The sequence below is a fragment of the Macaca mulatta genome, chromosome 14, assembly GCF_049350105.2.
Source record: "Macaca mulatta isolate MMU2019108-1 chromosome 14, T2T-MMU8v2.0, whole genome shotgun sequence".
NCBI lineage: Eukaryota > Metazoa > Chordata > Mammalia > Primates > Cercopithecidae > Macaca > Macaca mulatta.
This window is the reverse complement of record NC_133419.1, coordinates 33,903,592-34,047,770: the sequence shown is the minus strand read 5'-3', so window position 1 is coordinate 34,047,770 and position 144,179 is coordinate 33,903,592. Positions and strand designations below refer to the sequence as shown.

The window sequence follows — 144,179 nt, the reverse complement described above, 5'->3', positions numbered from 1 at the left end:
CAGAGGAAAGAAGAGGAAAAATAACCAAAATTTTCACTTCGATGAGCGTGCAAACCAAAATGCCAAAGCAGATAAAAAAATAAAATGTCACGAAAGACAGCCAAAAAATTTTGAACAATGAAAGATGAATCGATCTGATGAAATAAGCATTCTAGTATGCTATAAGAGATAAAAGAACAAATCAATTATTCATAAAGAACAAAAACAATAAAAAGGCAAAAATGAACCTGGAGCAAGTGGATACTAAAAATAATCAATTACAAATAGTGAGAAAAGAAAAATATAGTATCCCACTCACCCCCAGAACTGAGCACTTGCATGTTGACCAGAGTAGCTGGAGCAGAGGCTTGCCGTGTTTCTGAGGTCATAGGGATAGTTTGCAGCCACTGGTTACAGACTGAGACAGCTATACAATGGCTGCTCTAGATTCCTTATGTCATCCATTGTCATGACCTGATATGGTATAATCTTGGGGCCTAGCCTAGGCTTCTCACTCCTACCCAGGGGCTCCCCTGTTGATGCTGAGGTGTAGGATGCTGTGGGAACATGTTTGGTGTTCTCACATGTATAATTCAGAAGTGTGGGAGAGTTGATGTCTCCTTCCACAAAAGATACCTGTCCCAATCATTTTATAGGATAGTTTTTATAAACCTATAAGGAATAGATCATTTATATACATATTTTTCAATGGTAAGAAAAATATGATTTTGAATATAAAATTTTAGAAGCACTTATTCTATTAAAGACAAGATATCACTATCACTGCTTCTATTCAACATTACACTGGAATATTGGCCCAATGCAGCAAAACAAAAAGTAAAAAATAAAATGTAAGTCAGAAAGCTTGTGAAACTCTCCTTGTGTACAAATAATATTCTGCAAACAAGAGCATCTACAAGGACCAATAGTAATATTCCAAAAGTGCGGCCTTCTCATATAACATTAATAAGCAACTGGAAATGTACTCATAATTTTTTAATTCAATTTTTAGTGTTTGCCAATTTCTGTGGTGCAATTGCTCCTACCATGTCCAATTTCAAGTTATATGACTTGAATGCGGTGTTGGGAAGAGATGCACATAATTGGCTCTATAAGTACAGTGAACCAACCACAGCATACCGTTGGCAGTACATGCCAAATTTGGTTGATGAATAAAGTTTTACTCAGAAGGAAGTATATAGCTTTAGATATGCTTATTAACATTAAGAATGAGCTAAAATAATTAATTTAAGTATTCAATTCAAGAGAGTAGAAAAAGTACAAGACCCCAAATATAAGGTGCCAAGGATAACAATAACATAAGATATGCAAGCCCTTTGTATATAAAGTGACAAAATACTATTTAAGGATAAAAAAAGATAGCCTGAAAAAAAATAAAGGGATATACATTTCATATTCTTACTTAGGGAGTTCCAGTATCACAATATCCCATGTTAAATGGGATTGGAATAGATTGAAAACTTTCATCAAAACAAAACAAATGGTGGCTGGGCACAGTGTCTCATGCCTGTAATCCCAGCACTTTGGGAGGCTGAGGCCCATGGATTACTTGAGGTCAGGAGTTTGAGACCAGCATGGCCAACATGGTGAAACCCTGTCTCTACAAAAACACAAAAATTAGCTGGGCATGGTGGCAGGTGCCTGTAATCCTAGCTACTTGGGAAACTGAGGCAGGAGAATCACTTGAACTCGGGAGGCGGAGGTTGCAGTGAGCCAAGATTCTGCCACTGCACTCTAGCCTGGGCAACACAGCAAGACTCCATCTGAAAAACAAAACAAAACAAACGAACAAAAAACTCAAATGGCAAATGACTTAATAAAAAGGCAGGAGAACCTAACATTTCGCTACTTTGTTGCAGACCTTCAAATTCAGTCATGCCATTTCCACTCTATATAAAGTAGAGTTGGCATTGACAACACTCTCAGCAGGCTTTGGATTCTGAGCCAATGGAATATCACTATAGGCACCTTCTTATCTATAAGAGTTTTCTCTTAATTCAGCAGACCTCTTAGTCACACTGTGAAACCTTCGTGCTGGAGGAATTCTGGGTCACAATATATGAGAGAATCATATATAGTTTGCTTTTCTAGAAGAGGCCTGAACAAATTACAACCTACAGGCTAAATCTAGCCTGTTGCCTGTTTGTATAAATAAAGTTTCATTTACATATTGTCTATAGGTCCTTGTATGGTACAACAGCAGAGATTGAAACAGAGACTGTATGGTACACAAAGCCTAAAATATTACTCTCCAAGCCTTTCCAGAAAAGAATTACAGACCCTTGACCTAAAATATGACAAAATGTTGCCTATTAAATAAGCCTACTGTAAACATATTTAAGAAGTTAGGTTTGGCTATCTAGGGTAATAATTAATAGTACTGCTGGGGTGATATTTCCACAGTTAATGTTATTGGATCACAATAAAGGAAAGGTACTTTGCTTCTTTTAACTACAATTCTTATTCTTTTGACCAATAAAAGTAGAAATAGATCTTGCAGGTTACTTGTGTAAGTGCCAATATTAATTCCATCACATGAGCTCCAATGGTATTTTAAAATCTATTAATAGTTTATCCTGGTAAAGTTATATATACATATTTCCAATCACTACCATTCACCTTAGCCCTCCTAGCCTTAGCAACCTAGAGTTGTCAGATTTGCAAATAAAAAGTTAAGATGCCCATTTTATTTGAATTTTAAATAAACAATGAATAATTTTCAATATAAGTATGTCCCATGAAATACTGGAGGCATACTTATGCTAAAAATTATTTGCTGTTTATCTGAATTTCAAATTACATGGCTGCCCTATAATTTATCTGGCAACCCTACTTCTCTCTCAAAAGCTGACCTTTACCTCATAAATATCTATACCTACTATGTACACATAAAAATTAAAAATTAAAAAAGAAAAGCTGAACCTTACCCACCTATCACTGTCTCCAATGACCATGAACATTTCTGGGATAGATGAATTTTAGATGACTTTAACAGAATTTAAAAATAAATACTTACCTCTATCTTCAAGGCAAATGGATAAAGAATCATCGATAGATATCAAAATCAGTAGGTGAAAAGTGTTGGGGTCCGCATGTTTCCTAAACAAAGGAATGAACACACAAGACAACACAGGAGGAGACAAACATGGCGGCCACCCTGAACGACATGTTCTGCTTTATTTTATACAGTCGTTTGTGGAATGTTGCCAAGTCACAAGACACATTGTTGTTTTTCTGACCATTCCCTGACTTTCTGGATTTTCAAGATGTTTACACATAAATCAGCCCCCAGGGTCTGCCGTTTGCAGCTGGTTCCTTTGTCCTCCCTATTTGCAGGGAAGGAACACCCTGCTTCATTTGCAAGAGCAGGACTTATCGGGAACGTCTTGTTTGCGAGCACGTAGTCCTCTACAGAAAACTTGATATGAAAATGAATATTTGCATGGTGCTCATAGATTACTTGTGGTTAAAAAGGGAAAAGTATAACTTTACACCCTTACCTCAAAGCCCATTGCTGGGATGAGGAGACAGTAAGTCCCTGGTGATGTCAGGCAAAGCAAAATACAAAGCATCAGCTGGGAATTATTCTTGCCAAAAATGTTTACCCTGAATCTATCCAAGTCTTAAGATACTGAGATCTGAATCTAAGGTCCATGGATTTCTGTTTTTTTGTTTGTTTGTTTTTTGAGATGGAGTCTCGCACTGTTGCCCAGGCTGGAGTGCAGTAGTGCAAACTCCGCTCATTGCAACCTCAGCCTCTCAGGTTCAAGCAATTCTCCTGCCTCAGTCTCCAGAGTAGCTGGGATTACAGGCATGCACCACCATGCCCTGCTAATTTTTTGTATTTTTAGTAGAGATGGGGTTTCACTATGTTGACCAGGCTGCTCTTGAACTCCTGACCTTGTGATCCACCCCCCCCCTCAGCCCCTCCCAAAGTGCTGGGATTACAAGTGTGAGCCACTGCACCTTGCCCAGGTCCATGGATTTCTAAGGCGTCTGTGAAAAGAATTTCACAGACGCATGACCTTCAATGGAGAAAAGATGAATTCTCTGTTTATTCTAACTTCTTATTAAAATTTAACATTCCCTTCCATTATAAATATAGACATAACATTACAATCAGTTTTGAAATAATTGGGACTTTCAATATGAGAAATCACAGATATTTTCATAAAACATTATAGTTGCATATATTTTTAATATTGTTGACACTCAACTTTGAAATAGAAACAGAGATGGGAGGCAGAGTTTTGTCTACTATTACTAAAACATTGCAAATAACAAAATCCTACATTACAAAGATTTAGTACTATATATTTTTATATCTACTTTGATGAAAGCCAGTATAGCATGACATACCTTCGGAAATTACTTAATCCTTATGTACCTATTTCCTCATTTGCACAATGAGATAATAATTGAACCTGTAAATTGGGTTGTTTTAAAGATTAAATGAGACAACATATGTAAAAGTGCTTAGGCCTGTGGCTAGTATACAATAAGCAACATTAAATGTTTGTTATTACTAAAACTAAATATTATTAAGGTGATATTATAAATATTATACTAAATATTATAAAGGTAAATTCTGATTATAAAATATAGGAGACATAAAACCAAGTTAAGCAGAAGTGTGTCCATGTGTGTCTTCTTTGATGAATTCTTTCTTCCCAACTGGTATTTGTGCCACAACTAAGTGTTGATTGAGTTATACTGTTCCTAGCTAAAACAGGTAACCAAATGAGAACTATATAATCTTCACTCCACCCATTTTACTAGCACACCTGCATGTGTGCTCACAAACTCCATCCTTTTCCCTGTTACATCGGATGAACTGTCTATTCTCCTGAAATTATATGACGGATCTTTTGCAACATCAGTTTGTCCTCCTTTATCTGATTATTTCTATTTAGCATGCAAACATGTAAAACTCACTTTAAGAAACCCTCCCCTGACCACTTAGCCCCTTCTATTTCTCTACTCTGCTTACCTCAACACTGAAAAAGTTATCTATACCTAGTTTCTACTTTTTCCCACTTCCCTCAACTTACTCAAATCAGACTTTCATCCTCACTACAGCACCCAAAGGGTTCTTGGTAAGGTCACTAAAAACCAATGTCTAGTCAAGGCCAATGGTAATTTTCCATTGTCTTCCCACTTTAATCATCAGCAGTATCTGACATGCTTCATCACTCCCTCCTTAAATATTTTCTTCTCTGAGTTTTATGTCTTAACAACCACCTATTCCTTCTCAGCTTCCTTAGTTGATCCTTCCTTTACTCATCCACTCGACATTGCAGAGTCCCAAGTTCTGTTATCTTTATTTTCTTTATCTATCCTCTCACCCTTGGTGATCTCAGTCATTTCCATGGTTTTACTTACTATCTATATATTAATGGTTATTTATTAAACTCTTGTCTCTTACACAGATCACTTTTCTGTCTGTTCAATTACCTACTCAGCATCGTGGTTTGACTACCTAATGGCAAACAACCTCCCCATCACCCCAGTCTTCTTCATTCAGTAAATGGAGCCAATGTTTCGGGCTCAGGCTAAAGAAGTAGGACACATCTTGCATTCTTGCCTTTCCCTCACACACAATATCCAATCCAATGGTAGATTCTTTCAGGACTATTTCCAAAATATATCCTGAGTCATATAACTCCCCATAATTTTCACTATAGAGTTCATGCAAATCAACTTCTACTGAATAAAATTCAATGGCCTCCACCCTTTGGAGGTTTGTCTGCCTCCACTCTTACCCTACAATGCCTCCTCCACATAGGAGTCAGCATTATCTTTCTGAAGCACATATTAGATCATGTCACCTCCATGCTTAAAACTTCCCAGTACTTTCCAAGAGTTTTAAGAAGAAACTCCTTACCATACTCCACAAAGCTCTCAATGATCTGCATGATCCCCACCTCACCCACCCCCAGTCATCATACTCCAGCCCAAGAGCCTTATCCCTCTGCTCCTCAAATGCACCACTCTCTCCCACACCAGGGCCTTTGCAATTGCTTTTGCTTCTTAGAAAGCTCTTCCCTCAATAAGTTCACATGTCTGGATCTTTCTTATCATTCAGCTATCACCTCCTCAGAGACTGCCTTATCAATAAAAACCAAACCACTAGCCATTCTCCAAAAAAAAATGTCCTATTTCATGTCTTGATAGCATCCAACAGCACCTAAAATTATCTTTTGTGTGTTTTATTTTCTGCCCTACCCCTCGGCAAGCTCTTTAAGGCAAGACCTCAGCCTTGTATGCGTGTACATTTCTCAATTCCTAGAGTGCTTGGCGGATAGTAGATACTCAAATATATGCCATTGAATGTGGAATTTGAGGGGTCAGGAGAACATGATGTTTAATGGATACTTGGAAATTCAGTCTGACCGTAAACAGGCACTAATTGTAGAAATACAAACTTTGCAGTCACTGACACAGACCCTACTGAAGCTACCCAGAAAGAAACAGTAGGAAAAGAAGTTAGAATGTCCTGAACTTAAATAAGTTAAGTATGTTCCCTCTAAGGAAACATACCTGGCAAAGGCAGGCAGTGGTAGTGACTTTAAAAAAGGAGAACACAATGAATAGTCTGAGAGGGGAAGTAAAACCAGAAGAGTTCACAAAAGCCAGGGAGAAGATGGCTTCCCAAATCAATTACATAGTGTCAAATATTACAGAGTGTTTGAAGATGATAGAAAGTCAGTGATCTGAGTAACTAGGGATCATTATTACCCTTTTCCACCTTTAGTTAATTAACTGTATTTTTTAAATTAAAGAATAAATTCAAATGAAATAAAAAGTCCTGAAACATCTAAAATGTATGGTTGACATATCTCAGAGGGGCAGTTACTGCATTGCAGATTTCAGCCAGAGCTCACTGAGACAGGAGTCTGCAGAGTCTGATTGAGGTAGAAGTCATTTAAGGGGTTGGGCCATGAGTGAGTAGCAAGAAATTTAAGGCAGAGAATAAAAACTCCTCTTCTGAGTAGTTTAGCAATAGAGAGGAATGCTGGAAAGGTATGTCAAGAGAGTAGAAGAATTGTGGAAAGACCTCTTCAAGCAAGGATAAAGGAATAAGCATGAACGGGAGAGAGGCCAATGCATAGAGAGAGATAAAAGAAAGTAAAGGCTGGGCGTGGTGGCTCACGCCTGTAATCCCAGCACTTTGGGAGGCCGAGGTGGGTGGATCACAAGGTCAGGAGATCGAGACCATCCTGGCTAACATGGTGAAACCCTGTCTCTACTAAAAATACAAAAAATTAGCTGGGCGTGGTGGCGGGCGCCTGTAATCCCAGCTACTGGGGAGGCTGAGGCAGGGGAATGGCGTGAACCTGGGAGGCGAAGCTTGCAGTGAGCCGAGATCGCGCCACTGCACTCCAGTCTGGGAGACACAGCGACACTCTGTCTCAAAAAAACAAACAAAAAAAAACAAACAAAAAAGGAAAGTAAAAGAAAGAGGGACGGTCAGTCCACCAGACACAATGAGATGATGTGGGATCAGAGAAAACAAATGAATGGGGTTGGCCTTGCAACAAGTAGAGTCATTTCTTCCTCCTTTCACTTTCATTATTAATTGAATGAGCAAACATAAATGTCTACCAGTGTCTGCTACATGGGAGGTATCGGATAAATCTTGGTTTTTCCCCACATCCATGCCCATATATTTCTTACCAGAAGTCAATCACCCTTCAAGTATATGAAAGAATTTGGTGTGCTGGTTTCTCAGGCTGCCAGAGCTTTCTGGTTTTCTCTGCTTTTCTTGAATGAAGAAAGCCAGTGCCCTCCCAAGCAAAGAGAGGGTAGTTCTTCCATAGCAAAACCTTTTGCATGGCTGAATTTTGTGTCACTGACTATCAATTGTTCCCAGTTCCAGTGAGGTACTACACTCCTGTGTGAGTCCCAAAGTAGGTACTAAAGGAATGTTTGTTGATTGAATGACTAATAGCATTTATGGCTAGCATTTACTGAGCTCTTACTATGGAGGTAAGAATGGACGGGTCAGGCGTGGTGGCTCATGCCTGTAATCCCAGAACTTTGGGAGGCTGAGGTAGGTGGATCATGAGGTCAGGAGTTCAAGACCAGCCTGGCCAATGTAGTGAAACCCCATCTGTACTAAAAATTCAAAAATTAGTCGGGCATGGTGGCATGCACCTGTAATTCCAGCTACTCAGGAGGCCGAGGCAGGAGAATAGCTTGAACCCGGAAGGCAAAGGTTGCAATGAGCCAAGATTGTGCCACTGCACTCCATCCTGGGCAACAGAGTGAGACTCCATCTCAAAAAAAAAAGAAAAAGGAAACAAAAGAGAATGAGCCAAATACTGTTTCCAGACCTTTTCATATATTAATTCATTAATACTAACCCTAAGATATCTTCATTCAATAAATAAAACCTTGAAGCACAAAGAGGATATCTTACTCACGTTCACATGGTAATAAGAGGCACCTCTGGATTCTATTGCCTCCTTGAATCCATGAATGGGTAAGTATCTCTATTACCCCGGTATCTATTCTTTTTCTATCTAGGCAAGCAAGTTTCATAAATTCTGAAGAAGCCTATTTTGTAAGAGGCCAAACTTACCTGGTTGATCTGTGGACTACTTCAGAAAACATTTATGACTTTTATACTTGAGACAAAGGGACTGCTCTCATCTATAGATGATCATCCACCATGACTCCATGAGCATATTCAAGACTCCATCTTTAGCAATCAGACAGAGCTTGGGGATCAGAGCTAGACTGCATTTCTCACACTATATTATTCAAACTACACTAACCATAAAATCTACCAATATGTAAAAATTATTATGATGATAAAGCATATATGATGTCTCAACTGGCTACACTAGGATACATTCAATTTTCTATTTATTTAAGACCATATGTATTTACCAGAAACAAGTATTTACATATACAATTGCACAATTGCATCCTCAAAATGAGTGACTACTGTCCACATGCCTACTACCTGCATTGGTTTTTAATTATTTGCCTTATCGCCCCATCCCACCTGCACTGTTTTAAGTTGTGAGGCCTAGGGATTTGAGAGTTAATTTCAACATGAGATGAATTAAACATGCTTCCTGAATCGAGATTACATGAGTTAATTACTTACAGACATGCCTAGATACTTTGTTCTGTAATCAGAAAAAATCTAAATGGAATAATCGTTTTCAGTATTTTTAAGGCCTCCTGTATACAAGCTGTCAATGGTGCAGTTTTCCTTTTGGTATTTTCTGCTACAGGAATACATAATGTAGAGTTTATAAGCAGTTATAGTTTACGTTCCATATAAGGTGTCACAGAATATCTAAACCTCCAGGTTAAGTTATTGAGCATTAAAAAAAAGCTAAGCGGCCGGGCGCGGTGGCTCAAGCCTGTAATCTCAGTACTTTGGGAGGCCGAGACGGGCGGATCACGAGGTCAGGAGATCGAGACCATCCTGGCTAACACGGTGAAACCCCGTCTCTACTAAAAAATACAAAAAACTAGCCGGGCGAGGTGGCGGGCGCCTGTAGTCCCAGCTACTCGGGAGGCTGAGGCAGGAGAATGGTCTAAACCCGGGAGGCGGAGCTTGCAGTGAGCTGAGATCCGGCCACTGCACCCCAGCCTGGGCCACAGAGCAAGACTCTGTCTCAAAAAAAAAAAAAAAAAAGCTAAGCATCTGGGTGCAGTGGCTCACACCTGTAATCCCAGCACTTTGGGAGGCCAAGGCGGGCAGATCACGAGGTCAGGACATCGAGACCATTCTGGCTAACACGGTGAAACCGCAACTAAAAATACAAAAAAATTAGCCTAGCATGGTGGCACACTCCTGTGGTCCCAGCTACTTGGGAGGCTGAGGCAGGAGAATGGTGTGAACCTGGGAGGCAGACCTTGCAGTGAGCTGAGATAGCACAACTGCTCTCCAGCCTGGGTGACAGAGCGAGACTCCGTCTCAAAAAAAAAAAAAAAAAAAAAAAAAAAAAAAAGCCAAGCATAGTTAAGCAATACCTTTTAAAGTTTTACAATGTAAATAAATGAATTAAATTTTATAGTAGTAATATAAACTTTTAAACTCCCAACACAATTAGAAACATAAATTCTATATGAATGAAAAATTTTACTGTAAAAAATAAATATACTAGAGGAAAAAATATACTCTTACAATGTGAAAATTTTGTTTTTCCTGATTAAAAAAAATCAAGAAACTATTTTTTTTAAGTGACAGAGGTAATTAAATAGAAATTTAACTGCTATATACCAAAACACACTAAAAGCTGTAAAAGACAAAGGACAAATTTAAGGAGAAATGTATTACATTTTTATATAACAGGTAATTTAAACACACCCCATAAGGAATGCTTACAATTCAATAAAGATGAACATAGCTAACTAGGCAAAGATATGAATGGGTGAATTATTTAAAAAGTACAAGTGAACAATAAACCTATAGCAATATATTTAACTTCACTAATAATGAATTAACAGATTTTTCAAATGAGATTTTTAAAAATCTACCAGGCTGACATGGGCTAATAAAAGTGAAGATGCAAGAAAATGGTATATTAATTTATCTTTGGATACAATGTAAATAGGCTCAAACTTCCTTTTAGCTATTAGGAAATATCTGGGGGAAAATTAAATCTGTATTTTTTCAGTAATTATAGTTTTAGGAGTTCATATTCAGTATTACTAGCAAAATTATGCAAAACTCTGTGTACAAGGACGTTAACTGCAATGCAGCAATGCTCGTTGTAATAGAAATTGGAAGAAACCTAAATGTCCATCAGTAGCCATGTATAACTGTTAGGTAAGATGTGGTAAACCTGTGTACTGTGTAAAGAAGAAATTCTTCTGGATGCCTCCGCCCTCCCAGGAAGAAGCTTTCCTCCTTCTCTCTGCCCCTCACTTGCTCTTCCATATTAGATGATCCAGACATGGACATGTGCATTGGTGCAACTGTGTAAGGTCATCCTCTATATAAAGCCCAGTCTCTCTCTCTCTCTCTCTGTCTCTCTCTCTCTCTTTCTTGCTTTCTCTCTTTCTCTCTTTCTTTCTCTCTGGTTGGCTTGCTACTCCTTCTCTACCAGGGCAGTGGTTTGCTGTCCTCCAAGAAAGGCATGTGGCTCTTCAGTCACTTTACCCCAGACTGGTTGGATATTTTCTATTCAGGGGCTATTTCAGCCGCATGTCAAAATGATCTTTTCAAATTTAGCCTTATCATTAGTAAAGTAGAGACTGGATTTTAATTCCTGCCTGGCTCCTGAGTCTATTTATCGATTTGTTTAACATCTAAAGTAGGAGTATTAAATCCCCAAAGCCTAACACAGGCATTAAAAGTGGTCACCTTCAGCAGGGTGCGGTGGCTCATGTCTGTAATCCCAGCACTTTGGGAGGCCAAGGTGGGTGGATCACAAGGTCAGGGTCACAAGGTCAGGAGTTTGAGACCAGCCTGACCAACATGGTGAAACTCCATCTTTACTAAAAATACAAAAATTAACTGGGTGTGGTGGTGGGCACCTGTAATCCCAGCTATTCAGGAGACTGAGGCAGGAGAATCACTTGAACCTGGGAGGTGGAGGTTGCAGTGAGCCAAGATCAAGCCACTGCACTCCAGCTTGGGTGACAGAGCGAGACTCTTGTCTCAAAAAAAAAAAAAAAAAAAGCAGTCACCTTCTACATACTGACATGTAAAGAGGTCCATGACATAGTAGATAATAAAACAAGAATATTACTAATATTACAGACTATTACTTGTTTTTAAAAGGGAATATGTATCAGTCATATTAGAGAAAAAGAAGTATTTATTTATATTGTTGAGTATGTACATATGCACATGCATCTACACACATATATATATGAATATGCCTAGAAAATGTTATTAACAGCAATTATCTCTGGGGAATAGTTTTGGTGGGGGAGACTTTCATTTTATAATTTATAAATTTCTGTAATTTTACAAAAGATCATTAATTCACTTATAGAACAATTTTAAAAAGATAGATAAAAATATTAATTCATTGTAAAAAAGTTTTTTCTTTAAAATAAGGTGACCAGGTAACCACATGGGGCCTTGATTCTTTCTGTTGTACTGTTGCAAACAATATGTCACCATAATTAGGAATGTGTACATATATAATCCCTCAGACTATTACAAAATACAGTCTTTCTTTACCGAGGTGAAAATCTTGGAACAAGGGTTAATACTTAACCTATATGAAACTATAGTTGATAAGGTATAAAATTATGAACAACTTTTTAAAAACTACATTTCAAAATGTATAATGTAAAAGTAGATTTAAACATTTAAAATAATAGTAGAATTTGATTTTAATTTTTTTTTTAAGAGTCAAATTCACTCTGCTGCACAGCAGCAGGATCTGGAAGAATTATCAGTGGGCCTGAGATAGGTAAAATCTTCAGTGTGGTGGGGAGGGGAGGCGCCTCCTGACCACGCCCTCACTGAGCATTATGCAGATTAGAAAGAGCCAAACAGGCTCTATTTCCCCCAAGGATTGACGAACAAGTACAAAATAATAGGAAGTGACAGGAAACAGACTACTGAGGTCTAATTTAATGTCATTTGTAGAGACAATATACCTTAAATTGGTCTTTAGAAATTACAGGTTACAAATAAGATAACAGAAATGTGTTTTTATCATTTTAATTCACTAATACAAATTTCTTTGTGAAGGGAAAGAGATTATTTGTTCTATAATACAGATAAATTTCAAATATATGCTAATTTAGGGTAATTTATGCTTCTTACCTTCAATAATTTAACTAACGTAAGAAATAAATTACTATAAACATTTCCATAATTAAATATAAAGGTGAAACTTAATATTTTTATATATTTAATATTTTTAAATATCCATGTCATAAATCTAAGCAGGACATTTTTATAGTTACATGTTAAACTGATGTATATATATAAATACAAGTGAGTTATTTCATCAAACCTATGTCTAAACTGGGTTAGAAGTCCCACATTTTAAAAATTAAACTTATCTAAAGCAAATTCAAACATGTGTGAACAACTAAAACAGAAATTTCTTAGAAGTGCAGTGGCTCACACCTGTAGTCTCAGCAACTTGGAAGGCTGAGGCAGGAGGATCCCTTGAGCACAGGAGTTTGAGGCTTGCCTGGGCAACATACCCAGTTCTCTAAAAATAAAATAAAATAAATAATTCATAAATAAATACATTTTAAAAATAAGAAATTTCTGTTGAAAACTAGTATTATAATAAGAGGTTATGACATGTGTATGTGTAGATAAGAGACACATGCACAATATACATGTGTATGTCATATGTATATCTATTTACAAAATCTCCAGTTAACCAAAATTTTAAATATTTTGTTAGCCACCACTTAAAACTTGTCAGCTACTTCTCCGCCTAAAAATGGAGGCAGCAGGCCTGGTGCGGTGGCTCATGCCTGTAATCCTAGCACCTTGGGAGGCCAAGGTGGGTGGATCATAAGGGTAGGAGATTGAGACCATCCTGGCCAACATGGTGAAAACCCATCTCTACTAAAATACAAAAAATTATCCAGGTGTGGTGGTGTGTGCCTGTAGTCCTAGCTATTCAGGAGCCTGAGGCAGGAAAATCGTTTGAACCCGGGCGGCAGAGGTTGCAGTGAGCCAAGATTGTGCCACTGCACTCCAGCCTGGTGACAGAGCAAGACCCCACCTCAAAAAAAAAAAAAAAAAAGGAGGCAGCAGCAGCAGCAGGAATCCTTTTAAATAGGGCCTTTTTTCTTCTAAAAAGAAGCTCTTGAGTGGCCCCTGTTAATTTCATAAACATAAAAGAAAAAGGCAGTTAATGCTCTGGGGAAAGAGTGTCACAGATTCTTATTTATGGCTGCCCATCTCATACCTCTGCCATGCAGAGCCAAGGAGCATTTAGGGCAGAATGTGATGGAGTACCTGCCCTCTTCCCTTTAGAGCAATTAGAGCTGTTAGTACAGTTTCACTAATGCAATGAGATGGTCCCCACTGAGGTGTGTTAATAGGAAAGGACACCAAGAAACTTCAAAAGGGAGAATCTCAGAGAAACACTGGAATTCCTGCTAATCTGGGCAGAAAGGGGTTGCAACTATTAATATGAATATTAACATTACTTTCCCCTAGTGGCAAGAGATCATAGAAAATGGTATGATAGACATGGGTAGACAGATAGAGGATTAGATATTCACAGAAATTTCCTAATGCTTATGAATTGGAATTTATAATACATACATACAAAAACTTTGAGGTAAATTTATGCTATAAAAGCCTATAGCATTTGAATTCACCTTTCAGAATCCATGAAGGTGCTGAAATACTACTCTGCACTCTTGAGGAGAACTTTGACTTGTTCAGCTGAAGTGGCAAACATTTGCAAAAGGGGAAGATCTACACTGTAGAGTCCAAACTACTTAAGAAGCCTTACCCGGCCATTTAGCCCACTGCAGGCCTCAATTCTACTGAAATGGCAAGCAGATGTCGTAAAATCAAACTAGAGATTTTCGTCCCAGATCAGCTAAGGCATCTGGATGTCATAATCTCAAGGCAGGTGCTTCATAGTTCACGCACAGAAACACCTCCAGCCATCCCAATGCTTACCTCATAGATAAGCCCAGACAGTACTAGCTACTCAGGGACTTAACTTTCCCAGTGCAAGACAGAGATTGGTCTGTGGCTTTTAATTTTAAAAGATCTCCCTCATTTTCCCATCTCAGAATCTGATGCTGAAGCCTAGATTCTGTGCTGATTGGGTTTCCTGCTTTTACTCTCAAAACAGCCAGAGTAGTCTAGAAAGCATAAATCAGTTCCGCTCATCCCTCAATGTTTGGCTTCTAAATCTTTATTTTAAAAATTAACGCTACATGTGAATTTTACTTCAATAAATATGTTTCTTAATTAACATAGATTGCATTTCTCTTAGAAACAACGTTACAAATGGGGTGAAAAGGACAATAAAGAAGGATCCTCCCTGCTGGGGTGAATCACTCCCCCTCCTCTACATTGAGCCTACAACAGGCAGAGGCAGATGATAGAAAAGGGAAGTGAGAGGCACACTCAACTTTTAACATTTCACAGAAGTGTCAAATGCAAGCTGTCATTTCACAAAGATAAATTACGGGGAGAAGCAGTGCAATGTCTTTACTTTTGGTCTTTGCTGATTTGCATATTTGAAAACAGGTAGGTCTATTTATAAGTATATACAAATTTTTATGTATAATCTGAACTATATGGACTTCAAAATGATTTTAAGTCAATTTTTTAAGAAACTAAGTTTTTAGATTCTCTGATCTGGAGGGCTATAAACAACTCAGGTCGATTTTGAAAACCTGTCCTAGTAAGTTAAATCACAAATGGGTCAAGTATATATGGATACAAAGGAAGAGCACAAACCAGTCCATATGATTCATCTATAAATTAGACATAAAATAGAAAACTAGAAGCACCTCTGTAAGAAAAGATCCAAATGTTATCACTGGAAACTATATCTTCTATAGAAAAACAATGTACTTCTATAGGTGCCATCCCATTGTTTATACACTGAAACTATTCTGTTTCAGGCAAGGATATACTCAACTCAAAGGGGAATTAATTACTGAAAGACAGGATATTTTTAAAATAAGAAGTAATAAAACACATATTGTTATAAATGATACAACATTTAATCCCATATGCATGCTAATAAGATTTTCTTTCTAACTGTAACAAAAGTGACTAAAGTAATACCTCTTCATTTTTATAGAATTGTCAGAGAAGTAATATGCAAGTGGAATTCAACTGAAAAAATAGATTTTTTCATAATGTGTACTCTATATCTCTGCCCATGTCTCCCAACAAAGATAGTGTGTCCAATCTATTTTGGCTATTGGCTATTGTTTGAAAATCTATGCTATATATTTCAAAGAAATATCAGCATTACAAAATGCAGAAATATCTCCTCTCTAAAATATGTACCCCCACTAAGTGGAGAAAACCTTTCTTCCTGAATTTTTATCTTTTACTTTTTATCTTTTGTCATTTGTTTTATTTAAGAAAAAATAGTCATAATATAAAGATTCCCAAAGCAGAAAATATAATTACAGATTTTTTAAATTAATGAGAATATTGAAAAAGAAAGAAGAGAAAAGATTTCTAATGCGTACTGAAGTTCTCACAAAAGCCAAAACACTAGAAGACTAATGCAATTGATAATACACATTGGTATAAAATATAAGATATTATCATCACTATTCTTCTTAAAAGCTTTTCTCTTGATACAGCAAGAATAAATGTTTACAGGGAAAAACTAAAGCAATCACTTCATTTTGAAATCTTACTTTATATGTTTCCAATTTCAAGTCACTACTTAAATGTAATAAAAGGTTCTGTTTTCTTTAAACAGACATCACCTTTTTAAAGCTATTATCATTAGAATGCTGCCTTGCTTTTTATTTTCCCTGACATCAGGTTATTTGTGTTACATTTATTGCTCAGTGTCCAATGACATTTGCAGAGAGCTTCCAGAACTAAATTTTATCTTTTATGACATCAGCATAAATATACTTTTATAAAAGAAAAAAAGGGTCATAATAAAATGTAACAGCTAAATGTCAAACAGATGATAAGTTGGAGAGGATTAAAAACTCAGTGTCTAACTCTAAGTAACATTAATATTTCAAACCTATATTCTAACTTTTAACTTTGAAGCTTTCTACCTTCATTCTCCCTCCCTGACTCCCATTAACTAGTATATTAGTTGTGTACCAAAACTGGAAAACATCCCAATATTATGGCAAGGTCCTACTTTTTAGTAAAATTTGGTGGGTAGATATAGAATTTTGTTGAAATTGGATGGCAGAACATTCTGAGCATATAAGGTGCTGCTTTAAAGTAATGAGGCTGATTCTCATGCATGGCTTGAAGAAGCAGTGAAGGACTGATCATAGCAAGGACAAGTTTAAACAAGCTTTGACCTGGAAGAACGGAGCTCTAAAGGCTGGCCAGCCCATGCCTGAGCTGGTGCTAAAGAAACACACACACTCTCACATACATACACACACATACACAGACCACATTACAAAGCAAACAATTTAAAGCACAAAACAATTTACAGTTAAAAAAAAAAAAAAAAAAAAAAAAAAAAAAAAAGGTTTAGGGTAAAAATTTTAGAATAAATTTAGATTTTTAACAAATGTATCTGCAAAACAGTACATGACCTGTAAAAAGAAGCTGGAGGGGATAACGTTATGTCAAAAAGAAGATTTTTTAAAATTGATCTCAAAAATTTCATCAAGAAAATAAGACACATTCTCATAATACTTCAACCTAGCTTGAGTATCAGAATCAACTCAGCGCATTTTCAATAAGCTAGCCACCTGGTCCTGCCCCAGGTCTGCTGAATGTAAACATGAGCAGAGGCGGGACCTATGTGATTCTGATGCTGTCAGGCTTAGAAACCCCTTACTGCAAGACAGAAAATGTTGAAGGTATGATACTTAGTGCATTCAAATAAATAATTGAAAGAAAGGTGACCAAAGAGTTAAATTTAGTCAAAGAATTAGACTTATTCTAAAACAAATGTTGACAAAGGTTTTCATTCTTTCACTGGTTTATCAACAAGTATAAGAACAAGGCACTGTGCTCGACAAAGGTGGCAAGTGATTGGATATGAGCAGAGAGTGATGGTAGATGGTAATAATAACTAATATATATTGCTTTCTATAAGTCAGGCACCATATAAACACATATAAATTTTACCATTTTTAGGTATTATCTCATTTTTAAGTGTTTACAGGTATAATCTCACAACAATCCTATTATTAACCCCATTTTACAGATAAGAAACCTGAAAACAGGTTAACTTGCCTAAGACCTCAAAGCTGGTTAAACAGGAAAGCCTGGACTTGAACCGAGGCAATCTGACTCCAGTTCCCACACTCTGAAACAGTATAGGATACTTGACTGGCCAGAAAATTTTTTAAAATTACTCTGAAGATATGCCATGAATTTCATGTGAACAGAAAAAGAGAAGATTTAATACCAATAACCCTATAGTCTAGGAAGTCCATGTCAAACTCACCAGTGAAGACAATTTTATTTCTTTGACATAAATGACATTCTTATAAAATTCATACCACAAAACAAAACAGTCAGTAAGGATTCTTATGTATAATTCCTGAAGCATTTAGAAGAATCTTTGAAACATGTAATGGGCAATATTTATCTAGGAATTAGGTCCTAGTGAAAATACGTAGCTTCATAATATATTCTTGATGAAACTATTTTTGATACTTAATACTAAACTTTTCACCAAATTTAACAAAAATTACTTTTTGAATTTCCAAAAATTTAAATTCACACTGCAAAGATGTAAACATCATCATTGACGATACTAAAAAGAATGCAATTAAGGTTAATACAAAATGGTTTTGAGCAAGGCAGTATTGCTAAAATAACCTCTCAAGCTTGAAGTCTGCTTACTGTACTCAGGCTGTGTAATTTCTGATGTATGTTTGTTTTTAAAAATCAGATGCATTATGTTATAATTACACTTTATATTTTGTGTTAAAATTTTATGTAAGATAAATCAACTTTTTAAAAATTCAACACATCTGATTTTACAATTGATGTTAAAAAACAGTTTTGAATGTGCAAAGTACCATTTGAACAAGAAGACTCTATTAGTCAGCTTGAGCTACCATAAGAAAATTCCATCGACTGGATAGCTTAAACAACAGCAATTTATTTTCTCATAGTTCTAGAGGATGAAAGTCCAAGAGAGAGTGCAAGTATGGTCAAGTTCTTTCAAGGGCTCTCTTCCTGGGTTGCAAACAACTGCCTTCCTGCTGTGTCTTCACATGGTATAGAGAGAGAAAGTACCTCTTCTGATAAGGACACTATTCCTACTGGAGCAAGGGCCTACTCGTATGACTTCATTTAACCTTAATTACTTCCATGAAGGCCCTGTTTCCAAATATAGTGGCATTTGGTGTAAGGGCTTCAATCAGAGAATCTAGGGGGAACACAAACACTAAGTCCATAATATTCCATACCTGGCCCCCTAAAATTCATGTCCTTCTTGCATGCAAAACACACTCATTTCACTCTAATCGTCCCAAAGGTCTTCACTCATTCTACCATCAATTATAAAGCCTAGAGGCTCAAGTAAATAGCATCTAAATCAGATATGGGTCATACCCAAGGTACAATTCATCTTGAGGCAAAATTCCTCTCCAGCTATAAACTTGTGAAACTAGACAAGTTATATGCTTCCAAAATACAATAGTGGACAAGCATAGGATAAAGTTTCTATTCCAAAGGAAGAAATCAGAAGGAAGTGGTGACATGTCCCAAACAAGTCCAAAACCTAGCAATGCAAATTCTATTAGATCTTAATAATCTTCTTTGATTCGATACTCTACCTTCCAGGCCCACTAGGGTGGTAGTGACCCTCCTCTTTTGTCTCTCCACCCCATCCACATGGTTCTGGTGGGTCCTGGTCCTGCCCTTTCAAACATAAAAGGCAGGATATTTAACAGCCTTCCTTCCTTTTGTCCCACTTTCTCTGTCCCCTTTAGTTCAAACTGGTAGTATCTCTGCTGGCATAATTCCATCTCTATGCCTGGTCTCTGCTGAGATAGCTAATTAAGTTTATGAATCACACCCGTGATCTCTTTATCAAAGGGCTGCTCAGCCACACCTTTAGTGTTCTCTTCAGAACAAGCCTCCTCATTTTTTGCAATATGGATGGGTTAAGAATTTTGTAAATCTTTAAGCTCTGGTTCCTTTTTGCTTAACAATTCTTTCAATTCAACTGTCTCCTTTCACATTTTACTATAAGTAGTCAGGAGCAATCAAGAGGCTCTCCCAACAGTTTGCTAAGAAATCTTCTCAGCTGAAAATCCAATTTAATCACTTGCAAATTCTACCTTCTGCAAAACACTAGAACACAATTCCAGCAAGTTCTTTGCCACTTTATAAGGATCACCTTTCCTCTAGTATTTTGTTTTGTTTTTCATTTCTTGTTATTTTTGAAACAGAGTCTCACTCTGTCACCCAGGCTTGGGTGCAGTGGTACAATGTTGCCTCACTGCAACCTCCACCTCCCAGGTTCAAGCGATTCTCTTGCCTCGGCCTCCCAAGTAGCTGGGATTACAGGAATGCACCACCACATCCAGCTAATTTTTTGTATTTTTAGTAAAGAAAGGGTTTCACCATGTTGCCCAGGCTGATCTAGAACTCCTGAGTTCAGGTGACCCACCCATTTGGGCCTCCCAAAGTGCTAGGATTACAGAGTGAGCCACCATGCCTGGCCTCCTCTAGTTTCTAATAACATCTTACTTATTTCCACTGAAACCTCACCAGAATTATTCTTAACATACATAATTCCAGCATCACCTCAAAACTCTTCCAGTCTGTACCTATTACTCAGTTCCAAAGTCACTTCCACATGTCGAGGTATTCGTTACAGCAATATTCCACATCCTGGTAACAAAATTTGTCTTAGTCAGCTCAGGCTGCTATAACAAGCTATCATAGGCTGGGTGGTTTAAGCAGGGAAATTTATTTTCTCAGAGTTCTGGAGGTTGGAAGTTTAAGATCAGGGTTTCAGTATGGTCAGGTTCTGGTGAGAAGTCTCTTAGGGCTTTGAAGATGGCTGTCTTCTGGCAGTGTTCTCATATGGCAGAGAGAGAGTGTATGCTCTCTGGTGTCTTGCCTAATAATCCTATTGGATCAGGGCCCTACCCTTATGACCTCATTTAATATTAACTACTCTATAAAGGCCCTATCCCCAAATATAGTCACATCAGGGGGATAGGACTTCAACATATAAATTTTGGGAAGACATAAACATTTGGTCTACTGCAAAGAGATTTTTGTTAATTCACAGATATATTTATAATGTTTAACCTTGAAAGTAATATAATTAGTGCTAATAAAAACAATAAACTATGTATATATTGAAGTATCAAACATTAAAATATTATACCTGATTCTGAAATAGTTACATCAGTACAACCATTTTGAAGGACTTATCAAGAGTTTAATATAGTCACAAACTTAGACTCAATAATTTTCAATTTGAACATTATCCTGAATAAATAATTGTAAAGAAGTTGATTTTAGGAAAATAAAACAATGATATAATTGTATTACAATAGGAGAATGATTATTAAGTACAATAGCACATAACCGTAGTTGACCTCTTTAGCATGGCTCAGACATATCATTAACTACTATTAGATAAATAAGTCACAAAGGGTATGTATGTATGTATGTATGTATGCATGCATACATGGGAAAATGAGGAGAAATGAGAACCTTATAAATTGCTGGTGAAAGTGTTAACTAATACAATAGCCATATAATGTAAATAAACAATAGCCCACAATGATAGGCATACTGCATACTTTTTCCATACTAATTTTACTTCTAGATATATACCCTGGAGAAATTTTAATACATGCACATGAGGTTTACATAAAGTACACAAATATTTGTAGGAGCAGTGTTCGTTACAGCAAAATCTGGAAAGACACCAAATGTGTCAACAAGTAATAAGCAGACTGTAGTATATTCATACAATAAAATGAATAAATTACTGTGTGGAAGTTAAAAGTCAATGCATAACATCTTTATATTTCAGCATAAATATGTCTCATAATGTTGCAAGTGCAGAGTGACATGTATAGTATATCATTTATATAAAGTATAAAAAAAGGCAAAACACAGATATATGTGTAATATATACATGTGAATATGAATGCATATGCTTTAATACACACATATGCATATATATATATGATTGGTTTGGCTGTGTCCCCACCAAATCTCAACTTGAATTGTATCTCCAAGAATTCCCACATGTTGTGGGAAGGACCTAGGCTAGGGGGAGGTAATTAAATCATGGGGGCCGGTCTTTCCCATATCAGTCTTGTGATAGTGAATAAGTCTCATAAGATCTGATGGGTTTATCAGGGGTTTCTGCTTTTGCTTCTTCCTCATTCTCTCTTGCCGCCACCATGTAAGAAGTGCCTTTAGCCTTCCTTCATGTTTCTGAGGCCTCCCCAAACATGTGGAACTGTAAATCCAATTAAAACTCTTTTTCTTCCCAGTCTCGGGTATGTCTTTCTCAGCAGTATGAAAACAGACTAATACAACATATATGTAAATATATACATATACATATATATAAGGACACCCTGGTCAATAAATGGTGCTGGGATAACTAGCAAGCCACATGTAGAAGAGTAAAACTGGATCCTCATCTCCCACCTTATACAAAACTCAACTTGAGATAGATCAAAGATTAAAATCTAAGACCTGAAACCATAAAAATTCTAGAAGATAAAATCAGAAAAACTCTTCTAGACATTGATATAGGCAAATAATTCATGACTAAGAACCCAAAAGCAAATGCAAAAATAAATAAATAAATGGGATCTAATTAAACTAAAAAGCTTCTGCACAGCAAAAGAAACTATCAGCAGAGTAAACAGACAACCCACAGAGTAGGATAAAATATTTGCATACTATGCATCAGACAAAAAACTAATATCCAGAATCTACAAGGAACTCAAACGATTCAGCAAGTAAAAAACAAATAATCCCATCAAAGAGTGGGCAAAGGACATAAATAGACAACTCTCAAAGGAAGATATACAAACAGCCAGCAAACACATGAAGGAAATGCTCAACATCAGTAATTATCAGGGAAATGCAAATTAAAACCACAATGAGATACCACCTTACTCCTGCAAGAATGGCCATAATTTAAAAATCAAAAAATAATAGATGTTAGCGTGGATGTGACAAAAAGAGAGCTCTTTTACTCTGCTGGTGGTAATGTAAACTAGTACAATGACTATGGAAAACAGTATGGAGATTTCTTAAAGAACTGAAAGTAAAACTACCATTTGATCCAGCAATCCCACTACTAGGAATCTACCAAAAGGAAAAGAAGTCATTATGTGAAAAAGACACACGCACATGCATGTTTATAGCAGCACAAGTCACAACTGCAAAAATATGAACAAGACTAAATGCCCATCAATCAACAAGAGGCTAAAGAAAATGTGGCATATATACATCATGGAATACTACTTAGCCATAAAATGGAATGAAATAATGGCCTTTGCAGCAACTTGGATGGAGTTGGAGGTCATTATTCCAAGTGAAGTAATTCAGGAATGGAAAACTAAAGGCGTAAGAATAATATAATGGACTCTGGGGACATGGAGGAAAGTTGGGAGGGAGTGAAGGATAAAAGACTACATATTGGGTACAGCATAAACTGCTCAGGTGATGGGTTCATCAAAATCTCAGACATCACCACTCAAGAATGTATCCATGTAATCAAAAACTACCTTTCCCCAAAAAACTATTAAAATAAAATAAAATAATAACAATATATACATATAAATATGTAAATTTGTGTTATATATACATATGCATGTATGCTAATATATACATGTACATATATGTAATATATAATATAAAAATATATTATATATAATATAATATACATATATTATATATACTATAAAATATGACTGGAGATTCAGATAATGGTTACCTCTAGAGAGGAAGCACAGGGAAGAAAAATTATACATAAATCTATCCAGAAAGATAGATATAGACATGCTTTATTTCCTGAAAAAAATATCTGAAGAAAGGATTTGATCAAGTTGCATTTGGCTTACAGAAATGTTTATTCCAATCTTTCATGTCTGGAATATTTTCATTATTTCGACATAAGGAAAATGAAGAAGCACATTCCTATTCCATATAGGAGAACAGGAAACACAAAGCTAGGAAGGAGAATAGTATGGTTATTGAACAGTGATAATATTAGCTTGACTTAAGAAGAGATTCTAGTATTAAGGAATGAGGAGAAATAAATATGAACCGATAGGAGAATCTTGATGATGTAATACTTAAGGAACCAGGCTGAGGAATATAAGAGGAAAGATAGTATTTGTATTTGGAATATAATTTTCTCTTATATTTAAAATTTTGTAACTAAATGCCTTAATTCCAGGCAAGATGCTGTATCTGCAGCTTTCTTCTCTAATGGCTTCTTGCAGAACTGAAGGTGACTCATGTCCTAGCTCAGCCTGGTGGCTACCACAGAAACAAATCAAATAAAGTGCCCAGAAAAAAGTACTGGGAAAAAAACAAAATAAATGGCAAACTAATATTGTGGAACTACAGTCCAGAAAAATAGGAAAGAGGGTTAGGAACAGAAAAAGTATTTTAAGACATAAAGGCCAAAAAAAAAAATAACAAAAACTAGAGCCACATATATCCAAGAAATTCAACAAATTGCAAAAGGTAAACTCCCCAATAAAAACCCAAAAGGCACATCATGATCAAACTGCCAAAAAAAGTGATCAATATAAATTCTTAAAAGCAATAAAAGAAAAAGTCATTACATAAAGAAGTACTAAGGTAAGAATACTCTCCAATGTTACATCAGAAACTTGTGATGAATAGAACAACATCTTTAAAGTCTGGGGAAGAAAACCTATTGACTTTGTCCATACTCAGTGGGAAGGAAGGAAGGTCTCAAAAAAGCAAGAGCTCATCTCTTTAAAAAAAAAAAAAAAAAAAAAAAAAAAGTTTTAACAAAGTTCTTCAGGCAAAAGGAAGACAACCTAAGTGGACACTTGGATTTATTAAGGAATAAAGAACATCAAAAATCATAAGTATGTGGGTAAAGAAAAAGACATTTTTCTCATTTTTAAATATCTTTTAAAATTTTCTGTTTAAGTAAGAATATAACAATATTTTCTGGGGAAAATAACAGATAAAAATAAAATACATGACAACAGTGGCACAAAGAATAGGAAGGATAAATAAAAACATATGCTTCTTACATTATAATGAAGTAATAAGTATTATTCAAAGATAAGAGTATAAAAAGCTAAATATATAAACAAAACATCCTAGAGCAACTACACATACACTCATGCATACAAAGCAAGCCAAAAAGATATAGCTAATAAGCTTATGGTAGCTGTGTTAGGCCATTTTTGTATTGCTATAAAAGAATGACAGAGGTTGGATAGTTTATAAAGAAAAGAGGTTTTATTGGCTCACAGTTCTGTAGGCTGTACAAGCATGGCTCCAGCATCTGCCTCTGGTGAGGGCCTTAGGAAGCTCATAATCACGGTAGAAAGTGAAGGAAGAGTCAACACATCAAATGGTAAGAGGAGGAGCAAGAGAGAAGGGGGAAGTCTCAGGCTTTTTTAAACAACCAGATCTCATGTAAACCAATGGAGCAAGGTGCTAAAGCATTCAGGAGGGATTTACCCCCATGATCTAATCACCTTCCAGCAGGCCCCACTTTCAACAGTGGGAATCACATTTCAACATGACACTTGGAGGGGACAAACATACTAACTATTTCAGTAGCAATGAAGTGACCAAAAAGAAATGTATTTTATCCAAAATAAAGCAGTTTAAAAAGATAAAATAATAAACAAATGAGACAAATAAAACACAAATGACAAGGTAAAATAATTAAACCCAATCATATTACTAATTATATTAAATGTAAATGGTCTAAACACTCCAATTAAAAGAAATTTTCAGACTGGAGGAAATAGCAAGGCCCAAATATATTCTTTCTACAAGACAGAATATAAAAATACAGATAAATTAAAATTAAAGGACAGAAAAGTAAAAGGACAGTATTTTATAATAACATTTGTGAAAAGAAAATTGGAGTAGCTTTATTAACATAAAACAAAATGGACTTCAGAACAAAGAATACTACCATGAATAAAGAGGAACATTTCATAAGGATTTTAAGTCAATTTATCAAGAAAATACAGCAATCTTAAAATAATACAAACCCAATAACAGCACTTCAAAATATATGTAGAAAACACTGATAGAACTGAAAGGAGAAATAGACAAATCCAAAATTACAACAAGAATAACAGAAGATGTGAACAATACTATCAACTAGCTTGAACAAACTGACATTTCAAAACACTTAAACCAATAAGACAGAACAAACATGGAACATTAATTTGGATATATTTTGAGACATAAAGCAAATCTCAAAAAATTTCAAAGGATTAAAATTAAACACAGTTCGTTCTCTGACCACGATGGAAACTAGAAACCAATTACAGAAAGATATACAGAAATCCAAAAATAATTGCAAATTAAACAAGATATTTCTAAATAACAGATGTGAAAATCACAAGAAAAACTTTAAAGTCTTTTGAATTAAAGAAAAATGAAAACAGCATACTGAAATTTGTTAGGCATAGCAAAAGCAGGGCTTTGAGGGAAATTTATAGCATTAAATGCTTACATTAGAAAAGTAGAAAGGTCTAAATCAATTAAGCTCTTATTTTATGAAACTAGAAAAAGAAATATCAATTAAACCCTACATAAGCAGAAGTAAGGAATTAATAAAGCATAAAATCAATGAAATAAATAGCAGATCAAAAATAGAAAATCAATTAGATGAAAAGCCATTTCTTGGAAAATATAAATAAAATTGATCACCTCAGCTAGACGAGTTAAGTAAAAAATGAGAGGCTAGAAATTGCCAATATAAGGAATTAAAAAGCAGATTCTATAGACTTCAAATGAATGATAATATTATAAACATCTTTATGTCAATACATTTTCAATTTAGATTAAACGAACAAATTCCTTAAAAGACATTAAACTACTAAAGATCACAAAGAATTATGTAACATAAACAGCTACATGTTGAACATAAAGATAGGAACACTGAGGAATACTAGAAGGGGCAAAGAGGGAGAAGGGCTGAAAAACGACTTATTGAGTAGCATGCTCACTACCTGGGTGATGGGATCATCTGTACCCCAAACCACAGAATATAGCCATATAACAGACCTGCACATGTACCCTGCCAAATGTAAAATAAAAGTTGAAATCATGTAAGAGTAAACAAATAAATAGCTATACGAATACTAAAAATTTTTTAATTCATAATTTAAAACCTACCTGTAAACAAAACTCCAGGCCCAGATGGTTTTACTAATGAATTTCACCAAATACTTAAGAAATAATAGAAGTGGTAAACAAACTTGGAAAATAGAAGAAGAAGTACCTCTCAACTTGTTTGATGAAGCCAGCATTACCCTAATACCAAAATCAGACAAAGATATTAAAAGAAAGATAAACTATGGGCCAATGCCCCTCAAGATCAGAGATATAAAAATCACTAATAGGATTTAATAAATTTAATAAATTCAAGTAATATATATAAGGAGGATAATATATAACATATATGCAAATACTACATGAACAAGTAGTGTTTATCTCAGAAACATAAGGTTTAATATTTGAAAATGAATCAACATAATTTCCTATATTAACAGTAAAAATATGTATATGAAAATCCCAATAAATGCAGTAAAAAGTATTTGACAAAATATGTTACCTAAATTATGACCTGAATAATCAGACATGAGACCCACAAATTCTCACACAGCCCCCAGGGAACAAAAAGGTAGCAAAGTTGTAGCCAGAAAGGCCTCAGATATTAAGGGCCGACGACCAACTGGCATTTATATCTGGAATGAAAGGATGGCACAGCATAAGAAAATAAATGAATGTAATTCTCCACATTAACAAAATGAAGATTAAAAAACACAATGATGATCTAAATTGATGCAGAAAAAGCATTTGGTAAAATTCAATACGCTATGATAAAAACACTCCAACAAAGTAGGGATGGATGAAAATAAAAGCCATATATGAAAAGGCCGCAGCTAACATCATATTCAACAGTAAAAGACTGAAAGCTTTTCCTCTAAAATCAAAAACAAGAAAAGGATGCCCACTCTCACCACTACTATTTAATATAGTACTGAAAGTCCTAGCCAGAACAGTTAGACAAGAAAAAGAAAAGGCACTCAAATTTGGAAGGAAGAAGTAAAATTATCTCTGTTCACAGATGAGATTATTTTACATATAGAAAACCCTAAAAATTCCACACAAAAATCTGTTACAACTAATAATTTCAGCAAAGTTTCAGGATACAAAATTAATGCACAAAAATTGGTTGCATTTCTATATACTAACAATGAGAAATCCAAAAAGGAAATTAAGAAAACAATGTAAATATACTTAACACTACTGCATTGTACACTTAAAAAATGGGTAAATGGGTGAATGTAATGCTGTGTGTTTTTTTACAATAAGAAATAGTCATAAAAATATTAAGGGCCAAAAAGAAAAAAAAATAGAAAAAAGAAAAAAAAAAAATAAGGGCCAAAATGCCTACAATTACTACACTGCAGAGGCTGAGGAGTGGCTCATGTAGGCCAAGACCAAGATGGAAAAATGTGGTACTAACTCAGCAAGAGTCAAGCTAAGAATACAGCTTCCAGGGTGCACTCCCACCCACCCAGAGAACATCCAGAATCAGCTACCAACCTCAGCAGCAGACAAGACCAATCATCTCTGCAGTCAGACAGCACATGGCTCAAAGGACCACCTTTCTCTCCCTTGAACCATGATGACTCCAGAATATTTTACTCACATGCTATCTCGAAGGATTTATAAAAATTGGGTAACCTTTACTTAGAAAACTATGTACCAACATTTTAAGTTGACATTTAACATTTTTTATCATTAGCTTAAAAAGTTACAAAGTATGTAATTTCTGCCATGTTATAAATATTGCCATTACCAAAGAAAACTGTTAAATTGGTTTTTAAAATCTATCCAGTGAGGTTAAATACCAGAGCAGTTTTACATCAATAATTATCCATCTTTTAAAACTTGAAAAAACTCTTCTTTAACAATCAGAAAGTTATGAAATTTTGTTTTTGTTTTTGTTTTTTTGAGACAGGTCTTACTCTGTTGCCCAGGCTGGAATGCAGTGGCATGATCACACCTCACTGTAGCCTTGACCTCCAAGGCCCAGGCAATCCTCCCACCTCAGCCTCCCAAGTAGCTGGTACCACAAGCATGCATGCATCATCACATCTGGCTAAATTTTTTATTTTTGTAGAGATGGTGTCTCCCTATGTTGCCCAGGCTGGTCCCGAAATCCTGGGCTCAAGCGACCCTCCTGCCTCTGCCTCCCAAAGTGCTAAGACAATCAGAAAGTTTACATCCTTCCTTTTTCTTCTCAACTTTGTATTTCTATACCACTTCTTCCTTAACAGAAACACATATATAACGGCAAGGAAAGATTTGGAGCCCTATCACAAGCTGATGACACTAATATTTTCAAAGTGTCCTTTTGTTTGGTGCCTGGAGGTTTTTACACCACAAGGTGATACACCAGAATAGACTCAGGATGAGGAAGAGGTGTGCTTTGCCTTTTTAAAGGGTGAATGGAAAATGGGAAAGGAGAAAACAGATGGCATTCCCTTACACTGCAGGCACATTCTCAATCAGAATCATTTTACTAAAAAGTGCATATGGGAGTTGGGAATCTGGACCTTCATTATCTTAAAACCACTGTACATCTCCTGCTCTTTGTATACATTCAGGGGAACAACCCCAATTGTTACTTAATAAGCCCTTCTCCTCCATAAACACAGATGACTTCTTGGAGGGAACACACAAAAAAATGGCAGAAAGATGAACATCTGGGCATCTTTATTCAAAAGGCTGAGCATTGCCTAAATAAACTGGTTAAATTATTTGGTCTGAATCAGATTTAGTTTTACTTTTCTCCCACCACCACGTGTGAAAGATAAAACCAGATTTAAACAAAATAAGGAAAACACTTCTTGGCATGTCTTGTATAGTGTGAGTGGATTTGCTCTCCTGCAGTGTGTATCTCCTTCCTAAAGTAAACTCTAGAAGATGCTTTCCAAACTTCAATGATTTGCTTTCCCCATCCACACTATCCAACCACGTTAGGATCTCAGATCCTGAGACTGAGGAAGGTCTTCTGACCTTAGTCTTACATTCAAAATAGGCTACAAATTTAGCTTTTTTCATTATCTGCAAATAAAGTTACACACACAATCAAGAAGGTACAGTGACAGGATACTCTGGAGAAGACAGTCATTTTGAAACATCTGCCCCATCACCAGATCATTCCCCCAACATGGGTTATGATTAATATTTTTAAGAAATCTTTTAATTATCATGTAAATAGAACAATTATATCATACTGTGCTTTTTGTTAATAGAGTTAATTTTAAGGGTAATCATGTAAAATATACTTAATGGTTTTAAAATCCTGTTTTGGCATTTCTTCATTATTTAATATGCTGTGAACTTTAAAAAAATATACCACTCTCAACCTCTGAAAGGTCCTAGCTATATCCACTGCCCTTAATTCTCCAACACCAATTTTTTCTTTAATCCTATTCACTCTAAGTTTTCATTAGCTTCCAAAGGCCACTGATATCCTTTTTTAAAAAAATCACATATAACCTGTTTGAAATGATATCTTGTTCACTCCTGACTTCATACCACTGCCTATCTGAATCTCCTTTTCAAACTCTACCCATACTTCAGTTAATAAAACATGCCTTGCATTTCCTAATGAAGATGGGCTTTAGTGCCATTACAACCCTATCTTGCTGTCTCACCTTAGACAAGGACCTCACTGCCATTGGTCTTAATTACTTTATAATATTAATAATAAAGATGCTGGTGATGATAGCTAATCCTCAGTGAGCACTTACTCGTAAATAAGTAAGTAAGTTCCAGGTACTGTTTTAAGAGTCTTTGGTGGCTCATGCCTGTAATCCCAGCACTTTGAGAAGCCAAGGTGGGCAGATCATCTGAGTTCAGGAGTTCAAGACCAGCCTGGCCAATATGGTGAAAACCCGTCTCCACTAAAATAGAAAAATTAGCGGGGCATGATGGCATGTGCCTATAACCCCAGCTACTCAGGAGGCTAAAGCAGGAGAATGGCTTGAACCTGGGAGGTGGAGGTTGCAGTAAGCCAACCTCGTGCCACTGCACTCCAGCCTGGGTGACAGAGTGAGACTTTGTCTCAAAAAAAAAAAAAAAAAGAGTTTTATATACATGATTTAATCTTCACAACAACTCAGTGAGGTAAGTATTACTGTCTTATTATCTATAAAATGAGAGGACTGGGTTATACACCCTTTAAAATTCATTCAACCTCAAAATGCTTTCATTCTATTTTCATGCTAGTCTTTATTTAAGTTCCCATAATACATAGAATCTGTACCACATATTTTAGCACTTCTTTTTATACTGATAAGTATATTTCTTAATAGCTTCACATGGGTGTGCCTTGTCTCCAAAACAAGAAAGTAGCTTCCTGAGGGCGAGGCCTTAGAGAATTCTCCTATATTTTCAACAGTGGTTAATACACAGAGCACATAAGTGGTACTCAACACTTCATCATTTGAGTTTGTCTTCTTTGGTTCTCTAATTACTTTTTTGGGGTGGGGAGGTACCCAAAAGATAAGGTTAAATCAGTGACTGGTAGAATTATAGTCCCTAAAGATGCCACACCATATAGTTCATTTATAAGGATCTTAAGAGACACTGAAGGGCCTAAAGGTGTCCACCTGGTGGTTGGATGGCAAACAGATTGTGAACTATATGGTTTTGTTTTGTTTTTTCAAAATATTTGCTTTGTTTTGCTTTATGAGGACTGGAGCACCTTACCTATCCAACACCAAATTAGATCCTGATCATGTTAAAAGATTTGTCACTTTGTTAATCACAAAAATGAGGATTCCAATGCCAGAAGTGAAACTGGAATACCAGTAGCAAAGGCCATGAGGCCTTTAAACACCTGTAATACAGGCCTTTAAAAGACCTTAACTTTTACAACTTTCTATAACTTTTATAACTTTCTGTAACCTAAAGAAATTTGATCTGAATTTGTTAAATAAACATGAATATACCTGAATTTCAAAGCATATTTAGGATGTATGCAATTGTTTTTATTTTAATTTACCTTATATGATTATGAAGACTAAGGAGGAAAATAATTATAAAAAGAAAGCCATAAGATTTGTGAAGGAAGCATTAACTAGACAGGAGAAGACCAGAGATGGGTATTTTTTAAAAGTCCTTGGAAAACCCTTACGTACTTTATCCTACCTTGTCATAACACCTGTAAGTTACAAAGTTACATTTCTTCTTATGTGAAAGGCCTGTATTACAGGTGACATAACAAAGATTTGTCACCTTGTTAATCACAGAATGAGGAATCCAATGCCAGAAGTATAACTACACATCCGACCGAATTTTTGCCTTGTAAAAAAGAATTGTCCAGTGGAATTTTCAGTGATGATATAGCTATTGAGTAATCAAAATGTGGCGAGGGAGATTGAGGAACCCAATTTTCAATTTTATTTCATTTTAGTTTAAAAACACAAGGTATAGTGTATTGGGCAGTACAGTTCTAAAAAATGTAACTCACCTGTGGTTTGCCAAGGCTGAAGCCCTTTCCAGCACCTTTTATTTATGCTATAATTCTTTTCTCTGAAGCTTTCAATATCTACTTCCCAGTCACAAATATTAAGTGTTGATAAATGAACTCTTGCCACATCCTTTTTCCACGCATGACTGGCTATGTTTAGAAACTTAAATATTTTAGAAATGTAACAGGATACTGATTATTTTAGGGAGGTTATGTAAAATTGATTTTCTAACATAATTGAGAAAGTTTTATGGAAGAGAGCAATAAATTAATGTTATATTAATTCATACCGTTTGCAACATATAAAATAAGAGCAAAGAATGAATTATATTATTTGAAAATTAGAAGTTTTTTGTAAGATTGATGTTTACTCAAACTAACGCTACTAACAAGAAGTGAGAGGAAGCCACTATATATGTCTCTGAATAAAATAAAGCAAAACAATGATTCCCAACATGTTTACAATTGCTTTATCAATCATTAGTCAGACTTCTCAACAACCAAAGATCTTAACTAGCAATCATTGACAACAATGATCCATTTGAATAGTAAATAGAAAATACTAGTCAATCCTCAAGAGAGTTGGTTTTCCTCCCACTAAGAATGTGCATTCAATACCGTTTTAGTTCTTCAAGGAAAAAAACATTCATATTCTTGTCCATTCACACGAACCTCTCAGTGAGCATTATTGTTTTGGGAGGAGGGGGCAGAAGGCAGGGGGCCCAGGATGTTGACGGAACAGATAGGATGTCAGGTGAAGATAGAATGCTATGCCCTCTCTAACCAGCTGAAGACTCGGCATGATTGTTTTCTTACAAATAATACCTGTGGGTGTTGAAACTGTTCAGGGAATCTATCAAACACACTCTTTCACTTTGCTGCTGTAACTCTATAAAATTTATTCTCATTTCAAAAGAGTCATAGGCAATAATACCTGTAGGTGGTTGAGTAATTTAAAGAGCATTTGTCAGGTCTACTTTCAAGTACTTTGCCTGGACAATTCTATCTTTATTTGGAGATTTTAAAATGCAATATTTCTACCCAATATGATTAGAAATTTCAACATAGGATATCTTCATCTAACTAAAGAAGGGTATCTTCATCTAACTAAAGAATTATCTTAAATATAAGTGGGGATATAACATTAGGATGTCTGAGAATAAATTTTTGGTCAGAAAATGAAAATAAATTTATGTTATAATCATTTCCATTTTTTACAATTATGGAAGTCATTCACACACAGACATAAAAACCAAATACATCAACAGTGTATTAGAAAAAAATGCATTAATAATATATTAATGCCAAATTATTCATCTCAGGGAAACCTAAAGGCCTAGCTCTATAAACTTAGAAAAATGGTCCATATTCTGTGAAGGGAGAGTTGAGTGAGAAAAAACACAACTTTCCTTGTTAAGTCCATCTATATCCATATTAAGTTTACTTTATCTGTATTATAATTAAAACACTTAAATTCAGATTTTTATAAAATTTTCTATTCAGTCACAAGTACAGAGGATAAATGATTTTTAAATGTTTCCATATTAGTTCATTCAAAAAGTATTATAAAATGAAACAATTTAAATACTTTTTAATTAATCAAGAAAAGTAAGGTGATAACTAATATTTTTAATGTGTTGATAAAGATGGAGACATATTCCTAGATGATCCCCAAATGGAATTCACTTTTCATGAAAATGTTCAGAATTGCATAAGCAGAAAAGTCTATCTTTCCTTCATGAGATGCAGTTTTTAAGTAAAAAAATATTTATTTTAAAATACCATTTGAAACGTAAGTTGGCCCTTATTCTCTGAAGGAGGTTTACCATTAATAAAGATAATTTTTCTAATTGAAAGACACCCAACTGAGATGTCAATAAAGCTCTCTGGTTTTGTAGAACTGAATTACCATGTAAAAAAGAAAAACCTCTATTTTTTTCCAAAGTGAGTTATTTAATAAATAGTTTTCATGATAAAAAGTTCAATTTTGAGCTAGAGATACATATTTGACACTTGGTAGTATAATTCTAAAAGAATTAGAGAAAAATATAGATTTCAAAATTTTCTCCTGACCTAAACAAACAGCTTTATGACAAGTCAAATGAAACGTTCCATGAAGATAAATGTGTCATGGATAAATGATGGAAAATAAACAGTATTTCAATATCACTTCTTATTTTATTCCACTGTCGCTTCCCCCCTCTCTGTAATAATTACCTATGCACAAACTCTAGATGGCAATATTGCACTTACTGTACTTTTGAGAAAATTGTCGCAGTCGATCCCCACATATCCTCTTTATCAACATTTTATGTGCCATGGATCTATAGCCTCTTATTATAAGTGTAATGAAGCAGAAGTTATTGAAGCATTTTATTGATTGCTCAGATCACAAGTTTACTGCCATACTGAATTGGCACCTTACTCACTGAAGCAAACTGCTGACACCTTTTTTAAAAAGTGACAACTACATCTATTTCATGACCAGAAATCCATTTTCATCTCTATCAAGACAAGAATGCAATTTTCACTTCATTTAACTGATGTTAGGCCTGCTCAAAGCATGACACTTAGAAAGAGACACAAGTTTAAGGTTCTTAAAATACTTCAAGTAACTAGAATGCAGCTTGGTTTCAGGAAAAAAAAATCAACAATCACTCAAATCTACAAACAACCTAATATTCTAAAAAAAATTACTTATCAGAACCTTCAGAAGTAGTTTTCATCTCGAAATGACTGTCACGCTATTTTCATGTACATTGTGTTTATATATTATAGATTTTGTTCCAAGATTTCAAAGGATAATTAAGAAGTTTTTTAAATATTGAAATATTTTAAGTGTTCTCACAGAAAGACTAAGTCAAAGAAACAGCTCAATTTTTAAAGTATATACAGAAAAAAAAATAGAAATAGCTATTCATTCAATAATGTAGAACCAATAAATTATTTTAATTGACACAGGATCTGAAAAGACTAACTTTAAGCACTTTTTTTTGAAAAATTAAAATACTAAGATTCCTTTTTAAATACTTTATGCAATAAACAAATTTTGTCAATAATAAATGTAATTCAAGCATATTTTGAGCTGAATCAATTCTGGATATAATTATATTATACTGTTGTTTGATACCTAATTACCAAACTTATTGAAAGTGTGGATAAAGTGAGCCAACATTTACTTACACAATTTTTTTAAACAAAATTTAAGTGCTTTGATAGAGCTTAGTTTTAGTATATTAACAAAATACATTTCAATTTTAAACTGCAAAAACAATATATACTGAAGCTAGATGGTTATTTCCTCATCAAATAATATGCCCACAAAATAAATCTGCAATATTGTTATAATTTAAAAAGTAAAACCTAATTTTTGAAATAGAAATTCAGTACCTGAGATCGCTAAACACAATACTCCAAATATAGAACTTTTACATATAGCATATATAACAGCATCCAAAAAAGTTAACTTGCTTAAATTAATAAACAAAAGAGACTACATACATGCAAAAAAATTTAAATTTAAATCACACAGGCCAAAAATTACATAATCCTCAACAAACTTTATTAAGTAATGATTTACTAGAAATAGCTCAAATACACATTTCTAAATTAAAATTACAGAAATAAAACATTTTCCCGCAACTTCAGACATAAATAGAAATTGCAGTGTTTTTCAATACACTACCAAAGTTTAGAAAATACCCCAAGAATTTAAGAAATACTGGAGAATACTTTGGTTTATTTATTTTGCTTTAAGTAATCAAATCAGCTAAAATTTAATCTCAAACTTAATCATTTTATCCCGAAGTGCTAAAAACTAGGAGTAGAATTAAAAATTTCTTAAAATTTCATAAATTCACAGATGCATTTTTTCATGGCTTAACGAAATCAGGGGCTATGACTCTCTTTCTAATTAAGATGGTGCTTATCATATTATAGTTAGATACTCATTTCCCTTTTTTTCTCTCTGAATTTCAAAAATAACTATGCAATCTATAAGAACTGTTAGGTCATACTGTGAACAGCTTTACATGATTAAAACTGAAAGTTTATAAGCATTTTCAAAAATTGTATTAAAAAAAAAAGTGCTATACATTCTTTTGTAAAAGTCTCCAGGAATTTTGTTGGTTTGGGGAAAAATTCAAACTTGTGAAGACATTTTCAGAAATGAGTGTTTCTCAAAAATCACATTTGTACTTAACACTGCCCATCAGCCATTCTGAGTCATATTTGTATAGCTGCCTGGCACAGTTCCATACACATTTATGCATCTTTACAGTGTTTCTGAACAGACTACCATATTTTGTTTACTGACAGCAACTAAAACCTCTATGTAGGATCATAAATAAAGAAGATCATGTTTAAAAATCACTAATATCATTTTAAAAGGTAGTGCAGCCTTGTGTTTTGGCCTCTGCTTAGCTGTGTTAGGCCTATGAATGACAGCTTCCCTGCTTGAAGCACACAGAAAGCACAGCCTTCCTCATTCACTGACAGGACTGTGGCCTTTTCACACGTTCCTTCCACAGCAGTGTTTGTCCCCAAACACTAGAACTCGACACAATGGCATTCCTACTTCAACACCCCCACCAACAGCACCACTACATAACAAGAATGCTAATGAGATGGAACAGGCCCTGTCACTGAAAGTGTTAACTACATTTCCTAGGAATGCGTTTATGCAATTGCAAAGATTACCAATTAAATAGATTCTGCTTAGCTCCAAGCAATTTCTAAGATGTTTCCACTTTTAAGGAAATAAATGTGATAAATGTAAGACTAAGTGACTTTATGCTGTTCTAAATACAATATTTCATTTTAATACACACGAATCAGTATATATTTAAGACCACCCTAATGTAGTGTGCTTAATTCAGTTGCATGCTATAACAGCCAAGCTAAAGTTAAAAATTGAAAAATGAGTAAGTTCGTAAACATAAAACCAGTCGCCCTGACTTTTCTTTTAAAGCTATATTATCGCGATTTATTAAAATAAATTTCCTTTGGGAATGACAAAATTTAAAGCTTATATTTTGACAGACATCAAGACAATATTGTTGTTTTTATATGTGATCTCAAAAGTGAAATAAATTGAAATAATATCAAGAAAAATCTAATCATATGATTTATAAACTTTAATTTGTTAAGGAAATAGGAATAATCACCTAACTCCATTTCACCTATCTAAAGATTCTTTAACACAATCTTATATAAAACTAAATAGAAAAGGCTATACCAAAGGTCAAATGAAGTAAGTGTAGTTCAAACAAAGTTCATTAATGCTTCAGAAGGATATTTGCTAAGAAATCCCACTCACAAATAAAGATATTGTCAGGCTTAACACCTAAGCATTGATGGGCTGATAAGGATATCACTATAGTGAATTCTCTAAACATTCAAATAATTTTAAATTAAGTCTTGGTATAACACTACAAAAGAAGAAAACCTCAAGCATACATAAAATAGAGCACATCTAAAGCAACGGAAATTTACATAAAAATGCATAATGAGCAAATTTCTGCTTATTTTTCTTCATTTTTATATTTCAAAATAAAACTTAAGTATCATATTAAAACTGCTGAATGGAAAGCTCTGAATTACAACTTAATGGAAGAAAAAAGCTTTAGGAGAAATGGCAGAGAGCATAGGTTTCAAAATATTCTTAAATTCATATAATGTTGAAATCTTTACAGATTTCCCAAACAGACAATTACAGAGACACTGAAAGGTTAAATTTTGTTCATAATTTAATATTTAATAAAATATGTTTTTCATCTATTTTGAATCATAAAGAAATTTTTTAATTAAAGCACTAAGTAATTCTGAAAGTATTTTTTTCTTACAATGCACAGAGCTCTTTTAAATCTAGTATAGCAATTTATACTTATTTAAATTTTACATGTTTAAGACAGTGTAAGAAAAACATGCCATTACTTTCCGGGACGTTTCTTATTTCTAACACCCTTACTTGAAATAAAACTTAGAAAATGTTTAAATTTGTCTTTAGATTTTATTTAAACAGTGCTTTTCTTGAATTGAAGAATTGTCTCATTATTTCTTCTAACATTAAATAATTTTAATTTTCAGTAAGTGGAATCAAACCACATAATTTCAAATAAATTATTGTAATGCAATTCATCATGATCCATTTTACAATATCATTATATCTTAAAACGTAAATATTACAACTAAAATAATTTAATCTAAATGCAATAAAATATTTTATACTGGTTTCTATATATAACGGCTTAATAGAGAACATTAGTTTGGATTTTTATTTCTTTCATTGTATTATTACGAATAGCCTTATCTATTATAATTATTAACCCTGTTTCTGGATCTGCTGAAATTAACGAGGCAAACCAAACACATTTTGCGAAGTTTCGTGGGAAGATGTTTTTTGCTAATTCTGGATACCTTAGTACAACACTTTCTTCCAAAGTCAATACAAGTTGTTCTTTTCCAAACTCTACAGCAGGAGGTGCTGTGTGAACACTAAGACTGACAGCCCATTCCCACCTCCCCTTCCTCTCTGCAAGCAGAGAATAATAGCATGATGCTTTCAAAATATTCATTTTTCAGCAGTCTGTGGTCTCAGATAATGAGCCCAGTTCTAAACTGGAACCTCCCAGTTCAAAATGTAAAACCCAGTCCTTATTTAGCTTGGTAAAAATATGTGCTTCAATTCTTAAAACCAAGTACAAAGAGGATTTTTTAAATGTGGCAATTTCATTTTTATGTTATAAATGGCTTCGTAATTCTGCTTTACAAATGTGAATCATACTTTAAGATAAATCAAAAGTCCCTATACATGATTATAAAAATATCACCCTTTACACACACACATACAAATATGAAATAAATACACAGGAATTAAAGGACAAAATCCAGTTTAACCTGATTCAAATAAACTAACTCTGTTTGTATGCTTTTGACTCCTGAAACAGAGAAGTTAAATAAGGATAAATGAAGTAAGTTACTCTTGACATGAAGTTGATTCGCGATTCCATTTTTCAGAATGTGATTTGTTGTATTCTAACCCCCATAAATCTGATTTTATGCTGGAAAAAAATAGAATGCTAAACATTTAAACCTTCAAATGACTTAGGAGCTATTTATTTTCTTAAAGTAATAGTTTATAGAATTTCCATGTAAGAAGTTGCCTTCACTTTGCCCAGTATGCGCTGCAAGAAAAGATGAGACATATGACATCTTATACCAAAAGACAGACACAATTAGCTCCATTATTGTTGGCTTTGAGATTACAGAAGCAGCATTTTTGGCTCCCTAACAGGCACTGAGCTCACAAAATACATGTCACAGTTCTTTTATGACACAATGCCAATCATTGCCTCTATACAACCAAGCACATTTTTAAAACATATAATAAAGCAATTTTTAAAGAGGGATGACTCACCTGTTTATAATATTTTTTTGTAGACTTTAATCGTTGGTACAGGGCCAAAAGAACTCCTTGGATGTACATCTTAGCTCCTGAGGGGCTGAAACCTTCTCCCTTAGAGACCCAAAGTGGTCCCCGCAAAGGTGTGATGGAATTTTGCAGGCATTTTTCAAGCAGAGGAACTATTCGAGAAAAGAAGGGAAAAAAATTCTTTTGACCCAACCCAACCGAAATACACTGCCTGGAACACAGCCCCAATACCAGAGCTAACTCTTAACATCTATTATTTATATCTGACCTGGGTTAAGTCTTAGAGAGGCAATTCCTGCGTTACTAGTGGCCACCATGAAGGATGTATTTATATTGAGACACCCCCCATGCAAGACTCATAAGCTTTGTGAGCACACCTGAGTAGTTCTGAAGTGTGCCTAACTAGCTGCACAGAGTGTCATGGTGTGCACTGATTGCCTTATCTTCTCATTTATCACAGATGAGTTGGAACCAACCTTGCTGAAATCTACTTTCATTGTCCTGATAAAATTGTAAGATCCATGTTGTTTCTGTATATAGCTTCTTGTAGAGGAGTCTATATACCTAAAACATCACATCTGGAAACTATTCATAAAATATAATCCACACCTTTATAAGCCATCCTATTTGAAGATTTTTGTTGCATTCCTTAAGTAACCCATACAACAGGATGGCAAGACTGTTTAAAAATAGCAGGGAGAATTTTAAGCAAGCAGTTTATCATACCTTTCTTTTTTCAGTTTCTGGAATATGAAACAGTCAAGGATTTAGGAATGCTATTCCACAACGCGTTTTGTAAACAGATAAAAGATATTTACTTATGGGTATGTACTGCAACATCCACAAGGAGTTGACAAACATGTTCATACACTTTTTCACACGATTAGCTTATAAAGTCTTTCTAGTGTAAAACAGTCCAATAACACGGCAGCTAGCTAACATTTTTCAAGATTTAATTTTCCTCTGAAAAGCCAGAAATCAAGAAATAAAAATGGCACACTTGGGAATCCACAAAAAGTAAACATTTTTCTGTATTTGGTCATTATTTAAGTATATACATGTGACACAAACTTAAACATACATAATAACTATATGTATTGGCTACCTTATTCTGATACATATTTCTGCTAGAAAAAGGAATTAAATAGATCACCGACAAAGAAAATAGGTCCGGCAAAGAAAATAGGTCATGCTGTTAGTTATGTTATATGTTGCATATTTTATGCAAAGAGGCCTGGCATAGCAATCTGGAAATTGAATTACAATTAGGTTCAGCTGAGCTGCTGAGAGGCTGAGTTATGCAAATGGCCTTTGCTACTGGTATTCTGCTAAATTTTGCTCTTGGTAAAAAAGTTATGCATTTCATGGCACTAAGTTCCACAACTCTCTAGCAAAGCATAATACATAGTCTGTCTAATATGTTCAACACTAAGGAGAATGTTGAAAACGGGGTTCAAGATTTTGCTACTAATATAGTATAAATAAAGTTAGGAGGAAATTATGAGCCAATGACTGCTGAAACATCTTCTTAGATGTATGCATAAAATTCACTTATTTAGCTTGAGAAACTAATTCCTGAAATTCATCTATCAACCCCATTTTTATACTCTCTTAGAGTAATTGCTTTTCTAAGTCTTATCATAACAAACACCTCAAACTTAAAAAAATATAAGATCATAAATATCATAAAAGCAATACAAATTAAAAGATAAATGAGCTTATATTCAGAATTATAACTCTTCAACCTTTAAAAAATGTAAAATATAAATCAATCTTGATTACAATTTTTTTCAAAAGAAACCTAGCTTAAGAATTATCAGTGCTTTTAGTTTATTGCTACACATTCATATATTACTATGCATTAGATTTTAATTCATACACCTTTAATTGGTATACTCATTGAACCTGCCATACTTTTTGAACACTGAAAGGCACGACATAAATAGATACTAAGTTGAAATAAAATTTAATAAATTGAGCAGTAGATGATAAGCTTGAATGATTGACACCCTAGAGTTAATCTTGAATTTAAACACGAGAAAATTTTATCAGATTCTCTATCTACGCTTGTCACAAAATAACTTTCAAATTCTTTATGTCAGCCCAAGGGACTCCAAAAAAAGCACTTACTAGATCTAACAACAAAAATTCTAGGTTTTTCAAAGTTTACACTGTCCATAAGAATTTTAGAAAAAAAATACAGCTTAGAAAAAAAATTAAAACTATACCACAGCATAAGCAGTGTCAGAATTGATACTGGATGGAAAACAGCTCCCATGTTCCACATGATTTATGTAATTAGGAATACTATGGAAACCAGAAACAGCAAAGCAAAGAAAGCAGTATTCACAAGCAGGTTTTATAAGGGACTTCAGAATCTGCTCTGAACTTGTTGAATAATCTGTTCAGTATTCCAGAATCTCCCTGCTGGAAGCAGGGTCCTCATTATAACCACGAGAGCACTAATAAAGGTTAGCCTCTGAACTAGGGATTAGAAGGCTCTTTCTTTTTGGAAGCTGCAAACTAGTAACTTTGATGATCTTCTTGAAAAGGAAGACAAAGCACACTCCAAGAACAAACAATGTTTCCACTAACTAGGAAGGTACAGAAAACATAAGAAAATGATACGCCTAAGTACTTAAAAAGGATATATAAATCAGCCTATGTTATACTAAAAAATAATAATATTTATTAAGCAGTTAGAATTAAAGAACTGTCCATTTAAAAAGGAGCCTTGGCCTAAAATGTACTTTTAAAATATTATTGAATAATTGATTTTTTAAAAAAAGAAGTCGCTTGACTTTTTAACCTCAACCATAGATTTTAACATGGATGTGAATTAGTTATTTAAGTGTTTTAGTGGATATTCCTAATATTCTATACCAAATCATAGCTCATAAGTACTCTTAACCAATGGTTTTCTTCTCTTTTATGTAGAGTTCCCTTTTTCCCTTATTATTTTTGTGTCCTTCCAACCATGTGCTTCTCTGTCTTCAAACTATTACGTAGAAATATTGCCTCATTCAAGAAGGTTATCCTGTGGTCTTTTAATATTTGTGTGCATAACAACACATAAACATTTCTTCTTATGCGAAAGGCCTGTATTACAGGTGTTCTACCTAGTTTCTCCTGTTCGCATGATTGTGGTAAGAACTTCTCTTTTCTGTATTTTCATTAAGCTAGCCCTCAACATTTCATATTAAATGGTTTGGAAGTTGATCATCCCTTAAATTTAGCAATTATGCATATATCAGTCAAATGGAATCATTTCACTGGGATCATTTCCACCCCTGGAAAGATGAAAAGCTATGTGGATTATTACTTTTTATTCCTTTTGTTTCATCTCAAGTTATGATTATATGGCAAAATGAAAATTAATCCAATCATTTCAATGAGTTTGGCGCTAAGACGGAGGCTGTTGATAACTCATGTGACCAAAAAGAGTAACTTAACTGGACGGAGCTGGTAGTGAGCATCATGGGTAAACAGATTATATAAACAAAACTAGTAGCTATATTAATTTCATAATTATCAACTGACACCTTTCTCACTCACACTATTTCATTCCTTTCCCATTTTCTCCCCTCTTTTCCCACCTATTAATATATTCTTATCCTTCAAGGCTCATATCAAATGTTACCACCTCTGGCAAAATATCCTAAATGATTTAGGTGGAATTAATTGCTCCCTTCTCTATGCCTCCCATAGCATTCTCTCTTTTTTGTTGTTGTTGTTTTTTGTTTCTTTTTTCTTATCAATTTGTATTAGTTCATATCTTCTCCCCTCCCACCTTCATCCCCCAGTAAATCCTGAAACCTTCTGGAGTTTGAAGCCGTATTTTTTAGTTCGGTGAAAGCAGTGCTCAACAAATGTCTACCAGATGAATAAATGTTACTGCAGATACACTGTAGACAGTCTTCTGGGTAAGTTTTAAGAACATAACTATAACTATCTACGATCATTTAGAAACTGCGGTGGCTCAAGCCTGTAATCCCAGCACTTTGGGAGGCCGAGACGGGCGGATCACGAGGTCAGGAGATCGAGACCATCCTGGTTAACACGGTGAAACCCCGTCTCTACTAAAAAAAAAAAATACAAAAAACTAGCCGGCCGAGGTGGCGGACGCCTGTAGTCCCAGCTACTTGGGAGGCGGAGGCAGGAGAATGGCGTGAACCCGGGAGGCGGAGCTTGCAGTGAGCTGAGATCCGGCCACTGCACTCCAGCCTGGGTGACAGCGCGAGACTCCGTCTCAAAAAAAAAAAAAAAAAAAAAAAAAAAATTTGATCCAAATTTGTTAAATAAACATGAATATTCCTGAATTTCAAAGCATATTTAGGATGTGTGCAACTGTTTTTATTTTAATTTTCCTTATATGATTATGAAGACTAAGGAGGAAAATAAATATAAAAAGAAAGCCATAAGATTTGGGAAGGAAGCATTAACTAGACAGAAGGCCAGAGATGGGTATTTTTTAGAAGTCCTTGGAAAACCCTTACATACTTTATCCTACCTTGTCATAAATCATGCTTCTATAGAAAAAGGCACATAATAAAATTTAAATGCAGAGTAATAATATTAGATTAAGGTCAAAATAACTATTTTAAATAAAAAAGGTAATTTCTTCTAAGAACCCCAAAAACGAGTTCAAATGTTAAATAAGAAAATAAAGTGTTCAGTCTTCAAGAGGATCTTATATTAAAACTATTTCATCACTGATAAGAAGCGTGAACTTATTTGGGATACATAATGGAGGAAGTACATGACAAGGAACCAAAAATCCCTCTAAAGAGAAACCACAAAGCTAATCAAATTTGTCTATCAGATTTAGACTGGAATATTCTGTCATGATCTATACCTAGGGAATATATATCCCTCTCCAAAAGCAACATCCTACATTGAAAGGGCTACTTTGCATACTGCATTTCAATCTAATATGGAAAGCTACAAAGATCAGGATTTTTTATTAATAGCATTTCAGGAAGCACAGGGAATAATCAAAGGCTTTAATAACTTGCTTACAAAAAAATTAAAAGTCATGACAATTAAATATCCATAACCATAATTTACATAATATTGTAATTTTCACATTTCAGTCAGAGTATATAAGACTATGAAAGAAAAGCACACTGCCCAGAGTATAGTTACCTATAAAGAAACTTCTATATACTCTTTGGCAGCAAGCTGCAGGTCCAACTTCTAAAATACTTGACTATTGCTAACAAGATATCATTTAGAAATACACCAAGGCATTTGGAAATTTCCCACCAGTTCAACCAGTCCAACTGGCATTTTTTTTTTTTTTTAATGAAGTTGACCTAAAAAGTCTTCTTTGGTCAAAACAAAGTAAATTCTTAAAAGATACTTAGATGCGACTGCTTCCCATTCCAGGAAGTATGACTGCAGGGAGTTTGAGCTAGTGCCAAGGTATGTGTGTATTTTAATGTTCCTTACCCAGCTTTGGGTAATAGCTGGAAAGCTCCTGGTCCCACAGCAACCATTAGACACCATTCAAAAGCATGGTCTGCAGGGAAGATTGAATGATGGAGAACACACTGTCTCCTCTGTTGCTTGATTTATATCAGTGTATTTTTATCCAAACAAAACTAAACTAACAGCTGCTGTGTACTTTTGTTTACATGCTATATGTCAAATCTTATTGTCCCTAAGGTACTTATGAGAAAAGATTTAGCAGTCGTTTTCTTAAATACGGATGCCTACCCAAATTTGGATTTTTCCTCCACTGAACAAAATGACAAGCACACGATTGCTATACTTAGAGCAATCTTTCACAGCTGCTTTAGTTTTTCAGTGATCCTATTAAACTGACGGCATATTGCCTGTGGGGTCTACAGTGTTATAATACTGCTGTAAGAGACATTGATTTGTATGATAGGATCAAACAGAATAGTGATGCATTGAAGGGAAGAATTTCATAGGTCATATTGTTTTTACCTGAGTAAAATTTAATTTGGACATTATGACCTTTATAGGACACCTGGTTATTTTAATTACTCATGTGTGGATGAATGTTGACATTAAGGCTTAGGAGGTATGAAATCTTAGAAAGTCCTCTCCATTTCGAAAATGCAGCCTGAGTCATGTTTTTTTCTTAAACTGAACAAAGTAGCTGTGCATTAAATATGCTGGCACATCTTCTGCTTGAGCAAGTGGACCGAAATGGTGTGAATTGTTAATGCCTTGCTGCTTTGGTTCACGGCTTGTGATTGATCATTTGTAACTATATCTACTCCTTGTTCCATGAAATCAAGTATGGAGTAATGGGTTCATCAGATTTGGGGGTTAAATTGAGAGTGAAGAGGTACTGTGTGTGGAAATAAGAGTTGCCATGTTCAGGGCTGGCCTTGTAACAGCATGGAATCTAAAGGCGATATTCAAAACCACTTCACTCATCATACGCTTACTGATTCTGAATAGGGCCCATTTGCAGGGGACATTTGGTAGTTTTCCAATACGCTTTATGCCTCTTTCTACTTCCACCACCATGCACATCTTTTTTTCATACATCCCCAGTAGCACATTGGTAGAACAGGTCACCATACACAATTCATTTATTTAAATGACTTGATTTATACAAGTAGAAATAAGCTGGGATTCTATTGTCTGATCTTTCTTTTCCCTTCAACAAAAATAATAGTGTGTGTGTCTTTGAAAATACAAGGATTTTGTGAACGCAATTTCTTGGACATCTAAAATATTTGACATTTAGTAGTAATGTAAAATAATTGGTTTGGTATACATGCAATTTAAGATTACTTAAAGAAATATTGAGAATTAACTACACCTAGCCAATTTTTATGTGGCCATGGCCTATACCAATACATAAAATTGAATATGCATGACGTGGTATTGTAAACTTTAAAGCTCTGTACAAAAACTTCAAGTATTATCTTAGTTTTAGGAAGTATAATGCACAGAACTCAACAAATAAATCTAACACAAAATAGAAGTAATGGTCTTCAGAAATGTCATTATATAATTACTTGATCTAATAACTGACATTTTTATTACTTCAGAGTATTTGTATTTATATTACTATCCCAAAAAGTTTAACCCACATGGTATTAAATTAGGCACAAATTAACTTTTGACTCAGTCAGAAAATAAGTAATAGAAAACACAGTAAAACTTAGGAATAAAATCAATTACACAAAGCACTTACATATGTAAATAATATTCAAAAGCAAGCTAATTGTAAAATGTCTTGAAATTCCACTGTTACATTGTATGGTCACATTCATACAAATCTAAAGATGTAGTTAACCTTTTTGTTCTTTTATTTCCTTCTTTTAAGACTCAAAGTAGGAATAATAATAACACCCAGAACAAACATACCTAATTCAGACAGACTTAGAAGTCAGCCAATGTGGGTAAAACAGTTTGGTGCCCTTGAATGTAAATACTAAGTCAACATATTACTTATATTTTAATGATTTATTTAAGATGTAAATAAATATGTCATGAGAGATTTATACTTTAAATGTGATAGACTAAAAAAAGCCTTAATCATTTCAGCAACAAAAATGGAGGATTCCCTTTGACATTTATTTCTCCACCTTTGTTTCACAAAGACAGAATCTTCTATAATTAGTGTTTTTACATATTTTTGTCTATGATTTATTCTCCTAAAAACTCTTAGGAGAAAGAGAATCTCTGCTGAGTCGTGTTCTTTTACATAACTTTGAAATGCTGAGAGCTACGTAAGACATTGTTTTATAACAGGTAGTAGCAATTAGGCTGTTTTCATTGGCAATTATACTTATTACAATATATTTTATAATAAACTTCTGGGATCATGGACAAGTCATTAGAGTCAGAATAGGAGTTTTGACTTTAGAGTTCTAAGGCTGAAAAATAAGAGACATAAAAACCAGAAGACAGAAAGACAAACAAGGATTTTGAAAAAGCAAGGATTTGGTTTAAAAATTACATGAATGACTAAAACAAGTTTACCCCAACAAAAACTAGGAGTGATGATTATATCTTCATGAATATAAAAGAGAGCCTATGTTTTAAAGATTTCAACAGGGAATTTCTGACAAAGATTAAAGAGTCTACAGAGAGATTAGACTACTTTGTGAATGTTCAGATTGCACAATTCTGCCTTCACATATTTAATAAAAGATGACAGTGATCCAGTTATATAATGGGAGATCTCCAACTGCCACTAAAATACTTTCAAAACTCAAGCCTTAGCAACATTCTTGACAACCTCTGTAGATCAATAGTAAAAATATAAATCAGTGGTTACTTAACCACATTCTGTTTTTGATATAAGCAACATGGGTAGACGAAGTTACTAGAAGACCCTGAGGACCATGTCTAAGAAATCCTGGAACCAAGGCAAAGTCAAAGAGACCACAATTCCAAGGAATGAAGACTTCCTGAGCAGCATCTTTCTGAGACAACAGGCTCTTAACTGGCTGCCTTTGTATACACCAAGTCTTGCCCTAGAGAGATTTAGGGACTGATTAATTACTGCCAGCACTTGGCACCCTTCTTCAGCAAGAGACCTAAATTTTTACATTTCATAAAATTTGAAAAGTAAAGGTAAATTCTAAGGAACTCAAGGACTGAAGAGAGGCAAATACACTTAAATTTAAAGAAGAAACTTTATCTATAAGCCTAATGTTAATTCCCTAAAAAGTTGTAGAACAGATTATAAAACGGTTTGTGAACCCTCAGGAAAACATACAGTAATCATTAGGACCCAACATGGGATCACTGACTACTAAAAAAATATTTAATGAACAGAGAGAGAGATTCTTGTATGGAGAGAGATTCGAGCTCCCTACATGGAGCTTGAGATTTCCTACACCAACATATAAACAATATTTCTTCCAGTGGGAAATAGGTCACAATACACTGTGGCTACCATCTATTGTCTTTAAGAAAGGTACTGCCAAATCTGTATGCCCCTTCCCAGATAAATGGGTGTATCTGTAGGAGACAAGGTAGGAGATCATGTAATGTTTACAAACCTCCTATTTAAGTCCTCTATTTAGAATTCATGATTGCTTGTTTTTAAATGATTCTATTTAAAAGTCAAAGAGAATTATATTACTTAGTATCCAAAACAAGGCAAAAAAAAAAAGTTATGAGTGGATGCTGCCTTGGCTCACAATTTATTTCCTGAAGAAAGTTATAAAAGGAATCTTTACACACACACACACACACACACACACACACACACACATCTCTCTGCCTGGGGCTTGACTGTAGGCTGCGGTTTATATCATTTTGAGTCACCCCCCAAACCCCTAAAGCCCCCTAAACCCTCTGAAAGAATAGATTTCCGTTAGATATAAATTTTCATTAGTAATGCTGTTCCTGGAGCCTCAACTGTCAGAACTATTGCAGAATTCCACATTTGGCAGAACAGGAGCAGTGCTAGATGTACAAGAATAGTACTAGGCATTTTTAGAGCATCCAAGGAGGAGGAAGCATTTTGACTACACCTAGACCCTCTCTCATTGCCTGAATTTTCCACTTATGTTAGGCAGCATCCCTAATTTTTTTTGAGACAGAGTCTCGCTCTGTCGCCAGGCTGGAGTGCAGTGGCGCAATCTCAGCTCACTGCAACCTCCACCTCCTGGGTTCAAGCGATTCTCCTGTCTCAGCCTCCCAAGTAGCTGGGATTACAGGTGCGCACCACCATGCACAGCTAATTTTTGTATTTTTAGCAGACATGGGGTTTCACCATGTTGGCCAGGATGGTCTCAATCTCTTAACCTTGTGATCCATCCACCTTGGCCTCCCAAAATGCTGGGATTACAGGTGTGAGCCACCATGCCCAGTCCCCTAATTTTTATACTATTTTACAATATCTACTATATTATTTAGCTCTATGCTGAACATGGGAATACAGAGAAGTTTATAAAATCTTCACCCTCATGTAGTTTACAGTCTAGATGAAAGACAGACATTAAACAAATAACTCTCCAAGAAGTTTTATTAATTGCAGTTGTAATAATTACCATACACAGGGTGCTATGAATGTAAGAGGGATGCCCATCTGTAAAGGCTACTTTTATGCGCCAACTTGATGGGATCACAAGGTACCCAGACATTTGGCTGAACATTATTCTGAGTGTGTCTGTGAGGATGTTTAAGCATTTGGATAAGATAAATATTTGAATCAGTAGACTAAGTAAAGAAGATTGGCCTCTTTAACGTCGGTGGGCCTCATTCAATCAAATGAGGGCCCTAATAGAACAAAAAGGTTGAGTAACTCGTATTGTAACTAACTATGCATAGATTCTACTGGATCTCCAGCTTGCCAACTATAGAGCTTGAGTCTTCTCAGCTTCCATAATCACATGAACCAATTCCTTAAAACAAATTGAGAGAGAAACAGAGACAAACAGAGACAGAGAGAGAGAGAGCGACTATAAACAGGTTCTGTTTCTATGGATAACAATAAGAAATACACCACCCTAGATGAGATAGGGAAGGGGAATGGGAGCAAGAGAGTGTCAGGAAAGTTTCTCAGAAGTAATATTTAAATAAAGACCTTAACATGAGTAGGCAATAGCCTGCCAAGAGGATATGGTGAGAGAAAATCCAAGCTGAGGAAACATGTGATAAGGTACTGGGGCAAGAAGGAGAGTGTTTGAGAAACAGAAACAAAGTGATTTGAGTGAAGAGTGGAAGGAGTCAGTAATACTTAAGGATTTTGAAAAAGCAAGGATTTGGTTTAAAAATTACATGAAGTAAAGATAGAGAAGTTGGGAACAAAGAAATCAAATCATGAATGCCATTCAGACCATGATACAATTAAAGTATTGGTTCAGTATGCAAGCTATGAAAGAATGAAATCATTTTTAAAATAGTGTTAGTAGAATGATAAAATTAAAAGACTTATGTCTAAGTTAGAGATAAGTGAGCTTGCAGACTCCACTAAATAACCATATTCTTGGAGGATTAATACAATCTGAAGCAGGACTATTAGCATACTGTAAATCTCTGCCCTAATCACAGCCCAGTCAACATTTTTATAATAACTTGAACAGGGTAAAGTTGGTATGCTTACTAAATTTAAATTCTTAGGTGACAGATTAAATATCTGAAAGATCTGGACAGGCTAAACTACTAAATAAAAACCTTAGAGGTAGAAGTTTAGTAGGAATTCATATGTAAAGTTCTGTTCTCACATCTAAACAACTAGCAGTACAAGTACAAGATAAGAAAGAAGCAGCTTAAAAGCAAATTATGAGAATAAATTTGGGGGCTTTCATTGGCTGCAAGTTTAATATAGATCAATTATATGATGTGTCTAATAGGAATAATAATGCAATTTTAGGTAACATAATGACCTGGAAAAAAAGAGAGGGTAGGGCTGTTTTACTCACCATTGATTGACCTGGAAAATTGTGTATAATTTAGGGCCCCACAAAGAGGAATACTGAAATAACTAGATAGAACAGAGAAGAGTGAGCAGGATGATGAGGAGCCAGACAAATAGTTGAAGAGACTAGGGATATCTAACCTCAAAACACTTAAATGAAACATATTCAAATATATGAAAGGCAATCACAAACTAGGAATTAATTTCAGGACCAATATAAATATTTAAAAGAACAGATTTCCATTAGATATAAAACAGATTTTTTAGAGAAAGTATTTTTTAGAGAAAAATACTTTTTTTAGAGAAAAATACTTTTTTCTCTAAAAAAAATACTTTTTTCTCTAAAAAAATACTTTTTTCTAAAAAATACTTTTTTTCTAAAAAATACTTTTTTTCTAAAAAAATACTTTTTTTCTAAAAAAATACTTTTTTCTCTAAAAAAATACTTTCTCTAAAAAAAATACTTTTTTTAGAGAAAAATACTTTTTTAGAGAAAAATACTTTTTTTAGAGAAAAATACTTTTTTTTAGAGAAAGAGATTTTTTAGAGAAAGTATAGCTGTCAGAAATGGAACAAGCAGTGACGGACAAGTGACTAAATTGTCTGCAACAAGTGACAGACACTTGTTGCAGACAATTTAGAGGAGATTAATGAACAAAGTGAGATTTTGGTGATCACCAAAGGCCCTTCTCATGCTGAAATCAAAAGTAAATCAATCAACAACACTGTTCTGGAGCAGATATTGAAAAAAAAAATAGTCATTATCATTTGTCTTATATTACATCGAGTATCAAAAATGAGAATCTTCTAGCTTTTAAAGTCCTATTGAATGTAGCAAAATACTACTCAGAGTGGTCAGTGAAACACTACGCATGAAAACTACCAACAAAAAGCAGTTAATAGTGAGTAATTCATTGCAAATTTAATTCAACAAAGATATTTTGGAATCCTAATTAATTCATTCACTTAAAAGTATTTTCATCTCTTACTATGTTTTAGGCACTATAACATAGACTATGTTTAATAATTATTTATTTGAATATTAATATTTTTGAGGACCTATGATATGCCCAGTTCCATCATAGATATTAGGAGAGTTTTGGAGATTTTTTTAAAAGTAAAAGACAAAAAGTTCTCTTTAGTTAAAGAAATAAGTACAATACACAAAACAGAAATACTATATAAACAATTTTATGGTTTATGATACAGAAAAAAATCAAAAGAGGTTATGAAAAGAAGGTATTAGTAAACAAAATAAATAAAGTAGGATGTAAATAATATTTTAAAACTTTGCAGGCTGACCTTCCTTGTAAAAAACTCAGAGAGCCCACCTAAGCCATGCCTGAATTCCTGACCCACAAAAATTGAGAAATAGTATGTGTTTTTTTTCTTTAAGCTGCTAAATTTTGGGACAATTTGTCAGGCAGCAATATATAACTAATACCAATTTTAGAAAAGAGTGTATAATGTATAATGAATACAGTGTATTCCATTATTATTCAAAGCATTTGCTGCCCCTCCCTGAAGGAAAAGTACACTTCCCACCTTATTCATGTCAGGTTTAGATGTGTCACTTGAAATGCTCTTCCCCTTAGAAGGGTCAGACATCCTCACACTGTTGAATTAAGAAGACGGCATGTGACTTGCTTTGACATGCAGTCATGTTGCGCTGCAGTCAACCCACACCAACATGTAGCATGAGTGAAAAATAATACATTTGTATAAGCCACTGAAAGTTATAGGGCAAAATAATACACTAAAAGTTGTGGAGTCATTTGTTACCATAAAATAATATAATATATCCTAACTGACACAATTCACTGAACTTTGAATAGATGGAGAATTGGAAGATTATTCCAAGTGGGCAGAAAATAGCATAAAGTATGGTAGGGAAGCTGGGCATCCCACGTGTCACTGAACTGTCTGGAACATTAAAAAGACTGATCTAGCTACAACTAAAGGTCCATGTTGGGTACTTGTGAGTTGTGGGTGATTAAGTCGGATGACTGAGCAAGATCACATAGTGAAGTTTCTTGAATGTGAAAATCGAGAATGTACAGATTCTCCTGAAATGTAAGATTTTGAACAACAACAAAAAAAATGAGGGATATTTAGGGAGATTACTCTGACAATACCAAGGATTAAGATTTAGGAATAGATTTTAGCTGTCTAAACAGTGAATAAAGATTATGTGATAACATTTAAGAAGTACAAATAGCTTACTATATTTGGTACGTATTGCCACAGTAATGTTGCACAACAAACCACCACAAAACTCAGTGGCATAAAACAATAAGCATTCACTTAGCTCATGAGTCTGCAAATTAACAGGGTGGTTCTGCTGGTCTTGGCTGGGCTTGCTCACATGTCTTGGAATCAGCTGGCTGTCAGCTGAGCTAGGGTGACCTTGGCTGGAACAAGTGGGGCAAATCGATTCTGCTCCATTTGTCTTTTTTTTTAAATAATTTATGGAGGTGAAATTCACAAAATATAAAATCGACCATTTTAAAGTGAAGAGCTCAGTGGCATTTAGTAGATTTAAAATGTGCAACCACTACCTCTATACAGTTCCAAAACATTTCCATCATTCCAAAGTAAAACCACTTATACATTAAGCAGCCTCTCCCTAGTCTCCTTTTCCCTCAGGCCATGACAAACACCAATCTGCATTCTGTCTCTGTGGATTCGTTCACTCTGGATGTTTCAAATAAATGGAATCATACAATATGTTACCTTTTATGTCTGGCTTCTTTCACTGAGCATGTTTTCGAGGTTCACTCATACTGAAGCATTATCAGTACTTCATTCCTTTTCATAGCTGAATAACATTCCATTGTATGTATATACTACCATCTGTTCCTACAGTCGTAGGACATTTGACTTCATGAACATTCATGGACATTTGGCTTTTGGCTATTATGTGTAGTGTTGCTATAAACATGCATGTACATATACTTGTTTGAGTACCTGTTTTTAATTTTTTTGCCTAAATATCTAGGAGTGGGATTACAGGGCCATGTGGTAATTCTGTGTTTTTCTTTTGGAGGACTCATCAAATTGTTTTCCAAAGTAGCTGCACCATTTTCCATTTCCACAAGCTATGTGTGAGGGTTCCTTCCACTTTCTTTACATCCTCAACAACACTTGTTATTCCCTCTCTCTCTCTCTCTCTCTCTCTGTGTGTGTGTGTGTGTTTGTGTGTGTGTGAGTTTTATTATAGCCATCCCAATACGTGTGAAGTAGTACTTCATTGTAATTTTGACTTGCATTTCCCTAATGATTGAGGATACTGAGTGTCTTTTCATGTGCTTGTTGCCATTTGTATAACTTCTTCGGGAAAACATTGATTCAAGTCCTTTGCCAGTTTTTTAATTGAATTGTTTGTTTTTTGTTGTTGAGCATGAGTTCCTTATATAGTCTAGGTTTAAAGCCTTTTCAGATAGATAATTTGCAAATATTTTTTCCATTCTATGGTTTGTCTTTTCACTTTCTTGATAATGTCCTTTGGTGCACAAAAATTCCAAAATTAATGAAGTCCAATTTAGTTTTTTTCTTGTTTTTGCTCATACTTTTGATATCATGTCTAAGAACTGATTGCCAGATCCACAGTCGTGAAAATGTGCACCTACGTTTATTTACGAGTTTTATGGTTTTTGCCCTTTTATTTAGATTGCTGGTCCATTTTGAGTTAATTCACATTTATGGTGTGAAGTATGGGTCCAACTTCAGTCTTTTACATGTGGATATCCAGTTCTACCAGCACCACTGATTGAAGACACTATTCTTTTCCCAGTGAATGGTCTTGACACCTTTGTCAAAAGTCAATTGGTCACAGATGTATTGGTTTATTTCTGGACTCTGAATTCTATTCCATGGGTCTATATGCCTGTCCTTATGCCAATACCACACTCTTTGAATTGCTGTAGTTTTACTTGTAGTAAGTTTTGAAATTGGGAAGTGTGAATTCACTGCAAGTAGTTTGCAAGGTTAAGAGTACAGTCCAATCCTCCACAAAACTGTCTTTACTTAAGACAACAGCCACATGTTTGGGAATCCCCATGCCACTCTCACTTCTGACCAGCTGGCTACAAATTCTGGGATTTATACTACTCCTTCAGGTTAAATAATTTCTAGATGTCTCACAAAACTCAGGAAAGTGCTATACTTATGGGGTCAAATTGGTCTGAAACCTTGAGAAATACAGAAGTGATGTTGGAGAGCAAATAACAAAAATGTTCGAGACTTACGAAGGGGCTTTGACTGAGTGGCGTCATGTTTTGATGGTGCTTTAATATGCAAGCGCTATGTAGGGCTTTAAGATTTGTTTGTTTGCCTTTAACTTCAGTGGTGTCTAGCTGCCTATATTGGGTCATGTAGTTGAATATACAGTTTTGTAGTTGTATTTTTACTAACAGACCTGTATATAGAGAATAGGGAAACTGACCTTAAATTTTCTAATAAGCAAAGACTACACAGAATTTGAGCTTGATGGGTCAAAGCAACTAAATGCAGCTGGGATTATCTTCCAACAGTCTTGACCTTCAGACAATGTTGAGATTGGATATGGCATTAGTATATTCAGGTGGGCTGTGGAGGACTTAGCTCTACTAGCTGATCATGACTTCCTTACTGTGCAGGCTGCTACTGTTTACTTAACCAAGCTGTGAACTTCACCTGAAACTTCAGGCAAGTTTGAGATTGGGGTTACATTATTTTAGGCGTTGCAAGGTGGAACAATATTTGCTGCTTTTCTGTATCTTGAAGGCAAATCTGTAGACCAGCACTTTCAAGGATAATGGCAACTGAGTTCTACGCACATGATGGTGACGTTCTGTCTTTAAATTGTTAATATTGGGCCTAGATAGGAAGCATTACATCTGCTGCCTTCAGTTCTACTTTTCATTATGTTATAGTCAACTGTATTCTGGGCCGAAAAGGAAATGTGGATGAGCTAACATTAGATTCACGTGGCTTGTTGATAAACTTTTAAAGTAACCTCCACCAATCAAAGTAGGCTTTAGATTTTATCATATAAATTTTAACCATGGTTCTAAATTTCATAAACCCAAACTGTGGCTTCACCTACAGAAAGGTGATAGACTTTTTACGTAAAAGGAACACTCTATCTTCTTCAGTTAAGGTACAGAAACTATTCGAAGGAAGTGTTGCTAATCTAGGAATCAGATTGCTAAAGGAATCAAGGAGAAAGTAAAGTGGCTTGAAAATATGCTTAATTATTATGATCAGAAGAGAACAGTGTATGCATGAAAATAAAATTAAAGAAGACAAACTGATTTAGCTGGAGGAGATCAGAAATTTCCCTAGAAAAATGGTACATGTCTGACCCAAGCACACACATATTTGACAGGTAGGAAACACACACAAACATGCTAAAACCTGAGATCCTAAACGTCAGGAGAGGGAGACCCATTCAAGTCTAATTACTCTTAAAGAAGTTCTTATAAAAGGGTAAAATATTTTATTTGCTACAAAATCAGAAACAGTAACTGGGACCCAGTGAAACCTTTTAGAAGAATCAAGATAAGATCTTGGAGAGCAGACTGAGAACAATCCCCTAGAGGAGACAGGATCTCGAACGCTTCGAAGAGTTGGTATTTACATTACAGATAAATTTATAGTTAAGAATCTCTTTTGGGGATCACTTCTGAGGAATCTCTTTTGAGGATAGGACAATTATACAAAGAGTGAACATAAAATCTGGACAAATTGGAAAGAAAGATTGGTAAAAATATTACAAAAAAGTGCTGAGTGAACTCTAAAAATAGATGGGCCTGAGATTAAGGAAAGACAAAGACAAGATTAATTACATTACAGTTAATTCAGGCAGAACGATAATTGATCAAAGACACCAGATCCAAGTTAGATGTTAGACTGTGAGAGAAATACATCCTGGGTAGAATTATTTAATTAACAGAAGTGAAAATAGATAAGACTGGTTTGAACAAAGGATGCTATTGACAAACTTAGAACTGATTGACTTCATATCTCTCACTATGAGAGACTCTGTAAGAAAAAATATCTAGAGGCATATGTTAGAAAAATATGAGTATGGGCCAGAAAGCAAAAGGAAGGTATTAATGAAAGAAAAGAAGATACTCAATTGTGGCAAACAATGCTAACTCCAAGCCTGTTAGAAAAGGGAACTTTCTGAAAGGAAGAAGTGTATAGTAGAAGCAAACCTTAAGCATTGCAGAAAACGAGGTGCCTGACAGAAACATTAACTCAAGAGGAGGAGCATTAAAAAACTGAGGAAAGACCATGTCCTTAGGAGGAAATGGCAGCAGTGTTGGTCCTAACTGGGACCATTGGCACATAAGCCTCAGAAACACGAATACCTGCTTCAATTTGGAAATCCGCCAAAAGTTATTCTACAGTGGGAACTGATGTGGAGATGAGGGGGAAGCTGTGCCCATGAAGTAAATTTCTTAGGCTTAAATAATTCCATAGGCAGAGGCTGTTACAGCAACCACTATGATTGAAGATGCCACTCCTAAGACAAGATGGATGCTATGAAACCAGACAGTGATCACCCTCAGTTGAGCATGGGGTTTAGAAGCACTGACTCAGAAAAAGGAAAGAAAGAAAGAAAGAAAGAAAGAAAGAAAGAAAGAAAGAAAGAAAGAAAGAAAGAAAGAAAGAAAGAAAGAAAGAAAGAAAGAAAGGAAGAAGGGAGGGAGGGAGGGAGGGAGGGAGGGAGGGAGGGAGGGAAGGAAGGAAGGAAGGAAGGAAGGAAGAAAATTAAGATGTTTGGAATTCTTTAAAAGGGAAAAATGATACCTCAAATAAGTCTTTATGACTGGTGCTACTACCAATGCAAACTTCCAGATGTTGCAAGAATGAAACACTCTCACTCACAGTTCCCTCTTTAAGAGCTCGATGGCTCATGCTTGTAATCCCAGCACTTTGGAAGGCCGAGGCGGGCGGATCACCTGAGGTCAGGAGTTCAAGACCAGCCTGGCCAACATGGTGAAATTCCATCTCTACTAAAAATACAAAAAAAATTAACTGGGTGTGGTGGCAGGCGCCTGTAATCCCAGCTACTCAAGAGGCTGAAGCAAGAGAATCACTTGAATGCAAGAGGCAGAGGTTGCAGTGAGCCGAGATCGCGCCACTGCACTCCACCCTGGGCAACAAGAGCAAGACTCCACTGCAAAAGAAAAAAAAAATAAAAAGAATAATAACAGCAATAATGATGAAAGCTAATTTTATACTATTGAAACATTATACCTTATAATGTTTACCAAGTGTCAGGTACTTGCTCTAAGGACTTAACATATATTTCACTTAATCTTTGCAATGTTGTTAAGGTAAATACTATAATTCCTACCTTAAGGAAACTGACTCTCAGAGAAGTTAAGTAATCTGTCCAAGGTCATACAGTCCGTGGCATAACTGGAATTTGAATTCTGGTTCAAAAATCAGAGAACTTAACCAACACTTTGTGCAGCCTCTTTGAGACAGAAGACAGTGTGCACTGGTCAATTTTTCCCTCAAGATACTGTAAACTTATAATGCTATAAGTAACGTCTTAATGGGAGATTGCTTCCCAAGAAGTAAGGTCACAGGTCATAGAGCCTGGTCAACAGCATGGGCCAACTGGCATCTTGGAAAGACTGACGATAATATTTTCTCTTGTCTGCCTTTCCTCACTTAGTCTCTGTTAGGGTCTTTGGCAGCCATCATGTGGGTCTGAATTATGCCAAACATAGGGTCCTGGAAACATCATTTTGCATGCAATGGCCACATTTTCTGGGAGTGGCTACTGTTGTGAATGTGCGGCTATGTTGTTGATGTTGTGATAATCATTTTGTTGGTTTGCAAACAAGGCATATGAAAATGTTGGTGTAGACCTAATTCAACTTCTGAGGTCCTAAGGGATGACACCCACTCTAGGAGCCCAGACGGTAGCTGCTGGAGACATTCCAGCTCCAGTCAGGCATCCAGAAGCCATCTGGCTGATACCAGAAAGAATAAAAATTAGGACTTTGATTTCTTTGCACTTTAACTTGAAGAGTTTGAAACTTTATTCGTTTTTAACTCAAAAAAGTAAGATAATTTGATCTTGAAATTTGCTTCTGGGTGGACTTTAAAATTTTGGATTTTATTTGAAATTTTATTCTTTTAATTTTAATGTCTCCACAAAAAGTTGATAATGGGCAAGAGCTAACATTCAAATTCATCTCTATGTTATTGGAATTTTATGATGAAATATATTAATCCTGTACTTAATCTAATTTCAGAATCTCCAAAAAATTTATCAGAGAATATACAATTATTTTGGACAGTATTGCTGGGTGTAATTTGGGGTAGGAAATGAAATAGGAAGTGAACATTCAGTATGTCTAGAATGATCTTGGAGTCAATTTAATTAATGTAGTATTCTAACTCATTTCAGAACCACTAGGGTAAATTTAACAGTACTCATTATGACAAAGAACAAGGGTATGATTATTGGAATGGATCCCTCATAGAGGTCCTAACAGACTAAGCATCTCCTCCCTTGAGAGGGAGAGTGACTCCTCTGGTTCACCATCATGTAATAATTAAGCCAAAGAAGTTAAGAGATCAAAAAGTTTGGAAATGTTAGGAGGAATGAGTGTGTTATTTCAAACCTCCCTTGAAATCAGACACTGTCTACATCTGTCTTCCATTTGAAATGCTTGTATAACATCAAATAGCTCGTATATAATTAGTAAATAGAGGAATGACGTCAAAGTGATACTGAAGTTTGGTTAATAAATATGTGCTTTTTCCTAAACAAAGGAAGCCAAAAGAGAAGTAGTAGAATTCTATCATTTATCAGGAAAGAAAAAAAGTCGTCTTAGCTTGGCTGATGTACTTACCACCCCAGAAAGGTGCATCCTTGGCCTTATATAACTCTCTCATTGTGGGAATTTCATTTCCTTCCTTAACGGAAGCCCCACTGGCCCAAATCTCCACTTCACTTTCATCTGCATTGTCTCACACTCTATTGTTTTTGTGCAGCTTTAATATCTTCTAAAGCTGCACTCCAAGATGCCTACCCAGCTATTTACATTATCTCCTAAGTTAATCATTATTATTTTAGATAGTATTGTGGTTTTAAAGGTAAATAGACTTTTCAATGGTTTTCCCAAACCCTAGTTTCCCCATATCCCTGTTATTTTGGTGGGTGTGATTTTGCAGAATGTATTTTTTATGCATATATATATAATCGGCCCTCCATCTTATTGGGTTCCACATCCCTGGATTCAACCAAGTATGAATGAAAAATATTTTTTAAAAAAATAATAATACAGAAATAAAAATAATACAAGTTTAAAAATAATACAGTGTAACAACTATTTATATAACATTTACACAGTATTAGGTATTATAAGTAAGCTAGAGATTAAAGTATAAAAGATGATATGCATAGGCTATATGCAAATACTACACCATTTTATATAACGGATTTGAGCAACTGTGGATGTTAGTATGGGACAGGCCTCCAGTAACCAATCCCCCACGGACACCAAGGAATAACTGTATATGTACCAGCATGTTGACCATCTGCAGGAATATGGTATCTGTACCCAGTAGGTGTACTCCTTTATATTGTAGAAAGGATAGATCTATACAGGAACTATAATAAAATAACTTTTTCACATGTAACAATAAAAATTTCTTTATTAAAATCTTCTGTGGTAGAGGTTGAATTGAGTAATGACTTCTTCCATGTGGCCAGCCTCACATAAATTAAACTCTGTCTTTACTGGAGGAAAAAAAAAAAAAAAGCCAGGATGGTGGATCATGCCTGTAATACCAGCACTTTGGGAGGCCAAGGCAGGAGGATTGCTTGAACCCAGAAGTTCAAGACCAGCCTGAGCAACAGAGGGAGAGTCCATCTCTACAAATTTGTTTTTAAAAAGTAGGCACAGTGGCCTGCACCTGTAATCCCAGCTACTGGGGAGGCTGAGGTGGGAGGATTGCTTGAGCTTGGGAGTTCAAGGCTGCAGTGAGCTGTGGTTGCACCACTGCACTCCAGCCTAGGCAACAGAGCAAGACACAGTCTCAGGAAAAAAAAATTGTCTATGGTTTAGAATAAAATCTAAAAACAAGCAATTTGCCAATCCTGTTTGTCTTTTCCAAGGTTTACTTGACAAAGTAAAAGTAGTTTAACATTATATCAAATGTGCTTATTTATCACAGCATAGAAGGAAAACTTGAAAGTATATCTAATTCCAAAAAAGAAGCAATAAGTAGGAGAAAACTTTTATTTTGTGTATCTGTTGCTTTTAGTCCTTGGTACAATTACAGTTCTAATCTGTGCTTATAAATAAAAAGCAATTGCTATGATCTTAACGTTAGACATTATTAAAAGATTTTTTCTGATCTGATACAAAGCAAGAAAAAAAAGAGATATACATCAAATCAAGAGTATCAGCATTTATTTGTTTAAATTAAAAGACAACTTTCACATAAAACTTGACCTTTCCCAAGTTGAAGTCCAGAAGACCATCAAACACAAAAGTTTAGGGACCTCAATCATTTGATGCACAACATCATAGAAACAAAGAAAACAGAAGTTCAAAAACCTAATGTTAAGTGACTAGGGCGCTACAGACTGGAAGTTCCTCCAACAGGATTAGCTTCTTTAAATATTTTAAGTCCAGTGAACTTGTAATGCTTCCACATGTTAGTGGTTGCACAGGCTAATTTCACCTGGCATAAGCTTTTACAAGGATGCAAAAACAGAGGGCAAGGCATGCATTAAAATGTGATAATAGCACACTTCTGGGATATGTGAAGAATGAGGCATGAATCTGAATGCCTCTGGCACCCATGAAGTATCACATCTCAGAGTCAGTGCTTTTCTGTTTTGATAAGTAATGCTGCTATACCATATTTGGGAGGAGAAAAATAAACTTTCTAAATATAAATCTCATCTTAATGAAGATTCCTTAGTTTCAATTCTAGCATTTTATTCACATCTGATGTTTTAATTCCAGGTGAACTGGAAATAATTCAAGTCTAGATAGGGTATTAAGAAAATATGTTGTTTATTTTTATTAATGCTAGTTTAAGAGTAATTTCAAAATATTCTTGATCATAAAGAAAATCTTAGCAAGGGGAATGGAGGAGGAGACAAAAATGCAAGAAACAAACAAATCAGCTTTAATAATGACACTCTTATTAACCCCAAAGAACAAAAGGAAGGATTCTTTGTGTTACATGTTTTGCAGATAAATAACCTTACCTAATCCTTCTAGATAACGGGTAGGTATCTACAGGAGATTTGAAATCTTCAGATAAAAACATGTAATAAAATGAAAAATAGTTATGATATCTAATAAAAACATTTTTTAAAAGCCCAGGAAAAACAAATTTACTTTCTGAATACACACATATGTAATCCTTGGCCAAAAAATTTGACTTAGAAACAATAAGTATGAAAATATCATAGTTATCATTCAGTAAGTATTAATGAAGGATGATAAATTAAGGAAACAGTCTGCTTTTATATAGTACAAGTGAGAAAATGGGAAACAAATGGAAGTATCTGCTGTAGCCACATCCCAAAATCACTTCCGTTGTTTGAATCACTACCCTCGCAGTTAAAGGCATGTTATTTAATATCCTGCCCTCACCAAGCATGGAGTTAAAGTTTGAATGAAATTATAGGACCATTTCAATAACACGTTTAAACTCATGAATGTGAAATTTAAACTCACAAATGAGGCTAGCAAAACAAAACAGTACCTTTAGAGATATTAGATGGATATCTAATCTCTTTGGACAAAGACAATGAAATTACTTTAAAGTACAATTCATAACTTTTTTTTCTTGACTGAAGATGAGTTACTTTTAATAGTATAACAGTGGAACCAACTAAAGGTCCAAGAGTAGACAGTTTAATTCATTCATGCCACATTTATGAGTGTCAGCTATGTCCCAGGCACTGTGCTTATTACTAGTATTACAACAAAGCTAGTGTCTGTTTTTGCCCTCTTTTACGTTACATTGTGGTAGAAACAGATCATGTGGGAGAGTGACATAAGACTCATTCAAAAATCCAAGTACTATTTATTGAGTGCCTGTTCTCAGAAGTCTGTAGTCTGGTAGGAAGCGTGCATATACACAAAAAAGTAACAAAGCAATACAATAATTACATCCTGTATGGAAAGTACTAGGAAAACAAATGGAGTTCTGACATAGATGAGACACTAAAGTGGAAAGAGAGAGGGAGGCAGAAAGAGAGAGAGAGAACAGAGTACAATGGTTAAAAGCGCTGCTACTGGAGCCAGCCTGCCAAGGTTTGCGTCCCAACTCCACCACTTGCTAGTTGTGTGATGTTGAGCAAATTACCTAAGTTCTCTGTACCTCAGTTATTGCAATAAATAGGAATTATAGTTTCTCTGAGAGCTAAAAGAGTTAATATTTGTGATGAGCTTAGAATAGTGCCTGGTCCAGAATAAGTACTACATAGTAGTAGAGTTGGTAATGCAAGAACCTAGTGAGTGAACTTCTCTACTGTCAAATTAATTTCTAATCCGTCAATTCTGTGACAAGGGATATATACTTTGATGTGCTAGAGCCAACTTGTACCAGTCTGCAAAAGCCAATTGTTCTCATCTCTTCTCCAAATACTTTATTCAGTGAGTTAAAACCCTTCCCTCTGAACTCTGCATTCAGTGGTAGCTTGAAATTGGTCATGGTACGAGCACCTACACCATGAAGTTGCTAAATGCTGCAAATCGAGGCCTTTTTTTTTTTTTCCAGAGTCAGTTGATAACATTTACCAGCATACTGCTGATATACACGCTTAGTAGAGAGTAATGGGTTATTGGAGTTCTTCCTAGTGGTTCCAAACTGAACTACAGTTAGTTTGGTACATTTGTTACATTTCATAACTTTTGAAAAAGCTCTAGAAGTTGACCAAAACAGTTTTAAAACCTCTGTGATCATACAGTAATGCAATTTCTTATTTTTGTCTTTGGAAAGCTGTATCCTATATAAATTGGCCGTTACATTCTAACATTATAAAAATGTATTAATTACTTTTATTTAATTATGGTTTACTAAGGTTAAAATACCTGTCAATTTTTTAAAAACTCCAAACTTGTTTTGAAATAAAAAATTCCTAAAATCTTAATGTCCTTTCACGATTTCCCTTTGTATAAGAATATTTATCCATGTTATAATTAAACATGTTTTATTATATGTTTTTCTTTTAAATGTTCAAAGTAAAAACAAAATATAAATGTCTTTCAAAATATTATCAAATGGTTTACAAAATCTCTGCCACTTACCTTTTGAAATATCTTCAATTTTTCTGCCATACAAATCATAAAAATATCTGGCTGGTAAATTTAGATTCATTCTCATTGTACAAGTATCTAAAACCTGTGCAAGAAAAAATTATAAATAATTTAGTAAACTCTGGTTAAACTGAATATACATTTAAACTCCTTTCTATACTACACAGTTATTAAAAATTATATTGTAAAATAAAATTTAATGATTTATAAAATGTTCTAATATATGAAATTTAAAGGCAGTTAAAATTGTTACATCCTAATTGTACTTGTGTGTGTGTGTAAAAAACACACAAGTATCAGTAAAAAAGAAAGAAGATGCAACAAATATTAAATACTGGTTATCTATTATTTAATAAATGGTAGACCTTTAGAACTCTGAGGGATGTTTGTCTTATTCTTGCAACTTTCTGTATGTTCCATTTATTTCACAATGAGAGGATATTACCTTTTAAATTAGATTTTAAGTACCTACTTTCCTTAGCTTTTAAGTGTTTTCCAAGTGTCCTAAAATAAATTATAAAAATAGTCTGATCACAGTTCACCTTGATAACTTATGTTGTTTGGGTACTAAAAACTGAACTGAATAAATCACATTTCAGGTTTTCCATGAATATGAGTCTCAAGGACTTTACCTTTAATGGTTTCTAATATGCACTCTTTTAAAATATTATAATATCATGACCTGTTCTTGTTATTTTACATGTAGCCCTTTGAACCCAATGCGGCAATCATCTTTCCAACTTCAAGGAAGACTTAAACATGCTTCAGCTGGAAAGAAAGTTCTACTCACAAGATGAGGAAAATCAAGGGAACAGAAGGGGTTTGAGGAGTGTCAGGTAACCTGAGGCAGGTTGTTATTAGGTTTTCAGTAGTAAGTTCCAAAACATGAAATTCACCATATTCATCTAAAAATACAAAATATTTTCCAAATTGAAATTGAAAGGGCTCTGCCATCCATTTTTTACTATTCCCAGCTATAATATTACTTTCCCATAACCAAGAACTACTACTGAAGGACAATGTGAATTATATTAATATGATTATAGTAAACAAAACATCTTTCAACTGCTCAAACCATCTTTCAGCTGCTGATACTACCTGCCTCTTTTTGCTCACTTCTGTCCCTACTTTATTATTGGAGCCCATAATTTAGTCCTAGCTTAACCATTCATTAGCTTTGTGACAATGTACGTATTTCAATAGCTTAGTGTTTATATAAAGGCAAAGTTGAACTTTCCTTTCAGCCTATAGAACAGCCTTCAAACATTGTGATTGATTTGGTTTATACAGTTGCTCTATCAAAAGACAGGTTGAATATTAAAGGTAAATATTTAACTGACTAATCAATTTGACAAATTGGTCTTTCTTAGGCTCTATGTACCAGAGGTTCTCAGCCTTTATTCTACTCTACTACTATACATAACTAATCATGTCCCCATGGACCACATGCTCCCGTGGCCATTCACAGCATTGCATGTTTCTTGTACACTAGCTGCAATTCAGAGCATTGAGCAATTCAGAGCAATGTATTGCTGCTGTTTTTCTCACAATCAAGAATGCATACCTGCTCGTAATTAGGAATAATGTTACAGGTTTTTTTTTTTGTTTTTTGTTTTTTGTTTTTTTTTTTTTGAGATGGAGTTTCACTCTGGTCGCCCAGGTTTGAGTGCAGTGGTGCAATCTCAGCTCATCGCAACCTCCACTTCCCAGGTTCAAGTGATTCTCCTGCCTCAGCCTCCCCAGTAGCTGGGATTACAGGCATGCACCACCCTGCCCAGCTAATTTTTTGCATTTTTAGTAGAGACAGGGTTTCTCCATGTTGATCAGGCTGGTCTCGAACTTCTGACCTCAGGTGATCCACATGCCTCAACCTCCCAAATTGCTGGGATTAGAGGCATGAGCCACCACCCCCAGGTAGGAATATTCTTGAGCTTTCTAATTTATGAGGAAAAGATCATTCACAACATCAATGCTTTACCTGGTTAAATAACGAAGTGCTTGCAGAGAATGTAACAACCTAGTGGTTCTCTAAATAACCCCGGTTATTCTTCCTGCCTTCTTTTTTACTCTTGTGGGTCAGTTTCTTCAGTAACTACTGCCCACAAGTTCATCCAGGACCCCTATCCCATGGACTTCAGTCTTTACCAAAGATGCTGGGAAAGCAATGTTCAAAATATAAGAAAGAAGTATCAGGAAAAGAAACTAGAGTGTTCTTTTGGCTTGAAACAAAAAGAGGAGTGGAACATATTGACTGACACTGGCACGGGATCCATGCTTGTTTTTATTTTAATACTCTAATTAACACAGTTGGTGTCTGACTGGCAAAATTCTCCTGTCACTGGAGTGAAAGTGAAAATGGATCACTTTCACCATCACTCTCAGTGACAGAAATACTCAAGGGAGATAATTCAGCACAAATTGCTCCTTAGCCAATCATGTCTGAATACTATTAAGGATCTACAGTAGGTCTTATAGACCCTAAGCAAGACATAATCTCCTCTTTACAACCCCACATTACTTATCTTTCCAGTCCTCATATTCAGTTTTCGATTTCTTAATATTATGAAGCTTAATATTATGAAGTGATTACTGTATTTAAAAGTATAATGATGTCCTTTGGTACAATTTATATTTCCTAGTTATGAGTGAAGGTTCAAATATCTAAGTATCCTTTAAAGTTACAATTTACCAATTAAACTAAGTAAAACTATAATCTACTTGAAGGTAGTCCCATTTACTTCGAGCAAAATTTCAATAATTTTTAAAAATTATTTTAAATATTGCTGCCTTTGAGTCTTAAAAAAATCAGTCCCTCCTTTCCTCCCCCTGTAGGAGTTCACAGTGTCTGTTGTTGCCATCTTTATGTCCATGAGTACCCAATGTTTAGATCCCACTTATAAGTGAGAACATGTGGTATCTGGTTTTCTGTTCCTGCATTAATTTGCTTAGGACAATGGGCATCCAGCTGCATCCATGTTGCTGCAAAGGATATACTTTCATTCTTTTTTATGGCTGCATAGTATTCCATGGTGCATATGTACCACATTTTCTTTATACAATCCACTTTTGATGGGCACCTAGGTTGATTCCATATCTTTGCTATTCAGAACAGTGCTGTGATGAACATACGAGTGCATGTGTCATTTTGGCAGAATGATTTTTCTTTTGAATATATATAATCAGTAATGGGATTGCTGGGTCAAATGATAATTCTGAGTTCTTTGGGAAAACTCCATATTGCTTTCCACAGTAGCTGAACTAATTTACATTCCCACCAACAGTGTATAAGCATTCCTTTTCTCCACAGCCTTGCCAGCATCTGTTGTTTTTTTGACTTTTCATAATAGACATTCTGACTGGTTACAACATTTTCTAACTCAAAGACTCCCCTTTTCATTGAGCTAAAACATCAGTAAAAATGTGTGTGCAAACCAAACCTTTGTGCAAGTTTTAAGAGTTAAACGAATTTTAAAACTGGCATTAGAAAATCAAATACTAAAATTTAATAATGCATGAGCAACACTGTCATTCCTTCCTACTTGAAGAATGAAAAATCTTTGCAGTGTTTAAGCAATGCCAGCCTTCAGTAATTACTTTCTCAGAGTAAATTATCAGTGGTATGAATTAGTATCACTATAAGTTTCTGTCAAAAGCCCTGAAATGAAGCTTCTACTTGTAAGGTCATTCTTATGATTTACAATTGAAAAGTACATTATGGTGTCATCTTGCTCTAATATTAAGGTTAATTAAAATAGCATTTCCACTACTGTACCTGTTAAGCTTGTTAAAATATTACTTTTACAAATTCACATTTTGTTAATTCCTTTTTTTTTTTTTTTGAGACAGAGTCTTGCTCTGTCACCCAGGCTGGAGTGCAGTGGCATGATCGCAGCTCATTGCATCCTCAACTTCCCAGGCTCAGGCAATCCTACCACTTCAGCCTTCCAAGCACCTGGGACAACAGATGTACCACAAGACACTCAGCTAATTTTTTAATTTTTGTAGAAATGGGGCCTAGCTATGTTGCCCAGTCTGGTCTCAAGCGCCCTGGTCTCAAGTGATCCTCCTGCCTCAGCCTCCCTAAATGCTGGGATTACAGGCATGAACCACTGCACCTGGCCTGTTAATTACATACAGCTTAAGTTTTAGAAACTCTTCTGATACTAAAATTTTAAATCATCATGCTGTAAAACCAGAATCTTTTTGAAAAGTACCTGGGAAGAAATATTCCACAATCTTTTCAGTTTAATCTACTTGTTTACAGATCTGGGAGTCAACTCCATCTCCAGACATATCTGGTACAGAGTTTGCAGTTCCTGGAATGGCCAGAACCTCTGGGTTGCCACTACCTCAGTTCACATGAGAGAGTATACTTAGGCCAACATCACCGCAGGTCATGTGAACCAGGTTGATAAGCCAATTAGACCCCAAAAATGTTAGTTCTTCTCAAAGACAGAGAACCTTGAAACATTTTAATACGGTTTTATGAGTTAACACCTGGAAGCATAAGCCCCAACTTACACTTCCCCAACACACTCTCCTCAAAAGATTCTCTACTGCAGGAGTTAGCAAACTACAGTCCAAAGGCCAATTCCAGTCCATAGCTTGTTTCTGTGTGGCCTATAGGCTAAGAATGGCTTGTACATTTTTAATTCCTAAAAAATAAATCAAAAGATGAATCATATTTTGTGATAGATTTAAATATGAAATTCAAATTTAAGTACTGTACATAAAGTTTTCTTGTAAAACAGCCACACTTGATCATTTACATATTTTCTATGGCTGCTTTCATGCTATCACAGCAAGGCTGAGAGAGTTGCTACAGAGACCTTATGGCTTGCAAAACCAAAATTATTTTCTGTTTGCCTTTTATGGAAAAAGTTTTGCATCAACATTCACATGAAGCTCTGTATTTTCCTGTTCTGTATAAATTAGCCTGAACTCCTTTATTCATTTCTAAAGCTCTTCCATTGTGTACTCGGAAAACATGTCCTCTGATCAACAAATTTGACTAGCCCCACAACCTCTTTTAAAAGAAACTAGGCTTTCCCCTGAGGTCACTAACTTCTTCAAGGCCCTCTCAAGTGGTAAGATTTTATTCTCTCCTATCACACAATCTCAAGTTTGAAAAGTGGTGTTACAACGCTATTTCAAAATAATTTCTCCCCAACTCTCTTATTCAACAAAAACAAACAAGCACTGCCCCCAACACCCAGGATCTTGATGTTCAAGCATATCATATTCTCTAACTCTAGTCATTCTTCCTCATTCTTGGATAACTTTTACCACACATAGCTTGCAAAATCCTGACTCCGAGCGACCTTCACTTTCCTCTCTGTGTGCACACTGAGAGGCCTGGTGCTGCTGGAGAAAGTCACACAACTGAACATGTCAACATTACTATCATTCACGATCACCAACTTCCATGGTCCCTCAGTACTGCCCAGTCTCTTCTATTTCATTTCTTTGGTCAAATTTCTCTCCCACTTTCCACAGAGTATTTCCAACAATCTCTAATCTGCTTATCTCCACTTAGCCTTTCCTTCGTTAATTGCCTCTTCATTTTCAGCAGATGACATGATCTCCTATGTCAGAGAGAAATTTGAAGGCTCATCTTACTGCTATCAAAGCTACACACCTATTTATTTCTATAGTCATCCACTCTTTTTCCTTCTAGTTATATTACAAGAGTTCCTGCTCCTATCTAAGGTCAATATTCCACTTATGCTTTCAATTATGTATGCTCTCAACTTTTAAAGCAGTTTACATTATCCATCATTTCTTCTCTCTCATGTATATTCATCTACTGCTTCTCAACTAGACTGTTACCACTGATATTGAAACATAAGTATTTTCTATCTTGAAAATTAAATCCCCCCATACCTAACTGATATCTCCCTCTAGCTACTCCTCAACTTTACAGTTAAATGTCTTAGATTTGTCCATGCTCTCTGTTTCTTTTCCTTTCTTCCCATTCATTCTCAGCCTGTTCCAGTTTGGCTTTTTTACCATCACTTTACTGAAATAATTCTCACAATGATTACCAATTACTACTATATTGACAAATCCAAAGGACAAATTAAAAATCTTGTTTTGAGCATTGTATTAGTTCATTATCACACTGTTGATAAAGACATACCCAAGACTGGGCAATTTACAAAAGAAAGAGGTTTAGTGGACTTACAGTTCCACATGGCTGGGGAGGCCTCACAATAACGGTGGAAGGCAAGGGGGAGCGAGTCACATCTTACATGGATGGCGCAGGCAGAGAGAGAGCTTCTGCAGGGAAACCTCTCCTTATAAAACCATCAGACCTGAGGCCAGATACAGTGGTTCATGCCTGTAATCCCAGCACTTTGGGAGGCCAAGGTGGGCAGATTATGAGGTCAGGAGTTCAAGACCAGCCTGGCCAACATGGTTGATTCCCCGTCTCTACTAAAAATACAAAAATTGGCTGGGTGTGGTGGCAGGCACCTGTAATCCCAGCTCCTCAGGATGTGAGGCAGGAGAATCACTTGAATCCAGCAGGCAGAGGCTGCAGTGAGCCAAGATCGTGCCATTGCACTCCAGCCTGGGTGACAGGGTGAGACCCCGTCTCAAAAAAACAAAACCATCAGACCTGATAAGACGTTTTCACTATCACAAGAACAGCACGGGAAAGACCCACCCCCATGACTCAACTACCTCCCACCAGGTCCCTCCCACAACCTATGGAAATTCAACATGAGATTTGGGTGGGGACACAGCCAAACCATATCATTTCACCTCTCAAATCTCATGCACCCTTCCCAAATCTCATGGCCCCTCCCAAATCTCATGTCCTCATATTTTGAAACCAATCATGCCTTCCCAACAGTCCCCCAAAGTCTTAACTCATTTAGCATCAATTCAAAAGTCCACAGTCCAAAGTTTTGTCTGAGACAAAGAAAGTCCCTTCCATCCAGTAAATTAAAATAAAAAGCAAGTTAATTACTTTCTAAATAAACTAGAGGTACAGGCATTGCATAAATACAGCTGTTCCAAATGGGAGAAATTGGCCAAAACAAAGGGGCTACAGGCCCCATGCAAGTCCAAAATCCAACAGGGTGGTCAAATCTTAAAGCTCCAAAATGATCTGCTTTGACTCCATGTCTCACATACAAGTCACGCTGATGCAAGAAGTGGGTTCCCATGGTCTTGAGCAGTTCCACTCCTGTGGCTTTGCAGGCACAGCCTCCCTCTGGCTGCTTTCATGGGCTGGTGTTGAATGTCTGAAGCACTTCCAGATGCACAGTGCAAGTTGTCAGTGGATCTACCATTCTGGGGTCTAGAAGATGGTGGCTCTCTTCTCACAGCTCCATTAGGCAGTGCCCCAGTAGGAACTCTGTGTAGGGACTCACAAGCTGCCAAGGCTTGGGGCTTGCACCCTCTCAAGCCATGGCCTAAACTTTCAGCCACAGCTGGAGCAGCTGGGATGCAGGACACCAAGTCCCTAGGCTGCAATGCAGTATGGGACCCTGGGCCTGGTCCTTGAAACCATTTTTTCCTCCTAGGCCTCCAGGCTTGTGATAGGAGCATTGCTGTGAAGACCTCTGACATGCCCCAGAGACATTTTCCCCATTGTCTTGGGGATTAACCTTCAGCTCCTCATTATTTATACAAACTTCTGCAATCGGCTTAAACTTCAGAAAATGGGATTTTATTTTCTATTGAATTGTTAGGCTGCAAATTTTCCAAACTTTTGTGCTCTGCTTCCTTTATACAACAGAAGGCCTTTAACGGTACCCAAGTCACATCTTGAATGCTTTGCAGCTTAGACATTTCTTCCACCAGATACCCTAAATCATCTCTCTCAATTTCAAAGTTCTACAAATCTCTAGGGCAGGGGCAAAATGCCACAAGTATCTTTGCTAAAATATAGCAAGTCACCTTTGCTCCAGTTTCCAACAAGTTCCTCATCTCTATTTGAGACCACCTCAGCCTGGACTTCATTATCCATATCACTATGAGCATTTTGGTCAAAGCCATTCAACAAGTCTCTAGGGAGCTCCAAACTTTCCCACTTTGTCCTATCTTCTTTTGAGCTCTCCAAACTGCTCCAACCCCTAACTGTTACTCAGCTCAAAAGTCACTTCCACATTTTTGGCTATCTACAGCAGCACCCCACTCTTGGTACCAATTTACTGTATTAGTCCATTTTCATGCTGCTGATAAAGACATACCCAATACTGGGCAATTTATAAAAGAAGGAGGTTTAGTGGACTTACAGTTCCACATGGCTAGGGAGGCCTGACACTCATGGTAGAAGGCAAATTGAAGCAAGTCATGTCTTACATGGATGGCAGCAGGCAGAGAAAGAGCTTGTGCAGGGAAACTCCTCCTTATAAAACCATCAGATTGCATGAGACTAACTATCATGAGAACAGCATGTGAAAGACCCACCCTCATGTCTCAATTGCCTCCCACCAGGGTCCCTCCCACAACATGTCAGAATTAAAGATGAGATTTGGGTGGTAACACAACCAAACCATATCCAGCATGAACAAATCCTGAGATACAAGAATCCACTATTTTTTTCTCCTGCTTTCTTGTCTTCTTCATGGGATCATGCATATTCATTCACTTGGGTTTATCAAGGTAAGTCCTAGCCTTCTTTCTGCCTCTCTCTTAAGGCAAACTAAATGGTACCCCAACATTTCATCTTCCATTTACATACTGACAACTCCCAAATTGATATGTTTGTTTTATTGATTAATTCAAAATATTTTTGACTACTACTATCTTCCAAGTGCCTGGATATTGCAGTGAGCAAAAACACCCAGGTTCTTGTTCTCATGGAGCTTTGAGTCTAGTGGTGGACAAAGACATTTATAAAATGATCATATCATTAAATGTGGAGTAGGTGGCATAAGGAAGGATTCTGAGAAGAGATAAACTGGATTTATCTGGAAACAAGTGGAGGATATTGAGAGTGGGGAACTATTTCAGAGAACACAGCATATGAAAAGGCTCCATAGCAGAGCAAGCAGGATGTATTCCAGGAATCAAAAAGTCACCATATGAAGGGGGAGAGCAGCCTCATAGGAAAGGAAAGAAGCCTTCCTTATGCCACCTACTCCACATTTAATGATATGATCATTTCACAAATGCCTTTTTTTTTTTTTTTTGAGACAGAGTCTCACTCTGTCAGCCAGGCTGGAGTGCAATGGTACAGTCTCTGCTCACTGAAACATCTGCCTCCCGGGTTCAAGTGATTTTCCCACCTCAGTCTCCTGAGTAGCTGGGACTACAGGTGCCTGTTGCAATGCCAGGCTAATTTTTGTATTTTTAGTAGAGACAGGGTTGCACTATGTTTGCCAGGGTGGTCTGGAACTCCTGACCTCCCGATCCGCCTGCTTAAGCCTCCCAAATTGCTGAGATAACAGGTGTGAGCCACCACACCTGGATTTATTTTACAAATCTCTTTGTCCACCACTAGACTAAAAGTTCCATGAGAACAAGGCCATGGCTTGTTTTGCTCACCACCATATCCAGGTACCTGGCAGACATTAGTAGTCAAAAAATATTTTGAATTAATGAATAAAAGAGTTAATATATATTATTCCTAATTTAAACTCATTTTAGTATAAATATCTTTTGATCAAGATTCTGATAAGCTAGCAAAAAATTGTCTGCTTTTATGAAATTATGCTATAAAGTATGCATAATTCCAGAAGAATTTTTTTTTTCAAATAACCAATTCTTTTTAGTACCAGAGCACTAACTTTTTGCAAGTCCTAGGAAATAAAATAAGAAAACTTCTTCACGTGTATAGTAATACTGTTGGCTGCCTATCCAATATCCATTCTCCACCCTCATCCTTACTATACTGATTTTTCTCCCTCTTGACTCAAGGAAGACTACAATTATATTTTTGTTGTTGTTGTTTTGTTTTTTTTGTTTTTTTGAGATGGAGTTTCGTTCTTGTTGCCTAGGCTGGAGGGCAATGGCTTGATCTCGGCTCACTGCAACCTCCGCCTCCCGGGTTCAAGTGATTCTCCTGCCTCAGCCTCCCCAGTAGCTGAGATTACAGGTGTGCACCACTATGCCCGGCTAATGTTGTGTTTTTAGTAGAGACAGGGTTTCTCCATGTTGGTCAGGCTGGTCTTGAACTCCTGACCTCAGGTGATCCGCCCGCCTCGGCCTCCCAAAGAGCCACTGCGCCCAGCCTACAATTATCTTGATGTGTCTAAATTACCTATTGTAGTCTCATGCCCCTTGTCAGTGAATGGTTTGAGACAGACACATAACCCAGTTCTGGTCAATGAGACATAAGCAGGAGCTTCTGGGAAAGGCTTAATCTTTCATAGAGAAGAGATGGTCCTTTTGTGCCTCTGCACATAGTTATACCTGGCTGTGCAACCATCTTGTTACCAACATATGAAAGAGCACAAACTCCAGAAAACTGTAGAGATCACAGCTGGAATTCTGTCATACTATGCTTGGTGCTGCCCTACCTCTGGTTTTCTTGCTTCATTTTTGCTTAAGTCTGTTTCAATCAGGAATCTGTTATTTGCAGTTAAAGTTATCCTGACAGAAAAATACATTTTTTGTCCCATGTTCCTCAAATGATGAAAATCTATTCAGCTAATTCAGTGAGTATTTGTATACCAAATAGATTACAACAGTATTCACTATATAAACCTAAAAAGCAAACCATTTAATTAAAAATCTAGGGAATAATTTTAGATGAAATTTATCAAGCTGAAAATTATGAAAATGAATGGATAATTGTGAAACTAATCATTTGGATTACTAAAAATACTTCACCTTTGGCAATTAATTGTACTTGCTCAGTAGAAGAGAACTATCATTTATTATGATTATTTTGAGAAAGGGAATCTGTTTTTACAGAATTTTTTTTTTTCTTATTGAAAGGCTGTCAAATAGTTTATGAATTTTCAAAGAATTAAAATGTAATCAAATGCCATGGCATAAGTCTCTGCTCAGGCCAACATTTTACAAAAATGACTTATAATCAAAATTATTACCATTATGTTAACCAGAAAATGCCAGAAGATTGGGCTAAATTTGTACCCATCTTATTAAGTACCTTAAAAGTACTTTCCTGAATAAATTCTAGAGCTTAATATGCTGCCCTATTATTTGTCTTATTCTCATAAAGGTAAGTGAAAGAATGCACACCAAATCTAGTTATTTGCTCTCACTAGTAATGAACATAAATATGATTTGAAAAGGCAACTATTTCTCGTGAATTTGTGTCCTGTGGTGTTTTCGTATTTTATTTTTAGAATGTGAATGAGAAGTAGATGACCAGAGGGAATTTTCTTAAGAATAATTAAATGATCCAGATTACAATTCTAGTCATATTATTATTTTTGTTTGTTTTTAAAATCCACTCTATTGATTTATAATTTGCATGAAATAAACTGTACCTATTTTAAGTAGGTGCAGTTGATGCAGATAGAACAATGTATACCCATGTGTAACTACCACAGTGAATACACAGAATATTCCCACTACCTTCCAAAATTCCTCATGTTCTTTTCCAATTGCAACCCAATACTCCTCGCCCGAAATCACCAATAATCTGGTTTTTTTCACTAGAGAATAGTTCATCTGTTTTACAATTTCATGGCATGTAATATTTCATACCTGGTTTCATTCATTTACCACAATGCTCATTTCTTTTTACTGTTGAAAAATAGTCCTTGACATAAATATATCATAATCTTTTATCCATTCACAGGTATATGGACTTTTGTACTGTCTGTAGTTTGGCTAATTGCAAATAAAACAACTATGAACATTCACTTAGAAGTCTTTGTGTTGACATATGTTATTTACCTTGGTATATATCTAAAAATGAGATTGCTAGATTGTAATTAAGTATAAGTTTAACTTTATATGAAACTATCAAACTATTTTGCCAAGTGGCTGTATCATTTTGCATTCTTATCAGCTAAATATAAGATTTGCCATTTCTCCACATTTTCACCGACACTTGGTATTGTCAGTCTTTTAAATATTAGTCATTCTAATGTGTGTATAGTGGTAACTCATCATGGATTTAATTTGCATTTCCTTGATGATTAATAATATTGAGCATATTTTCATGTGCTAATGGTTGATTTCTATGTCTTTGTTCATATTTTTTTGTGTCCTAAGAAATATTTGCCTACCCAAGGTTGCAAAGATTTTCTCCCATGTTTTCTCTGAGAATTAGTATAGTTTTACTCTTTATAATAAGATCTGCGATCAATTTAAATCAATTTTCATGAATGGTTGTGAGGTAAGTTCTTATCACACAGAAATATCCAATTGTTTCAGCAATAGTTATCAAAAACATTGTCTCTTCCGCCATTGAATTACTCTATCAAGAATGATTTACCCATGTATGTGTGGGTCTACTTCTGAACTCTCCATTTTGTTTCTTTGCTTTCTATGTGTATTCTTAGAAAGCACATAAGAATCCCAAAATTCTTTTGATTACTTTAGCTTTATAATAGATGTTGAAAACAGGTAGTGTAAATGGAATACTATTCTGCCTTTAAAAAGGAGAAACTCTTGTCATTTGCAACAACATGGATAAACTTGGAGGGCATTATGTTAAGTGAAATAAGCCAGGCACAGAAACACAAATACCACATGATTTCACTTATATGTGAAAACTAAAAAAGTCAAACTCATAGAAGCAGAGAGTAGAATGGTGATTACAGGAGGCTGCAGTGGGAGTGGGAGGACTAGGAAGATGTTGGCTATAAAGTGCACAAAATTTCAGTCAGACAGGAGGTATAAGTTCAAGACAATGATTGTTTATAATGGTGACTATAGTTAATAACAGTATATTATATACTTGAAAACTGCTAAGAAAGTAGATTTTTATGACCAAAAAAAATAAGTATCTAAAGTAATTCAACTGTTAATCAGCTTGGTTTATCCATTCCACAATGTAGGCATATTTCAAATCATCCTGTAGTATACCATAAATATATACAATTTTTATTTGTCAATTTAAAAAATAAATAACAATAATAATACTAAAATACAACTTTTTAAAAGAAATCAGGTAGTATAAATCCTCCAAATTTATTCTTGTTTAAAACTGATTTGGCTATCTAATTCCTTTGCATTTCTGGAATTTCCACATATATTTTAGAAATATCTTGTCAATTTATGCCCCTTTCCTCAAAGAGAAGGCCAGCTGAATTTTGATGAGTATTATGTTGACTATATAGATCAATTTGCAAGAAATTGGCATCATTATAATTTTGAAGTTTCCAGTCCATGAACATGATATATCTCTTGGGCCTTCTTTCATTTCTCTCAGCAATTAATTGTTGTTTTCACTGTATAAGTCTTGCACATATTGTGTTAAATGAATAGTTAAGTATTTCATGTGTTTGAGTGTTGTGGTATTTTATTTTTAAATTTCATTTTCTTTTTTTGTGTGTATATCTCTTCTAGTTTAATCCTTTTAAGTTGGCAAAAGCACCATTCCCAATCACAAATACACAGCAGTTCTACAGTTTTATGTTTCTGAATGGCTGTTTAAAGACAATCCTAAATTATTACTTAGTTTGACTTAGAATGTAAAGAATTCAAGAGTGAAGTTTATAAGACACATGCCCACGTATGTTTATTGCTGCACTATTCCCAATAGCAAAGACTTGAAGCCAACCCAAATGCTCATCAATGATAGACTGGATAAAGAAAATGTGACACACATACACCATGGAATACTATGCAGCCATAAAAAAGGATGAGTTCATGTCCTTTGCAGGGGCATGGATGAAACTATAATTCTCAGAAAACTAACACAAGAACAGAAAACCAAACACCACATGTTCTCACTCATAGGTGGGAGCTGAACAATGAGAACACATGGACACAGGAAGAGGAATATCACACACCAAGGCCTGTCAGGGGGTTGGGGGCTCGGGGAGGGATAAGATCAGGAGAAATACCTAATGTAGATGACGGGTTGATGGGTGCAGCAAACCACCATGGCAGGTGTACACCTATGTAACAAACCTGAACGTTCTGCACGTGTATCCTAGAACTTAAAGTATAATAAATTTAAAAATAATAATAATAATAAAAGATTTGCTACTATTTTAAAAGCATGTGACCTTATAGATCATCTATAAAATGTGAGAAGTGTTAAATAACCTTTGATATTACACATAAACCACACTAAAATTCCTTTCAGTAAGTAAAAGGAACCATTTTGAATACAGGGAATTCTAATTAGATGGGCATAGTTAGGGCCAAAAGTATAAAGTAGATATTGCTACCTTATTTATCTTCAACCCTTGCCTTTAAGAGGCAAATGAACACAAAACACAGGTGAATCTTGCTTGGTTCTGAGACAGTGAAGGAATTTCCCCAGTGTTTAAATATATTCACATAACCCAGTATGTAAATTTAAATATAAAACCAATCTCCAGTAAGTTTTAAGATGGCACTCGTCATCTTTGTGAAAAGTTGAATGTTACTAACGAAGTCTAATCATAGCTTTAGAAGGGGTACACAGTGATAGCATTTACTGAATTGGAATTACTATTAAAATTCAAAAACTGAACATATTCATTTAACCAGAAGCTAGTCTTAGTTTTAAATCAGGACTGCCCAACAAAATATTCTGTCAGTCGTTCATGATCTGAATTCTGGTGTATGAGATCTATTAAAGTATGGTACACATAAAAAAGTCATGAAATATTTCTGTTTTGTAATAAATAAGGCAGTGGCAAATTATTACTCATTAGTAGCTTTTTTAAGACAAGCTGACAAGTCTGCCCTTTCTGCCTTCTTCTTAGTGCTAGCAAAGATCATTTTTATTCCAGGGATGTACTTTTGGGACTCTCCAAATACTCCATCAGGGTATCCTCTCTCCCCAGGTGATATCTTTGTTTTTTTTTTTTTTTTTTTTTTTTAGACGCAGTCTCGCTCTGCCACCCAGGCTGGAGTGCAGTGGCCGGATCTCAGCCCACTGCAAGCTCCGCCTCCCGGGTTCACGCCATTCTCCTGCCTCAGCCTCCCAAGTAGCTGGGACTACAGGCGCCCGCCACCTCGCCCGGCTAGTTTTTTGTATTTTTTAGTAGAGACGGGGTTTCACCGTGTTAGCCAGGATGGTCTTGATCTCCTGACCTCGTGATCCGCCCGTCTCGGCCTCCCAAAGTGCTGGGATTACAGGCTTGAGCCACCGCGCCCGGCCGATATCTTTGTTCTTATTGACATCTGTGTAAGTGAATACAGTGGCCTGACGTGTTTTCTGCCCGAAGAGACCATGGAGATTAGGCCCCGGTCTTGTGCTTGCCTCCCTTTTCCACAGTGTGGCATTGGGCACACTTCTGAACAAAAACTCTTCTTGCCTTTCTGAACATCACCCATATTTCTCTTTTTCGTCACTGGTGCAATGAAGGTTCCCGCTCTGAAGCCAGATGTCCCACTCTCCTTAAATTTCATTTTCTAATGGCCACTAGTATATACAATTTCATTGACCTTGTATCCTGCAAACTTGCTGAATGTATTCCTTAGTTCTAGCTTTTATATAGATACTTTAAGGTATTTCATGTTCTTATCACATTGTCTATAAATAAAATAGTTTTTACTTCTTCCTTTTAAATCTATACACTTTTTACTACTTTTTTCTTGCCTTATCACAGGGTAGGGCCTCTGATAGCATGGTAAGCTGAAATGAAAAGAGAGGACATCTTTGCCTTGATCCTGATCTTAGGGAAAAACGGTTCAGTCTTTCATCATTAAGTATGCAGTTAAATCAGTGTTTAGTACACATTCTTGACCAGATTGAAGAAATTCCCTTCTATTTCAAGTTTGCTATGAAAATTTTTTTTAATAAGTGAATATTAAATTTTGTCAAATTCCTCTCTGATACCTACTGAAATGAGCATATGACTTTTTCCATATTCTCTTAAGGTGGTCACCTACACTATCTGTTGTTAAACCAACTGATATGGTTTGGCTGTGTGTCCCCACCCATATCTTATCTTGAATTGTACTCCCGTAATTCCTACGTTTTGTGGGAGCGAGCCAGTGGGAGATAACTGAATCATGGGGGAGGTTTCACCCATACTGTTCTCGCGTTTGTGAATAAGTCTCACAAGATCTGATGGTTTGATAAGGGGAAACTGTTTCATTTCGCTTTCATTCTCTCTCTTGCCCCCACCATGTGAGACGTGCCTTTTCCCTGCCACTATGATTATGAGGCTTCCTCAGCCATGTGGAACTATAAGTCCAATAAACCTCTTTCTTTTGTAAATTGCCCAGTCTCAGGTATGTCTTTATCAGCAGCATGAAAATGGACTAACACACCAACTTTGCATTCCTGGGATAAAACTCACTTGATCATGATGTATTGTTGGATTTGATTTGTTAACACTTTATGAAGTAATTTTGCATCTATGGTTAGGAGGATAGTGGTATGAATTTTCTTTTCTAGTAATGTCTTTATAATGCTAGTCTCATCATGTGAGAGGGGAAGTTTTCCTGTTTTCTCTATTTTCTAAAAGGTTTGTGTACAACTGATATTATTTTCTCATGAAAGGTTGATAAAATTCACCAGTGAGATCATTTGGTCTTGGAATTTTGTTTTTTGAAAAGTTTTTAATTATAAATTTGATTTATTTAATACATACAGAGATTTTGAGATATAAATTTTCTTCTGTCTCAGTTTTGGTAATTTAGGTTGTATTAGAGTTCTATATCTAGAAGGACAAGACAAATAGGATAGGTGTATATATGAAAGGGAATTTAATGTCTATTAAAGATAATATATATATAATCTATTAAAGAAAGATAACATACATAATATTAAATATAGTCTATTAAGATAAATGTATTAAAGGGAGTTTTATGTCTACATTAAACAACTCTCCACAGCTGGAGAGTGAGTGACCTGATATATTTGGTTATTTATTTCTAATTTAATTCTTTTGTAGTCAGGAAACATTCTTAACATAATTTTAATCCTCTTAAATGTACTGGGAATGGCTCAATAAGCAGCAAAGGGTCTATAAAAGTGAATGTACCATGTATATTTAAGATAATTTCTTTGTGCATACCCAAATTTGTTTCTGGTATCATTTTCTTCCAGTGAAAAATATCCTTTAATATTTCTCATAGTATAGGTCTTCTAGATACAAGTGCTTCATATTCTGTTTGCCTGAGAATGCTTTTATTTGAAAGATTTTTTAAAGGTATTTTTACTGTAACACAAAATAAGATGACCAGTTTTTCTTTCAGCACTTTAAACATATTATTTCTCTCCACACTTTAAAGGTATCTGCTATCTTCTGTCTTGCATAATTTCTGAAGAGAAGTCAGTTTTTATTCTTACGTATGTATCCCTGTAATTAATGTGTTTCCTCCCCTCTGGTTGCTTTTAAGCTTTCCTATTTATCATTGTTTACAGCAATGTGATTTATGTCCTTAATCTGGTTATCTTTCTAGTAGAGGTGCATTGAGCTTCTTAGATATGTGGGTTGTTTTCCATGAACTCAGGAAAAATTCTGACCATTATTACTTCAAATATTCACATTCTTCTCAGTCTTTCTAGGGCTCCAATTATACCTCTATTAGACTCATTGATATCCCACAAGTTACCGACACTCAGTCCTTGTCTTCGGTCCTTTCCTTTTGCTTCTCTGCACTGCAGTTTGGATAGCTTTATTGCCCTGTCTTGAAGTTCATTGATCTTTTCTTCTCTAATATCTAACCTGCTGTTAAACCCAGGTTTTTTTGTTTTTTGTTTTTTGTTTTTTTTCAGTTAAGATATTGTATTTTTTAGAACTAGAAGTTCCACTGGTTCTATTTTAAGTTTCCAGTTCTCTTTGCATTATATTCATGTTTTCTTTAAATACATGAACATATTTATAATCACTGTTTAAATGTCTTTTTTGGTTAACTCTATTTTGGGGTCTGTTTCTATTGATCAACTTTTCTTGTGGATATAAATTACCTTTACTGGAATCTTCATCAATTTGTCTAACAAGTTCAACAAGACCTCTCCTCTCCAACTGGTCAAAAGGCAAATGTCTCCTGACCCTGCACATATTCCCATACTTGTTTCCCTTTTACATCCTAATTAGTTGTTCTTTTCCTGGCAGTTGTTTGTGTCAGGCCTTGTGGAGTTCACCCTATGCATAAGCAACTTAATAGTCAGCCAAAGACATGAGGGGATGCTTACACAAAATTTGAGAACTATTCTACAAAGAGTTCCCTCTTATGGTATTGCTCTGCAAATTTCAGCCACCTAGAACTTTGATGTCTTTCTCTTCAGTTTATGGGAACCACTGTGCTTTTCTTAGATTCTCTCTTCTCTCTCTCTCTCTCACTCTTTCCCACCCTCCCTCCCTCTCTCTCTACTACGATCCATAAATTCCTCCAGGTACAAAGACATAGTGAACTTTAGGACTCACTTCAACTTTTCCCCTTCTCTTAGGCATTATAGCTGATGCTTCCTGTTGTTTAATACCTAAAAATAGTTGTCATATATTTTTTCCAGTTTTTCAGTTGTTTAGAATGCAATGGCTAGTCTGATACTAATTACTCCAACTGGAAACAGATGTCTTACGTTTTTATTTTTGATGGTTATGTTAAATCATTTTTAAGACACGACACAGTAGGAATTAAAATTTAAGAAAAAGTAATATTAAGGGAAGTTTTGAATAATAAAGAATATTGCTCTTAAAATCAGAAAATGGGTTATAGTACCAGCTATTTTACTTGATCCACTTTGGATATAGTAGTTAGCTTGTCTAAGTTTCAGTTTTTTGAGTAGCTTGACTAGATTACTTCATAAAATCCTGTGATTCTAATGTCCAGAAACTCAATAAAATTCATCAAAGATTCTTTAATGATAAGGTATGCATGGACACGAATCTAATAAACACTTTAATGTAACCATTATTGTTACATATTCTTAAAAATTAAATACGTTAAAATATAAAATGTGCATACAAAAACTATAAAATAATTTTAATAAAAAACACAAAAATACTGCACTCCAGCCTGGGCAACACAGTGAGACTCCGCCTCAAAAAAAAAAAAAAACACACAGAAATACATTTTACCTTTCAAATTGAATGTCATGTTTATGTCTTTTTTTGGTTTCTTTTTTAGATGGAGTATTGCTCTGTCACCCAGGCTGGAGTGCAGTGAAGTGATCTTGGCTCACTACAGCCTCTGCCTCTCAGGTTCAAACGATTCTCCTGCCTCAGCCTCCCAAATAGCTGGGATTACAGGCGCCCGCCACCATACCCAGCTAATTTTTGTATTTTTAGTAGAGACAGGGTTTCACTATGTTGGCCAGGCTGGTCTCGAACTCCTGACCTTAGGTGATCCGTCCACCTTGGCCTACCACGGTGCTGGGATTATAGGCGTAAGCCACCGTGCCTGGCCATGTTTATGTCTCAACTGCCCCTAAATAATATTAAGGACTTTCCTTAACTACCATCAGTAAAGTAAATGAATCTTTAGACTGAAAATTCTCATTTGTTTTTATTTCTATTAAATACATTCTTTCTCTTTTTGCTTTTTTAAGAATTTCATTTAAGAAAAAAATCTGACTATAAATAATGACATAATATTCCAAAATAACTCAATTGTATAATCCTAGAAATTCACATTAAATAATGAAAAGGCAACTGGCTATTCATAGCCTCTTGAGAATAAACCATATTATCAAATTCCGTATTTTTAAAACTCTTCTTTTGTTTTTTTAATCAGATTTAATCTCTGGTTTAAAAAACTAGCCTAAGTTTTAAATAACAATAATAAGTAGTATCAATGGACTTTTCCTCATATTTCATAAAAAGCTCTTTAAAGAAGTCCCAACATACTAATTATGCATGACCTCCTCTGTCGGAATCCATGTTGAGCATCCTTAATCAAATTTTGCTACCCCAGGTGCTCCGTTTTGAATCTCTGAAGATACTCTCTAAATTATTTTACCCACACTATTGGGAAAATCTCTGCTGCCATAGTTACTAATTTCTGTGTGAACATTCCACAATCATATCATTATATTGTGTTATTTCAATTGAATTGGGCCTCTTAAGCTTGAAATTTTTCTTACTTTTTTGTTTAAGCTTATTATGTTTTTTTAATTAATAAATGGTAAACATCATAGAAATACATATTTCTCCTGGCTTAAAGGCATCTAATAAGGTCTATTGCTTATTTATACCTTGAAATTCATATAGCAGTAATTCTCGCAATACTTATATGTTTTTTCAGTAATAACAGGAAAAAGTAATTACAATGAAATATGTTTACATATAAATATGAAGGGAGTATTTTTTCCTAAGCCAGACTTGCTACACGTAACCACTCTTTTTCTGCCCGCTTGTAGATGTTTTCTATTTCCTGATTTCTGAACTCCCTGCACTCATTCTAATCTGACAACTAGTTATCTAATTTCCCCCAACCTCTTTTATTCTGTCTCGCAAGTTTTTTTTTCTCTTAAATTATATGAGAAGTACAGGAGAACAAGCAAAAAGGAAGTCTGTGAAGATTTCCATCAATTAGTAAGTTTGAAATTTTAGAACACTGGAATAAGAATTCTCAAACTTTAGAGTGGCTAGGAATCATTTGGAGACATTTGTTGAAATTCAGATTACTAGGGCCCACACTCAAGAATTGCTAACTCAATAGGCGTGGTAGGGCCTAGGAGTCTGAACCTTTAACAGAAAAACCAGACAATTCTGATGAAAGTGTTCTGTGGACCACACTTTGAAAAAACTGTGGGCCTTTTGCCTGCAGTAAGTATATGACGCCTCCAGGTAACAGAGGAAAAGTATTCTGTTCTCATTGAAGTAAGCTAACACTATGTTTGCCAAATTACGCTGCATAAACCCCAAGAAACTGGGAAAACAATTGGGATAGGAAGAAAATATTAGAATTATTCATTTTTATCTATAAAAATCAATAATTATTAATCAATTATTATCAATATTAAAAGATTGACACTTAACATTTATTTTCCAAAAAAGAGAACCAGAAAGGTGGGAAGATAATTAAGTGGTAAATGATTTAGCAGACCAGAAAAGTCAAAACTTAAACTAGTAAAAGTACATTTTATTTGTATTGCAGAACCCCAAAAAGGCTTATAAATTTGAGGCATTAGGTACCTCTAAAAGTTGGGCTAAAAACAGATTGACTATACAGAAAACAGATAAACCTCCAGAACCCTTCCCACATCAACCAGGTAGGCAACTATACTTTTGCTATCAGAAGAGAAGACACGAGATTTGTTCTCTGGAGAGACTAAACCTCTTACTGAAAAGAGGAGAATTAAATGAAAGTCTACATATTGAAAGTGAAACTCTTAACCCCCTTCTCCACTTGGCTAGTACATTGCTCAAATTAGCAGACTTTATTTGCTGAAATTGATTAACTCCAGAGAAAAGATACTGATAATTAGGAACCCAACCCCAATGAAAAATCCTAGTCAAAACATTCTCCAATGAAATCCATCTGTCAATAACACAAACCTATGCTCATAGCTTTTCAACCAACTTTTTGGTTCTTCAATTTTAAATACTGATGGAGGAGTAACTCATATTTAAAGTAAGTCTGTAGTCTGTAACATTAAAGACCAAAACCAAATAAAAGCAATGCCTCCAACCCCCCTCCAACTCCCCCCCCCAAAAAAACAGACGGTAAAGGAGAAGCAAAAAATTCACTGGGTTGGGAGGTAAAGATAAGCAAATCTCCCAGATAAGAAAATTAGAAGTTCAGTACATAAGATCCAACATAAAAAAGTAGGAGCTCCATAAAATAACAACAGAAAAACTACAGTAAAAGGATATTGTCAGAAATATATATAGTTCAATAAAACATCTCAAAAGAAAAGGATGACACTTTTCAAACTGAGAAGACATCCTGAGTATCCAGCACATCTTGAAAAAAAATTTGAACACTATCAATAAAGAGATGGTCCTAAATGTTTTCATCCTTTGTGTCACCTACAAAGGATGATGAATCAGTATGATATCAGACTTCTCAGCAGCAACACTAGCAACAAAAATCAATATAGCAATACTTTTAATGTTTGAAAGAAAAAATATTTCCCAAGATTTCAAAATATTCACCATCCATATTCTCTTTTTTGGGAAGCCACTGGAATATGCACACAGTAGAATAGATGAGGTACGGGAAAACTAGGGAACCAGGGAAAAGAAATCCAACACAGGAGAGAGAGAATGATAATTCTCAGGTTGATAGTAAAGACAGATCCCAGCATAGAGATCATAGAAAACAGCCAGTTCAAATGGGAGCAAGAGGACAGCGAATTTTTTTTTATTGTTTCATTCATTTCATTATCTTTTCCATCATTTTCTTCAGCACTGTAATTTCATGCTATTGGTGATAGTAGCAAACCAAGCAAAAACCCAAGTAAGTAAGATATAATTATTAACTACTGGAAAAAAATCAAACATTTTTCAGAAAGGAAATGCTATCTTGAATAATAAAATAATCCACACAGCCATCAATTATCTGAAAATGAATCCAAGATGTAATTGGAAGAGAATAAAACTTATCCACCAGGATGCTAATCTCAAAGTTGTGTATCCATATCAGCCATATTTCATTTCCCATTAATTTGGCATCTTATGCCCACAAACTTTTCTTAATACCTTTCTCAACCCATGAATATAGATGTTTAGCCTATATCCTATAGTAGCACATGCTGTGTGATTACTAAAACCATATCAAGTAATTCTAAAATCATCAGATTTAAATTGCAAAGAGATGTGCTATAGTTCTGGTATTCTAGAGTTTAGTAAAGAAATATATCATTTTGGCCCTCATTTCAAACTTCTTAATTACTTCCTAAAGTAAATAAACGGATTTCCTTTTGATTTTCTCCTTGTAATTAACATACAGTCATTTCCCCTTGGCTCTATTCTGTGCTCATAGAGGACTTTTATGCTTTAACTACCTTATTGTAACACTCATCCTCAATAATTCTCTTCTTATCCCATTGCAATAACCTTCACCATATTAGAATACTTTACACTCTACTTCAGTTTTACATTACTTAGTAGTAATTGAAAAATAGCTAACATTCCTAATGTTTTATCATAAAAGAGAAAATAATTTGTTTTTCTCTTAAGACTATGACACTTCCTTATTTCTATTACTGATTTGGTGTTTAATGTATAAATAGAGCATGATCCTATGATTATCAACAACACTTTCAAAATTTAAATTTTATTTACAAAATAATTAGCAAGTCTTATTTTTCCCTTCTAACAAGTTCTTATTGACACCCAAGATCAGCATTTTGTTGTCTCCTCTTCTTTACCTCATTCTTAAATGTGATACTGAGGCAAATATTTACTAATACATTTGTTACTAAATCATGTTCTATCATGAGTTCTATCATGAATTTGTGAAAATTCTTTAAATATTTTCTACAAATTGTAAAAGAAAAATGCAAGCTAAAGACTTCCTTGATCATCCAGTTTTAAATAAATTCCTCTCTAGAGACAAAAAGCAAAATAGCAGTGGCATTTTTATTTATACTCAACCTTTCAACTAAGAACATATAATCTGTAAGAGTGACTATTACTCCAATTTTATCACTAAGGCATGGAATTACAGAGATTGAACTGAAGTGAACTCAAGAGGTTATCTAACCTAGCTTCTATCTCCAAGAATGACCGCATTTTAACAGTCCAAGAGATATGTCCATCTCTCTATTTTTCAAAATCGCCAGGGAAGATGTTATAACTTGCCTCAGCAATTTGCTCTGCTGTGTAATATCCCTTAATATCATAATCCAAATCTGCAGATGAGAAGGAAACAAAACTCAGGTTTCCCAGCTCATTGGTAAATGCTCTTAACCAGTTGTGGTTGTAAAACAACCACAAAAACAAATAAATGAAGAAGTAGATATTTTGATTAAAATTCCAATATCTAGTCAACTATTCACCTGTTCCAAGCAACATTCAATTTGAAATAGTTTTGTATAAGAAAATTATCTTGATTTCATAACAAAAATTTTCTATTAGAAAGAAAACTAATTTCTGTTAGGTGTATATTATGAGTCTCAAAGATGAGACTAGAAACATTTAATGGGAACTTTCTGGGTGCCAGGCATTGTACTCCATGCATAATATCACGTTAAATCCTCGCAGCAACTCTATGAAGTAGGTACTACTGTTATCTCTGTTTTTTTTTAGATGAAGAAACTGAGGCTCAGGGAAACAAAGGTGTCCAAGGCCTCATAGTTAGTGAATGGTGAAGCCAAGATTCAAGCCTAGGCATTTGGTTATGTTTTACTGTCTCTCATACATTCTCAACACATTTGTTACTATATTATTATTAGGTTGCTTTAAAATTGGTTGAAAAATCCTTATCTGTATAAAAATGTGTGTGTGTGTTTCAAATTCCCATTAGCTCCTCGGTATTTTTTTTAATATCAAAGATGTTTTAGAAAGTACAAACACCTTCTAAAAAACATGCGTTTGTATGACAAGTAATACTTTAACTTTTTTTTTAAGTTTGCTTGTTTCATGATTTTTCTTGGGCCCCTTAGATTTGTTTTTAAAACTTCTATGAATACTTTGAAACTGCACTTTAGTGATTTGGGGCTTTGCTAATTCTTTAGAGGAACAAGGATATTTTTAGGTCTTACCAGTATTCTAAATGAAAAGAGGCAGATTTGAGACTGGAAGCTAGGTTAGACTGGCTTCGATCTAAATAGCTTATAAAATATTGTAACTAATTAGAATGTTTAGAATATTTTCTCTAGTATAAACATAACATTTTAACTAGGTGAATGACTAACTATGTTAGCCAAATAATTTCCTGAAATATTGTTGCTTTGCTATGGTAATTTGTGGTATTAGTGCAATAAACAGACTTATAAACAGGTTTATATAGAATTTTTTAGTTCTATATAATGTCTTCTTAATATTTCAGTTTATTTGTTGACATTGATATTTAGAAGAAAAAACATAACACATTTCAAAAGCCACAAAATTTTGAAATTGAATTCATAGTTCAATATTTAATATAAAATTACCTTTTTCATTGTTTCTTTTCCCACTGTAATCACATGCCCATCCTGCCCCATGCCATTCTTAAAGAACAGAATTCGGACTGAGGTCCTCTCAGTAAGTTTCTTCATTCTAATAGAAAGAACAGGCTTGGTTTTCCGTCTTTTGACATCAGTAGGAAGCATGAACCCATTCATTGTCCAAGTTACTTTCTTCATTAACAACAGATGGTCTAGAAGATAATTTTTTAAGTCAAGTCAATATTTGGCTTCAAAATTAAAAATGGACACGTCATACTTCCCTCCCTCTACTACCTGTATATTATACACTGGCCAGTCTCCATTTAGATGCTGGGTTTTCTGAAATGCTACCACCAGCTTCTTACTAACCGTGACATAAGCTGTAGCAAGCTGTCTGCTCTGATAGCCTGCATAAATCATCACTTCTGAAGGGAACAGATGTTCAGGGTATGAAAGAGTAATACCACAATTTAGTCCTAATTAAAATTCACCTTAGCATGCCTCTATTACTGATTATATGCACCCAGCTGAAAGGGTCCATTGAAAATGTCCAATGTCCTTAGCTTACTATGAAACTACATAGGTCCTGAAATTTTATGTTATTTAGGGTTGGGAAACATTTCTTGTCTTTTTAATATGATTTCTTATCCATGTTGCTTTAAAGTTGCTGACCTCCAAATAGTAACATTATACTATAATTCTTCTCCTGTGACTAGAAGGAAGGTGCCTTCTAGGACATCCTTGGTGAGAGATTTAAACTATTTCACTGAAAATGAAAAACAGTTTTTCATTAACAGTTTATTTTGACCTATACATTTTCAAAGCTGTGTGCAGAAATTTAAGTTTTAAAACTCCCACTAATATAAACAAGAGCACAACTAAATTACTATGTTTGACTTTGAAAATGTAAGGGTAAGAACAGGAGTGCAGTATATTGCATTCTAAGTTGCCGTCAGCATTCTTCTCTTTTCAAGAGGTTTTGTTTCATAAATAAATAATTTGCATCTGAGCTACTTATTTGTGCATTCAATTTATTTTAATCATATTTTCTTCTTTCATAAATTACAAAAATACAATGATCCCTCCCTCATCTGCTCTTATTTGTTCTGAGAGAAACATAATTTTATTTACAGATAACTGAAAATAGCTGCATTTATTGCTATTTTGCATTGAAATTTGCCTAGATTTTCAAATGATCTTTCTCTGTTAGCACTTACCTTGAAAGAAGCTTGGCCTCTTTGACCTAGAAATGTTACTTTACATAAAATCTGCCAATATTGATATGAAAAATAAGCCAGTGGTTGTAATAACCTTCAAGTCTCAGAATGACTATATTAAATGTTCAACAACAACAACAAAAAACCCTCTATTCTCCCCCACTTCTTTCTCTCTGTTACCGACAAACATATATACATATAAAAACACATATACCATAGCAGATTAACAAAACTTGCTGATTAAATTAAAACTAGATTATAAGACTATAGACATAAGCCTTCAAAAAGAGAAAAAACATTTTAACAGAAATTTGTTACCATGTGTTTTCATTTTGTAAACTGAAATTAATAGGAATTAGAAATTATAATAGAAAAATGAGTTATTTTAACTATATTAACTATAGTTAACTTATTAGTTATTAAATATATTATAGTTTAAATATATTAAATACATATTAAATATAGTTAACTATATTAACTGTAAGTTGATGAGTTCATAAATAGCCAAAAGAATTGAAAACAGATACTCAAGTAAGTACATGTACACACATGTTCATAGCAGCACTATTTACAATAGCCAACATGTGGTAACCAAATGTCCATCAATAGATGAATGGATAAAAATTATATGATCATTATGGAATGACTGGTACAATGGTGGTACAATGTATAACATAGATGGAATATTATTCAGTCATAAAAAATAATGAAGTACTGATACTTGCTACAATATGGACAAACCTCAAAAACATTATGCTAAATGAAAGAAGCCAGACATAAAAAAGGTGACATATTATATGATTCCATTTACATGAAATATCAGAATAGGTAAATCTATAAAAACAGAACATACATTGATGGTTGCCAGCAGCAGGGAGGAGAGGGGATTGAAGAGAAGCTTAATGGGTAAAGTGTTCTATTTTGAAATGATGGAAATATTTTGGAACTAGATAGAAGTATTAGTTACATGACAGTGTGAATGCACTAAATGTTACTAAATTGCTCACTTTAAAATTATTAATTTTGCATTATGTGACCTCAATAAATAAAGAAGAAAAAAAGAAGAGGAGGAGATCCCATAGGTGCTGATCATTGTCAGTCAGTATTTCTCTGGGGAAAAAAAAATCCTCACGGGGGGGAAAAAAAAAGAATGAATTATTGTAGTTTAATGGGAGTTTACCCACAATCTGCATGGTGAAAGGGTATTACCTCTACTTTCAAACTATGCTTGAACCCTAACTCTGTTTCTTAGTGACACTAGATGTACTATACCTCCCTGAATCTCAGATTTCTCATTAAAAATTATCTAGCGAGCATCACTCCACTATCTGATAGGGATGAAGATTGCATGGACATTTATCAGTTCCCAAAATTAATACTTTTACAATTTCTTACACCTGTCTTTACTGCAATCTCTGAACATAAATTGTGAAGATTTCATGGACATTTGTCACTTCCCCAGTCACTCTTATAATTTCTTATGTCTGTCTTTACTTTAATCTCTTAATCCTGTCATCTTCATAAGTTGAGAATGTATGTCACCTCAGGACCACTATTGTACAAATTGACTGTAAAATATGTGTGTTTGAACAATATGAAATCAGTGCACCCTGAAAAAGAACAGGATAACAGCAATTTTCCGGGAACGAGGGAAGATAATCATAAGGTCTGACTGCCTGCCGGGTCGGGCAGAATAGAGCCATATTTTTCTTCTTGCAGGGAGCCTATAAACGGGCATGCAAGTAGGAGAAATATTGTTGAATTCTTTTCCCAGCAAGGAATATTAATAATTGAGACCCTGGGGAAGGAATGCATTCCTGGGGGTAGGTCTATAGACGGCCACTCTGGGAGTGTCTGTCTTATGTGGTTGAGATAAGGACTGAAATACACCCTGATCTCCTGCAGTACCCTCAGGCTTACTAGGATTAGGAAATTCCAGCCTAGTAAATTCTAGTCAGACTGGTAGTCTGCTCTCGAATCCTGTTTCCTCTTAAGATGTTTTTCAAGACAATGAGTGCACAGTGGGACATAGACCCTCATCAGTAATTCTAATTTTGCCTTGCCTTGTGATCTTTACTGCCCTTTGAAGCATGTGATCTTTGTGACTTACTCCCTGTTTGTACATCCCCTCCCCTTTTAAAATCCCTAATAAAAACCTGATGGTTTTGCAGCTCAGGGTCGCCATCACAGTCCTACCAATATGTGATGACACCCCCGGAGGCCCAGCTGTAAAATTTCTCTCTTTGTACTCTTTCTCTTTATTTCTCAGACCAGTTGACACTTAGGGAAAATAGAAAAGAACCTACATTGAAATAGTGGGGGCTGATTCCCCTGATAATATGTAAAATTACCTAACATATTGAAGTCATTCCATAAATGTTAGCTTCTTCCCTCACCTCCCTGAAATTCGATTGCTTATTATGGAGTGTCGGAGTATATTAATTGTTACATCAGTCAGAGTCCAATCAGGAAAGCAGAATCTACTCAGAGGATTTGGGCAGAGGAAACTGACTGCAGGTAATTGGTTATGTAAGTGATAGAAAAGGCTGAGAAGCAACCGAAGGACAGTTAGGCAACCCAGAGATTAGAAAGAGCAAGAAACCACTCCCACTAAGGCCAGAGGGAGATGTTACAGGCGCCAAGATTTAGAGAATCTTACCAATAAAGGGTTTTCCAAGGCCAGCACTAGGGTGAGGGGAGTGAAGGCCAATGAGGCAAAATTTAAGGAAGCTGTGCAGGGCCCTCACACAACCCTCAGAGCAAGTGGCTCCTCAAATTGTGTCCCATTGGTACTTCACTCACCCAACTCTAGTCCCAGCTCCGGCTGAAACTCTTTCACATGCAGAACTCCTTAAATTCCATGGAAAACAATACTATAGCCAGACTCTATTTATGTGATTTATAGATATTAACTTATTTTGTTCTCTCAACAACTTTATGAGATAGGTAATATTATTATTCTTATTTACAGTTGAGGAAACTGAGGCACTGAGGCACAGAGGCATTAACTTGCCCAAGATCTGGTATGTGGTGGCACTGAGATATGAATTTAGTTCAAGAAGCTGTGCTCCCAATCACTGCACTCTTCTGCCACTTCCATATATCTCACATTCAATGTCTAAAGTAAAATTTCATATCTTTCTACACAAACTGACTCACCCTTCACAGTTTTTATTTCTGTCAGTGTTTCCACTTCTTTTACAGTTATCCACTCTCTCAGCGAGACCTTGTACCTATACTGCTTATTCATTTCTCTCCAACTAATTGCTTATTCATTCAACAATATTTATTGGGTGTCCACACATCAAGGCACCAGGGTGACAACTGTAAGGAGGACAGAGCTAGTTGTGCAGTTCACAGTCTCTGGCAGAGAAACCAACAGTGTAAGGTCTCTCTGAACAGAGAGGCATACGTAATGAGAAGTTAGTTGTGAAAATCTGGGGGAAAGGTATTCCAAGCAGAGTGAAAATCAAGCACAGAGACTCGAAAAGAGGATCGGCCTGACATGTTTAAGAAAGAAAAATAGACCAGGTGCAGTGGCTCATGCCTGTAATCCCAGCACTCTGGGTGGCCGAGGCGGGTGGATCACCTGAGGTCAGGAGTTCTAGACCAGGCTGGCCAACATGGTGAAACTCTGTCTCTACTAAAAATACAAAAAAATAGTGAGGCATTGTGGTGGGTGTCTGTAATCCCAACTATTTGGGAGGCTGAGGCAGGAGAATCACTTGAACCCAGGAGGCAGAGGTTGCAGTGAGCTGAGATTGTGCCACTGCATTCCAGCCTGGGCAACAAGAGTGAAACTCCATAGGAAGGAAGGAAGAAAGGAAGGAAGGAAGGAAGAAAGGAAGGAAGGAAGGAAGGAAGGAAGGAAGGAAGGAAGGAAGGAAGGAAGGAAGGAAGGAAGGAAGAGAGAAAGAGAGAGAGAGGAAGGAAGGAAGGAAGGAAGGAAGGAAGGAAGGAAGGAAGGAAGAAGGAAGGACAGAAGGAAGGAAGAGGGAAGGGAGGGAAGGAAGGAAGAAAAAGAAAGAAAGAAAGAGAGAGGGAGGGAGGGAGGGAAGGAGGGAGATAGGGAGGGAGAGAAAGAAAGAGAGAGAGAAAGAAAGAAAAAGAAAGAAAGAGGGAGAGAGGGAGGGAGAGAAAGAAAGACAGCAAGAGAGCGAGAGAAAGAAAGAAAGAAAGAAAGAAAGAAAGAAAGAAAGAAAGAAAGAAAAAGGAAGAAAGAAAGAGAGAAAGAAAGAAAGAAAGAGATAGAGAGAGGGAGGGAGGGAGAGAAAGAGCGAGAGAGCGAGAGAAAGGAAGGAAAGAAGGAAGAAAGGAAGGAAGGAAGCAAGGAAGGAAGGAAGGAAGAAGGAAAGAGAGAGAAAAAACAGAAAGTGTGTATGTGGTTAAAACCGAGGAGGCACAAAGGGGCCACATTGTTCAGGTCAAGATAAAGGATTTGGATTTTATTCTTGATGTGACAGGAAGCTGTTGGAAGATTCTCAGCAGGGTGCTATGTGAAGAAAGTACAGTTGTCCCTGGGTATCCATGGAGGCTTGCTATCAAGACCCCTAGGATACCAAAATCTGTAGATGCTCAAGTCCTTTATATAAAATGTAGGTGTATTTGTATATAACCTACACACATCCCCCTGTGTACTTTAAATCATCTCTAGATTATTTATAATACCTAATACAATGTGAATGCTAAGGAAATAGTTGTTATACTGTATTTTTGTTTGTATTATTTTTTATTGTTCTATTGTTATTTTTATAACTCTTTTTTTCTGAGTATTTTTGATCCACATTTGGTTGAACCCACAGAAGCAGAACCCGTGGATACAGAGTGTCGACTATAGTGCATAGTGTAGTAGACACTGTTGGTGCCCCACCAAGGTGCCTTTTAGCAGGCTAGTGCACCCAAACTCCAGTTGCTGTGAGTCCTGGCTGTGACCATCACACAGCTGCACCCTTCTGAGAATTACCTTTGACTGAAAGAAACCTAGTCAGGAAATGCCTGCAAGGTTGTGATCTCCTCCCTCCTACCTAGGGAGACAGTCCACAGTCAACGATTGACTGATTCTGGGACACAGTAGCCAGTCCTCTTGCCTCAAAGGGGAGCAATTCTCTGGTGTCTTTCACATTCCAGACTGGGGCTAGATTTCCAGTGGACACATGTCTCGGCCGTGCTTCTTCCTCTGCTCTAGGCTCCTTCTCTCACTCCCTTACATGGTTCAACTAAGAGTATTCCCTCAAAAAGTCTCTTGCACTAAAATCCTCATCTCAGGTTCTGCTTCTAGGGAATCTGACGTGAGACACGGTAAAGGAAGGGAGACCTCTCAGTTATTCCTTCTTCACAGTAACTCTTAAAAGCATCATTTTTTTTCCATTTCCAACCAGACCCATTTGTCCATTTCTCTCTCAGCCTCCTAAAATCTGCAAGAGCTTTCTAATTGTATATGATTCTTCTCCATCACTTCGGACATTCTACACACCAATCACAGCTGAATTTTCCTAAGACATCAATTTTATCGTTACCTAAAGAGAAAACTCTTGGAACTAGTTTTTGAAGTTGTCTCCAAGTCAGTCAGCCAGCCAGCCAGTCAGTCAGCCCATCAGGGGCCTGTCAGGCAGTCAACAAATACTTGTTGAGTATATCCCATGTGCCAGATTCTGTGCAAGGAATATGAAAAAAGACACAAGTCCTTTTTCCTAACCTTATGTCTAACAGAAGAGTTTACAGACAATCTGATGCCGTTGAAATTTTCTGTTCTTGTCTTACCCTAGTTTGAAGCACTATTTTACCTAAGCAAATCTGTTCATTAACCCTGTTCACTTTTAACCCCATACTTCACCTATTCAGACTCAAGTCCTTTCAGGATCCAGTTTAAGATCTTCCCTTATTGCTCCAGCCAACAACAGCAGTTTGGTCAAAGCCATTCAACAAGTCTCTAGGACATTCCAAAATTTCCCACATCTTTCTGTCTTCTTCTAAGCCCTCCAAACTGTCCCAACCTCTGCCCATTACCTAGTTCCAAAGTTGCTTCATTTATGGGGATCTTTAGAGCAGCGCTCCACTACCTGGTACCAATTTACTGTATTAGTGCATTTTCACACCGCTAATAAAGACATACCCAAAACTGGGTAATTTATTTAAAAAGAGGTTTAATTGACTTATAGTTCAGCATGGGTAGGGGGGCCTCAGGAAACTTAGAATCATGGTGGAAGGAGAAGCAAATACATCCCTCTTCACAGTATGGCAGGAAGGAGAAGTGCAGAGCAAAGAGGCAAAAAGCCCCTTAATAAAGCCACCAGATCTAGTAAGAACTCACTCACCATTATGAGAACAGCATGGGGGGGACCACCCCCATAATCTAATTACCTCCCATGAGGTATCTTCCCCAGCATGAGGGGATTACATTTCAGATTACAATTCAATATGAGATTTCCGTGGGGACACAGATCCAGACCATATCAACTGGGGAACCCTCCTATTTAGCAACAGGAAGTGATTCTTGTGTACATCACCACTCCGAGGACATGTGTTTTCATATCAAGAAATGTGGTTCGAGGGCTGACAGTCAGGGTAATGTAAGCATTATTACATCCAGAGGCAAGAAGAAAAACAGAATCTGACTCTTCCATGCCAACACAGAGAAACGGAAGGTGGTCAGCAAAGACTTGACAAGGCTTCAACCCTGGTGAGGAAGAGGCTATTCTCAAAGGCTGGAGGTGAGTGCAGTGAGTAGCAACAAAATAGTGAGGAGACTATAGGGCATGTGGGGCAGGGAGCCAAGCAATTCAAACAAGAACCCTAATGCCATCTAAATCTACTTTGAATTTCTAGGAAAACATACTGGCCATTATTATTTTTTAAATTTATTTGTATTTTTATTATTTTTTTGAGATGGAGTCTCGCTATGTCACCCAGGCTGAAGTGCAGTGGCATGATCTCGGCTCACTGCAACCTCCACCTCCTAGGTTCAAGGGAGTCTCTTGCCTCAGCCTCCTGAGTAACTGGAACAACAGGCACATACCACCACGCCCAGCTAATTTTTCATATTTTTAGTAGAGACAGGGTTTCATCACATTGGCCAGGCTGGTCTCAAACTCCTGACCTTGTGATCTGCCAGCATCGGTCTCCCAAAGTGCTAGGATTACAGACGTGAGCCACCATGCCAGCCCTCATACTAGCCATTATTAACAAATGCTTCTTAATGCTTCCTACATTTCTGTCTTTCATTAACTTTCTCATCTCCAAAAATTCAAAAATTTTCAACTCCTGGGACTGAGACTATCTGGTACCTTTATAAGAATCAGGTTAAAAGGCTAATCAGAGACTCAAAAGAATGCAATCATTTGTCTCTCATGTACCTTTGACCTTAATGGCCCCTCCCCACTTCGAGTTGCCCCATCTTTGCTTTGAGTTGTCCCGCTTTTCTGGACCAAACCAATGTTCACCTTACATATATTGATTGATGTCTCATGTCTCCCTCAAATGTAGAAAACCAAGCTGTGCTCGGACCACCTTGGGCAACTGTCGTCAGGACCTCCTGAGGCTGTGTCATGGACATGTATCCTTAACTTTGGCAAAATAAGCTTCCTAAATTGACTGAGACCTGTCTCAGATATTCAGAGTTCACAAATCTCAACAGCAGTAACATCCGAGTTCCCCTTTGGATTGTTCTTGAGTCTCAACCTTTTCTCCTTTGGAATGTTCTTGAATCTCTACCTTTTTCCCTTTGAACTCTTCTTGAATCACTACCTTGTCAATAGTTCTTTCAGCAAGGTCTCTGTCCTACACAACCGACTGCCAAAGAAAGGGCCCTTTTCTCACCTGATCACCTTATCCCCTCTAAATTTGCTAGCCACACAAATTGCTTTGGTGGCTTCCAAAGCAATCAGACCTAGACCTGTTCCAGTCTTCCTCTCCTTAGGTACTTTTCTCTGGAAACTTAAGATTCTGCTGGGTTAGGATGCAGGTGGTGACCAGACTCTAGTGAAGACCTAAGGTTTAGCATAACCTTGGAAAATAGTGCCCAAAAGGGTCGTATCTCAGCTGCTCAGGGACTGCCATGTCTGCCTGACTGTTCATATACTTACTCTCCCAAAGCACTCAGAGAACCTTATGTTCCAACCACAGATTATATTTTATTTCATAGAATCCATGTCTTATTTTATTTTCATGGTTTATTTTTAACCAAACCATGAAAAAGATAAAGTATTTCTTAGCTTGCCTTTCTGTTAAAAGGTCTAACTACAATATAATTATATTTCCTCAGTCTACTTCAAAAAAGCCAATGTCTGTCACAAAATTAAATAAATCTGGATGCTTCCAACATTATAATTTTCCATTTTGCTTGTACCAAAAGAATACTGCCTTATTCTACTTCTAGAATAAAAAGTAGCAAACTTGCAACTTCAGATCCACAAGCTTATTAAAAATCCTAATTTTAAAAATTCATTCTCTTGTAGTTGGGCAATAAATTTGAAAACACAATGCTATGACTGTCAAATAGGTATAGATAATGACATTAAATATGAATAAGCACATCATTTCATGAGTGCAAGATGAGTTTATAAAATACAAATGCTCTGACAGTAAGAAAACATACTGCTATATTCAATTATATCATCTGCCCAAAATACAATTGCTTCTATGTTTGGTAAATAGATTAAATCCAGGTCACATTCCTGCATTCAACTGAGTTTCTAGTCACTCCCTTTTCTCTAAATACTTGTGCTCTTTGTTTCTGCATGTTCTTAAGTGTCATCATTTATTGCTATAGGCATGATGGCTATATTTAACTAATAATGACAGTGGTTGTCATTAGATTTTAACTCAGTAACACTAGTCTGACATATCATTTGAAGTATGTCTTCAATTTACATTTGATTAAAATTACAAACATCCCATCTATCGTGCCAATCAAAATGTTGTCACCCTTTCCCTGAACTTTTCTATGAACTTTCTTTAAATAAGTTATGGCAGCTTAAAGTTAAGGCTAGCCCTGGGTCATGAACATATTTTAAAATACAACTTTTGGAATGGAGCAGATTAAGACCACTTGGGGCTCCTTTTATAAAAGGCCTTGATTTTGACCTACACATAGATATTGAGAGTTCAAAGCCTTTAACTCAGATTCCCATATCATGCTGTATACATAACTGCTTGGCAGGCATTTTAATTTGGTTGTATTTATTTCGAGATCTCAGACCTAGCAAATACCTTTGTTAGTAAAATCAGATATGTGTAACAACTTGTATGAAAACCTTGTGGAAACATACCTAGAAAGGATGGAGCAAAAGAAGGAAAATAAATAAGGGCAGGTAGAAAAATAATATTTTAAGTAACTATCATATGCCAGGTTTTTGTATCATCTTCTTTACTTCCCATAATACATCTGTGAGATGTAAACTTTTGTTTTGTTTTGTTTTTTGTTTTTTTGAGACAGAGTCTCGCTCTGTCACCAGGCTGGAGTGCAGTGGCATGATCTCAGCTCACTGCAACCTCTGCCTCCCGGGTTCAAGTAATTTTCTTGCCTCAGCCTCCTGAGTGTCTGGGACCACAGGTGCGTGCCACCATGCCCAGCTAATTTTTGTATTTTTAGTAGAGATAGGGTTTCCCCATGTTGGCCAGGATGCAGTTGATCTCTTAACCTCGTAATTTGCTTGTCTCGGCCTCCCAAAGTGCTGGGATTACAGGTGAGAGCCACCACACCTGGTTGAGGTGTAAATTACTATCCTCAATTTACAGATGAAGAAACTCAGGCTTAGTGAGATTAAGTGACTGGCCCAGGTTCACACTGTAGTTTGCTTTCCTGGCAGTGATGAAGAAAGTCGAAACAAAGTTTGTTATTGTTATTTTCCTGAACCCAGCCAGCTATTCTAGGAAGGTAAAAGTGGACATAAAGTTCTCACTAACTAAGTCTTAATTATGTTTATAAGACGGTATTCTAAGTTTTCTGTTTAGACCAGGGGTTTATAGACACTTAATTTTCAAATAATTTACCTTTATTAGAAATATCCAAGAGTCATTTAAAGTATTACTTCATCTATATTACAGATAAGGACATTGAACTACAAACCAGTTTGCCCAAGACCAGACACAGGGACTAGAATCTTGCAACATCATCCGACTTCGAGTCTAGTGTCCTTTAAAATAAACAATAATGCATTTCTCACAAATCTCCTAACAAGATATCTAAAGCCTTCAAAAGTGAAAAGTTCGAATAGCAAACCGCTCAGAAAGCATAACTATAGAATATATAAATGAATTATCAGGTAAAGTAACAAGCAGCCTAGGCAGACAACTAAGTGATTTGCTTTAGAGGTAACTGTTTCATTTTCAATTTTGTAAAGGCATGCAAGTTAACAGAACAGTATAGGTTTGCAAGCATCTGTATAGTAAACAAATGCAGTCCCTGTGAATGAATATAATTCAACATTTTGTGGTTATGTCAAGAATTTAGGTGTTTTTCAATGATTTGGTATTTGACAATATAAAGAGATGCTGCCAGTCACATGCAGGCTATAGATTTTCCTACTGGCTAAGAACACTTTATTGGTCCATCTCATAATTGTCTTGAAATCCACACCTATTTTATATAGTAAGGATATTCTATTCTTTTATTTACAGATTTAAAACTTTGGAGTAGAAAATACATAAAATATTTTTCGTATAGTTTTACCCTCACTTACAGAAATAGAAGGATCATATGCTGTCTGAGAAGAAAATGGTTATTTTTTTCTCCATATAATGCCATCTTCCTCCTTTTGAATATATATAGAGTAGTGGAAGTTAAAATGTACAAACAATCTAACCTAATAAATACACTATTCAAACCAAAAGATAAAAGGGAATTTGGGAAAGTCAGTCCTAACTACTGTAGCTGACTGAATGCCCTGCAGGTGAACACCACAAAGGCTGGTATCTGCTTTGGCAAGACTAAAGCAGCCATTGGTGTAGGCAGCACTATAGCGTCTTGAGATCTAGCAGCAGAAATATTAAGGTATGATGTGATGTGAGTAGTGGGTCACCTATTGAAACTTGTGCTTTTAACATAACAATTTAAAAATCAACAAATTCAGTAGACATAAAATGGAAGAGAATATAATGCATGAATCCAGGTTCATTAAACTAATGCATTTTTTGAAAAACAAATTATGACAGAACATTTCATTATGGACGCAGATATGAGAAAAAGTGTTATGCTGCTATTTAGAATGTGTCTTGTGTGTCGTGGAATTGAAATATTTCCAAATCATCAATAATTAAAATGATGAGAATCCATCATTTCACTGACACTTCTACATGAAAAGATGGCCTATTTTAAATGTGCTCACACATATTCTTGTCAATCACAAGCTGTCATAGCAAATTATTTCATTTTGTAGATCACATGGCAGTTAGTAGAAAATATCTAGGCTTAAATTTAGATCTTAGGTGTAGTATCAAGAATTCCTTTCATGCATTTTTTTCTGTGACTACATCTTTACAATACAGGATATAAAAGGTTTAAAATCTTATTCATAATACCAAGTTTCACTTCTTGTTAACAAAACTCAGGACTGAAATGAATCACTGTAAATGATAATTCTGAAAGCCCAGTAATAGAATAGGATATATAGGAGAGAGTAGAAATATAAAACCAAAAAATTTTAAAGACAATCAGAGCGCCATACAATAGAACTTGGACCTAACGAATTAGGTCTAAACAGTGTTTTCCCCTCATCTTATTTAAGATATTCAGGTAAGCACAGGGCACGAACCATTTATTATGCTATGTTTGCATTACTTACATACAGCTTCCAGCAGTTATAAAGAAGCTGAACTCATAAACTCCATGGATCTGATCCAAGATCCATGTGCTGTGTCACAATTAAGCAGAAGATTCAGGAAACTGTGAATAAAACCTAAACCACATGGCCATGAATCAGAAAACTTAATATGCCTTTTCAAGCAATTCATTAACTGCATACTCATAATTTCAATGAATTATTAATAAATGTAAAAACTTCAAATGCCAGAAGTATAATACCTAATAAGGCATCATTTTCAACAGTATTTATATAAAATATTTCTATGTTCCTGATCTTTTCCTTATACAATTAATATTTCTGATTAAATATTCAACTTTAAAATGTAAGAATCATTCTAATACTGCATTTCAACAAGGAATGCTTCATGTCAGTCTTGACCTTGGCCTGACCTCCATATGAAAGCTTTGTGTTTCAAGGTATGTGATGAATAGCTCTCTGGCTTTCTATTAGATCCAATGCCACTGGTTGTCAACAGTGATGCTCAAAAGGCGTAGTAAAATAGTTAAAATATCAGAGATGTTCTGTCGGATTTTTTCTGTCTTAGTAAATCTGGAAATCGTTCTTAGGCAACTTCCTCTATCTACATTGCTTTTCCAATGAATAACGAAAACCAATGAAGTATGAAAATATAATGGCCAAAATATATACGGACTTGTTTGGCCTTCCAATGCCAGAAATAAAATAAGATCCATTTGATTTATGTTGTAAAATAGTGTTCTCAGTTTGAAGGATTTATAACTTATCTACTCAGTTTAAGTTCCTTAAAGGCCAGGACTTTTATCCCTATGCTGGGGCACACATAGTAGGTACTCAGTAAAAATATGTTTTTTTTAATTAAATCAAAATTTAAATCAGAGATGAAAGAATAATGATAAAAAAGAAATCAGACTATGAGCCACAGCTTTTATCTTTCTCTGACCTGGCCTAGTATCTAGCACATATAGACTCTCAATAAATGTTTATTGAATGAATAAAAGTCTGTAAATTAAAATAATGACCAGTTACCCATTGTATATAAAATATTTATGCTCATTTAGAAAGATACATCAGTAACAATCAATTCTGCCCACTGTTTTCCCCTATTTACCTTTAGCATGTTCAATTTTCCAACTTCTGATCATGTATCTTTAATCAACTTCTGATCATGCATCTACCACTTTCAAAGTTATTCATACAAGTTTTTATTTTAATGGTACATTTGTGGCTAGTTGGAAAATTATCGATTTATCTATAAAACAGATGACAGAAAGGTAATCTTCAAGCTGGTTTTGGTGGTTTGAAGAAGTGTATGTGAATATGTGAGTGATATATTGCATATCACTCACATCAAGTTAAATATTACCTTTCATATATAAATGTATATATATTTACATTTATATTCTTAACATTCTAAAAGAAACCAAACATCATTGTTTAAGCTTATCTATAAGCTTAACTTGGATGAATGGCTTTTCCCCATTATACTTATCCTAACTCTTTTTAATGGACATGAGATATGCTAGTCTGTGTCCAAGCTCACCTACAATTTCTTTTCTCAAAAGACAAGGCACATCTGCCACCTGCTCTACTCCGTGTCCCAGCAACAACTGTCGAGCAGCATAAAGATTGATTATCAGTCAAAAACCATTGCACAACACCAGATTTTGGTGGGTTAAGCTTGCTGATCCAGCAAGAGATGGTGTGAAATTTTCAGGAATGTGTGCCAACATTTTGGTGCTAAAAGAACAGCAGTGCATGTCACAGTGAAACACAGCCAAAGATATGCAGACAAAGCAGAGAAGTTTTTTGTTCTGGACTTGGCTTTTGAAAAGGATAAAAGAGAAAACAAAAAGTAGGAGGAAATTAGTTAGTACATTTAAAAATCATCCACCAAGCTCAGTCATGTGTGTGACATTATTATTTTAGGAATACATGTCCAGGAGATTTTCTTCTTAGCTTAGCTGTAAATAAGTTTTATATGTCTCTTCCACAATACCATTATTCATATGAAAGGCAAGCATTTCTTATTAATAACAATAATCAAGGATCTTAATGAAGCAATCATTACAAATATATCTGAATTTTTTAAAGTCACAGAAAAGTATTTTCCCACTAAGACTCATGTTTTTATATAAGCAAATGATTCAACTAATATAAAATTAAGGCAGCCAGCCATATTTTAAACTTAAAGCAAAATGTGAAAAATATATGAGTTTACACTATCAGATAGGTAATTTTCAATGAGCATTATAGCAACAAGCTTCTTCACAAGAACCAAATTATCTTAAATTTTCTATTGAATTCAAGAAATTGCTTATTTCCTGAAGATAAAGTTTATATAAGAGAGAAATGCTAGTATGACTTTATACAGTAACATTAACAGAAGGGAGATTTTCATCACCTCATCTGTAATGAACTCCAGAATTACTTTTATTCTACTTATGCAATTACTGCCTAGACTTGCCTTTGATTCACTAGCTTTATAGAAGTTGCAGGAAAAAATTACTTCTAATAAAGTATAAAAAGCATAGGAAAGTACAGCAGTTAGACACACTGAATTTTTATGGCAAAGTCCTTATTCCTCATGTTATTTAAATCTGATTACCATACATAGCACTTGATACCAAACTCTGGGTACAACATGCTTGGAAGAATATTCTTAGATAGTAGTGCTTTTATTTCTCTCTTAAAATGTATTCTTATCCACTGAAGAAAAAAATAATGCTATATATTTTTTTAATTTTAGAAAATCTCCACATTTCTGAAATGTTGAAAGAAATGAACTTTTTGGCAAACCTTAATTGAAAATATGTGTAGGATTGTATTATACATTTTAAGGTAAAAAATAATCAAGCTGGAACATTTATTATGAAATGTGTTATTAGAAGAATCATATGTATATAAGAAATGTATATTCATTATTGGCCACATTTTCATAATTATGTTGATACTATCTGAAAAAACACCAAGAATGTAAACGAATAAATGATACTTGAAACTTTGAACTATTTTCTGAGAGAATAAGTCTAATGAATTATGTCTATTGAGTGTCACAGAAACTAAACAGTAAATTCAATAATCTCTGATTTAATTTATTATATTTTCACCATTTAACCTCCTGCAGGCTCCCTAATGTCTATTCAGATCTATATTAAATTAAGCACCAATGCTAATGAAGGGCAATAAACGTGGCTGTCAGTGGATTTTTCTTTCATTAAGCACATTATCCTCTTACTGAGCTGTAAATGCGTAAACATTAGTTTTGTTAAACCATGCAAAAAAGACAGGATGAAAATCATTTTTTAATTGCACCCCTTAAGCAATTCAGTATGTGTGGGGGTAGGGTATTTTTTAAATCTTTTTTACCTTTAATTTTTTTGAGTGGATTTAAAAAGGGCTCTCCCGTTGAAACATAAACATCGGCTTCATGGGGTATATCTTCAGGTTTGAGGGCTTCCTTGCCGTCTGCCAAGAACACTCGTCTTGCGGCCATGTTCAGATTCAGCTTTTCTGTGCACTGTTCCAGCAGCTAGAAGAAAGCAAGAGGTAAGTCAAAGTGATTTACGACAAAGAAAGTAATATATTTTCCTCAAAACGAAAGGTTCTAATGATCAAAATAGAAACCCAACTGAGTCACTTGCCAAGTTTAGTAACTTGACCAATACAGTTATTTTCTAGCAGTTGAAAATATAGAAATAAAAGGTAAGTCACAGCATGAAGCATATCTAATTATTGACTAATTTTAATATTTAAAAGATCTGTCATTTTAATAACTCTACAAGGTATAATGCCATTGCATCTGTTTAATTAAATACACTATTTATATATTGAATTTTTTTAAAAAAGAGTGAAATTCCTATGAAATCTACATATATACAAGCAATCTGCAGATTCAGATTCTTAAAAAGAAAATATTAACAATAATTTTCTCAATTTTTATATTATAAAGAGAATAAGGGAAAAAAATAAAGCTCAGAAAACTTTGGAACACTAGTTACCAAGGTGATGGTTGGTACAGTAACTTTGGCAAAGACTGTTCTAGATCCATTTTTGTAAGCTGTTACTTTAATCACTCTTGGTTGAAGTTTGTGTCTTTGAGACAATCTCTGCCAATTCCAGGCTGACTGAAATTTTAAAGAAGAGAACTCTGCAACCCTGAAGAAAAAGAAAAACAGAAAAATTGATGCATGCTAATTAGTAAAAATTTTTAAATAAATATTATCCTGGAATTTTTTAAACAGGTATAAGCACTAAAGATTGTTCCTATGTATGTAAGTATACCTAACAAAACTTTTTATAGGATAAGATTGTTGTTACAGAATAACACTGTCACTATTTAAATATTCAAAAAAATTTTAAACACGGTGTTTGCCAAAACTGCTCATATAAATCAGAATAAATGATTTTTTATCACTTTACTTATAAAACACAACAGTCCTTTAAAAAATATATATATCATATGCAACTAAAAATTATATATATATGATATGCTCTGATAGCAAAAAATAGTAATATGGTCTCAATATCATGAAACAGCAAATGGCTAAGATTCTACACAAGTTTCATGTTTATCAAAATTCTTTAATTTTTTTAAAAATGATTTAAAATTCAAAAATATTTTGATTTTAAAATTTTGATTCCAAGTTTAATTGTATTGCTCTTATTTCAAATTGTCTGGAAGTGGTGAAAGTGAAGATTTCTAAGATTCATCTTCGGGCAAAACTAATTTTGATCTTTATGATTTTTCTCAGCAAAAGTATGTGGTAAACTAACATGTCAAATTTTCTTCATAATTCTCTAACCAAGTTAATTTGTAATGCCACAGAAGAAGAGTAAACATTTTAAAATTAAAATGTCACGTAAGTTAAAAACACAACATATTCACATATTCAAATATCTGAAAATAGTGGGGTATTAGTTTCTTGGCTTGATTGGTATTAGTTTTTACCAATATTTTCTTCTGTCTATGAACTCTTGTGTTAACAGTTTACGATAACAATCTTGACGTGAAAACATATTTACAAAATGGTTTTATAATAATGTCATTCAATTCTGTTTCAAACTATTGGTTAAATACCAAAAGAAAGCATTTTTATTTTTAAATAAGTTCGTGTGAGCAAAGATATTTCATGATCCTAGCCTGAATCTGCTTCAAATATTCTTTTCAGAGTTTCTGATTACCCAGGTTGAAGTATATCTCATATTTCCCACAGTGTAATTAACAACATTCTACTCTAGTGCTTTCAAAGAAAAAAACAAAAACAAAACCATAGAGATGTGTTACATTTTAATGTCTGAGATAGTCAATTGAAACATTATAAATTCTGCTCAAAGGAAAGAACTTCAACAGTAGGTTAAAAAGAACAGAGAACAGCTTTGATTACCTCAGTTGACCCACTGGAGCACTGACAGGTCTGTTTCTCTTGGATGCTGATATAAAACAAGAATTCTTTTTACTGTTTGATTTGTAGCTATCTAGGTCTGATATTTCATCATGGCTGTGATCTGATGCTGTTTGATGTGTGGAGTAATCTTGAAGTCCTGACCCTTCTGGTACTGCTGCTGAATGCACAAGTCTGTTGGGGCCAAACTGAGGCTGCAAATAATCATCAGTAGTTTTAATAACTGCTTTTGCTTGGGATGACATAAACTCTCTGGAAGAAACAATGCATGGAAGAATATAATTAATTGACTTGTAATCATTTATTAACAAATACCACATAATAACGAGTTATGTGCTATGTGCTACACAAAATACTACACACTTAGCCATTATTTTGTTTAATGCCTACAATATTCCTGGGAAGTGGTTATTATTTTTATTCCCATTTTACAGATTTAAGAAATTGAGACTCAGTGGGGTTAATTAACTTGCCCAATCAGTAACTGACAAGGTGGAAATTTGAACCCAAGCCTGTCCTGAAATAAAATCCACATTCATAACTATTAAGCTTCATTGCTTTACTTAATTCAACCAAAAGGAAGCTTGCATAATGTTTAAAACAATGTAAGTATTATTTTTAAATTCTTAGATCCACTTTATTTTCTAATACTTAGCACTCTGCTGTTAAAAAATATGTGGGTCCTACCCTCAAGAAACTTGCAAATAATCCCCCAATAGAGAATATATGTTAAATAAACTGAAAATGAGTGTGTATCAACCTTAAAGATGAAAAGAACTCATTGAAGGCCATTTTAGAATGGGTGGGAATAAAGTTGGTAAAGCCTTCACAGCAGACCTGAGATTAGCCTAACTAACTCATCTTGGTTTGTTCAGGACTATGCTGGTTTTGGCACTGATGGTCACACATTCCAGGAACTCCCTCAGTCTCAGATAAACTGGGTCAATTGGTCACCCTACTGATATTTAGGCAGGAAGAGTAGTATCTGGATGAACTATGATGGGTGAACAGGGGACCACATGACCTGGAAGAATATATTAATCTATGTAGACACCAAGTTGGTAGGATGAATAGGTATAGAATGTACTGGTATGATAAAATAAAATAAGTTTCAATATATTTGCAAATATTGAGCTCTGTGGTGATCAGGCATAGAGGATAGTCAGGTTCCATGTATTACCGTAATTGGAACTATCTTTGCACAAACCAAATCTGCTTCTTTCCAATTTGCTCATTCCTCAATAGTTATTGTATAATATAACCCCCCCGAAACACACCCCCAATTATAAATTAACATATGTTCAGTGTTGAAAGCTCAGCAGGGACTGCCCCTCCTCCAAATCTTTCACATCCACAAATGTCATTACAATCACAATTATTTCTTCCAGCCTGCCCTCTTTATGCTCACAAACAAGTAAAATGGTCAATTATTTTCTCTGAAAAAATGAATGGTAGTCACACATCAGAGGGAAAACAGATGTTTGTGTGTGTGTGTGTGTGTGTGTGTGTGTGTGTGTGTGTGAGCTCACGCAGTGGACCCAGGGGAACTACACCTCTGGAATCCAAGCAGTTATATTCTGCTGTTGTTGTTATCACATGTTTCTATCCAAGTCTGCCCTGAACTGAGTACAGTACTGGGGAGAGGAGCGGCCTTCCCTACGCTCTGAAGTTCTAACCAGGTTCAAAACTGTGGCAAACAGTGCCTTGAAAGGGTCTTTGGACTCTAGCTCTGGCAAAGGTGGGACCTCCCTTCAGACCACCTAAGCCACTCAGATTTTGATAACGGTGGTGAGTGATGGCATGTGGTAGCAGTCATTTCAAACTGGCAGTGTTTCTGCAGCAACAGCAATGGAGCTTCAAATGGTCACCAAGCTCTTCAACCTGGGGGAAGACCAGTAAACAGCCAGGGGAAAGAATCACAGATCTCATAAACAGTTCCAAGTTTCCAATAAATAGTTACTTGAAGAGCAGATTCCCATATTTTTTTAAAAAATGGAATTCCCTACTTAAAAGTAGAATAAGGTGTCTTTTTTAATGAATGTATTTTGTTCATTGTGAAATATTCTTATAAATATACTAATGATTTTAATATAATAATCCATTATTCCACCACCACAAGGCAAAAGGTTTTTATTTTTTCATATTCTAAAGTTGTAATCATGTTATATCCTCAATTCTATTGCCTTCTGACTAAATATTGTTTTTCATGGTATTCACTAAATACCATTATTCATGTTGCTCTATGCTCTGTATGGATTTTATTGGAATATAATATTTTATCAACTGTATTGATATAGCCCTCTTGTACCTAGTTATGCATAGGCTGTCTATCATTTTTGTTTGTCACACACATCTTCCCTCTCTTCTGGTAACAGCACTTGCTTTCTTTTGGGAATGCAAACTCTTCCCAACTCCACATCATCCTGATAGGGTAAAGACAAGAGATTATAGGAGATTTACCCAGTGAATAGTAAAAATAATTAAATTTAAACATATGGTTCAACTTTATAATTTATATCTGAAAGTGGGAGAAGGGGTAGTTTTTCATGTTAAAGAGTTAATATTATTGGTCCACTAAGAATAGTCTTCAGCTTTGATTTGTTTTACAACATTGATGACAGGTTTTCAGTAAATCTATTTTTTTTTTTTTTTTTTTGAGAAGGAGCATTGCCCTGTCACCCAGGCTGGAGTGCAGTGGTGCGATCTCAGCTCACTGCAACCTCTGCCTCCCAGGTTATCACATGTTTCTATCCAAGTCTGCCCTGGACTGCGTTCTGCCTCCCAGGTTCAAGCGATTCTTCTGCCTCAGCCTTCTGAGTAGCTGAGACTACAGGCACATGCAACCACACCTGGCTAATTTTTTGTATTTTTAGTAGAGACGGTGTTTCACCATGTTAGCCAGGATGGTCTCGATCTCTTGACCTCATGATCCTCCCACCTTGGCCTCCCAAAGAGCTGGGATTCCAGGCATGAGCCACTGCGCCCAGCCTCAGTAGTTCTTACAGAGTCTCAAACTCATCTTTCTTATAACAATTGATATGTGTTTCATAGCTTGTTAGGTGTTGGAGAGGATGATCACATACCCTTGCAAAGCCAACTTGTTCCACGTGGGAATTAAACCCACATAGTCAGCTTGCTAAATTGGTGCTGGAATGAAAGGTGTTAGGTTCATTCAGCTTTCAAGAAACAGAGAGGCACACTTAGGCTTCAAGTGATAAGGCTTATTATCAAGATACATAGAAAGTTACAAAAGTAAATAAAACCACTCCTGCAGGGCACAAAAATTGGAAGGCCATTCATGGCTGTCGAGGATACACTAGTGACTTAATTCTAGCAGACTCCATGCTTTTTGACTCAGCACCTCCTATCTCCTTCTGGGTCTACCTGCCTCTTCTTCATACATCATGATTGCCTGTTTACCTCTATCCTCCTCCTCTTTCCTCATGGCTTCTGCTAACTTCCTCTATGTGTCTCATTTCTATGCTAAATTACTTTCTTCAGTCTCTGTCTATATGACTTACATTCAAATTCCTCAAAGAGTTTAATTTCATCACTACCCAGGATAGGACACCCCTGTTGAGTAAAACTCTTATGTGAGGCAACCTCATGCTACTGGCAAGCCTGCATATGGGAAAGTACCTATTAATGGCCCAGCTAGAGATAGGACTGCAGGATGTACACTGGAGGTACACAGGAGGTAGGGTGATATGGGCTCTCAGTGCCTCCCAAACAGGTAAAACATAATTGGCAGGGGACTTGCATGGCCTGTCTTGTACACTAAGATGAGCAGAGACACGATATATTGATTGATTTTAAAAGTATTCACTAAAATACATCATACAATTTAAATTTCTGCCACAAGTGTTTAAATGTAACAGCTGCTGAAACAGTGCTCTGATTCTTTTGATTATTTTAATATTAGTCATTCATTTCTAATCAAAGAGGAATATAAGAATACAGTACCATGATTGCAGGCCCAGTCTCTGGACCATTTGGCTCAATAGTCTATGTCAATGCTGGCCCAAAGGGATATGGATCAAAAGGAAGGATTGTGCTCCTTGACAATCCTAAAGATGCCAATCTTGAGGGTGAAGAATTTAACACAAACTGCCAGCATGATAACCTGATCATCATAGTACAGAAATTTATTACTCCCTCAAAATCCTCCCCATTTATTACTGAGAGTCCTCAAAGTGGTATATTATAAATTTCTAAAAGTATCTCCTACATACCTATAAAAATATGTTGGTAAGAGTCACCGCTGTTTCCACTCTCTCCTCTCACGGCCTCTCTGCTGCCATGACCAGTCACAAGAACAATGAGGTCCATGCCAAGGTGCTACCTCAGAGTGTTCCCAAAGACTCTAGTGCCTGGGGCCAGAACAGTCTAGTACAGGGATGATGAAAAGAGACATCCCTCCAACCCTGTCCTATTAAGTCACCGAAACTCTGAAGCAGCTCAACTTGTGGGCAGAGCCCCAAGGAGTCTTCTTTCAACAGTCCCATCAGCTTTTGGCCCTTACTTGCCCAATTATAGGGACTCTTATCCAGGCCAGGCAAGGTATAAATCATATATCATGCCCTTCGTATTGACAGTGATAATAACAATACTAATAGCTAATGCCTACATAGCATTTATGTCAGTCACTGTTCTAAGCATTTTATATTAATTTATCATTTAATCCTCACAACAGCCCTATATTATTATTCCCCTTTTCCAGATGAGTAAACCAAGGGCTTATGGTATTTGAATTTATATCTACAGTCTTACTGTGATGGTTAATTTTATGTGTCAACTTGACTAGGCAATAGGATGTCCAGATATCTGAGGAAACATTATTTCTGGGTGTGTCTGTGAGGATGTTTCCAGAAGAGATTAGCATATGAACTGGTGGACCAAGTAAAGCAGATGGCCCTCCCCAGGGCAGGTGGGCATCATTCAATCTGTTGAGGGCCTGATTAGACCAAAAAGGCAAAGAAGTTGGAATCTGGCTTCTTCTGCCTTACTGCTTCAGCTGGGACATTAATCTTCCCTGTTCTGGTCACTCTTGTTCTCAGGCCTTCAGACTCAGATTGGAAACTACACCAATGGCCCTCTGTCTCTCAGGCCTTTGAACCACACCACTGGTTTTCCTGGGTCTCCAGCTTGTAGATGGATAATCATGAGACTTCATAGCCTCCATAATCAAGTGAGCCAATACCTTATCCTATATATATATAATATATATACAAAATATGCAGTATATGGACTAGACATGGGGGCTTATGCCTGTAATCCCAGCACTTTGGGAGGCTGAGGTGGGAGGATTGCTAAAATAGGGAGTTCAAGATCAGCCTGGGCAACATAGCGAGACCTCATCTCCAAATTACAAAAAATTTTAAAGTCAAATAAAATATTTATTTTTGAAGTATAAATTTAAAAATAAAATAAAATAAAATAAAATATTATAACCTATTGGTTCTGTTCCTCTGGAGAACCCTAATACATTTGCTATTTGTTTTCTGTTTTACCTATCTGTTCTATGCTCCTTTTCACTTCTTTGTTGTCTTTGTTTAGATTAAAAAATAATTTTCCATTATTTCATTTCCCCTTCTATTAGGTTGTATGTTATACATTTGCTTAACTTTATTTTTACTGGTTACACTAGCCATTTCAATATGAATCCTTGTCCCATTAAAGTTTAACATAATTACTTACTCATTACTTTCCAGACAATGCACAAACCTTAAAATACATTATATCTGTTTATTGTTGCTTCCTACGGCTGATGAACAATACCTTTGTTCCAATTTTCATTAATAGGTGCATCTGTCTTTCAGGGGTCCTAGCTTTATGAAGGGAGCTCAGCTCCAAAGTCTTCCTTGCTTGAGCTTGAGGTTTTGCATCCTGTTCTTCCTGTGCTTCTTGAGAACTATTAATTATATACATTTTATATTATAATTTATTTTAAGATCCACATTTTTAAGATCTACATTAAGATCTATACAGCTATCTTTTCTAAAATTCAGTAAGTTATATGATAGTTTTGCTGAATTTTGTCTTTCCCAACTGATACTAAATTTAATTTAGTGCTGTGGTTACTTTTATTTATTGGCCCATACGCAGTCTCAATGAATAGGTATAGTTCCTTTCCATGTGAATTCCTAAACCAATTGTTCTAGAAAATGGTCTTTTGTCCAAAGACAAAAACAAAAACAAAAAACAAAACAAAACCCTCACCTTCTCCTCACCTACTGTTGAGATTTTCCATAATATTCTGGAACCTGGGCTAATTTTATAACATAGATTTTCTTTTTAATATTTCTGTCAGATTGATCATCTTGTCCTGGAAGTGTGTATGTCTCTACTGCAAATTTTTCATTGCCTCTGTAAATAACTCACATATAAACAGACAAAGTAGTTCCTTTTTCAGTATGATTTCTATGCCAACCCCATATGATGGAATGTGTTTCCCCCCTGTGCATCCATACCTGCCCTGGAAGATTTGATAGCCAGAATTACTATATCTCTTTGGTTATTTCCTATCATATAAAATGCTAGCCCTTAATTACTGTAAAATATTTCAATTTATCATTGTATTACTTAATCTTTTGCCATGATATAGAAGGATTCTTTTTAAGCCTGAAGTTTAAATTCCACTGAAATGGATTAATACAAAAACGTTAATCATATTACTTCATAAGTATACTTCCTTTAAAAATCTATTTATATATCTAACCTACTACCTACCACTTACTTCTCCATCCATTATTAGTTGTACATCTATTGAAGCACAACAAAGTACCACAAAATTAGTGGCTTAAAATAACATCTATTTCTTAGCACACTATTTCTGTAGGTCCAGAGTTTGGGCAAAGCTTAGCTGGATCCTCTGTTCAGGATCTCACAAAGCTGAAATCAAGGTGTCAGCTGGGACTGCAGTCTCATCTGATGCTCAGGGTCCTCTTCCAAGCTCATTCAGGTTGTTGCCAGAATTCAGTTCTTGACTGCTATAGAACTTATATTGACTATCATCTTTTTTGAGGTCAGCAATAGCTTAGCTTTCTAGGTTGTCTGTCTATGATCTCTATCATTGAAGAGTTCATCTGATTAGGTCAGGCACACCCAGAATAATCTCCCTTTTAATTAATTTAAAGATAACTGATTGTGTCACTTAATGACATCTGCGAAAATCTTTTCTCTTTTGCCATATAATGAAACTTAATCATGATGGCGATATGTCATTGTATTTACAGGTCCTAAAGATCTTAAACATTGTAGAATTTACAACCCTCTTCATATTTCAGAGTAGCTTTAATTGTGCTTACTCTCTGAAATTTTCATTAAATCTAGTTTACAATTTTTGCTTCACAAAGCAACAACTAAGTAATCTTTAAGGTCTAAAAATACAAGAAAATATTCTTAGGAAGGACTATAGGAAAAAACAGGTAAGTAGACCATAAGAATTAAGGAGATGACTACAGATTTGATAAGAACAAATTTTCTACTCATTTCCTCTCCTTAATGGCATTAGTAAACCTTAGTGATTTTTATAGCAATTTGAAGAAAACTCCTAGTAAAATCATACTTCTTGGTCTCACATTCAACAATTTCTACCAAGTGGTGTTGCTCATTACTCCCCTGTAATATCCCTCAGCTATAACTGCACCACATTGCCTTCCATAGTTCCTATCTGCACACATTTTTACCAATAGTGTTCACTCAGCTAATCTATACCTATTACTGTACTTCTTTCAAAAAATAAATATTTAATAAATGTTAATCTCAACTCAGAATTTACATTTTCTAGAACCTCTTTCATAATAACATTAATTGTCAGGTGAAAGAGAACTATTAAATAGTTACACATATAAATTTACAATTACTGATCATGATTAGCTCTGAAGGAAAAGCCCTGGTTACTGAAGGGAAAAATTCCAGGGGTTAGAGTCATGGAAAAGGCCTCACCAAAACTGTTCAGGATGGCAGGACACATAAGAGAAGATAATCCCACCAGATCCTACTTATTCCTTATTCCAAATCATTTCCCCAGGCCCTTTGTAAAAATTGATGTCCTGTTTTGCATATTGCCATGTTTGCTTTGTTATCTGTTACATAATTTCAGATGATTTCAGATCCCACTCCGCAAGAGTAAGATCCTTGTTTTACATCTGCTATATTTCCACAGGAACTCAACCAGTGGTTGATATGCAGGAATTATTCTTTGATAATTATGACAGCATGCAAAAATGTATCAAAATGCCACTGAAAAGAAACAAACACAGATTAAGAAATAAAATAAAAGAAAGCTGAAGCCAAGAGTTATGTCAGGTAATGTTGATTATCTGTCTAAGTCATTTCCCCCATTTCTTCTTGGATAAAGTCTCGGTTATTTTTAAGAATTCATCTTCCTTATATGCCCATGGAAAGTATCCTATGATCAGCTCCAGTGGGTAAATCTTCAGTGGTCTAAAGCCAATGATGGTAATTTCATTTCCCTTGACCCTGGCAGGTTAAGTAATCTGCTTGTGACCTAATTTTGGCCAATGAGACATAATAAATCTTTTAGAGAAAGGTTATTTGCCCTCATGAAAAAGAGATGTAAGTGATCAAACATTTATCTTCTTTACTCGGACATTGCTGAGTGAACATGTGATGAGCCATCTTGCAAGCAGGAGGGGTCAAGCCAAAGGATCTAGCCAATATTCTGAGGATGGCAGAGGGAAAGACACAATGAGCCAGACTTTCTGATAACACTGCTGAACTGCTGAATTTAACCCTAAAATTGCTCTCTCTCTGAATTCTTCTTACATGAAATAACAAATGTTCCTCATTTTTAAGTCACTTTCAGTTGAATTTTGTTACTTTCCACTGATAGTGGCCTAACTTATATAGTCAGCTTTCCACTACTGCAGTAAATGTAATGGACATGTGGTGTAACGTAATTGATACTCTGAATTACTTTTGCTTTATTTTTTGCTTTATTAAACACCTTTACTAATATTGAATTAATTTCATAATAAGATAAAATATAAACTATCTGCTATTTTCTAAAAATTCTACTTTTACTTAATCAGAACATGTCACCAGAAATTTCAGCATAAGCATAAAATGACATGGAGTTTTGATTTTCCCTCTTTATGAAACACAAAACATCCTTGCTACATTTAGATTTCAATGGCATAAATTTGCATGTGGCTAATAATTCTATTCTTAGGCAGGAAATGTGGCTACTTTGACAGACCGTGGCTCCAAAACAAACATGCAGGTCTAAGTTATCACATAATTTGGATGTGAATTCAACAGCAGGATAATGAAATGACAGTTGCCAAGGATTTGTACTTGCTGTCTCTTCATACTAGTGTTGCCTGTCAAAATGTCTCTTTTTCTTATACAGAAGCCATAGAATTTTTATGGATAGCAATTACTTACAATATGAAATGAAGTACATCAAATCTAACAACCACTCTTTAGCCCTTCATTATTTGGTAGTCTCTTTGTTAAATGTAGTCAACCATTTTAATCTAAATTATTTATTTATACTGTATATCTGACAAGCATATATTTCTTGCTTTAAATTCTTATAGCATTTAAACCTTCCTGAAGAGTTTCTTTTAATATTATCATTTGTAAAACTTATCTTTATTAGAGTACCATTTTAATGGTAATTAAGCTCTCAAATTGAAATATATACAAATAAAATATAAACATAAAGTGAAATGACCATAAGTATGTTCAATAATGAACCATCAGTTTAAAATACTGGAATACAATCAATAAAAGAAATAACCCTACTTATGTTTGGTGAATGCAAGCTTTTATAAAATTTCTTAAGCACACAAAGCACAAAGATTTTATTAAACTTCATCCTGCCCTTTCTCCAACTTGCTTAAACTTCCAAAGATACAAATAACTTTCTCCAATTGCTAGATTCTCTGATAAAATACAATTTAGACATCATAGAAAATGAGTAATAAAAGTAAAAAATTCCCCACAAGTTTTACTTCCAATTCCAGAAGAAAATGCAATTCTAATTTGGCCTAAAAATGTTTATAAGGGTTTTTCCAACTGCGGAGCAATTTCAGGATATTTTATAACACATAACAAATTTTTACTTTCAACTCAATGATTGAATAATAACCAAAATGTTATGTTCAAACTACATATATACTACATAGAAGATATTCAATAAGTGTTTGTTAAGTTAAACTTGTTTACTTTTGCAGAAGAAAAACTTCTAAAGAAGAACAATTCCCAAAATTCATAAAGACACATCTGAGCATAGCATCAGGGGCATAAATCATTCCACCCAAAGGAAAAAAAAGTTTTTTTACTTGTATAAAAGTACACAGGAATAAAAATAAGGCATATGTGAAATTTAAAACTGAGGGTTTATAAATATTATATACAACTTTTCCAGAAGAAAATTTTCAAAAAGGAACAATGATCTAGTCTTTTAAGATTTTATAAAGAAAATATTATATTTATATGGAGATCTACAGAAATATTTTTAAAGGCTTGAAGGAAAAAATCTGGAAAAAGATTATGAACTGGAGAAAGTATAATTTGTTGGGTAGTAGCATGAGTCTAAAACAGTAAAGGTGTTAGCATGCTTCATTTACTATTGTTTCCTCTCATTCCCGTCTGCCACTCATTCCATGGTGGGAATCGACAGTTCATTTTTGGAATGATGAAGTTGCTAAACTTAAACTGTCCATAGAAAAGGCAATGGTTCTAAATGTTTATATTTCAAAAACGATCTAAGATTCATTCCAAGTAAAAAGTACCCAAGATAAATGACTTAAACAGTGACTGAATAGATTAGGTGTCTGTTAGTATCCTTGAAAGCAAGATTTGCTTGTGAAAAAGTAGCCTTGATAATGTACAACAACAACAAAAATGGTTAGTATTTACTTTTTAAAAACTGATTTCAGTTCTCATTTAATTTACTAAAAGTAATTTTCCTCCTCAGGGAATTGTAAGAGTTGGTAATGCTTTATATTTCTGATAAATGCTGTAGTGTTAGATCCATTTGAGTTCATACCATACCTTCTTTACTACTACTGAGCTGCCAGCAGGATAAAAAATACTATAACTTCTCATTATAAAAATCATTAAATCACATCCCTTAGATGATCATTGGCTGAAAATCATTAAAACAACATATTTTACATGTGAGATGGAAAAATTCACTAATCGTTTACAACATTCTCCTAATGCAAAAATGGAATCGTAATTTGGAGATCTTCCACTTCAGCATTTGGAGCGCTGGATATGAACATGGTGAAACTATGCCTGGATACCTGCTACTAAAAAATAACTGATTTTGTCATCCATGTCTCCAAGTCATCCATGTCTCCAAGACTATTTCCCGATTCTGGGTCACCTGGGAATGCATCAGACTACAGCTGAGCAGGAAAAGTTTACTATTGTGCTACTTTCCTGGAAGGAGCCACAGAAATGAGGCAATATTTTTTTTATTCACATGACCTCCAAATGGTGAGTCAAAAATGAGAAGATGAAACCTCTGACATAATAAGCTGAAAACATTTATAATGTTGGTGTTAGTTTTCTTGTGAGGGGGCATGTCCTGGCACAGAGGTTTTCACTCTGTTATAAGCAAATGCAGCATGGAGTGACAGCAGAGGAAACACATGGAAAGGAAGAACAGAGGGAAGGAGAGTGATAATGTAAATATAACGAAAAGCAAACTGATGGCATCAGATAATAACAAGAAAATAAAGTGGTCACTGTATGGCTACGTTGAATGGACTTAATATATATACATATATATGTAGGCATATTTTGTAAAAAGTACAATGTATTAATTAATGAAGAAAGCACAATCTCTGTAATACAAGTAGGAAAAATAAATTGACTATATTTTAATGATTACTTCTCATAAAAAGACCACAAAGATGGTAGAAGAAAGGTGGCAAGGAAAACAAGAATGAGACAAAAGAAGTTTTAACCTCAATCAGGAGGTAAATGTCCTTACTCATAGAGAAAATTGCCTCTCTCTGATAATCATATTAATACCAATGACTCTTAAATTACCATTAGCCTTTATGAACTTGACCCCTTTCAGGTTGAAACTCATCATTTTCTTTTTCATGAAGGTAAAAGACCTCTGAGCATTGTCTACAGCTTTCCATTTGATTGCCAAGAAGAGGGTTACTTCATTTTCTTGGTTTATCATAATCAAAGTTGATGGTAACAGGCAATAGTGACAGAAAAGAAGTTAGGATTCAAACAAAGAAACAAAAGAAGTACAATGAAACAGAAACTATAAAAAACAGGCAGTAGGAAAGTGTCACATGAGAAGAAAGACTGACATATAATGAAAAGGACAAATAAAGCCAGTGTTAAACTGACTAACAAAGAAAGCAAATAGGAAAAAAGCAGGAACAGACTGAGTAAGTGAAAACACATTTAGCTTTACCAGAAAAAAATAAAGTAGCTAAAAATGCACAAAAGTAGTTAGAATAAAAAGTGAATGTATCACCATTTTGAAGTAGCAAATTGGAAATAAATAAATATTAAAGGCAATAAAAATATGTGCAAGTACACATGATATTAGAATTGGCATTTGTATAAAGGAACATTTAATCCTATTTAGAATTCTTTTTCTAATAAGTCATGAGTGACTTATGTCCCTAAAATAACACACCGGGTATTCATTTTTTTTTAAGTTGCATTGTATAAAGGATCTCATACACTACTAATATGCATTTATAGCTGAGAGGAATAAAGCAAAACAAATTAGCTGAAAGTCAAGGTTTCACTTTCATCTTAACCTAGTGACACACACACACAAATAAGCAAACACTCAAACTGATCTAGGAAATAAATATGATCTAGGATTTCCATAAGAAGATTAACATAATCCTTAATTTATAATGTATTGATTTTCTTACAGTCTCAGTTTTCTACTTAACATAAAGACTATGGCATCACACTTAGCCAGCCAATAGTTTATCAATGTATGACAAATACCTTTTAGTTCTTTCACTTTCTAACAGAGAAAAGCACAGGAAGAATACCCCTGTCTCCTCTGCTTTATATTTCTGATAAATGCTGTAGTGTTAGATCCATCTGAATTCATATCATACCTTCTTTACTACTACTTACTAGTTGTGTGAGCTTAGTGAAGTTAATCAACCTCTCTCTGCCTTTGTTACCTCATAGGTAAAACAAAGGTAATGAGACTACCGTCTGTCTTATATTCCTCCTAGTGGTTTTTTTTTGTTTGTTTTGGTTTGTTTTGGTTTGTTTTTTAGACAGAGTTTCACTCTTTTTGCCCAGGCTGGAGTGCAATGGCGTGATCTTGGCTGACCGCAACCTCCAACTCCTGGGTTCAAGAGATTCTCCTGCCTCAGCCTCCCAAGTAACTGGGATTATGAGCATACGCCACCAAGCCCTGCTATTTTTTTGTATTTTTAGTAGAGACGGGGTTTCACCATGTTGGTCAGGCTGGTCTCAAACTCCCGACCTCAGGTGATCTGCCCACCTTGGCCTCCCAAAGTGCTGGGATTACAGGCGTGAACAACCGCACCCGGCCTCTAGAATTGTTTTCAGAACAAAATTGATATAATGCAGGTTAAGTGCTAAGCATAGTGACTGGCACTTAACAAGTACTACCTGCCATTATCGTTATTATCATTATGCTACCTGTTCAAGTCAGATCCCAGAGATAATTTACGTTTATTGCATCATGTACATTTTTTCTTCCCATAAAGTAGAAAAAAGGAAGGGCTCTACTCTAAGCAACAACCTCCATAACTCAACACATCTCAAAGTTACTTATTTATATCACCTGTACTCAATTTTTTTTTTTTTTTGAGACAGAGTCTCACTCTGTCGCCCAGGCTAGAGTCAAGTGGCATGATCTCACCTCACTGCAACCTCCACTTCCTAGGATCAAGCGATTCTCCTGCCTCTGCCTCCCCAGTAACTGAGATTACAGGTGCTCGTGATCATGTGTGGCTAATTTTTTTGTATTTTTAGTAGAGATGGGGTTTCACCATGTTGGCCAGGCTGGTCTCGAACTCCTGACCTCAAGTAATCCACCTGCCTAGGCCTCCCAAAGTGCTGGGATTACAGGCATGAGCCACCTTGCCCAGCCAAGACTGATTGAACATTTAAACTATTTTCTAGAAACACTTTGATCCTCTTCAGTATTTAGTTTAAGCTGCTTAAATAATGTTCTTACCTTGGTAAATCGTTCAAAATATATTTGTAAATTGGGTTTACAGTATTCCCATCCAAGGTGTCTTCAGGACAACTTTGCTGTAATACTTCCATTGTTTTAGTCAAGGGGGATAAGGAAGACTGAAATAGTGCTTCTCTGTGATCTTCTGCTCCTATTTTTGTCATTTTCAGCTAAAAATGATAAAGAATGTTATTTAATTTTAAATGTAAAAGTCTACTAGATTACAAGTAGAGGCTGGGTATTAACTACAACTTACTTGTCATCATGTTATTCTAGACCATATAGCAATTATTAAATGTGAAATTCCCTTAGAAATTAACAGATGAGAGCCTAAAGAAAGAAAAAAAAAATATGAATCTAAGTCTATAATTGGTATAATACTGTTTAAGAATGAAAAAAATGGGCCGGGCACGGTGGCTCACACCTGTAATCCCAGCATTTTGGGAGGCCGAGGCGGGCGGATCACGAGGTTAGGAGATAGAGACCATCCTGGATAACACGGTGAAACCCTGTCTCTACTAAAAATACAAAAAAAAAAAAAAAAAATTAGCCAGGTGCGGTAGTGGGTGCCTGTAGTCCCAGCTACTCAGGAGGCTGAGGCAGAAGAATGGCGTGAACCCAGGAGGTGGAACTTGCAGGGATCGTGCCACTGCACTCCAGCCTGGTCAACAGAGTGAGACTCTGTCTCAAAAAAAAAAAAAAAAAAAAAAAGAAAAGAAAAAAAATGCTGGTTTGTTGCAAAGCATTTTAATTTTTGCTATTTTCTGAAAAACTGCTTATATAAGCAAAATTGTATGTGAAATATGTTACTGAAAAAGCACACCACAAGGCTTTTCTTTTCTTTCTTTTTTTTTTTTTTTTTCATCTGTCCTTCATCCCTCTTTTTCAGAACTGATTCTGATGGGTCTGTCAATTATGTGGCCTTGCCTTCAAGGCGTGGAAATGAATATCTACAAGGCTAGCCAATCAAAATGCCCTATTCTTCCACATACAGAGATGGGTAAATCAGAGTCCTGATGAAGAAAGCAAGCAGAGCACCATTCTCCTGGATTGCTAGCTTTAAGAAAAATGCAAACCTCCCCCATTGAGATGAAGCCGAAAGATATGAAAGCAGACATAAGAGGTGGAAAGAGACAGAAGGTGAGATTCCTGGTGATGACATTTGAATCCCTAAAACCAGCTATTAAAAACAACCACCTATTTAGTTTCCTATGTACATGAGCCAACAATTTTCTTTCTTTGCTTAAGCTAGTTTGAGTTGGGATTTTCTATTTTTTTTTTTTTTATTATTATACTTTAAGTTCCAGGGTACACATGCACAATGTGTGGGTTTGTTACATACATATACATGTGCCATGTTGGTTTGCTGTACCCATTAACTTGTCATTTACATTGGGTATTTTTCCTAATGCTATCCCACCCCCTGTCCCACACCCCATGACAGGCCCTGGGGTGTGATGTTCCCTGCCCTGTGTCCAAGTGTTTTCATTGTTCAATTCCCACCTATGAGTGAGAACATGCGGTGTTTGGTTTTCTGTCCTTGTGAGAGTTTGCTCAGAATGATGGTTTCCAGCTTCATTCATATCCCTGCAAAGGACATGAACTCATCCTTTTTTATGGCTGCATAGTATTCCATGGTGTATATGTGCCACATTTTCTTAATCCAGTATATCACTGATGGACATTTGGGTTGGTCCCAAGTCTTTGCTATTGTGAATAGTGCCACAATAAACATACGTATGCATTTGTCTTTATAGCAGCATGATTTATAATTCTTATAACCAGTAACAGGATCGCTGGGTCAAATGGTATTTCTAGTTCTAGATCCTTGAGGAATTGCCACACTGTCTTCCACAATGGTTGAACCAGTTTACACTCCCACCAGCAGTGTAAAAGCATTCCTGTTTCTCCACATCCTCTCCAGCACCTGTTGTTTCCTGACTTTTTAATGATTGCCATTCTAACTGGTGTGAGATGGTATCTCATTGTGGTTTTGATTTGCATTTCTCTGATAACCAGTGATGATAAGCATTTTTTCATGTGTCTGTTGACTGTATAAATGTCTTCTTTTGAGAGGTGTCTGCTCATATTCTATGCCCACTTTTGGTGGGGTTGTTTCATTCTTATAAATTTGTTTAAGTTCTTTGTAGATTCTGGATATTAGCCCTTTGTCAGATGGGTAGATTGCAAAAATTTTCTCCCATTCTGTAGGTTGCCTGTTCACTCTGATGGTAGCTTTTTTTTTTTTTTTTTTTTTTTTTTTTTTTGTTGTGCAGAAGTTCTTTAGTTTACTTAGATCCCACTTGTCAATTTTGACTTTTGTTGCCATTGCTTTTCGTGTTTTAGTCATGAAGTACTTGCCCATGCCTATGTCCTGAATGGTATTGCCTAGGTTTTCTTCTAGGGTTTTATGGTTTTAGGTCTAACATTTAAGTCTCTAATCCATCCTGAATTAATTTTTCTATAAGGTGCAAGAAAGGGTTCCAGTTTCAGCTTTCTACATGTGGCTAGCCAGTTTCCCCAATACCATTTATTAAATAGGGAATCCTTTCCCCATTTCTTGTTTTTGTCAGATTTGTCAAAGAGCAGATGGCTGTAGATGTATGGTGTTATTTCTGAGGCCTCTGTTCTGTTCCATTGGTCTATATCTCTGTTTTGGTACCAGTACCATGCTGTTTTGGTTACTGTAGCCTTGTAGTATAGTTTGAAGTCAGGTAGCATGATGCCTCCAGCTTTGTTCTTTTGGCTTAGGATTGTCTAGGCAATGCGGGCTCTTTTTTGGTTCCATATGAACTTTAAAGTAGTTTTTTCCAATTTTGTGAAGAAAGTCATTGGTAGCTTGATGGGGATGGCATTGAATCTATAAATTACCTTGGGCAGTATGGCCATTTTCACAATATTGATTCTTCCTATCCATGAGCATGGAATGTTCTTCCATTTGTTTGTGTCCTCTTTTATTTCATTGAGCAGTGGTTTGTAGTTCACCTTTAAGAGGTCCTTCACATCTCTTGTAAGTTGAATTCCTAGGTATTTTATTCTCTTTGTAGCAATTGTGAAGGGGAGTTCACTCATGATTTGGTTCTCTGTTTGTCTGTTATTGGTGTATAAAAATGCTTGTGATTTTTGCACATTGATTTTCTATGCTGAAACTTTGCTGAAGTTGCTTATCAGCTTAAGGAGATTTTGGGCTGAGATGATGGGGTTTTCTAAATATGCAATCATGTCATCTGCAAACAGGGACAATTTGACTTCCTCTTTTCCTAACTGAATACCCTTTATTTCTTTCTCTTGCCTGATTGCCCTGGCCAGAATTTCTAACACTTTGTTGAATATGAGTTGTGAGAGAGAGCATCCCTCTCTTGTGCCAGTTTTCAAAGGGAATGCTTCCAGTTTTTGCCCATTCAGTATAACATTGGCTGTGGGTTTGTCATAAATAGCACTTATTATTTTGAGATACATTCCATCAATACCTAGTTTATTGAGAATTTTTAGCACAAAGGGCTGCTGAATTTTGTCAAAGGCCTTTTCTGCATCTATTGAGATAATCATGTGATTTTTGTTGTTGGTTCACTTTATATGATGGATTACGTTTATTGATTTGCATATGTTGAACCAGCCTTGCATTCCAGGAATGAAGCCGAGTGATCATGGTGGATAAGCTTTTTGATGTGCTACTGGATTTGGTTTGCCAGTATGTTATTGAGGATTTTCGTATCTATGTTCATCAGGGATATTTGTCTAAAATTCTCTTTTTTTGTTGTGTCTCTGTCAGATTTTGGTTTCAGGATGACGCTGGCCTCATAAAATGAGTTAGGGAGGATTCCCTCTTTTTCGTTCGATTGGAATAGTTTCAGAAGGAATGGTACCAGCTCCTCTTTGTACCTCTGGTAGAATTTGTCTGTGAATCCGTCTGGTCCTGAACTTTTTTTGGTTGGTGGACTATTAATTGTTGCCTTAATTTCAGAGCCTGCTATTGGTCTATTCAGAGATTCAACTTCTTCCTAGTTTAGTCTTGGGAGGGCGAATGTGTCTAGGAATTTATCCATTTCTTCTTCTAGATTTTCTAGTTTATTTGCATAGAGGTGTTTATAGTATTCTCTGATGATAGTTTGTATTTCTGTGGGATCGGTGGTGATACCCCCTTTATCATTTTTTTATTGCATCTATTTGATTCTTCTCTCTTTTCTTCGTTATTATTGTTGAGAGGTGTCTGCTCATATTCTAGAAGCCTATCAATTTGGTTGATCTTTTCAAAAAAACAGCTCCTGGATTCACTGAATTTTTGAAGGTTTTTTTGTGTCTCTATCTCCAGATCTACTCTGATATTAGTTATTTCTTGCCTTCTGCTAGCTTTTGAATTTGTTTGCTCTTGCTTCTCTAGTTCTTTTAATTGTGATGTTAGGGTGTTGATTTTAGATCTTTCCTGCTTTCTCTTGTGGGCATTTAGTGCTATAAATTTCCCTCTACACACTGCTTTAAATGTATCCCAGAAATTCTGGTACGTTGTGTCTTTGTTCTTGTTGGTTTCAAACAACATCTTTATTTCTGCCTTCATTTCATTATGTACCCAGTAGTCATTCAGGAGCAGGTTGTTCAGTTTCCATGTAATTGTGTGGTTTTGAGTGAGTTTCTTAATCCAGAGTTTTAATTTGATTGCACTGTGGTCTGAGAGACTGTTGTGATTTCTGTTCTTTTACATTTGCTGAGGAGGAGGAGTGCTTTTTACTTCCAACTATGTGGTCAATTTTGGAGTAAGTCCGATGTGGTGCTGAGAAGAATGTATATTCTGTTGATTTGGGGTGGAGAGTTCTGTAGATGTCTATTAGGTCTGCTTGGTGCAGAGCTGAGTTCAAATCCTGGATATCCTTTTTAACCTTCTGTCTCATTGATCTGTCTAATATTGACAGTGGGGTGTTAAAGTCTCCCATTATTATTGTGTGGGAGTCTAAGTCTCTTTGTAAGTCTCTAAGGACTTGCTTTATGAATCTCGGTGCTTCTGTACTGGGTGCACATATATTTAGGATAGTTAGGTCTTCTTGTTGAATTGATCCCTTTACCATTGTGTAATGGCCTTCTTTGTCTCTTTTGATCTTTGTTGGTTTAAACTGTTTTATCAGAGACAAGGATTGCAACCCCTGCTTTTTTTGGCTTTCCATTTGCTTGGTAGATCTTCCTCAATCCCTTTATTTTGAGCCTATGTGTGTCTCTGCATGTGAGATGGGTCTCCTGAATACAGCACACTGATGGGTCTTGACTCTTTATCCAATTTCCCAGTCTGTGTCTTTTAACTGGGGCATTTAGTCCATTTACATTTAAGGTTAATATTTTTATGTGTGAATTTGATCCTATCATTATGATGTTAGCTGGTTATTTTGCCCGTTAGTTGATGCAGTTTCTTCCTAGCATCGACGAATCTTTACAGTTTGGGGTTTTTGCAGTGGCTGGTACTGGTTGTTTTTTTTTTCCATGTTTAGTGCTTCCTTCAGGAGCTCTTGTAAGGCAGGCCTGATGGTGACAAAATCTCTCAGCATTCGCTTGACTGTAAAGGATTTTATTTCTCCTTCATTTACGAAGCTTAGTTTGGCTGGATATGAAATTTTGGGTTGAAAATTCTTTTCTTCAAGAATGTTGAATATTGGCCCCCACTCTCTTCTGGTTTGTAGAGTTTCTGCCAAGAGATCTGCTGTTAGTCTGATGGGCTTCCCTTTGTGGGTAACCTTTCTCTCTGGCTGCCCTTAACATTTTTTCCTTCATTTCAACCTTGGTGGATCTGACAATTATGTGTCTTGGGGTTGCTCTTCTTGAAGAGTATCCTGGTGGTGATCTCCGTATTTCCTTAATTTGAATGTTGGCCTGCCTTGCTAGGTTGGGGAAGTTGTCCTGGATAATATCCTGAAGAGTGTTTTGCAACTTGGTTCCATTCTCCCTGTCACTTTCAGGTACACCAATCAAACATAGATTTGGTCTTTTCACATAGTCCCATATTTCTTGGAGGTTTTGTTCTTTTCTTTTTACTCTTTTTTCTCTAAACTTCTCTTCTCACTTTATTTCATTAATTTGATCTTCAATGACCGATACCCTTTCTTCCACTTGATCGAATCGGCTACTGAAGCTTGTGCACGCGTCACATAGTTCCCGTGCCATGGTTTTCAGCTCCATCAGGTCATTTAAGGTTTCTCTACACTTTATTCTAGTTAGCCATTCATTTAATCTTTTTTCAAGGTTTTTAGCTTCCTTGCAATGGGTTCGAACCTCCTCCTTTAGCTCAGAGAAGTTTGTTATTACCGACCTTCTGAAGCCTACTTCTGTCAGCTTGTCAAAGTCATTCTCTGTCCAGCTTTGTTCCATTGCTGGTGAGGAGCTGCAATTCTCTGGAGGAGAAGAGGTGCTCTGGTTTTTAGATTTTTCAGCTTTTCTGCTCTGGGTTCTCTCCATCTTTGTAGTTTTATCTACCTTTGGTCTTTGATGTTGGTGACCTACAGATGGGGTTTTGGTGTGGATGTCCTTTTTGTCGATGTTGATGCTATTCCTTTCTATTTGTTAGTTTTCCTTCTAACAGTCAGGTCCCTCAACTGAAGGTCTGTTGGAGGTTGCTGGAGGTCCACTCCAGACCCTGTTTGCCTGGGTATCACCAGTGGAGGCTGCAGAACAGCAAATATTGCAGAATAGCGAAAACTGCTGCCTGATCCTTCCTCTGGAAACTTCATCCCAGAGGGGCACCCACCTGTATGAGGTGGCAGTCAGCCCCTACTGGGAGGTGTCTCCCAGTTAGGGTACACGGGGGTCAGGGACCCACTGAGGAGGCAGTCTGTCTGTTCTCCGAGCTCAAACACCATGCTGGGAGAACCATTGCTCTCTTCAGAGCTGTCAGACAGGGACGTTTAAGACTGCAGAAGCTTCTGCTGCCTTGTGTTCAGCTATGCCCTGCCCCGAGGTGGGGTCTAGAGGCAGTAGGCCTTGCTGAGCTGTGGTGGACTCTGCCTAGTTTGAGTTTCCCAGCTGCTTTGTTTACCTACCCAAGCCTCAGCAATGGCGGATGCTCCTCCCCCTGCCAGGCTACTGCCTCACAGGCCAACCTCAGACTGCTGCACTAGTAGTGTGCAAGGCTCCATGGGCATGGGACCCACTGAGCCAGGTGCGGGATATAATCTCCTGGTGTGTCGTTTACTAAGACCATTGGAAAAGCACAGTATTTGGGCTGGAGTGTCCTGTTTTTCCAGGTACCATCTGTCATGGCTTCCCTTGGCTAGGAAAGGGAAATCCCCCAACCCCTTGCACTTCCTGGGTGAAGTGATGCCCTGCCCTGCTTCAGCTCACCCTCCGTGGGCTGCACCTAGTGTCCAACCAGTTCTAATGAGATGAACTAGGTACCTTAGGTGGAAATGCAGAAATCATCCGTCTTCTGTGTCAGTCACACTAGGAACTGCAGGCTGGAGCTGTTCCTATTTGGCCATCTTGGAATGGAATCTGGGATTTTCTTATTTGCAATCTAGAAATATTGAGTAACACACACAGACAATCTAATTTGACCAAAAGACCAAAACAATATGCCCATAAGAAATCATGTCAAAGAATCTTATTTACAGCAGCAGTCCCCAACCTTTTTGATACCAGGGACTGGTCTCATGGAAAACAATTTTTCTATAGACCCAAGGGTTGGAGACCTGTACCTGCAGGTTGGGGACCCTTGATCTATAGGATCCTTTCCAGGGTGTAATCATGGTCTCACAATACTGATGAAAATAGTTATAAAATCTCATCTCTGAAGTAGCCCACTAAGACAATGAAGAGGAGTCCCAAATTAAGATTACATGCCAGGCCTAAGGAAAATACATTACTTTTAAGGTAAATAAAATTACTTTTACTTTTTTAGTTTTGTTCTGAAATAAATGCTTTCATTCATTCACACATTATTCATCGATCACCTACAATGTATCTGACATTATTCTAGGCACTTAAAATCAGTGAACGAAGCAGAAAAAGAACCATTGTGCCCTATGCAGTACTTTCAAGTGGGAACAGATAATAAACAATAAACATCATAAATAAGCAAATTGTACAGATGTTAATAGGTAATAAATGCTACAGGGGAAAACTGATGAGGCAAAGGTAAATTGGCAATATGTGGGAGTGGAGGGAATTGTAACTTTAAATAGGGTTGTCAGCATAGGCCTCATAGAGCTGGTAGCATCTGGGCAAAGACATAAAAGAGGCAAGAAAGTTAGTCATGCAGATACCCAGGGAGACCCAGGAGGGTGTCTTAGGGCAGGCATCCAGAAGGTCCTAAGGTGGGATATATCTGGCAAGTGTGAAGAACAGCAAAAGTAGATGAATAGATGAACAAGGGAGAATGTAGTTGGGATGAGGTTAGAAAGGGAATGGAAGAGATGAACACAACACTGGACCTTGCAGGGCATTGTTAGGGCTTTGCAAGAACTAGTAAGCTCACAGAGTGTTTAGCAATATGATTTTTTTAAAAAAGATAATTTTTAATTCTTTGTTAAGAATGCACCAAATGCATTGAAATTGTATTGCAATGTCCTAATGTGTCCATATGTTAGTATTTTCTAATACTTACATAAACTTTGTGGCAGAGACTGCCAATTGTCTGCCAATATCCATTCCTTGTTCCTTTTACAAAACTAGAATCCCTGATTTTATTTGAGACATATGGTTTCCTAAAATAAAGACTGTATTTTCCAGTTTTCCTTGCAGCTGGGTAGGGCCATATGAACATGTTCTGGCCAATGACATGTTAGTGGAGATGGTCCATGAAAGTGAGTGTACCCTTCTTTATCCTTCCTTCTACTACCTAGAATGAAAACAATGGCTAGTCCTGGATTGGTCTTTAACTTTGATGAGATGCTGAAAATGAAAGCCAGGACTGAGGGAGGATTGAAGGAGTCTGAACCTCTGACAACATAGAGTACCATACCAACCCTGGACTACCTACCTCCAGACTTTTACATGAGAAATAAACACCTAGTTTTTCCAAAACAGTGTAAATTTGGGTCTTTGTTACTTGCAGTCAAACCTAATCCTGAAACACCTGACGTTCTCTTGACATAAATTGCTTTCAAGAACCTAAAATACATGGTATTTACTTAGAGCAAAGAAATAAGGAGAACACTAGAATGGCTTAAAATATAAATTTAACTCAGAGTCCAGTAATTTGGGACTTTGGCCCCTGCAGAATTGAAGAATTCAACTATTCATGTATCTCAAACTGAAACTATAAAAAGTAGCACTCTACAGTGATGGCTACAGAAGATGAGACTGTGGTTCCAAGCTTTTAAAAAACACTTTTCTTTAAGAATTCTTCATTGGTTGGGTGTGATGGATCACGCCTGTAATCCCAACACTTTGGTTGGCTGAGGAGGAAGGACTGCTTGAGTCCAGGAGTTTGAGACCAGTCTGGAAAACACAGTGAGACCCCGACTCTACAAAAAATAACTTAACTGGGTATGATGGCACACACCTCTAGTCCTAGCTACTTGGGAGGCTGAGGCAAGAAGATTGCTTGAGCCCAGGAGATTGAGGCTGCAGTGAGCCATGATCATGCCACTGCACTCCAGCCTGGGTGAGAGTGAGACCCTGTCTCAATCAATCAATCAATAAAACTAGCCTAGCTGTCAAAGATCAGATTAAGGTTGTTGTTTTTCCACCCAAGCTTATTGTGTTAGGAGACCTCAAAGGAATCACCTTTATGTTGAAGCACAGAGTCAGGGAATAAAAAACCAGTACTCAGGCTTAAAACTAGTGTCTAGACGTGATCTTTGGCTGTAAACATGGGATTATCTATAGACTGGAAGTCTACTAATTTAGGAGAAGAAGAAGAAGCAGTGTTAAATTGCTAAAGAAATCATAAAGCTGGCCAAAAAACATGACTGACCTGTAATCAGATCTCATGCCCACATTTGTATCAGCAGGAAGCAGGTTGCAAAATCTGTTCAGCACTCTAGAACAGCAAATTCTCCATTGACCACATCAGATGTGGTCAGGAAGTACAATGTACAAGGAAGACCCTTTCCAAAAGGCAGAATTAGGAGTACTCTGATGAACTAATCAAGGAAATTGCTCCACTGCTAGAGAAGGGAACTTTTACAATTCCTACCTAGTCTAGCAGAATTGATAACCACTATAAACCAGTGACTCTTGTGTTAATCCTATTCTCCTCCTTTCCAAATATACATCCATTGTGTTATGTGTGATGTCGCAAATGCATTAACTTTTAGTTTACAGGTTACCAGACCACTTGGAATTAATGAAAAGGACTGTGCATTAACCCAACAGCCTAGATTCTGAGTCATATTCAAATGAATCATATTTGGGGGTTCACATACATAATTAAAAGCTAGAACAGGCATGTATGATCAAGAATAGGTAGTTATGTTCTATCTACAGGAAGAAGGGTGTACCAAAGATTTTTGGTGGCTAAAAGGTTGGATTATGGAGTAAACTGTTAGATGTTCACTAAAATCTGTTATCTTTAGTGTCCAGCTAAAGCCTTTTTTCCATGCCACATGACCACATGACTAAATTCTGGTCAGCAGAAGGTAAGAGGAAGTGGCATATGTGACTTATGGGAACTGTCACCAAAGAAGGGGGTATGGGGCATGATTTTCAGCCTTCTTTTCTTCCTACCTGATATCTGGAATGTGATCATGGCTTAAAGCTGGAATAGCCATGAATGATCATGAATGCACCATCTGTGACTTTGGGAATGGAAGCTACTCACAGCACAGCAACAAAATGGAAGGCCTTAGAGCATTATACTAGCCCTTCAGACTTTTATATGAGTAAGAAATAAGCCTTTTTTTCTTACTCGTCCTCAATATAAACTTTACATTGTAAGTAAGAAATAAACTCTTATATGAGTAAGAAATAAACCTTTTTTTCTTACCTGTCCTCAATGTAAACTTTCTTAACATCTTGTACACGCTATTTATTTCCAGTCTCTAGACCTTTGCTCACACTGCTCCTATACTGTTGATGATTTAGAAAACGAGAAGCCAACTTAGTATAATGAAATAGACTTCTTTTTTTCCATTTCCCAAAGTTCATGTTTAAGTCAGTTGGTTGCCTGAAATTAAGAATGAGTTTTCCTATGTGCTATGGTCAGAATGTTTGTGGCCCCTCTACCCCCTGCCAAATTTCTAAGTTGAAATTTAATCCCCAATGTGATGTTATTATGAGGCAGGGCCTTCAGGGAGGCAATTAAGTCATAAGGGTGAACTCTTTTTACAATGCAAGGGCACATTATCAATAAGGAAGCAGGCACTCACCAGACACTGCTGGTGCCTTAGTCTTAGAAATACCAGCTTCCAGAACTGTGAGGAATAAATTTCTATTGTTTGTATATTATTCAGTCTAAGGTACTTTGTCATAGCAGCCCAGAGTGAGATACTATGGAAACAAATATATACATTGATCAGTTTCCTTGCTTCATTCAATATATACTAGTAATACCTGAAGTAACTCTCCAATATTACAGTTAAAAAAAATTTTATGAGAGCTGAGACTAGTCTGTCCTGTTCACTTTGCATTGATAGTGCTTAATTCAGTGTCTAGGACATAGTAGATATGCAATAAATATTTGTTAAAGAAATAAGGGAAATTGTACTTCAGCTGCCAAGAACACATTTGTTCACATCAGCAACACTGTAATCACAGAAGAAAGGATTCCCTAATGGACTAAAGTAGATAGTTTTGACAAATTTTCAATGTTAATTCTATCTAACCTAGCCAAATAATTTATTATCCAAACTGGGCCTGTTCCAGGCAAATCAAGATGTCTAGGCTGCACCTATCTATATTTAAATAGCCTCCTTTTTAAATGAGAAGGTACTATCCTATGTCTCTATGGTTGCATATGTACCCATGGGACTCACCAAAGATTTACTGTTTGCTGCTTTTTAAAGAAGGCACCAAAAAGTCTCTGTTTTTATCTTGATGAAAATAATGTTTTACTCTTCAAGGAAGAACAAAAAGCATTTCCTCGTCACTAGCTCCACTCCCAGTGGTAAGTGGGATTTCCTACTTCAGAGGTCTGCTTTTCCTTTACCCAGGGATGATACACAGGACCTTATTGCATTTTTAAAATCTGTGCCTAAAAGGTCTTTAAGTTAAATTGCTGGATTTCCCAGGACATAAAAAAGATTGGCAAGAATTGGTCTGCAGTAGATAAATCTACCCCAGCACAACTATTCTGGGGCAGTGAGATCTTGGGAAAAAATGAGTCTGTGGAGTATATGTGGTTCTGTGAGAGAGAAGGAGAGGAGCAGGAGGGAGGGAGGAAAGGAGAGGGAGAGGTGGATTTAAAGGGCCAGGTAACTGTAGCTGTGATCTGTGGGAACCAGTGATGGGTACCCTAATTGAGCACAATACTGAAGAAATTGTGTTAGACACTGTGATGGTTAATTTTATGGGTCAACTTGGCAGGGCCATGGTGACCAGCTATTTGATCAACCATTGTTCTGGATGTTTTCTGTGAAGGTTTTTTTTTTTTTTTTTTTTGGATGAGATTAACATTTAAATGGGTAGACTCTGAGTAAAGCAGTTTACCCTCCATAACGTGGGTGGGTCTCATCTAATCAGTTTAAAGCTTTTATAGAAAAAAGACTGACTTCCCCTGGGTAAGAAGGAATTCTTTCAGCAGGTTGTCTTTGGACTTGAATTGCACCCCTTCTCTAAGTCTCTAGCCTGCCAGCCTACCCCATCAGATTTTGGACTCACACAGCCTCTGCAATCACAGAAGCCAATTCTTAAAAATCAATCAATTAATCTTCCTCTCTCTCTCTCTCTCTTCATATATATATATATTGATCAAAGAACGAGTAGAAAGAGAAGGGAAGGAGAAAACAAGGTGGAAGAGAAATTGGTGGAGGGTGAGAGAATGAATTTGGTTTTGGACCCATGGAACTTGAGGTCTCTGGCAAGCAGGTAAGGACACCACTGGTTGACTGATGAGTAGGAGATGTCCAAATGAAAGCCTCCCATGAACCTGCTGGAGTTTGTGGACTTTGCCTTTCCACATCTTGGGAGGAGAGCTAGTAGGGAGGAGCTTTTCTGCAGGTGACAATGGCTTCCAGAAGGGGGCAGCAAAAAGGATGGTTCAGAAGAAAGAACTTGTCTAAGTATGTGCATTTCAAGCCAAAGTTCTCCAGAAACTGCTTTCACAGGTAGGGAATTCAACAACAGTGTCCAGTGCAGTGAAGCATTGTATTGGTCTAAGAAGAAAGTGATGACAAAATAACATTGAGACCAGTTCACCCTGCAAGTAGAATCTCTGAGTTATGTTTGGTTTGGTTAAGAATGGAAATTGCACTTTTATATATATGCAGATAGATGGATGGATGGATGGATGGATGGATGGATGGATAGATAGATAGACAGACAGACAGACATGCGTTGCTTAACAATGAGGATATGTTCTGAGAAATCCACCATTAGGTGATTTCATTGGGCAAATATCACACAGTATACTTACATAAATCTAGAAGGCATAATATATACCTAGCCTCTATGGTATAGCTGATTGGTCCTTGGCTACAAACCTGTACAGCATGTTACTGTGTAGAATACCGTAGGCAATTTTAACACTATAGTAAGTATTTGTGTATCTAAACATAGAAAAGTAATACATTGCACTACAACATTACAATAGCTATGTCACTAGGTGATAGGAATTTTTCAGCTCCATTATAATCTCATGGGAGTGCCACTGTAAATGTAGTCTATCCTTAAGCAAAACATTCTTACGTAATGCATGACTACACATACACACACACACACAATTTTTTTTGGTCCTGTTTCTCTGTAGAATCCTGACTAATATACCCTCTTTCAAAGACCATGTTGCCTTTCAAGGCTGAGGCGGAACTGGTGCCAGAAAGACTTTCCTGAAGCAAGGACCAATAGAGCGAGTCAGATGATGGATGCCAATGAGATCAGTAATGGTGACGTGGGTCAGCAAGAAGCTATGGCAATGGCAGCACCACCAATAGTACCAGCAGCACCAACAGACAAACTAACTGACATTAAGGGTCATTCTCATTTGGGAGGGGGCAGCTGGAGAACTTTCCTTTTGAAAAACAATTAACACCTAAGGTTCATAGATAATCTACAGGAGATGGGAAGCTCAAAGATTATGAGACTACACTTGCTGCTAACTTAGCATATGGAAAAATAAAAGCAATATAACGTAACTTACACCCACAAGTATTATGGAGGACTTCATACCTATTGACATAAGAGGATGATCATGTCTTTCTCTTGCACTTTCTAACTAGGTGACCTTAAGTATCACGAAATTTTTCAACCTCAGTCTTCTCATGTGCAAAACAGGGTAACTACATGGTTATGAGGATTAAATGAAATAGTGAACTTGAAAGCATTTGGCACAGGACTTGGTACATGGTAAACATTCATTAAATGTTCTAATCTGCATCAAATAAGAAAAAGTATCTGTCTATACATAGTTTAATAAGAGAGGGTGCTTTTCTCTGCCCAGCACTCCTCTGTTGGCCCTCTCTCTCCCTCCTCCTTTAAATGTTTCATGATAGGAGGGGTGAGGCTCTCTTCTAAGGCATCTTTAACAACCATTGCCTGTTGAATTCTTTCATAGGTTGAGTCCTAATTGAGAAATGCTTATAAGCAAAAATCCAGCTGTGCATAGCAAGGCAAAAGTATATGATTAAAGAGTAAAACCGCTTGCAGAACAAAATCCACCAACTGTCCTGGTGTGTTTATTATATAATCCAATTATTTAAAAAAATGAAATTTGCATCAAACTATTCAAAAATAACCTGAAGAAAACAGCAATAGTTTTATTTTTTTACTTATGCACAATTATAATCCTAACTTTCAGTGAAAGAGGTAATTATTTTAGTGTTAGGTATAGTTTTTTTATTTTTATTTTTTCCCCATAAAGTAGTTCAGGAGTCAAAGCTGGATGCAGTGACTCATGCTTATAATCTCAGCATTTTCAGAGGCCAAGGTGGGAGGATCTCTTGAGCCCAGTAGTTCAAGGCCAGCTTGGACAACATGGCAAGACCCATCTCTACAAATAAAAAAATTTAAAATATTAGCCAGGCCGAGTGGTGCATTCCTATAGTCCTGGCTACTTGATAGACTGAGGCGACAGGATCACTTGAGCCCAGGAATTTCAAGGTTGCACTGAGTATGACTGTGCCACTGCACTCCAACCTGGGTGTCAGAGTAAGACCCTGTCTCTTTTTTTTTTTTTTGAGATGGAGTTTCACTCATGTTGCCCAGACTGGAGTACAATGGCATGATCTTGGCTCACCACAACCTCCACCTCCTGGGTTAAAGTGATTCTCCTGCCTCGGCCTCCCAAGTAGCTGAGATTACAGGCATACGCCACCATGCCTGGCTAATTTTTGTATTTTTAGTTGAGATGGGGTTTCTCCATGTTGGTCAGGCTGGTCTCGAACTCCTGACTTAAAGTGATCTGCCCACCTCAGTTTCCCAAAGTGCTGGGATTACAGGCGTGAGCCACCATGCCCTGTCTGATCCTGTCACTTGAAAAAATAAAATAAAGGCAGGGCACAGTGGCTCACACCCATAATCCCAGCACTTTGGGAGGCCACGGTGGGTAGATCACTCGAGGTCAGGAATTCATGACCAGTCTGGCCAACATGGTGAAACCCTATCTCTACTAAAAATACAAAAAATTAGCCAGGTGTGGTGATGGATACCTGTAATCCCAGCTACTCAGGAGGCTGAGGGAGGAGAATTGCTTGAACCCAGGAGGCAGAGATTGCAGTGAGCCGAGATCACGGCACTGCACTCCAGCCTGGGCAACAGAGTGAGACTCCATCTCAAAATAAATAAATAAATAAATAAATAAATAAATAAATAAATAAAATGAAAAATCTTTCAAAATGCTTCTAGTAGGATTAGTTATATAAGTGTGAAATCATTACCATTATTAAATAAATATTTCTTCTGTAATGTATCTATAAACAGTGTCATCCTCACTAGAAGTAGAACATATTCACAGGCTAAGTAGAATATGCAAAACACGACAGTAACAGGGTTTCAGATAACACCCCTGCACATTGCCAATTAAACAAGAACTAATTGTTCATTAGAAATTAAAAAAATAAAAATGTGTTAATTTTAATTTGACTGACACTAAATATTATGGTACTCTAAAGAATACAGATAAAGGCATTGACTTATGTTTTATTAACACATGCATAATTTATTCACTGACACACAGAAAAACTACAATTTTTCCTTTACTTCCTATTTCGCAACAATTTTAGATCACTATGTGCTCCCCTCTGATGCCCCCACCTAGGGTAACCTTCCACCCTTTTTTAAAAAAGACATTCATGTCCATAGTGGTTGAGTCTGGACTCTGGAGCCACAGTGACCGGGTTTGCCTCCCTGCTGCCCACTTACAAGCTGCGTCACTTTGGACAAGTTATATAACATCTTTGTGCTTCAGTTTCTTCATCTGCAAAATGGGGATAAAAATAGTAATCACTTCATAAAGTTGATGTGTTTGGCACATAGTAGGCACCATGTGTCAGCTATTGGAGAACAGAGTCTTAGTGGTCCTGAAGTTGGAACAGTTCATGTAGATTTTCCAAAGGGCATGCAAGTGCGGATAGTTTTAAGAAAACCAACTTCTAGATTCTTGCCTTCTATATAGAGGTACTTTTAAAAAGTACATCTTCTAAGAAGCTGCCTGTCCTAACTAGAGTTTAATCTTGGACAGTCTCTATTTCTCATTTTACAAAAGAAAAATATTTCCTTTTGGCCCATTCCAAGGTTTCAAACCAAGAAACAACTCCACAATTCCTTTAATCAAGAAATTATGCATGCTTTCCCCAACCTATATTACTAATATATTTTTTCATAAATTTTCTTTTTATGTTCGCTAAATATCAGAAATGGTAATATATTCATGCTGTTTTGAATAATTGCATGCTACCAATAATTATAATGAAAACCCAATCCTGATGAAATTTTTCTACACTTATAACCTTATGGTCAAAGGCCATTTTTTTTTTTAAAAAAAACCTTATTATAGAATGTTGTTATTGCAGATAACAACATGTTATGTAAGACCGAGTAGCCTATAAAAAACTTTCAATTATAAATGATAAAATTCTATGAAAAAAATGGAATAAATATATAAGTTTAAGGAAAAACTTTGCTGAAGAAGAGCTTGTTAATGTTTTTAATGTTTTAAAATATCTACAGTATTCAATATTAAAATATCTATGTATATGTGTATGTGTGACCCCTTGTCATGCTTAAAACAAAGAACTCTCTTAAAACAAGAAACTCTATCTCCATCATCTATATTCACACACATCCTGTTGTTTCTCTGTTTCTCTAGAAAGCTCTACTACACACTCTTTCATGTGGGGAGTGTCAAAAGCACACAGGAGTCACCTTAAAGGTAATTCCACTGGCCAAAAATGGGACACTTTGAAGAGTAAAAAATAAAAATCAACATATAAATCCATGAGTATCTAATAATACTAAAATTAAAATTTATACTTCAATTTTCATCGCTCATCTTTGGAGATTGTTGGAGCACCAACTTAGTGTCCTGGAAAAGAAATGTACTTTTTCTTCTTTCCTGAGTTGGCTATAATTCAAGAGAAACAAATAGATGATGAAAAAAAATTCTTAATAGAAGAATCACAGCTAATAAATATAGATGGAACAAAAGAATTAGAAAATCACCATTGCATAAACTCTAATGAAATAATGGACCCAGATAATGTTTGTCCAGGCAATGTTTGTCATCATAAGATGAAAGGACAAAGGCAAATTTATAACAGATGAATCTGACTGATAATACTTATACTATTGATTTATATTAATGTCACTAGAATAAGACAACTAGAAATTGCTTCTCCTTGTGTAATTCCACAGGAATTGTAAACACAGGAATATCTATGAAGCATTCTTGCCATAAATACTGAATCTAACCAAGTTTCTAGATCGAATTTCTAGGGTTTTTTTCTCATAAATGTGTGAAGTAGAGAAACATTTTAAAAGACATGGCAGAGAAAACAGAGAAAGGAGAAGTGTTACAAATGAAGAGACTCAAGAATCATAGGCGGGCGGATCACAAGGTCAGGAGTTTGAGACCAGCCTGGCCAATATGGTGAAACCCCGTCTCTACTAAAAATACAAAAAAAAAAAATTAGCCCGGCATGGTGACACATGCCTGTAATCCCAGTTACTCAGGAGGCTGAGGCAGGAGAATTGCTTGAACCCGGAAGGCGGAGGTTGCGGTGAGCCGAGATTGCACCACTGCACTCTAGCTTGGGCGACAGAGAGAGACTCCATCTCAAAAAATAAATAAATAAATAAAAATCACTTCAACTAAATACAACGCATAAATATTTAAGTATTATTTAGTTCCTGATTTGAACAAACTATCATAAGGCATACATTTTTGAGACAATTGGTGACACATGAATATATACTGCTTACTACTTCATATTAAGGAAATGATTTTATTGAATATGAATAAATGGTACTACCGTGATAAATCTTCTTTGTTAGACATATAAACCAAGGTATATGTGAGTACAATATGATTGGAGTTTGCTTTAAAATACTCCAATAGAAAAGAGTAAGGGAGTAAAGGTAAGAATGTCAGAAAGCTGATGATTGTTTAACTTGGGTGAAGAGTACATGGAGGTTTTACTGTTTTTCCTCTTGTATGTGTTTGAAAATGTTCATTAAAATATTTTAAACAAATTATATGGAATTCATATTCTATTAGATATATTTTAAATACACAGTTTTATTTTTTAAATGTCAACATTCATAGCATACCCGAAATCACATATTTTCCAACTACTTAAGCTTGTAGCAAGAAATGTTAAGTGTCAAATTAAAATGTACAAGACAGTATATGTTTTTCAAAATTGTATTATAGAGTACATGAGCAAAAAAGTATTTGAAGGTCTTGTTCTGGACAATAACTACCTCCAGCCTCAGCAGTAAGGAGAGGAAGGAGAGAATTCAAGTGGGACAGAGCTGACAAACAACCTCCTAATCCTCTTTCCCAGGTAAACTGGGACTTGCTTAGCTCTTCTGCATTTCCCTAGAGGGTGAGAAACAGGTTCTCATAATTCCTTCACAATGAACTAGGTGCTTAAGACTGCACCTATGCTTAAGACTGCCATAGAATCACCGCAATTTAACACTCCTTTCGTAGCTTGGTCTAGGTCCCCTAAACCAGATAGTGATGATCAGTGCATTCGTTCAAAATCCCAAATTGTGAGGGAGGGTTAGTAAAGTTCAAAGTAAAGCATACTGTCAGGTCGAAAATTACCTTGATGTAATGGTAGCCACCAAGTACATTACCAGGCAGGCTAAATCTGAGGGCTCACAGACCAAATTAACATGTTCATTTCATACAATTTACTAAATAAATGTAAAACAAAAAGCAATGGAAAAGCAATGAAATAGGCTGACACTCTTATGATAGGATGTGAGTGGCAGGACCACCCTATAGGTATCCTGTTAGTCACATCCTCTGTTTTCTCTGTGCCACATCAGCCTTCCCCATAATAATTCAGATTTGAGTCAGGTGACCCAGATAGAAGGTGCCAGGGGTCAAAGGCACATACTTGATAATGAGAGAAACAAAGGGAAAGTTATACCTGAATAAAGAGGTAGCTTGCCAATTAACAGTGAAGAATTATGGGTTTTATTTGCATTTCCTAGGCATAGTACCATGGGCCAATATAGGACCTTACTGGATGTCATAAGTAGGTGGCATGGCACAGCTGTCAGCCCAGAAGTGACAAGATCATAAATTGGTCTTTCTACCTTTCTATCAAATAAATACAAACTTGTCTAGTCCTTCATGACCCATTTATTTTGTCTTGGCAAGTTTTATAGGTTAGTAACTTGTTTACTATGTATATTTAGTACATCTTCTAAATTCTGCTTTTCTTTCTCAAACTATGTGCTTACTCATATCTATATTAATACATGCTAGAAGTTTCACCTGTATCTCATAACATACTAGCTGACTTCCTATCTATTGTCAAATTTCTTACACATTTCATCATCTCATTTGTTTTCTTCTATAGCAGAATTGAATATTCTAACTCACATTTTCTAGTGGGATGGAGATGACACAGCAGAGAAAAGCATGCATGTGGAAGAAAGACACAAGTGAAGAAAAGAAATATGGAATTACCATCATCTTCAAAGATTTCAGGTCTCTTTCTCTAGCTTCCAACACAGCTAGTAAACAGTCATATGTTATCTCTCAAAGGCCAGTCCTAATGTACATTGGAAACACTTAGGTAGAGTTTTAGGTCATATTCCACTGAGAGGTTGTATCTGTCCCTTGAAAACTGCATTCCAGCAGCAAATACCTTATTTTCTGCCACTCAACATGCCCTCACCTATTTAATTCCCAGTTACCTCCACCAATGCTGAAACGGCATCCCCATACCACAGTGGAAGCCATTATACACTGTGATAGGAACTTCAGGTGTGTTAAAATATTGGCAAGGTAGATAATGACTGTTGGTTCAGGAGATATAAGTTGCTGCCACATTCAACCTTACTAGGAGACATGGAGATCTCATTTGCAAAGCCCCATCTCCAATAGAGCTGGTCCAGAAGGCTAACCATTCAATTCAATTAAGAAAGACATTTGATTTCTTCATTAAATCTACCTTTCTGGTGTTGTATAAACATGTAAATCACACGTATACACCTGCATTGCCAAATTATTCTTTTTAAAATTAATTTTACAACAACTAAAATATAGTTTACTATGGAATAGTCTACTCTTCTACGATGTAATAGTCATATCCCTGAGTAAACTTGCATTATCAAAACTCATTTTATAAAAACAATAGTTTAATTTTTTTTAAGTGGGGAGGTTAAGAACTAGAGTTCCAGACTCTCAAATAGGTTATGTTTCCTGTTGGAATTTCAGTGATAAATGTTTTTTCTTGTTTATTTTAATAGCTATAATTGTACAACTAGACAAACTAAATGTCTTAGGGTAAATCTAGCTATTTAGCTTTTGCCTTATTCTATGCTACCAGACTATGTTTAGTAAAGCAGTTCTTGCACATTCTTATCACTTTATTATCCTGTCATCTATTGTTATGATGAACAAATCAATTTTATGTAAACATAAACAAGGTACCTTTGTGGCCCTCCAAATATGTTTTCCCTAAAACCACTTTGCTAATTCCTGACCCCATCATCTATCCATTCAATCAACAAATTATTGAGTACCAACTACTTCCAGATTTGAAAACAAGACAATGAATTCAATGTTGACAAGATAATATTGTTCCTCCAACTGGTTGAATTTTCATTATAATGAATGTAAACACAATTTTAATTAACTTGTCTTATTAAAGACAATTTAAATGATTATAATTGAAGTTATTATAGAAATGCTCATATTAAGATTTAAAAAGTGTATTTAAAAATCTACTCTTGGAATTAGCAATCATTATAATTTTTTTGTTTTTAATCTTTAATCTATGATTTTACAGATTTTTTTTAAACAAAGGTGTGGCCATATTAAATATATAGTTCATATGCAAGGCTGTTTGTGGTGGCTCACACGTGTAGCCCCAGCTACTTGGGAGGCTGAGGCAGGAGGATTGCTGGAGTCCAGGAGTTTAAGTCCATACTGGACAACATAGCAAGGCCCAGTCTCCCAAAAAACAAAATAAAATATATACAGCTGGGTTCAATGAATGACAGTATTCCTAAATTACTAAATATTTGTTGAGAACATGATTTTTTATCACCTGTTTAATATCCTAGTTAGTGGCTCCAAGTACTTCTTACTGTGATTAAAGCTGTAATTCTTGTATATATATACCTTTGACCACACCACTGAATAGTTCTTTAAGTCTAGAAGCTAAATCCCTAGATCAAAATAAATGCACATTTTTAAGGCTGTTGTGTGTCTCCAAAATGAATTGCTTTTTGGAAATGAATCAATTTCTAAAATTATCAGAAGTATTATATGAAAGCCCATCTAACAGTACCCATTAGTGGAGCAAAATATTATTTTCTTAATTTTGCCAGTTTTAGAAAAATGTTATAACTAGTAGTGAA

The 144,179-nt window shown here is 35.8% G+C and overlaps 1 protein-coding gene and 1 pseudogene across 1 annotated transcript; both read right to left on the bottom strand.

Moving 5' to 3' along the window:
• Nucleotides 1-61,549: 61,549 nt before the first annotated feature.
• On the bottom strand, nucleotides 61,550-129,552 carry LOC144329415 (doublecortin domain-containing protein 1-like). Its single transcript, XM_077963125.1, has 8 exons — nucleotides 129,435-129,552; nucleotides 122,064-122,233; nucleotides 107,855-108,124; nucleotides 106,469-106,625; nucleotides 105,837-105,999; nucleotides 89,480-89,685; nucleotides 64,435-64,528; nucleotides 61,550-61,998 (listed from the first exon to the last, which is right to left on the bottom strand). Exons 1-8 carry the CDS (start codon nucleotides 129,456-129,458, stop codon nucleotides 61,988-61,990), a joined length of 1,095 nt encoding a protein of 364 aa, XP_077819251.1. The 5' UTR covers nucleotides 129,459-129,552; the 3' UTR covers nucleotides 61,550-61,987.
• Nucleotides 79,180-79,815, bottom strand: LOC696481 (cytochrome c, somatic-like; annotated as a pseudogene).
• Nucleotides 129,553-144,179: the final 14,627 nt, after the last annotated feature.

Coding starts and splice junctions, on each gene's coding strand:
- LOC144329415 (XM_077963125.1), bottom strand. CDS start 129,458: ATGATTTCTGCATTTCCACCTAAG. Junction 108,125..122,063: donor ATTTTGAACGATTTACCAAG/GTAAGAACATTA, acceptor TGTTTCTTCCAG/AGAGTTTATGTCATCCCAAG. Junction 106,000..106,468: donor CTGTACCAACCATCACCTTG/GTAACTAGTGTT, acceptor GCTTTCTTCTAG/CTGCTGGAACAGTGCACAGA.